General features: G+C 41.7%; 7 protein-coding genes across 9 annotated transcripts in view; 4 read left to right on the top strand and 3 right to left on the bottom strand.

Moving 5' to 3' along the window:
- Positions 1-2,394: 2,394 nt before the first annotated feature.
- LOC139296415 (phosphatidylinositol 4-phosphate 5-kinase type-1 gamma-like) lies at positions 2,395-15,993 on the bottom strand. Its single transcript, XM_070918816.1, has 18 exons — positions 15,900-15,993; positions 12,612-12,640; positions 12,357-12,446; positions 12,086-12,216; positions 11,864-11,981; positions 10,157-10,309; positions 9,363-9,662; positions 8,961-9,169; positions 8,795-8,878; positions 8,112-8,160; positions 7,849-7,933; positions 7,559-7,732; positions 6,678-6,834; positions 6,490-6,552; positions 5,847-6,402; positions 4,895-4,969; positions 3,555-3,641; positions 2,395-2,406 (listed from the first exon to the last, which is right to left on the bottom strand). The coding sequence occupies exons 1-18, from the start codon at positions 15,991-15,993 to the stop codon at positions 2,395-2,397; spliced, it is 2,466 nt and encodes an 821-aa protein (XP_070774917.1).
- Positions 15,994-17,141: 1,148 nt separating this feature from the next.
- Positions 17,142-20,988, bottom strand: LOC139296028 (phospholipid hydroperoxide glutathione peroxidase-like). Its single transcript, XM_070918284.1, has 7 exons — positions 20,923-20,988; positions 19,927-20,021; positions 19,602-19,746; positions 19,124-19,275; positions 18,127-18,151; positions 17,949-18,008; positions 17,142-17,648 (listed from the first exon to the last, which is right to left on the bottom strand). Exons 1-7 carry the CDS (start codon positions 20,986-20,988, stop codon positions 17,616-17,618), a joined length of 576 nt encoding a protein of 191 aa, XP_070774385.1. The 3' UTR covers positions 17,142-17,615.
- A 25,004-nt stretch (positions 20,989-45,992) lies between these two features.
- LOC139297004 (C2 calcium-dependent domain-containing protein 4C-like) lies at positions 45,993-47,430 on the top strand. Its single transcript, XM_070919583.1, has 2 exons — positions 45,993-46,742; positions 46,879-47,430. Exons 1-2 carry the CDS (start codon positions 45,993-45,995, stop codon positions 47,428-47,430), a joined length of 1,302 nt encoding a protein of 433 aa, XP_070775684.1.
- Positions 47,431-51,812: 4,382 nt separating this feature from the next.
- On the top strand, positions 51,813-54,054 carry fem1a (fem-1 homolog a). The gene has a single exon (XM_070919026.1). The coding sequence runs from the start codon at positions 51,904-51,906 to the stop codon at positions 53,755-53,757; it is 1,854 nt and encodes a 617-aa protein (XP_070775127.1). The 5' UTR covers positions 51,813-51,903; the 3' UTR covers positions 53,758-54,054.
- Positions 54,055-72,167: 18,113 nt separating this feature from the next.
- LOC139296120 (receptor-type tyrosine-protein phosphatase S-like) lies at positions 72,168-121,236 on the top strand. The gene is made up of 31 exons (XM_070918425.1): positions 72,168-72,312; positions 76,140-76,288; positions 77,562-77,703; positions 85,455-85,643; positions 93,398-93,508; positions 94,273-94,284; positions 97,656-97,670; positions 98,997-99,266; positions 99,898-100,277; positions 101,538-101,739; positions 103,075-103,211; positions 103,458-103,602; positions 108,581-108,675; positions 109,507-109,760; positions 109,995-110,082; positions 110,304-110,522; positions 111,401-111,558; positions 112,358-112,372; positions 112,586-112,698; positions 114,434-114,531; positions 114,808-114,931; positions 115,405-115,580; positions 115,769-115,888; positions 116,712-116,866; positions 117,552-117,837; positions 118,296-118,474; positions 118,834-118,960; positions 119,061-119,186; positions 119,969-120,123; positions 120,265-120,400; positions 121,168-121,236. The coding sequence occupies exons 1-31, from the start codon at positions 72,168-72,170 to the stop codon at positions 121,234-121,236; spliced, it is 4,590 nt and encodes a 1,529-aa protein (XP_070774526.1).
- A 6,816-nt stretch (positions 121,237-128,052) lies between these two features.
- On the top strand, positions 128,053-135,657 carry LOC139296586 (GRAM domain-containing protein 2B-like). Of its 2 annotated transcripts, none has more exons than XR_011598452.1 (13): positions 128,053-128,241; positions 129,099-129,239; positions 129,364-129,421; positions 130,168-130,240; positions 130,492-130,595; positions 131,061-131,150; positions 131,946-132,017; positions 132,108-132,161; positions 132,295-132,394; positions 132,566-132,622; positions 132,740-132,883; positions 133,452-133,562; positions 134,373-134,388. XR_011598452.1 is itself a non-coding variant. In XM_070919032.1 (13 exons), exons 1-13 carry the CDS (start codon positions 128,150-128,152, stop codon positions 134,386-134,388), a joined length of 1,068 nt encoding a protein of 355 aa, XP_070775133.1. In that variant the 5' UTR covers positions 128,053-128,149; the 3' UTR covers positions 134,389-135,657. The 2 variants fall into 2 exon arrangements, 1 of the variants encoding a protein (XP_070775133.1); XM_070919032.1 differs by having other exon boundaries at positions 132,740-132,839; positions 134,373-135,657.
- A 3,348-nt stretch (positions 135,658-139,005) lies between these two features.
- LOC139296742 (alpha/beta hydrolase domain-containing protein 17A-like) overlaps positions 139,006-141,854 on the bottom strand; it is a 3,169-nt gene continuing 320 nt past the window's right edge. For both annotated transcript variants that reach the window (XM_070919240.1, XM_070919241.1), the window contains exons 2-5: positions 141,684-141,854; positions 141,289-141,483; positions 140,279-140,458; positions 139,006-139,231 (exon numbers count right to left, since the gene is read on the bottom strand). The exon at positions 141,684-141,854 is cut by the window's right edge. In XM_070919240.1, coding sequence (XP_070775341.1) covers positions 139,006-139,231; positions 140,279-140,458; positions 141,289-141,483; positions 141,684-141,854 — 772 coding nt within the window. The remainder of the gene's footprint in view (positions 139,232-140,278; positions 140,459-141,288; positions 141,484-141,683) is intronic.

Here is a 141,854-nt window from a genome sequence, read left to right as displayed (position 1 = left end):
CTGGTGACAGATGCCGTCGCTCCGTAATTTTTCTTTAAGTTTATGAAATCTTTTTTAAAATGAGAACTTTAGAGCTCTGTCTAATGGTCATTTGTATTTACTGCTTCCTTATTTTATGTTGAGCTTTTTGTGTGTGTGTACTTTTTCTGATTATCATGATGATACTGTTCCTATTCAAAGTCACAGGTGTGTGATGGATACCCCAGCATGCGCTTGGCAAAAGCAGGGGGAGAAGCAGAAGCAATCTGACATAAAAAAAAAATCATATCCATTATAGTTTTCAACACATCTGACATGCATGAGTTCAGACTGTGGGAGGAAACCAGAGCAGCCTCAAGTGGACGCTGGCAGAACATGCAAACCCAGAAAGGGTCTGATGCCACCTACACCCTAATTTCCCATCAGTGCTTAGAGAATAGATATTTTATATTTCATAAACCAACAACGTGTCAGTCCATCTCTCAATACTTTAAAAAAAAAAACTTTCCCAGCCCGTCTGTGGCTCTCAGCCCTAGGCCCATTTGTAACTAATGAAGATGTAAATATTTAAACAGGTCCTAAACATATGCTTTCGGTTTAAAAAATACACTGAACAATTTCCTAAAACAGCTGGGTACTGTGATTTTAGCAAATGTTACTCAAACTCAAGGAGGACTCAAAGGAGTTGAGTTTGCTGGGGACTATTTTCAGCTGTGGAATGATACACATCTGGTGCTCTAGTGAATATTTATGGCAGCAGGACGGTGTATGTGTGAGAGAGACTCAAAATAAACATACACTTCCCATGTTCATAATAATGAATGTCAACCAGTACAACAGCGCGGCTCATTGATGTATGTGTGGTTCGGTTTTCATTGTTGACGAGAAAACTGTAGCCTATCATTAGCCATAGCCGCAGTCAGTTCTTTACCTCAGTCAATCAGTTGCACCCCTGGACTGGTGAAGGAATAACCTCCAGGTTGAATGTCAGGGAGGAGGAGGCGAGGAGGCAGGAGAAGGAGCACAATGACTAGGTGTGTGTGTGTGTGTGTGTAAGTGTGTGTTCAGAGGCAGAAGGACAAAAACAGGAAGGAAACCAAAGGGAGGGACAATTTCATTCCAGGACAATTGACCAGGTGGCTGCTGATCCTTGTCCATCACACATTCCATCATGGCCCGACATGGCTGACTTGTCTCCTTGAGTGACATTCGCAACTCTGGCTTACACATAAAGCACACGCATACACGCATACACGCAGCAATGCATGTGTACCCACACACACACACACACACACAAACACAGAGGAATACAGAGAACACTCTGTTATGTCTTCTTGTGGGGACTTCTGACGACAGTGTGTGCTCTCTCTCCCTTGATTGTACTTTATTGTACTAATTTTACTCCCTTACCTTTTTCTCTCTGTTTATATATATATATATATATATATATATATATATATATATATACAGAGAGAGAGAGAGAGAGAGAGAGAGAGAGAGAGAGTCTGTATTACTAAAGAGAGCCAGCTAAGATCCCAATAGGCTCTTTTGGTTGAAGCCATATTGATCCTTGTCTGTTTTATTCCAGTGTATTTTTAGCAGCAAAGCCTGTGCAGATAAATAAAATGCCCGCCCCGGTAAAGCAGTCAAGATTTCATATAATTTTGTTTGTGTGAGATGTGGGTGGGTGAGGTATGAGACTTTAGAGAAGCCTTTTATGGCCCATCAAGAATACAATGAAATGAATTATGACCTATAGGCAGCTCATATACTGGCATGTGTCTTTGTGCATTTTAATTTTACACTGCAACTAAGAGTCTTGAATTTTCAAGTAGCCCAAAGTACTGTGTGAGATTCCACTGAAGAACTACACTTTCTGAGACACTGTGGCGCCATCTAGTGGGCCAATTATGCAAATAACATTTCACAACTAAAAGATATTCTCATTTTCAGCTGGGCTGTGAATGGGGTTATTTTAGAAAAATATAAAAAAAAATTTTTACACAATATAATCTTTATTTTCTTTTACACAGTGATGAGCTACAAACACTGTTGCCTACAAACAGGCAGGTTAGCTTCAGCAGACTCAAATAATACAGTAATCGGTTACAGCAGTGCTTATCTCGTATGGTCAGTCTTGTTGCAACAACTATCACCATATGTGGAAGAAGGAAGGTACTGTCTGTGGCAACAGTGGGTTTACTTTTTTTACTAAACTGTATAGAAAACTGAGGTTATTTTAGTTTAGCTCGATTGGTTCATTAAAGACTGTATCTGTTTCATTTTTCTCACACAGCCAACATGCATATAGCTGGTTCAGACTTTCACGGCCTTTAACAACACATGGAAGTTACACCTTTTGACAATTTGACAAATAGGCAGGACAGAAAAATCTTACACTTACATGTCTCCCAATCACACATCAATCTGCATGCAAACACATGCACACACGAAGACATAAGGGCAAGTACAGACTTACATGCATGTGCTTTGCACACAGAGAGTTTATCTACAATTCACAAAAGACCATATAATACTTTTTTTCTTTTGTTTTCTTTTGATCTCTTGGTTGTAAATCCTGAAAAGGTGTAAATGCATGGTTGCTATATCTGCTTTAAAGATTTGGTATTTTCTCACAATAAAATACTCTATGTTTATATATTTTTTAATGATTACATGTGACCGAAATATCAAAAACAGTTATGAAAATGGATTCCTTAATAAGGCATTTTGAACACAACCATTCATTGTCAGATCAAAGTTTCTGAAGTGGACCGCACCACTGGAAAAACTGAACACTGCGCACACACAGCACACAAAACATTAACTGTGTGTTTTAGTGAGTGTTTTCAAACAGCAACTGATGACAAAACAACAGAACATATTTGATTTCAGACGACCTCAGCCACATGTACATTGATAAAGTGCTAAAAATAAAGTCATATACAGCTTTGACATGCCCATAGTGAAAAATAAATGCATGAATAAACTCTGAAGTACTTATGCAATTAGTCAAAAAGAGAAATCACTAAGGTGTACATCCATATTGCATAGCCAGAGCTAGCACAGTGCAGCGTGACTCATGAACACTAAAAACAGCAGGACAGCCAGCAAAATCATCCACAGTGCCACTCAGCTGATTGTACCACGTGATTTAAGTTCATTTCTCTGCTTGATGTCAGTCAGATTGTCCAGGAATTGATGCTTTATGATTTCTTTTGCATAATATTTTGATACGTCTGTTTGTTTAAATTTATGTGAGTGTATGCATGATTGCATTGTTGTATACTTTAATTCATTCCTTTAGTCTCTGTTGGCAAAGCAGGTTTCCACACGCAGCTTGGGCGACCAGCATTAATTCTCATAGTGTCCTGGTGGCTGTGTTAGTAAAACCTCCCAGCTTCTGGATATGGAGACAGCCTCTGGCTCCACTCATCATTGCTGTCTCCACTGTGAGTTACTGGAAGAGCAGAGAGGCAGATAAAGAGGGATAAGTAGGACAAACGCTAGCAGGAGAATAGCAAACTGTTTATTCAGTCATCCTCTGATAAATAATGAATGAACTGTACGCTTACTGTCTCACTCTCCCCGTCTGAGCCCCTTCTGGACTCTGAGCCGTAGTGCAGAGGAGAGTACACCCAGCCCCGGTCCTCCTGAGTCTGCTGTTGTCACATACAGCCAGCAGAGGGCAACAGCAGCAGAAAGGAGACAAGAGGAGAAAGATAAGAGAGGAGTTTGGGAAAGATACATCATAAAGACATTCCTCAGAACACTGAATAGTTTGAAGCTGCGTGGTGCAGTTTTGCATGTTGGGAGCGCCAAACAGCATCAAGATGAATTTTTCAACTGCACTCGTGTGCTCACAATCAGTCTGTGATGACATATTCTGGATATTCTGGCTAACATTGGTGTAATTTCACTTTAAAGACCCTGAAAGCATATTTTCTCAATCAGCGTCTTATTTTGACAGATGGGATCCTCAATAAACACAACATTTTCTGTCAACAATGTCCGAGGAGTTTTGGTTGTTTCACATCAGTGATTTCTGGATTGATATTTTAGCCTTTTTCTCTAAATTGGTGGGACTACATTGGAAACAGGTGATCTCACACACTTCTGTGCACTAATTAGAGTTTAAACACATTTCAATCAAAACCTGATGACAGCTGTGGGGTTGTTTGATTACGTTGCCAGCGCTGTCAATCCCATCTGATCAAACCACACCCACACAGTCCCGATGGAGCAGATTAGCTATTAGAGTTTTTGAAGGTAAAACTTATAATAAATAAAATAATAAATAAAATAATTAAACTAAATAATTAAGAATGTTTCTTCCCCAAACGTTAATTTTGTCACTTATTTAGTCATTAATATTTAATGATTACAGAAATACTTAATATTTGAAATCACATTTTCAGGGGTTTTAAAATGTTCCAAGCGCAGCTTTATCAGGTGATTTCCATCGCCAGAAAGGGAGACTTCATTCTAGTCAAGCGCTTACAACACTAATGAGCTTGTCAGCTCCTCTGTGCTACCTGAGTGCTACAGAGCAGAAGCTTGAGGGATCCCTAAAAGCACAAAGCCACTACAAGCTACAGTTAACTTACTAAATGTAGATCAAGGATCCTTAAACATTTAAATGACCATTTACTGGTAACATGTTACATGCAGATGCATGCTCCATTTAAATGCACATGGGCCTTCAGAAGTTGCAGTTATTAATATGCAGTGGTTTTTTTTGCAGACTTTAACACTAAATAAGTCATGTGAAATGCACTGTAGCTTTATTTTGAAGCACTTCTGAAAATCCATAAGCAGCTGTGCGTGTGACAGTCCCAGTGGAACAGTTACCAGTGATGCGTGGGAACATCTCCTAACATCACAAACGACTGTGACTACTTTGGTGGAGACTTACATTGTAACTCGAGCTAGAGTTTAGCTTACGGCGGCCGAGAACCGGAGAGTACACCCAATATCTGCCATCTGCATACTGATGGATGGACACACACACACACACATATAAACACACAAATGCATGTAATGTGTGCGCAGGAAAATAAAGGGAATTGAATGAGTTATTATACAACGGAGGAGAAAGACGAGGGAGGATGTGAGATGAGAGAAGCCGTTATGATAAAGGAGAGAAAGTGGAGAATGGAGAGTGAACGCTATAATGTACTGTAACAAAAGATTCACAGAGACAGAGAGGATTATGGAGAGCTGTGCATGATTGACAGGGCACATGAATGCAGATTGACAGATATAAACACATCATGCTGTGCAGGAAAGACAACCCCAATGTTTTGCTGATGCACTCGAAAGCATGAACTATGACTGGTGGCAGCCTCGTGCTCTGGAAAAAAAGCATTTTGGACATCAAGAACAACCCCATACAATAGTACGTGCACCCTGCAACACACACACACACTCACACACACACACACACACACACACACACACACACACACACACACACCCCTCACCATCATAACTCTACCACGCTGTCTTGACTGGGCCACTGCAGGAGACCCAGTAGATCAAAGAAAAACAGAGGAAGAATGATCTTTACTCTCTGGAAGAGGACTGACAACAAAACAACACCGAAGAGAGCTTCGTAGAGTGTTTGCAGTCATACATTACATCCTTAGCTGAAGGTTAAAATCATCCTCTATTGTTACATAAAAAGCCTTCAAAATCAAATCAGATTTGAGGTCTTGTTTTGTCTGTTTTCTAGGCTCTTGGCAGTTCACCTTGCAGCTCATTTTCTTTTGTTTCACCACATTGAAACTGGCTTATTATCTCATTTTTAACATCCTGAGCAAAACAAAACAAAACCAAAGCACTGACACATGTTAATGGGGACTTACAAAGTAGATGTCAGACACAGGCACCTCCCCATCCAGTGAGTTGTGGCTGCTGGACACCGATAGCTGATTGCACGATGTACGTGGCGCCTGCTGAGGCACCTGGGGGCTCGGAGGGTGGGAGGAGGGAGGGGTCGAGGGGAGATGGTGAGAAGAGCTGTGGGTGGAGGAGTGAGGAGACGCAGGGCAGATGGGAGTAAACGCCGAGGTAGGAGGGAGGGCGGAGGCGCTCTGAGCTGAAGTGAGAAGTGTGGGTTGCGCAGCAGGACGATAGATTGGAGAAGAAAGAGCGAAAGACTGAGCAGCTGTGGGAGAAGTTAGTGGTTTGGTGGATGGACGGATGGACGAAGCAAGTGTGGAGGACGAGTGGCCAGCTGATTGAGCAGCGGAGGAGGAAGACACAAAGGAAGGAGGAAGGGTGGAGGAGGAACACGCCGAGGATGGACTAATAGAGGGAGGGCTGGATGAAGCAATGACACGCGGCGGATGATCAGGAGACAGATGGCTGGGGGAAGTCATTTCTGTCAACTGTGTGAGCTCCGTGCTCTTTGGGATTTTACTGTGTGAAGCAAGAGAAAGAACACTGTTAAATAGTGTTACACAGGCAACTACCAACATTGTGCTGCTTCTGTATTGCTGTGTGTACCTGAGCTCCACCTCCACTGTTATAGTGTCCTGCTTTTCCCAATGAACCTCAACTTTCTGTGACCTGAAAGTACACAGGACGATACAGGGTATGATATCAGTAGGGAAGGACAGCGCACACAGTACATTATTTTGACAGAATATCATCATTATAGATACATCACTGCATATTCATGTGATTCCTCTCACCTGGCCACACTTGGGGAATGCATTTGTTTCCTGAAGCGCGGGTGCTCTGGTGTATCGAAGGGGGTGGTTGGTAAGGAGTTGTTAGAGGAGAGCGTGGTGGCGATAGAAGCTGTGGTAGCATCTTCAAAGGAAGGAGGGGTGCAGGGTGGCTCTCTCCCTAATATGCATAATTAACCAAGAAATATATAAATATATGTGAGAGATGAAAATACACAAAACAATAAAGAGAATTTAATTTCTTTAAGAAAATCAGGCATAATCAAATTAAATATTTGTGTGTCCTTCAAACCTTTCATTCAAGCAAACCGAGCCATCTAAATGTACAACACTACACAGCCAATGCACTCAAAGCTGTACATGTGATCAGGACATTTATATTCACTTGTTTGACATTTACAAGGTTTGGATTGGTTGCACAACCTTTTCTTAATGTGGTCACAGTCTGTTCATTTCTTACCCCATTTATGAGTGTTGATGTTCACAACACAACTTAGTTCTGTTGCTACTATACATCTGCTCCACAGGGATCCACAAAGGCTCACTTCATTTCATTTAAGGAGAAAATGGAGCTCTAATAGTGTGTCAGAAAGACTCAATGTAACAAGAGAAAACCAGCACTCACCAGTTCACTCTTTATTTTTTACTATTTTATTCAAGCAGCTTTTGCATGTTGCATAGACATTTCCTCACTAGCTTTGATGAGGGCAGCTAACCTTCCTGAACACTGATGAAGGCTACTGCCACATGGCCAAACAATCCTATACTACTGGGTTTAGGTGTTTGATATTAGATGTCCTACTTTCACTTCACTTCACCTCTAATGAACCCTGAGTGTAACACGTTGTGACTGTATATCATTGTGGACACAAGCGATAAACTACCGTTGTCCTCTAGCATGGGGAAGCTGCGGGCTCCTCGTAGGTTCTCCAAGTTGTCCAGGTTTTCCTGCCTGTCATCACTCACGGAGGGACGCTGTCCGGCTGAACCTGTTCCAGCACTGGACTTGGACATGGAGAGAGCCCCTCGTCCTCTCTTAGATGGAGACGATCGCAGTGCTGTGAAGGCAGGACATCGTTTACATGTACTCTTATTCCAAAAAGTAAATGGCATTGTTGTCATCAAACACAACGCACTACAGGAGTATATGGCTCATGCACATCTGTAAACTCACAGCTGCTCTTCCTGAAGACAGTGGTGCTGCAGAATTTGTAGAACCTCTCAGCATAGAAACCAGGTCTGTGAACTGATACTGTGTCCTGTGGGGGGGTGGAGGCAGCAATGAATGATATTGCGTTTTTCATACACAATGGCATTCAAGGTGCTTGTTACATAAAAGACAGACATAGTGACAAAATAAGGCCAAAATATGGTTCAGTGAGGTTTGTTTTGCTTGGATACAGACAGTTACATAACTGTTATGTGAAAGCTACTCACCCCGTCATGGATGAGGGACTTCCAAGAGTGCTCAAGTTTCTTGATCATTCTGTCAGACAAGACGATTCAATTATTTAGTTAAACTCATTCAGTTACTTACTGTGGTTACCTGGTAACTCAGTGCTGAATCGCCAGCTACAGTCCCACTTGCAGTGCATTTTAAGATGTGGATTTTATGCCAGGCACCACACACACACATTTCTTACGTCAACGCTTATCCTGACAACAGCTGTTAAGTGTCTCCTCCATTTGTATTTATTTAAAAACATGTCTGGGATTGCTTTTCCCCCATGATCTCTATCTTTTAATATTCCTTGCAGACACATAATGCCTGGATTACAATGAGCCTAAACCTAATCATTTCCTGACTTTGAAGCCAGAGAAAAATACAACTTTAAAATACAACATTTAATGTATCCTGAAGTGTCCAGACTGAAAGGCAGACTGAAATGACAAGTGCAACCTTACGCAGTACCTCAGACTGAGACAGCAGTAGAGGTTTAAAGTGAAATGTAGGACACTTTAAACACCAATATATCATCATTAAATTAACTTTGATACTTTGGATTCGTCACCATGAAAAGGTGTTAGTGTTTGTGTGTCTTTTTAAATTAAAACCACATTTCTCACGAATCCTGATGCTTAGTGCAGAAGCTCTAACCTCTGAATGTGTTGCTGCCTACCTGTAGGACTGCAGGATGTCAATGATTCCAATGAACAGCAGCAGGCGCTCCCCTTTAACACCCACAGCTGGAATACCACCCATACTGCAAACAAAGAAGAGGACATTACCATCATTTGTAAATGTAATGTGACGATAAAGGCAAACTCTATAAAATGGTGACTTACGTGTCGTCATGGTCCAGTGTGTCCCTGCATGTGGAGCCTCCCTGTATAGACTCCATAGCGGTAGAATACAAGGCTCTCTGAGCTGCGCGCTTCTTTTCATCCCCGCCTCCTGCGGGCGAGCCCTGAGACTGACGCTCCCGCTCTGCTTGGGTCTTGTTGTGGACCCCCAGCAACAAACTGTAGTCCATAATCTTAAAACTTTCCAGAACCTGATGTGAAACACATACATGATATTTCAAAAATATTTTCCAAGCTGAGAAACTTACTTACAGTATGAGTCAGCTACTGAGCAAATAGTTAAATAGTTGATGTGTAGTTGGCTGTGCTCTCTTTGTTAAAATAAAATGAATTGCCCAGTGTTAATCTACTGTTCATCCATCTCTTCCCTCTTGTCTTTCTCACCAGGCAGTCTCTCTGCAGAGTTTTGACCAGAGCGCTGTACGTGTCCTGGTCCAGAGTGAGGCCGTCAGGTACGTCACTCAGAAAGTCCAGGTCTTTAAAAGTGGGTTTGGACTTCTCTCTTTCCTTCTTGGATGCTCGCCTCTTGTATGTGGAGCCCTTCAGATCAAACTTGAGGTGCATGCGTACAGAGCGTGGCAAAATATTGTTCATCACGACAACTCTGATGTTCTTGCCCCCACACTGGACGCAGTAGAGGCCAAAAAACTTTGGCAGCAGCGTCCGGGGGTTCTGATTCAAGTTCTGGAGCAGACATAGGGAAAGAGGGAGGGAAAGAAATATGGTACATTATTTGGTAATAAGGCATGCAAGTCCATGTGTTTCAGCCGCAGAGCCATGCACCTGTCAGACAGCGTGACCCAGCCACAGGCCTCAGTCCATTCTTGTGTGCATGCTTAACCTGTTAAGGAGTACTTAGCCCGGGTCTCGTTCAGGTACAACCTCTCTGCTAATATCTATTACAAAGCCACCTGCTGCCGTCACTGCTGACCGGGGCCAACACCGGGGGGTAAGATAAAGAGGATAAAGATGACTAGTTTTCAGCTGCGTTGCTCTTAAGCACGCACTCATGTACACAATCACCCGACACCCACACATCTAAATCTCTGAATAGACACCCTACAACAAAACAAAACCAAATAACACATATATTGAAAATGTAACATGTACTAACTAACAATTTGGAAATGGCTATTGAAGTGATGCTTATGATGAATGAGGGGCTCGGTGTGACTTACCATATAGTATCCAGGAAGGAGCTTCTGTAGAAACTCCGCCTCTTTGTGCATAACAGTTTTGATGATGAACTCGTCGTCGCGGGTTACGTAGAATATGGAGCCACTAGCTCCTGGGTTGGTCAACTCGATCAGTGGCTCATTACATAGAGAATACTAGGCAAAACAGAGACACAGTGGAACGAACAAAGATTGACAATCTGACCTCCAAAATCTCTAAAAACCCTGTTTCGACATAAAGTACAACAGCCATAAAAGCAGACTTTTTTCATTTTTGAGCTTACAGTCTGTCCCTCTGTTAAAGGTTTTTGAAAATGTAATTTTATGTGAGATGTTTATTTCATCCGAGCTTGTAATATTATCCTGAATTTAACATTTCATGGGTACTGCAGGGCTGCATAGCACTTTTACTGTTGGATCCAACCAAGCTTTCAAATAGCCAACCAAAAGATTAATCCATCTACCCACTCACATGGCACTGCTCATCAGCAGCAAAAAGGGAACTTTGTTTTAAAGTGCAAGTGAGTATACACACACGTACTAAAAGGCGTTCTGGGTGTGGGTGGAAATAATTACACATCTAGAGTAGTTTAAACTGTCCTTTATGGCATTTACACCTTGATGTAGTATCAGTAACTACACTGAAGTGACTAACTTAACTGTGGAAATGTTAATTTCACCCACTTCTTGCTGGTGCTGAATACCGTGTGCACTAGCAGGAATGATGTCAAACTGAGGTGAATCATATCAAACTGCATACATAGCAGCTCAACATAATCACTCCAATAGCATCAGCGGGCTTAAATTTACACTGAATGTCTTCCAGTGATGTAGAGCCGTAAAGACTTTGTAAATAATTAAAACAGTTCTAATGAAGTTGGTTGGAATATGGAGACTTAAAGTAGAAAAAGTGCTCAATGTTTGTAGTTAATTTGCCTAACAAAGTAATTAAATTTTCTAAGGCTTAGTCTACACAGTGCACCCACCCCTCCACCACCAACACAAACACATGGCCACTCTCTGACTGTCTGCTGCCACTACTTGGAGTTTAAAAAAGAAAGCTTTAGTCTGCTAATCTCTCTCTGGCACAGGTAGAATGTGAGCTTAAACGTTCAGCTGAGAACATGTTACCGCGTGTGTGTGTGTGAGTGTATGTGTGCAGACTCACATGCAAAATATATGAGGACATGTGCAACTTTTATTTTTATGTTTGTGAGTGCACAGTTCTTTTTATGTGTGAGGGTGTTTAATGTTCATCCTCACAGCAGTAGAGATCTGGTGCGGCATGGGGAATGTTTCACTCCAATATACATCAAAAAATTATGTATTTACATATGAAATGCAAATTGAAAAATATCATTATCATTAGATCTTTCTTTTTGTGGTCATAGACAAGCAAATTGTAATATAAATCACTGTTGTATAATAATTAGTATAATGTATAATACCCACATACACTGCCTCAATATGGTTCTAGTCTGACTATATAATTAATATTATGAATTGAATACAATAATGAAAAATATTACAACAAAACAGTAGGGTGCTAACAGCTAGTTAACTATCAGGTGTTCTAAAGCAAATAATTATGTGTGATGTGTAAATGTTAGCGTCACAGCAAAAGCTCTATGTAACAGAGAACATTTCACTTTCACAGCACTTTATAAGACATTAAAATACTCTCAATGCCTCAGGAAATAAATATCTCACCAGGTAGTCATCTGGTCGGATCCCAAACAGCTCTCGGAAGTAGCGGAAGGCCACAGGGGCATAGGTTTTAAACCTAAAGTCTGGGAAGTGGTGGGCCGGAGTGAGGTTACTGCCCTCACTGTGTGGAGCAAGACGGGGAAGAGTAACAGAAGATAAAAGGTTACATTAGATACCTGTCACGCGCGTGTAAACGTAAACACACATCCACTCATACCAACGCACCTGGGGAAGAAGATGCTTTCCACCACGTAGAAGTCCTGCATCAGCACATCTCTCTCAGGCTTGGAGCTGAGGTTGCCGACAGTATATCCAATGCCCAGCTGGATGGCCCCTTGCAAGGCAGAGGAGGTGGTCTGGAGGCGGAGAACAGAGAAAAGAACAACAGAGTAAGGTGTGGGTGGAAAGTAAAGTGAAATCGTGACGCCAAGCAAACCTACAAACAGTATTTAAGACAAAAGACAAATAGAGAGACAGATGAAGAGGACAAGGCTACCTTCTTGTATGTTGTCTCTCCAGAGGCATCTACCCTCCTGTGGCCAATCTTTTTCTCATGGGCTGGGCCCGCTCCGAATGGGGACGGCATCTGAAAAAGAGAAGTGTATACGTGATATAGGTACTGAAAATATTGCATGTTGTCCCATCAGAGGTCACATGGAATTGAACCATGCAGAAAACCAATACAGATGAAAGAATGGAAAGAAGAAAGCAACAGAGACAGACGGGTGTATAGTGTGAAGTAGCCTCTCACCTCTGTTATCTGAGACTTCTTGGCTGAATCTGTGGACAGAGACAGAGAGAGAAGGTGAAGAAGGTTGAGAGGTGTCCACATCGGTACATTACTTAGCAATTAATGATTTAGCTGGGAATGCCAACTTTGGCATCAAACTCACAATTGGGTTGGCGATGGTTACACAGATAAATTTAAGCCATCGTAAGGAGTACATGACACTGTTCATACAGCACAATCAACCATTTTAATTCAAATTTATTTACTTAACATTTATTTAACCAAGTTAGCCCCTCTGAGACAAGGAATACTCTCCAAACATAGAAGCTGAAGATAAATTCCCTATGATTTTATAAATCATGTACAATCATCACCATAAAATATCTGATCTATATTTGAATATCTCAAAGTGCACAGAAAAGTGGAACATATATAATTCAATGACAACTGGGGAAAACGCAATCTGCTGAGCAAGAGTGCGTGATACAATCGAAAGCTCCAGATCAGCTACTAATGGACCTTGTGGTGAGATTATTTTAGATAAATTCGTTGTTCCAAATAAATTGGTGGTCAACTCACCAGCAGAAGAGTTCAGTGCCTACAGGTTACCAATTGTTTGATAATCCAGAAAAACAAGAGACATGCAGCAAAAACTCCTGGCTAAACCAAAACAGACCACTGCAGAGTGCAGTCACCGTTTTCTATTCCTGGATCAGTGAGATTTGTACCTAGAAGGTAAAAAGTCTATTGGATTGACTTCCTCCCTAATCTGAGTGTTGCCATTGGCTAAAGTCTCCAGATCACATCGCCAGCCAATCACATATGAGGATTTGGAAGAATCTTTCCCACTGACATGAAGGACGGAACTCGACTGTGTCAGTATATAAACAAGGAGAAGAGAGCAGGAAGAAAGGAATGAATGGGAAAAGATACAGTTCATAGTACTTCATAGTACTACAAACTACTTCATCATGCTAAATTTCAGGTCATGTGAGGTTGAAGATTAAGGAAGTGCAGCTGACAGAGCACGGATAATGAATCTTTAAGCCATGTTAAAGTACAGCACTAAGGCGCGACAGAACACAATAACAGTTGAAATACAATATAATGTATAATAATAATGACATCTTGTTGGTGGGTCAGTAGATGCAAACATAATACAAGAATCATATAATCTTAATTCTTAAAAAAAACAAAAACAATATGCAGCATATTTGATTAAAAATCCTGACAACAGCAAGTTAGTACGGTCCTCTGGAGTCATGTACACGTGTACCGATACTATGCTAGTGGCTCTGTGAGGCTGTTCTTAGGCACAGTGATGCTAAATGCTAACATCAGCATGCAAAAATGCTCACAATGATAATGCAAACATGCTGATGTTTAGCAGATACAATGTTCACCATTTTAGTTAAACATGCTATTGTGCTAACATTTGCTAATTAGCACTTAACAAAAAGTACAGCTGAGGCTGATGGGAATGTCATTCGTTTCGCAGATATTTGATCATACACCACAAAATATTGGTTTATTGTAAATCAAAATTTTGTCCTGATGATGGCGCTAGACTACAAGTCACCAAATTTATTCTAATTCATCATGAGGGAGACATGGATGTCTGTACCAAATGTCATGGCAATCCATCCAATAGTTGTTGAGACATTTCACTCAAAACCACATACTGAACCACATGGTGGCATTAGAGGAAAAGTCAGGGGTTGCGTGATTAGAATCAATTAATTGTAATTTTTTTTTTTTTTAACTCTGGGCACCATGAATGTTTGTTGTAAATTTCATGGCAATGCATCCAATATGTGTTGATATATTTCAGTCTGAACCAAAGTGATGGACCGACTGACCTAACTACAGACACCATGCAACTGCAGAAACAAAAATAAGTGGGTTTTCATAATTTCACTGATTTCTTTGTTTCTTTTGGGCCCTTTCATGCAGTGACAGGACACACGCAGCTGGCCACACCTGTAACCTGCAGATTAACGCTGCACCAAAGCCTGTCGGGTATAACAATGAGAAGGAGTATCCTGTGGCAGACGCAAACACAAAGAGTCTCTGTGGGATTAGGGTCAGGCCAGAATAATGTGTCACTGAGCTGCAAGCAACAAACAGGACAAACTCATTGTAGCATGTCTGATTACTATGTGAGAAACACATTACCTGTTGAGGTTTGTTTTGAACGTAAGGAAATGCATATTTACTGAAAGCTCACTTAGATATTCCCGTAATGAAACATTTTCTGCCAATGTTAACAGAAGTATGCCTTAAGGCCTGTGTGTGTGTGTCATAGTAAAGAGGATTAGATATCCCCCCGCTGAGAAAGTGGCGGCCTGTTGCTGTGACATTAATGTGACGCTAAACGCAGGAGTAGATTTTTATGCCGCGAGGCTCACTGCACACAAGTATAATCTGGTGGATTTAATAATAATCATGTGTGCACAAACATCCAACGTAAACTGCGTATACATGAGAACCCACATGCAAATGTTGGACCTGCTAAACTGATGAGGACCGCATTTGCTTTCTTTCTTTAACATTTGCACATACGGTAATTATCATAAACCTGTCATGCATCTTCTGTCATATTTGTAGCCGTGACATCCACAGCGATGCTTGGAATTGGTACCCACGCGGGATTAGTACCCACACCAGATTATGTAAAGCACTCTTCAGATTTAGCTGGGAAGAGGAAGAGAGAGATGGTAAGAATTATGAAGACAGATAGAGGTTGAGGGGAGGAGCAACATGACACCTGAGAGACCACAGTGTGTGTTCAATATAGTGGCTGCTGTACATACAAATGACTTCTGTATGAATGTGTGTGAATACCCTACAAGTAAATAGCTCTACACTCGTTTAGGTAAGATGTAACACTGCAGCTCCACTTTATCAGGTCTGGTGAGGGTGACTGTGACAGTGTGCACCTTGTGCTGGTGCCAGCCTGCAGTGAGCCACTGACACTGTGGGCCATTTACAACAGAGCAGCAGTGACTTGAATCTTGACACTGTTATCTAAGCAAGCAATTTATTATTCATTTCCACAGTTTAGGTTCCTCCAACTGCAATCTTCTGTGTCTGCTTTAATGGTAAATATCTTTTTTTCCAATTGTAGTCAATGTGCCGAGCTACACTGACATGACTGTATAGTAGGATGCTGCCCACTTATGTGTAACTTCTATCTGCAGTGCACCTCCGTTCACCTGCAGCTGTCTGAATGAGCCCACCACAATGATGGGACTATTCGTCGCTGACAGACAATAAATAACTCTAACGCCAACTGAAAGACATACGAACCGGTGTCCCCCAGGTCAAGCTGCAGACAGAGGTCGGCGGCCGCTTCCTCACTCGTCCTCCCGTCATCCCCGGTTTCCGCAGTCCACCCGTCCATCTCCCGGACGGTTCCTGACGACGACGCGCAGCCGTTTCCTTCCTCAATGAGAACACGACGTGGCGGTATGCGCTGCTTCGAAACGATCCAATAATCCCGTCATTTCCCCTTCTTCGGTTTTTACTGCTACAATTACAGACTACATAACTCCATTAATGTGTATTTGTCGCTCTATATGGGTAAACGCGGTGACACGTTCAGAGCCAGCGGTGCTGATCATCTCTGCCGCTACTGTGAGTCATCTACCTCACGCAACGGCTGATGCGCGTGCCGCTACAGCATCATCCTCCTAACCCCACAAGAGAAACCGTTTAACATCGTCATACGAGCCATTTTCTACATTTTCATCTCATATTTAATCAGGTTCTCTATTTAATGGGGAGTAGTATGGAATCTCAAAAATAGTCGTCATGAAAATAAAAATACTCACCACCACAAAGTTACGAGATAAATGGAAATTATGACTTACTGTCAAGTCAGAATTATGATGGAGGCTACTACATTTTTTGACTTGAGACAAGTTAATGTTTTTATCTTGTCTGTTTTAATCCATTTTGCTCCAAATGGCTTCCACAGTGTAGCCGTAGGATAAAGTGCTTTAAAACCTACATCTACATGGAAACGTTTCATCTTACGGGTCCGTATTTTCCTGTTCAGTTGGTACACTTCCGATTAATTCAATCCTATGAAAGGCTAGTCTAACCTTGTCTCTTTTAGTCAGTGCATAGCACCGGTTAGCTGAACTTTGAAAATGTTAAATTTGTCTACAAGTAAGCATACCATGCAACATATTTTCCAATAATAAATGAATACATTAATATTTACTTTGGTTTGGTTTGAACGTACTCTTTCTCTTGAGGAACTTATTATTTTCCCTACAATTTCTACATAGCTACTTCCAGGAAACTTCCCGGGCAATTATTAGGATATTATAGACCCGTTTCAGGTCATGATGTACATTTTGTCAAACATGTCAAACCAAATAAATGATAACGATAATGTGTATCTTTGCAAAACCTTGCACCACTTATAAAATATCTATCTAAACAAATAGGCTATTTGCACAAACAAATAACATGAAATGACAATAAATAGACCACTATAGTAACCATTCACAAAGCCAGTAGGTGAGCATGACTATCGCTCAAATTAGATTCTTTTAATAGGTGCAATTAAATTGACAAATTAATGTACAGCATTTATTTTCCAATTTCATCACGATTAAATAATATTATCAGTAGCTTTTCAGAAATCAGTGAACTGTATGGCATCTTATAGTATGTCCTTACATAAAACTGACATTGACACATGAACAAACTTGTCACTTAACATTCAGAGAGGACTGGATGGTATTTGTGTTGGAAAAAGGAATGGCTGTTCTGAGTTTGAAGTAAGATGTGAAGTGCCTCTACTCTGGGTAACGAGTGAATGTCCTCTCACATGGTCTTATGGGTTTGGTGCAGGTGGGTTCTGGAGGTTAGTTGCACGCTGGGGATCATCAGGCCTGCCCTCCCCAATATTGGGTTTACAGACAGGCCGTCACTGGTCCAGACACACACACCAGTACCCTGAAGTCCATGGGAGAGGTCAGGAGTCAAACAAACACATAGGAGACAGTAGTATTACAGGTACGTAGGCAGGTCCTTCTCCACCGCCTGCAAAGAGAAATAAGTTGAAATTTTAGAGATGAACTGTTCACTACAAATCTGAACAATGATTATTAATCACCAGTTCTTCTACCCTTTTAATCCATCCTTTTTATAGTCTTCTTTCACTCGACATCAACATAGACTACGAGAAACACAATGCAACAAATTATCTGAATAAACTCCCATGGGTGGAGATTACATAACAAAGTTCTAACTAAACCATTGTATGCTCCAACATCATGAAAAGGTGCTACATTTCACAGCATGCACAGAAATATTACTAAAAGCACAGCGAGTGCCACTTACGCTGGGATCTTCTGTTGGGCCGTATCTCTTCACCACTTGTCCTTCTCTATTGATCAGAAACTGGAATAACACATCAAAATATTAGCATAACATATTTTTCATGCAGCTGAGGAAAGAAAATTTTAACCAAAGATGCTTCTTAAAAAGGGATAGTATATATATATATATAGCAAATTACCTTTGTGAAGTTCCATTTTATATTACTGCGGAAAGAGAAAAAAAATTGTTACAACACAACCAATTATTCAGTTCATAGAATAACTTCTCAGCCTACTCCTACAGCACAATCAACTTCTCCACTGCGCATTTGTACGCTCAGTATAACACTTGTATTTTCACCCAAATATGGTTGAATGCATCGCTTCAGGCTCAGTCCTCAAGCAGGGGTGTGTGTTGGTTTTTGGGCCACAAACACCACCTTTTAAGCCTACATGGAGTGAATGGTTGTTACTCGAAAGACATTTTGAGTAACAAACTTTTCAACACCAGCTCACTGTCGGCTGTTGCAATGAGGTGATAGTGATAGGATAATCTCTTCAATGATGAAAAAAAAAAAATTGTGAAACATTTCACAACCTCACCCAAAGTGAATAGGAAGAAAGTAGTAAGATGAAGTAACAGAAACTGAACAGGATGTGTATGACACAATGTTCCCATTCCAGGGTCTTACGGATATAAACGACAGCCCGTTTCCCAGTTAGGTTAGTCAAATTTAACACTTACTGAATTCTAAACAAAAGGACTATTAAGAAATTATAAATAATATAAAATATATTAAAACATTATCAGTATCTCCATATATCTCCAACTTACATGTGGCTCTCTTTCAGTGTATTTATTTGAACCAACATGGGTCCTATTCTTGTAGTTTTGGCCACCATTCCCATCAGTTGTGGGAACTCATATATATATATATATATATATATATATATATAACAGGAATTATGGCCATAACTATGAATAAGGTTATAATCTTTTTTCCCCTTTAACTATGTTGCTCTTTTTGCAGGATGACACGAATATAAATACACAGTCCACACTTTTTATGAACAGAAACTCATTCAATACAGTGATGTACTGAAAACAAAGCTCATTAATGATATAGCACACAGGGTCTAAGCAGTTATTCTAACCAACTCAAAGAAACGTAACAGAGACGTAGGGCAATAACTTACTTTCCAAAGGTTCCTTTGCCTTTGGGCTGTACCTTCATCCACTTCCACAGAGGGTCAGCGTTGTCTCCATTCACATCAATCTTACTGAAGAGGTCAAACTCAGCGTTGTAACCTTTGGCGAACTCTTTAATCTCTGCATCAGTCCCTGGCTCCTGGACCATACAAAGAAAATCAAAGTAAGAAAATTGGAAAGTTTTCTGAGCTAATAAACCTTTACAAAGCATTTAGGAATGTATGTAAAACACGCAAGAATGCAGTTTACATGCTTGTTTGAATTGAATGATGCAAAAATGTATAATTATTTAAATGGCCTCCATCCCGACAGTCACTTTATTCAAAAAGAACAGTGATCTGGAGGAAAGGTTTGGGTTAACAGTTCAAGGGTCATGTGCGTTGTGTATATATTCATGTGACAGAGCACAAAATAAAGAAAATAAAACAAACAAAAGCTGTGTTGTCATCAGTTTATCCTTGTTACCTGTCCTCCAAACTGGTTGCATGGGAAGCCCATGATGCGTAAACCTTTCTCAGCGTAGGAGGCGTGCATTCCCGCTAGCTGAGTGTAGTTTACCTTGGTCTTTCCTCATTTAGAGGCTACATTTACGATGATGCAAACATACCCCCTGGCAGAGAAAAACAGAACACACAAGATTATTGTTAAAGTATTGTTATTGTTAATTTTTGAGTAAAAAATTCTGCAAACTATGGCTTATTTGTGAAATTTAAACATGACAACTGCAAGTAATCCACTTCAAACTCTATGCAAGTCACTAATTATTAATTATGTTATACATATATTTTACCTGTATTTCTCAAGAGACACCTCATTGCCATCTATATCCTTGGCAGAGAACTCGTATATTGATTTGGCACTCTGCCAGTCTCCCACCTGAGCACACTGTGTAGAGGTGAAGAATAAAAAAAATGGTACATAGGTGAGAGGGTGCGATTGAGTAAGACAGCTGAAGGTAGGGCTAAAGTCCATGGAAACAAACCAAAGGGCAAAAATTAGTCAAGCCTAAGATGAATCAGATAAACGGGAAGAAAGATCAGGAAGTTAACCACTGCCCTTGACACTCAGAGCACTTTGGCCCATTTGAGTCATAATTCATGTAGCTTCAATTGAGCTACATCCAGAACAGTTTTAGGCTGAAACACCCACAATTAGTCACCTGCATGAGGGGGAACTTGGTCATTGCAGCAGCAAAGGTCTCTCTCACTCATGAGCAGGAGAGACAGAACAGCCAAAACAAGAAACTTAGTGAGAAGATCTGACGTTAAATCGTTAGCGAATCGCCGCTTTAACAATTGCCTTGCGTAACAACGAGGAAATCAATGATGACGCACAAACCGTGGATTTACATCACCTGGTTTATTGATTATCACCACGGATTATTAGCAACTTCAACGGCATCCTTATGCCTTCACGTTATATCAGCGCTAACGCTACAGCACAGCCAGCTAACAACACCAGCCACGCGTTCATAACAGAGAAACAGAAAAGCTACAGTTACATTTGCGTGACTCGACCGTTGACTCTAACCGTTAGCTAATTAAATTGAGTCCCTGAACGTTTAACTGACGTTCGAATGCTAACAGTATCCTTTTTACACGAAGCTAGCATGAGCGGCTGCATCTACATCGGACCCATTTGTCCGTTACACCGTATTTAAAAATAGAAAATCCTAAATCTGACCTACACATGTCGTTCGGCATACAGGCAGCAGCGGATACGCACATATTTTGGCCACAGCACACATAAAGAGATAGACATTTGTTACTGTGCTCCAGATACTTACCATGCTTCTCAGTACTCCTCTGCTCCCCACTAGACCCAACAACACTGACGGTCTCCAGAGCCACATGGCGGCCACAGTGACGACAGCTGTCACATGACCTGTTAACACCGCCCACTGGCTCAGCACTGGGAAGAGCTGTCCCTTTCCAGTTCTCTTAAATATGTTTTTTGTTCACACATAGCAGTTTGAGCTTTTGCTGTTTTAAATTTGAATATTTACATTTAAATCTGCAGTAAAATGTTTTTTGGGTCACTTGGGGGCAGCGGAAAGTGGCGAACACAGCATTGACGTATCAGCTTTTAATTACATTTTTTTTTATATAATATAGAAGAAAAGATCAAAGCTATTATATTCCTATTGTTAGATTTATTCAATGGATAAGAAAGTCATTTTTAAAACAAACAAGCTAATTTGCCTTTATTTTTTTAAATAAGGAACTGCACTAGTGATGTGTATTATTTGATACTAATCATAAAAGTAGTCTTTTCAGACAATGATATGCAGTACAAAGTTGCTACGTATGCAATAGGTAAACAACTAACAGATGTTGGGGCACCTTAAAGATAAGATGCATTGTTGTTTAGACGAGATCTTTCTTTGGTATGTGAAAGGTTATCTCTGAGAGGTTAAGGTACGTGAAACATCATTTAGAGAGGTCTCTTTTCTGACCCCTAGATAGGGAACGGAAGTTTACAGACTCGTGTGTTGTAGTAGGACCCCATGTATGTCTAAATGTATAAAAGACGAGCTTGAACAGTGTTCGGGGCAGCAGTACTGATTTGGCTACGGGTGCTGTCCAGGCTAAGATGCGCATGCCTGTTGATCCTGATCTTTGATGCAAATAAAGAATATTATGTGAAAAGTCAGTATCAGCGGAGTTTCCTTCCACCATCGGACCATCGCCTACATCTGGGGAATGAAGAAGAAATTAACGACACTAGCTAGTTGCAAAAGTCTGAATCAGCAACAAAAGTGGGAAATTAGTAGTATTGATCCACAGTCACACACGTTATTCGATTTAAAGTAGGTACCAACATGCATTAGAAGAATGAGCTATGTTAGGACTGCACATTATATTAGTCAGCAAATATAACTGGACTGGTCTTATACCATGTCTTTATGTGTTTAATATTGGCAACTTTATACACGTTTTAGTTTGATTCTGATCGAGACATTTTGAGTTATCTGATTTATCTTGTTTGTCTAACTGGCTGTTATTGCTGCTTATCTTGGCTAGAGCACTCTCGAAGAATACGTTTTTAATCTTTAAACTTAATAAAAGTTCTTGATCACATAGTTATGAATGAGGAGGAGCTGATAGAATTGCTGAGAAGACAGCATTCTGCAGGTTATTTTCTAATTCACTGTAATGTATATTGGTGGTGCAAGTGAAAGGTTTTACCTATATGAAAGAAATGTCAATATATATTTTCCTGGTAAAAAAAATAGGACAATGAGGGGACACAATGACAGACTTCCTGTCTTCTATTAGCAGCTTGAGTGTGAGGTTTGTGCTCACCCACTCACTGGGGAGGAACCATGTGACTACTTGGGGAATATGACATTTGACTTCTTGCCTAAACATGTTTGCGCAATGGGAAAGAGTCCGCTGCCTTGGGAACATTGGACAGCAACAGAGAGCAGGCGCATACACAGTCATATTTAGTCAAAGGCTAATGATGCATGATGCTTATCTGATCTTAGGAACCTATAATTATTAATGTTTATGTGCTGTATTCATAGATTTGACAAACCAGCTAAAAGGAAGGGAGACAAGCCAAGTTTGTCAAAAAAAATAAAGTTCCCCCTCTTGGGTCAGTACATTTATGTATACTGTACATAAACACATTAAGATAAGATAATATTTTTTATTTCATGTAAACCATTGAGGGTTGAAAAAAAGTTTGTTCCTGTATTAATGTTATTTATTTCTGTGTGCCCCAAATGAGCCACATTCTTCTTTTTTTGCTGTCTTCCCTTCTGTCTAAAGTTTGAAAACAGTTGGTATGTTCAGTATTGATGTGCCAAAGTTAAGAAACTATAATGGCACTGTAATTTTACTGTACTCAAATAACATTAACAATCACTTTGACATTTGTGAATCAAAAGTGAAAGGTATTCATGATCAGCAGTTATCAGTTATCAAAGATGTAGTTTTGTTTTTCTTCCAACAGAGGGCGTTATCTAACTGTAAGAAAGACTGCTGTGCGGAGTTCATGACAATCATGTCTGGATGCAACACTTGCAAACTTATGCTGAGAAGGAAGGACGAGGTTGACATTGTAGAGAGATGTGATTAAAGATTCTGTAATGTCTGAAGGCAGTTTAACTGATACAATGTCAGCTATGCAGTATACTGCACAAGGTAAGTCCTAATCTAATAGAAATATGTAAAGCATCTTGTATGGTTCATAATTTTGAAGCAAAGATGAAGCAGAAGTTTGCCTGTCTGAGGGCCATAAAAAGTTATACCAGTCTGGACATGCTTTCCTCTTAAACATGAGTTCAAAACCATCAAAACCATAGCATCTTTTTCTTATTATGGCACTTAAATTAGGCCAAGGACTTATTTCTTTTCACGTCCTTGTTCTGGGACATTGCTTTGAAATAGGCTCCAGTGGTCTGACGTCAGGCTGGTGCCACAATTATAGTCCCCATGAAACAGCATTTTGCTTCTTTAATTGGATGTATTCCCTGCTGAAACTGGATATTGGAGGGGAGCATAACACACAACGGGTTCACTCCAAAGTGTAAACCAACTGGTTATTAGATTATTATTATTATTATTATTATTATTATTATTATTATAAAATACGACATATCAGATTTAGTCAAGGATCCAACTATAAAGTCCTGAACTTATTTCCATTGTTGTCCCTGGTGTATACACAGTCAGTCAAACTTTATCACGACTGAAGCAGGATTTTAATGTATGATATTAAGAAACATTAGAAAATAGGAAATAAAAAGCTAAAATTTTAATCATATAATCAATCAATTTCATGAAGCAGACAAGGTACTAAATATCATATAGGCAATCATAATAAAAGGCAACGGATGTATGACATAGTTCAAGATGATATTAAGATATCCACAGTCTGTTAGGGAATACTATCTTACAGGCATTGTTTAGCCTTTGTCAGGTTTAATTACAGTTTTATGTCAGGTCCCTTTCTGAAACTATTTCATAATGTGGTATTTTATTCATTGCTGCTGTCTAAACAAACTACAAGTGACACAGTACACATGGTTTGACCAGACTGACGTGCCGTACTGCATGGATCAGGGGGACAAACGACTGCCTGGGATAATTAAATGATGCTGCATGAGAACTCGCTGTTAGTGGGCAGTGGGTTTTCTGTCCTCTAACAAGCACACATGCCAACTGGTATACACAGTAAGTGTGTTTGGGTGATGTGGAGGTCATGTCTTCTGAGGAATAGGCTTTTAATTAGGGTGTGAACCCGCCACAGGTTTCCACCTGAAACATCCAGTTAAAAACCCCTAATTAAACACCCCACATAGCCAATTAAAACTCAAATCAAAGGGGTTCTACTGTAAAAGACATCAGTATAATCGGTCCAGTGTAGGAGGAGTAGGGGATAGACACTTTAATTAGTTGCTGCTCTGCCTGTACTGTCAAAGTGTATATGTGTATGAAATAATAGAGTAAATTTTTTGCTGTGCATGTGTTTTTTTCTGATATAAAGTATTGTTTCATTACCTCACAGGAACTGTGCAGAACAACTCTTCACTTATTAACTATACATCATGAAACTGAGAAAATGTATGAAAAATGCATCATGTGAGGTTGGATAAAATAATGTATCTGTACTTGTTGCACACACACACACACACACACACACACACACACACATAAATGCACAGACTCACAAATGCAGCTTTAATTGAAACGATGAGGATAATAAGGTCACGAGATGACATTTTGAACTGCTGCATGACACACGTATGTCATCCTAACAGCTGTCTCAACAACAGTCTCGATATCACTTGAAAACCTCATGAAAAAAAAGTGTATTTATTTGCTTGTTTGTTTACTTTACCACAGCTCACTGGTTGTAATTTAATGAACTGCTCCCATCTGAAGCAGAACTGGGCAGGGGGCCAAGAGCTGTAATAGGTCAAATATTCAAACTTCACTTCATGCACGCTGCAGGCATGTGTACGGAAGAGCTGGATGTGACTGAACAAAATCAGGACATATCGAAGCGAAATGATCACTGCACACATTCAGCACAAGTTTAAGACAAACAAATGAGAAGACAAAATGCAAGACACCACAATTTCCCCTTTGTAGACAAAACAATCACAACTATGTGAAAATCTATATGCATACTTTTATTCCATCAAAACACAGCTGGTATAGTGTATAGTTAATATGAAAGTCCGCTCACAGGACATGGTCACCTTTGATCTATGTTACTGACAAATAGCTGCACATAAATGATGTTGTAATGAATGCTGGGACCTTTTTCCGAACAGTAGAAAGCAGCTTTATTGTTGTCATTTTTTTCATCAAAGAGTTATGCTGGGTCATACACCAAAGAGCCAGTTAACCCCATTTAAATTATGAGAAATCGTATTTGTGAAAAAGCGGGCTATAATGAATGTGAAGAGACGGAGTTTCATATTAAAAGAAAGAGGAAAAAAAACAGTTGCCTAGAAACAACCTCTGCTGAACCTGACTCCCCCATCCACCACCCCCATCCCCTACCCCACGACACACACACACACACGCACACACACACACACACACACACACACACACACACATACAGAGCTATGCGCACCATGGGAGATAAGATCAGATGCTTCAAGAAAAGTTGGGGTTATTTCTCACTGTTCCTAAGCAACAAGTTTGCTGTTTTCTTGCCTTCGCCACATCTCTGTCGGCTCCACTGGAGATTAATAGTCAGAGACAGAAATTAAGTTGACCACAAAACTTAAGCAATTTCTCAGAAGTTTGTTTTATATTTCAAAGCAGCAGTTAAAATTGGCATCACTTTGGTGGACTACTGGCATTTGAAAAATATATATTTTCTTTCATTTCATGGTAACTACGCTTTGTGACATTCTCTACATTCTGCTGATTATGTCGGAGTAGCACACGATTAGACACTTGTGTACAGAGAAATTCTTCATTTCACATTAAATGTTCAAATTTTTACTGTAGAGTTGTTGACTGTTGAGTTGTGTCTTCAGTACAACAATGAGCACAAGCATTCTTACATCAAAAAATTCAATACATTCAATACAGCAATAAAGCATGTGCTATATCAGGAGCTCACATACGCTTGCTATCATATTCCAGCGCCTGGAGAGGCATATGGACGCTCTTGTAATTACTCTCCAGGTTTGCATATTGCTCTCACATCAAAATCAAATTAGGATCATGGTGAAAAGCCCCGCTGATCTGCACACCTACACCACACTTTTGCATGTTTTAAAATATGTAACAAAAGGAGAGTAATGAAAACAGATGGCAACCTATATTTGCATTGGCAGAGAATCTTTTACATTTAACCCTCACACTCTGAGGGGCTTGGTTGGCAAGGCAACAGATTCTGCAGTCTGTTTCCCATGGCTGCATCTCAATAGTCCAGATCAGCCTCCTTATCCTTCCATCCTCCTTGAGTGAACATGAGTGAGACCAGGCAGGCAAGGTGTTCAAACCCTTAGTGTTATGCTGACAGGCAATTGGCAGCCGAGTCACTACATCCTACACCCGTATCTGTCAAATCCATCCCCAAGATTCATTTAACACCTACAGTTTTAGCTGCCACTGCCCAACCTGCTTGTAATCATTTGAGCCTTATATTATATATATTTTTGTTTTGTTAGAAACATCAACCTGCTTAGAAACCTCAACCTGCCTTCCAAGTATTTTGTTCCTACAGTATACTTCTCAAACATTATATTTCCATAGATGTTTTATTCTAAACCCTTCTACTTTTTAAGCTAAACAATCAATTAAAAAACCCTTTGGATTGTCTTAAAAATGCTGCATCATAAAGCTGAAAACTGTTTTTCTCAACTTGTGAAAAGTTGATGGTTTTGGAGACACATGGTTTTCACAGGACTGCGACAATATGTGTCGATCACACGGCACGTTAGAAATGTTACAGAAACTAGAGTGTAGATTCAATCTATTTATTGTATGACATATAATGTATTTGTATCACAGGAAGAAATAACAAATGCCAAATACAAACAGAGGTCAGTGTATTTATCATAACACACCATCTATTTTTTTAAATTACACACACACACTGAACTCACAAACAGGGTAGAAAATGCAACAAAAAAAAAGAAATATGGGGTATTTATTTGACCAAACTGGTCAGTAGCCTTTATCAAGGTCAAAAAGCTAGAACATGTTCTATAGATTCACTTGGTTGTGGTGGCAGGTCTTTGTGGAAGAACAAAAGTTTAGTACAGAACTTTATAAATCTGTGCTACATGGCAGAATGGCAATAAAAAAGACACTCAGCAACAGCATGCCTGGAGATGGCACAAAGACAGTAAAAAAAACTCTTAAGCGTCAGATAAAAGATTTTGTGATCCGATGAAACAAGAACTGAACTCTTCAGCTGTAACTGAAAGTGCTATGTCTGGAAGAAAGCAGGCACAGCTCATTAACCATTTAACAGGATCCTGGGAAGGAGGTGGTGTTGAGCAGCAGGGCCTGGGACACTTTAATAAGAGGTAAAATATAAATGGAAATGCATATGAGAAAGAAATCTTTAGATCTGGTTTAGAGAGCCAAAGACTTGACTGAGATGGTATTTTGTTGTCCAACAGGACTTGATCCTGAGCACAGCCAACTCTGTGGTGAAAATGGTTTCATTAGTCCTTGCCAGCATTTGGCAACTTTACATTACTGATGACTGTTTCCAAACTATTCAGTAGAGTGTCAGGTTTTTGAATGCATGTTTCCAGCTTTTCAGGCAGTGATTGCATTTCCACTCATTTCCATATGATATGAAGATCACTTAGAAGACTCATGAAACCTGCTTGAGTGCTGTAGTCCATCACACTGAACATCAAGGCTGCATTAACGTGTTTCAAAGTTCCCTTGTCACTGTGTTATAATGCGAATGTGTGTTTTCTCACAGTGACAATGTAACTTTGACAAAGGTTTGTGCAGATTTGATGCTTTTACAGTAAGAATGCTAAATCAGTGGTATGGTCCTTTAAATCACAAAATAACTTATTCTCTTTGTTGCAGAGAGTTAGAGGAGAAAATCAATAAACATAAACATAAAGACTGGAAACAGGGGAAGAAGCTAGCCAGGCTCTATCTAAAGTTCAAAAATCTGCTTTCCAGCACTTCTGAAACTCACTACTAAACATGCCATTTGTTTACTCCATACATAAACATGACATGTGGTGATTTTATAGGGAGTTACGTGTTGACACATAACCTGCTGGTTATCTGGCACCCTCACAGTGACAACAAGACACACTGCGCCTCGGCCAAGAAGTAGTTCCAGTTTTGTGTACAGATTAAATCAACATTACATGGTTCATACATTCATTAATTAGAAAGCTCTAGCGGTGTTGGTAGAAGTATTACTGAACTTCTGAAAGACCCAGGCTAGATGTTTACCCTTGCTTCCACTCTTTATGCTAAGCTAGGCTAATCTCCTCCTGGCTCTGTAGCTCCATGGCGCACAGACATTAGAGTGGTATCGATCCTCTCATCTAACTCTCGGCAAGAAAGCGGATAAGCCTATTTTCCCAAATGTCGAACTATTCCTTAGAATTTTTTGAAATTACATGGAATTAAGTGAAAATACAGTATCAATGAGGAAGTGCAGACCTTTTTTGGCAAGTATGTGAGAATAAGCAACGTATGAAGAATAGGACAAAACCCTTCAGTTACCAAATGTGACAGGCTCATATGTATTTGCTAGCCTGGCATCACAAATGAAAATTAGTCTGTAGCCTCTCAAGGGGCGTCATCAACAGGGCGCAGACCAAAGTGCCTTTGGACGATAGAACCACTCTTAGCAACAAAACGTGTGGCGTCAGTAGGCTGTTAGGCTAGGTAGCTAGTTCCAACATCATATGGCTTCTAGTTCAACATAATACACAGATGTTTGGCATGTTTGGTTTCAGAAAATGCCTCATTGGCGCTTAAATCCGCCCATATTAAATAAACGGTTGAGATTGGCCCGATCTAAATCCGGTCGGATGGATATCTGTCTAAACGGGAGGGGGGTCAGACGCATCTGCCAGAGCAAATAAAACATGAGCTCGCAGAAAAACTCAAGCAATAATAACGTGATATTTGCATTTTTATTATCAGTTAATTTGCCAATATTCTAAGTACAAGCCTTTTCATCATTGGGTATGTTGTGTATGATATAGACAAAAGTCTTGGGAGATCGGTTTTAATTTCAAGAAATGTCCATGACAAGTAGAAAAGTCAAGCGGCTGGAGTACTTCTGGAGGAACTCTACTTGTACCTGAGCGACAGGTATGGCATTTCTGGAGGCCACGGTAAAACAAATAACATTTCACAAAGTCCATAGCCACTTTTTCACTGCTATGCAATGAAACCATTTGACAGGACAGTAAAATGTCAAACATAAACCGTATATTTTAACAAAGTATTTTCCTTTCTGCATGTTTTCTTTATCAACATAAAAAGGTTTTCAACTGAGTGCAAAAACTTTTCCGTGATGCGGAGACGAAATTTCAAGCAGGCAGTAATTGCACTGTTATAGAACGAGCCAAATGAGCTGGGTTATTACCTTTGGCAAAGGTGAAGGCAGGCTGGTAATTTTGGATCTCACCTGATTGGCAGATCAGTCTACAGGCTCCACTACTCACATTCACAAAATGACACAAATATGGCTGGAACAAGCTGCAGCAGAATAGTAGCTTGTTATAGAAAATTGACTTCAAGGAACAGAGGCTGCATCTATTTCTTAAAAGTCAATGAATAGATGAATGTGGCTACTCAACAGGTTTTGTAGTCTGAAGAGATACGGTATTACTGGCTCAAAAGAAGAAAGAGGATATGAGTCATGCCAGATAAACAATGGCGAAACTGCCTCAGTTGGAGATGTACTTGTTAGGATTCATGTCATTTTAGACTATTAAGGGCCGTGATGCGGTGCTGACCATCGCAGCACTGCACCTCTGCTCAAGATGTGCATCAAAAAGGGGATGAGTGTATCAGCAATATCACAAAGGGGAGAGTAGGAGACCTATGCTCACCTGCTGCCTCGCGGCAAGACTGACCTCTGCAGCTGTCTTTAAAAGAGGCCTTTCTCTTTCAAGTCAATTTATTATTTTTCTTTTCCTTCCCGTATTATTGCCCCTTATCTCTCTTTTTTAATCTCTTCCTCTGCACCCCCCCCACCCCCCCCTTTCCCACTTTCTCTCTTTATGGCCCACACCCTGCTGTGTTGCCTGTCTTTCCCTCAAGCAGATTCATTGATTTGTCTTGGTAATGGTTTCCCCCTCACCTGCACACAAGTCTCATGCACAAGTGCAAAAATACACGCACAAAGAAATGTTTAATTAGCCTTTGTGCAAGGAACTGCCATCACGTCACTGATGTGTGTGTGTGTGTGTGCCTCATCGACTTATATCACCCTGTAAGAATGTGATATAACACTGTGATTTCCTCTTATGTTTCCATCTCTTCAATGTGTTAAAAACATTTATACGTTTATCTATTGCAGTACTTCCTACTACTACTGTGTGTTGCTTGCTTCCTCTGAGCCTGCAGACACCACAGTGACAAAACAATAATATTCAGATTGAAAAATAGCTGATGAATATTATAGGTACAGAAGATGTCTAACTTTCCCTTTTGTCCTTAACATAGTCTGGTTCCTCCACATAGATTTAGATGAGTAGATACTGACACACTGGGATGGTGGGGGAAACTAATCTCAGTAAATTCCACCTCTAATCATCCTTCTTGCAATCGTCTAAGACCTTTCTGGATATTCCTACAGAAATTAACTTGGTAAATATCAAAAAGACCCTTGAGGCCTTTTCAGCACACAACCACTCATGACTTCCATCATTTTGTGGTTTAGAGATCTTCAAGCTCCTTTAAGTACAAAAGATTTTTCCATGTGCTCACTGTAATGAGCTGATAAAGACAGGAAAAAGCTAGAAACTTGATAGAAACAGTATCATATTGTAAAGCAGTGGTAGATGTTACATAATTATGAAGATAGCTAATTACAAAAAGTATTTGCTGTGCATAAACTGGGAAGGGGATCATTTTGAAATGTGATCCACGTATAAACAATTGTTTAGTTGAGTTGGTCTTATGGTACTTTTTCATGGGTTTTCTTCTTGACATATTTAGAGATAAAATAAATGTAGTACACATACTGTACCTCTACTCAAGTAAAAAGTATCTCCTCTCTTCCACCTTTGTATCACACAGACTCGACCAGCAAGAACCCCATTATTTCAAAAATCACACAGAATCACATTTATTCACTTCAGCGATCATAATAAGTCAACATTTCTATTGTCCTCATACTTTTATTGCAGTTTCATGAGGAAAATGTTTCTTAGACTTGTCATCAGCTCAGGTTAGACTGAAATGAACACTACAGCGGAAGCTGTTAGACCCATACCACCATGAGACTTGAGTAATTACACACTCCTGTGGCTATGAAGCATAACCAAGTAAGGAGGCATATATTTGCCTCGCTATAAATAAAATTTGATTGAAGGGATAATTGTTTGGCTGGTTTCATCACAGTGAACAAATAGAAATACAAGTACATAAATTAAAGCAGGCCTTCCACTGTATTGTCAGACTTAGACATGTTTGGAAAAGAGTGCTAATCAAATACACTTGAATTTTACACCTCTGTTCTCTTTCTGTGTCCACAGTTGACATTATATAAAAGACAAGTGTGGACAGATGGAGCTCTTTGACAGGTGGAGATGTCAGGTTTGAACAGAGACATTTGATACAGTGGATGGAAATGTGATCTTCCTCTCTTTTTCCCTTCTGTTTCAGTTCAGTAGGCTGTACATGGGTTTGACATTTCCTTGTTGCTTTAGCAACAGAGAAAGAAGGTATCTCCCACCCTTCTTCTTGGGGTTAAGTATACCTATATTTCCCTTTTTGAGTACGATCTATGTGCATAGAAGCATGTGTGAAAAACAGCATGTACTATATGTGTATTTGATTAAGTATCTTATTGTGATTATTACTGAGGGAGCTATGTGGGTGGTTGTCACCATTGAAGTCCATCCTTTATTGGCTCATAACACTGATCATTTGCACAACAACAAGAATGATACAATTTGAATCACACTTTTGAATTTCCTACATGCTTTAAAACTGTAATAAAGAGTTCATTATAATTTGTATTCATGTTAAAGAGCCTGTACAAAGGCAAACTATGTGTAGGTTTTTCTAGTGGTAGATAGAGCATTACTTCAAACATGATCCAATGAAATCACAACAATGGCTTTCTATTGACATCCAAGTTTGCTGGCACCTGTATCCAGCTAGCTGGAGGCTGGTAAGTCTCCAACTGTAGTTTGTGGGAGTGTTAACAATATAAATAAACCCGGGCCATGTGGTGCTATGTGTGGCCTGTTATTGTCTCACCACCTTAGGTCCTCCTCCATTTCAAACACCACCACCACTAGGCTGCCATTGTGAGCACCTTTGGGTGGGCCAAGAAATATAATGGGCAAGACAACGGCAAGGACACTGAACTTTTACATGAAAGACTGTTAACAAGATAGCAGGGGCCATGCTTACCAAGTGTGTAGGCTTGTTTTTTAAGTCACAAATAATGGCTCTGCAACAGTGATTCATGTACGACAAAGAACACATTTAATGTGAATCAGTGAGTCAGTGCATGTAACAAGCCAGAGAGCCAGAAATACAAATCGAACAATCAAAGCCAGACAGTTGGTTAAGATTTGTCTTGTATGTGTAGGTTTTTCTTGACATCATTATTCTCCAAAGCCTTTCACCTTCTCTTGACTCTCTTTCAATAAGACAGGTGTCACATTTCTCACAGTTGCATCACACACACACTGTAACACGACAACCACTGTGGGTTTTGACATGACATGTCGAGTGAGATGGTTCAAAGGGTTTTAACATGCAGGCGTCTTCATATCTCCTAAGGATGTCCCATCCCAGACGAACCTGGACGTCTGGTCACCATAGTCGCTAGAGCTTGTTAATTAAGCTAATGTTAGCTGTCTCTGGCTGACTTTTAAACATTTCAGCTGACTTGTTTTAAAATGAGAATCCTGTAAAGGGGGTCTTAAATATGCACTTGATGGTTACATACTTGCTAAGACATCAAGGCTAAATCTGCATGTCCCAAAATGTTAGCATCCTCACCCCACCAGTTGATGATCCATGTAGAAGGAAATACAGAAACAGAAGTGTTTGTGTACTGCAGCAAAGAGATTTAGTCCTTGGAATAAAAGTCTAACAAGGAAATATGTAAGATCTGACTGTTATTTCATTCTAACATAATAATCACAAGCAAGAAGGAGTGTAGCTTTCTGCTTTATTGCTTGTATGTTTGACAAACAGTATGCTTGACCTCTAATGTTGCCTATGAGAGATATTTCCCCTCTAAACTTCTCATATGGTTTCATTTAAATAACGGGTTGAGGCCCACAGAGGTAATGTCTGTTATTCCACAAAAGATTCGAGAAAAGTTGTTCAGCAGAACTTTTTTTTTTTTTCTTCTTTCCTCTCCCATTAATCATCTCATGACACCCCAGATTTATCTTGTGATTTTTTTGGAGGGGTCCGACCCCTCGGTTGGTAACCACTGGACTACACTACCTAACTGTATATAAAGTTGTTAAAACTAGCTCTACCTCAGATTGAAAATATGAAATTCTCAAAATTCAGAATATAAATAAAGCATGGCATTACAATGTCCTGTTAACCAAACATCCAGGGCCAGTTATGGATTTGAAGTTTTCTGGAGAGCAGCATTGTATGTCTCCAGCCCTTTCACTATTTCTGTGCCGTACAATAAATACCAGAAACCACTCACATTTTCATGGTGAAGCAGGGCTATGAGTAAAAGGCTGGCTAAAGTATTGTTCGCGACCCAGTGAGTCAAGGGAGAGACCATATAAAGGAGCCTAAAGGGTTCTCATTTCATTTAATTCTTCCTATTAGCTGAGTACTTCACTCCCGCCATTTCCTTCTCCTCCCCTTGGGCTGTTGACACCGAGAAACCAATTCAGAGACAGCAGGATGTTTTTTTGCCACAGAGAAAGAAAATTAAAAATAGGCTATATACACAACAACATATTTTCCTGTGAAAAACAACTCCAAAGAAACTGTGCAGAGCCACGGACGACCTGTCACCAGCACTTGTTCAATGGAAGAGGTTTCAGAATCATGTTATCCTACAGTACCACCATTTTTATTTGTCTCTTTGATGAACTAAACTCTGTGCGGTGACTAACATGTTTTTACTTTCATGTAATCTTCCAAGTCAATAGAAAGAGAAGTCAAACTTTCCTTGTCTTTTTCTTACTCACAGGAGATGAAGGGACAGGAAGAGAGAAGAGAGCGGACATCGTTCAGTAGTTTCAAGAAGTATTGACATCTGTTGATTGTGGAACTAATCAAGCTTCTCTTGTCCCTGAGCCAATCAGCGTCTGCCATGATTCATTCATCGATTTATTTGTATTTGAACCCAGGCTGTTGTGTTTATCTTCTTGTCAGAAATATACAGTGTACCATTTGGTCGTCCCTTCTTTTTTCTCTGTCTGTTGGAGAGACACTGTTCATTGCCAGCATATTGTGTAAGGATTCATCATGCTGCCGTTGTTGACAGATTTGACTGTCACACAGTTGTCAAAATGCCAAGCAGTCACAAGGGATGGAGAAAACACACTCACAAAACACATACACACACATGCAGGCGGAGGAGATCCAATGTAACCAAGTAACTGAAGGATTTCGTCTTGTCTGTCAAATACAACTTCCATCAAGGAAAGCAGCACAAATCAAATAAAACATTTTTTTGACATTTAAAAAGTATATTATAAGATAACTGAGTGACAGAGAAGGAAAATCACAGTAACTTGTTTAAAATATATATTTTTTCATGTAAAACAGGTGACTTGACATGACTTAAAGACTGCAGAAATTAGACATATACTGTAATGAATAGTTTACATTAAGGCCTGCATGCAAGCATTTTGGTTTGCTGATGCTTAAAGAAAGTCAAAGCCAAGCTCGGCCTACAAAGATAGAACTATAATTTGACCTGCAAAGTACAGCCATTAGCTGTGAAAGTATTAACTTCTTTAGATATTTCCTGAGCTGATGCACTGTGGTTGCCAAGGGGTCAGGGCTCCGATCATGGACTTCACATCCCAGATTGGCAAGGGACCTGTGCTGCATGCCCCCCCGCCCCCACACACTTTTAGCTGTCCAATAAAGGCAAACATGCCTCTAAAAGTACCCCCCCTATATATTTCTCTATTAAGTCCAAAACATAATTTCTGCAACCTTTTGGGACACTTGGTTTGATAAACCAAAATAGACACCAGTGTTTCGTTTTTGGGAGCCAGTTAGTTGATACAATTAACTTTGTGAGGGAAGCTAATAAATAATTACTGCTGTTATGAAATGGGCATTTATTTTAATGATGGGACATTACAGCCTGAACCTAAAATAAGACACAGAAGATGTGTGCAATATGCCACAATACATTTTGCATTCCACTACATTATAAGAGGTTCCCTATTTGAGAAAGTAATATTAACTTGAATGCTACATGTATATCATACATTATGAAACAGCTGTAGAAACATTACTATACAAACATTTTTTAATAGGTGTTGGATAAATATCTGGATGTAGTTAGTTTTCTTGAGTGGCAGATAAAATATCATAGATCTCTAATACATGACTCCTGGAAAGTCATTCAGCATGTGGCATACTTGATAGCCCCATATGAGAGATTAAGCTATAGACATACAGCATTGTATACATAGAGAACAGGTGTCGTATTTTTGCTAGTGCGTTTGGTTGTTTCCTGCACAGTGGTAGAGGAGAATTTCATTATGACTGTTTGCTGTGCACAGTCGGGAGTGTGGCTGAGGGTGAGTGTAGCAGAAAGGGAAACTGCATGTATGACGCTGTACTGCTGTGCTAATAAATATTGTTTACATCTACTATATAATTTTCCCTGGTGCAAGAAACATACCGCTCATGTATTTTAAACAAATCATGTATACTACATGTGGCTTTTACGCTTTCATTTTAGCTGTAAATGTTGCTTAATGTTCCTCAGTCAGTTACAACTTTATTAACTTTATTAAGTCTTTAATAATTAATCTCAAAGTTTATTTGAGCAGCCATCCCCTTAACTAATGACAATTTGATGCATTAAATTCAGAAATCGAAGCAAGTCTGAGTTTGTGCGTGTGTGTATTGTGGGATGATTAAAGGGTAATTCTGGTATTTTGAAACCTGGGCCCTATTTATTTTTTACAAATTTTGGTGTCTAACGACTAATAATTACCAAAAGTTTTGTAATTGGTCCAGTAGATCGCCTCAGCTGGCAGCCATGAATGGTCTACAGTGGCTGCAACGCAAATTATTAGTCATTCAGACCCCAAAATTTGTAAAAACACGGCCCAGGTTTCAAAATTCCGTGGTTACTCTTTAAGGCATTTTAAACCTTTTAACTTATTACTTACCTTAAAACCATACGTACATAGGTACGTATTTAGATACATTTGTCCGCTTCCTGTGTGGGTTTGGCATTTATTCCTTCACATAATTTCATCTATATTTCTGATATATCATTTCCCTGAAGGCCTGCACTTCAGGCAGATTTTGTCCATTTCTCTCTAGATTTTATGAGCAATGAGCAGTATCATTAACAGTAGGAGAATGAGCTGTTGCTGGGAGCTGCGTCTTCAGAGGATTTTAAAACTGAGCTGAGAACATCTGCTTTTAGAGCCGACTGTGCTCAGAGTGTTCAGATTGTCACATAAAATGAAATGACTCCTCTTTGTGTTTTTTGTTGTTGCTCTGCTGTAGGCTATTTCACCCAACTGTTTTACAGATGGTACAGGTCCACTCTTCACTTTGTACATACTCTATCTTGTACTGTCTTCACCCCCTCTCCATCTGTCTCCTCTTTTTTTCCTGTTTGTCGTGTTTACTTGTGCTCTGTACACTCACGGCTTCTGGTCTGTTGGTCTGTATATGTGATAATCCTCAAACAAATGTATCATCATATCACTGAGGACTGACGCTGAGCAGCACAGAATCCACTCTCACGTTAGCTGTGTGTGTTTGGTGTTTGTTTACCTTGGTGCCCAGTGGCCCCCAACCAGATGGGTCGGTTGTCTCCGAGCCATAAAGAGGATATCAGTACGGCAGCAGAATAAGCCTCGTGTCAACTAACACTGTTATCAAACACTGTGTATTCTCTGCTCACTGAGACACTTGCAAGGTTTAAATGCAAGATCTTTCACATGAGCATCATCAAGTGGTATCACCTTAACTGAAGCAGAAATAAAGAAAAGCACAATACACATTAATATTCATTTTAAAACTCAACGTTAATACAGTCATGGAAAAAATTATTAGACCACCCTTGTTTTCTTCAATTTCTTGTTCATTTTAATGCCTGGTACCACTAAAGGTACATTTGTTTGGACAAATATAATAATAACAACAAAAATAGCTCATAAGAGTTTAATTTAAGAGCTGATATCTAGCCGTTTTCCATGGTTTTCTTGATAATAACCAAAATCACTTAAGTTCTTACATCAATAGCTATGGCATTGTACTGCCAAAAACAGTGCTTTTAGGCATTCCATGTTTTCTTTTCTGTCTGTTTTAGTCACATGATACACACAGGATTTAGTACTTGATTGCATAACCATTGTTTTTGATGACTGCAGCCATGCATCTTGACATGCTCTCCACCAGCTTCTGACATTGTTCTGGTGTCACAGCAGCCCATTCCTGTTGCACAAATTCAAACAAATTTGCTTTGTTTTTGGGCTTGTGGTTCTCCATTTTGAGTTTGATGATTTTCCACAGGTTTTCCATTGGATTTAGATCTGGTGATTGAGCAGGCCAAGGCATGGTTCGAATGTTCTGGTTCTCCATCCAGGCTTTAACTGACCTTGACGTGTGGCAAGGGGCATTGTCTTGTTGGAAAATCCAGTCATTCGAGGCAGGAAAGAGTTTTCCAGCTGATGGAAGAAGACTGTTTTCAAGAGTAGCCCTATACATGACCTGGTTCATTCGCCCTTCACACAATTGCATTTGCCCTGTTCCACCCATACTGAAACAACCCCAGATCATCACTGATCCACCCCCATGTTTTACTGTAGGGGCAAGACAGTCTGGTTTGTAGGCTTCTCCAGGCTTCCTCCTAACCAGTAAGTTGGCTGGAGTGGGCATCAACTCAAAATTGGATTCATCACTGAAGAGAACCTTAGCCCAATCATCAACAGTCCAATCCTTGTGATCCCTAGCAAAGAGTAACCGGGCCTTCCTCTGCCTTTCGTTGATGAGGGGCTTCTTCCGTGCCCTGTGTGACTTCAGACCGGCTTCAAGAAGTCGGTTTCGAACTGTCCTTGCCGAACAAGTCACATTTCTCGACAGTGCCCACTCATTTTTAAGGTCCCTGGAGGTCTGACGACGATTCCTGACACAAGAACGGATGAGTGCACGGTCATCTCGTGGGGTAGAAAGACGTTTCCTGCCTCGACCAGCTAGCAATTTGGTAGTACCATGTTCGGCTTGTTTTTTCTTGGTGTATTGAACGGCTGTCTTGGAGAGCTTCAGTTTTTTGGCTACCTGTCTCTCACTCATGCCAATTTCCAGCAGTGCCAAGATGGCTGCCTTTGTGGCTTCACATAATTCTTTTGTTTTAGGCATTATGTGAGAGCTGACAACTTCTGCGTTGTGCTACGGCTTGAATGTAAGCAGGAAACCACTCCAGGCCTTTGCATGTGCAGTGCTGCTTATGACATGAAATGGCCTCTTATATACCCTGGGAATACAATTAAGCTTAAGCATGTCAAATAGGACATAAAGTATTATGTAATCAGCTGCATTTTTTGTCGTGTTCATTGTATTCTTCAGGTAATATACCTTTAGTGGTACCAGGCATTAAAATGAACAAGAAATTGAAGAAAACAAGGGTGGTCTAATAATTTTTTCCATGACTGTATATGTTACAGTATCTTCGAGGTAGTACAACACTGCTGCAATAAAACAAAAGTTTTTATATGCAATAGAGTGTGAGTCACATTGCATAAAACAGTACATAGTTTAAGTATAATTGATTTCTTCTGTGCAGTGCAGTCTGGATATATTAGGTTTGAAGCAATATCCATCAGGATATTCTTCATTTTGACAAACGTGCTTAATGTTGTACTGCAGCAACAGGAAGTGCTTGGATTCTTGCCAAACTCAATCTGATCTTACTGTATCAACATGACTCAACTCACTACCGTCCTCTCATCTCAGCCTTAGTGGAAGCTGTGACTCACGCAGAAAGCTTTTGACTTTGTTATGGGCTATTACCTTATGTGCTCTTGATTTATATTCTACATTATAGAACAGATACAATGAGTACTGTAATCCAGCAATGAAACATTCCCAGTTCCCAAAAAATCGAGGAGGAAAATGTTTGTGAAAACTTCTACAATACAGATTCACTGCAAATCTATTGAACAATACACTGAATAATAATTGATTGATATAAGAAGAAAAAGTGTTAATACAAACCCAGCAAGTACACAGTGTCAGGTGAAAGTGAAACCACAGACGCTGACAGAATTGCCAGCTACTGCCTAGAAAAATGAAGCACTCGAATGTTAAAAGGGTTCTAAACAGATTTAGCATTGCACTCCTATAACATTGTTGGACTCACAATAGACATTTTTTTTTAAAAGGATCAAAAATCAAAAAATTAAGCCGAACCAGAGATATCATATTTTATTTATTGTATTTTTTAAAAAATATTTTATTTATTTTTTATTCTACACATTCTTCTTCCTTTTCAAAACCTGGAGGCTCCATTACCCGCAATGCAACTCGTCTTCCAACAGTGTGTGTGTCTGTAAAAAGATTCCCCTTTAAACTTAAAGTCAAACTGTAGTCGCACGTAGTCGCAATAACCCCTGTGACATTTCATTTGACATTTACTTTAGGTTTTCACTACTGTTTCTCAGGGAAGAATTCAACTACCAACATGCAAGTAATGAGTACTGAAATCAATAGGTTCTTTCGCTCCCATTGTACTTCTAGCACAAACTGTACAGAAAATTGAGCTAAAATGATCAACTTTGTGATGTGGGATCAATTTTTGCCTATAAGGGCCATGATCCAAAGTTCATCCCGTGGTGAATTCACCCTAATGAAGCCAACGCTGCCGAAATGCGTAGGTAGACATTTTTGCCCTATGTCCTCTTTATCAACCACTTTGTTCTAAGGGAATAACTGCAATTTGACTTTATAGATGGTGAGTCCCTGGATTTACTTTTTCTTATATTTTCATCACTAATGTCAGAGGATACAGACTCTTTCTAGGTGAGCATATTGAAAGTTAAAAATATCGAACGGCAATGTCACTTTAAGATAATATAGCCATAGTGCTGTTTATTGAGGCAATGAGTATTTTTAGATGTAGAACGGGTCTTAGCAACACTGTCTAACCACTCACAGTGTGTCTGTAACTCAGATGTAATGCCACAAAAAAGACAAATTTTTATTTGAATCTCCCACGTGGAGGAAATATTACAATTACAATTACCGTAATTACATTAAATTGACCTTCCTGAGTAGTTAATGATCATTATGGTTCTTAATATTCATAATATCAATATTAAGGACCTGAGTATGGACACCCTTTGAGCAACCTTAATTCCTCTCAGATGGCTGCCATAAACATGTTGAATGTTAATTGTAGGATACTCAGCCATTCTTCAAGAAGGAACACATTCACGTCTTTGAGGTATTAAGCGGGAAGAAAAATGTACTTCAACTAGCTTATATCATGGCTGACACTTTGGCTTCTCTGGATCAATTTACTCAATTAGGAACCTTCCAAGTCAAAAGGACAGGGGGCTGCAGAAACAGCAGCAGCTGCAGCAGGGAAACCATGAACACAACGTTATGAGGTGCAGAAATTTCAGACGGTAGATTTAAACAAGAATATAAGAGTCTACAGCCATGCTAGCAGCTCTGTGAGGCTGCTAACACCAGCATATATGCTCATGACATTGCTAACATGTTGATGTTTAGCAGGTTCAGCATCTTAGTTTAGCGTGCTAACATTTGCTTTTTTATGCAACTGAGGCTGATGGAAATATCAATCGTTTTGCAGTTATCTGGTCAAAAATCAAAGTATCGGACAAATACATTTTGACGTGTGAAGTGAAAAGAGATCACCTAAGTGATGAACCATGGGTGAAACAGTCAGCAACAGATTGCAGCAGATAGAACTGAGGAGCAAAACCAGTCAACATGTGACTGGTAGGAGCTGCGGAGAAGAAAGGCGAGTTTGCAGAAGAAATAGCCCGCATTTTTTCACACGGCGACATGATTGGTGATTATTGCATCAGCTGGTGGTTAGCTGAAGAGACGTGCATGGCCGTGTGTGTCAATATAGTCACTGTAAGTACTATGAATAGCCTACAGAAGAGACTTAATTGGAGCTAGAAATGGTGTGTTCGATCCTGTAGGTTGGGTTGGAGAGGTTCTGTGATGAATTAGATAAGTGTGAAAAGCCTCATTATAAACAGAAGCACAGCAGCCTTGGTCCAGTAAAAACTGACAAAGTCAGTTTTAACACAGTGTTACATCAAATAACTATGATGTCTTTTAGAAATGCATAATCATAATATAATCGTTATGATCCGCACAATAAATTGGAATCGTCAAGTTTACACATTTACACCATGAAATTCAAACTGTGTGGCACTTCCTGTATCTGACAATTTGATGTGGAAACTAATAAATATATAAAATAAAAATAATGGGTTTTTTTTGTTCTTGCTTGTTCTTGACTGCTGTTTGTATTTCAGCAACAGTGGTAATGAGAAAAACACGTTTCCTTAAATAAATGTAAAGGATATTATAATGTTACCTGTACATGGATGAGTAAAGATATTTGCTTTAAGACTCGATCAACTATTTAGTTCAGAGTTTAACGACACCTGATTAGGTATGTTGATCTCCTTTATTATTTTACATAATAGTATTCTACATAATAGTATAAGTTATCACAAAGGTATGTTTAGTGTTTATAAAAAACTATAGAAATGTAAATACATTTACATGCACACAGTACATTTGTGTGCATGAATCACACCACGGTCACCCAGGACAGTTTTGCCATACTGGTTGTATGGATCTAAGAATAGCAAAGTTGCCTCAGTGGTGGGGCAAAAAAAAGAGAATTTCTCTGTGAATCAGTAAATAGTTGACTGGTCAAATGTCTAAATGGATGGCAGGACCAGTGGATGAATCATACCCCTGATGTACTAATCTAATGGTTCATCACTAATCTATAATTGACTACAATCTATTTTCAGGAAAAAAGCATGAATGGATCTCATTTGCATAAGTATTTTGAACCTCCACTAGTGGCAGCAATTACAGCTAAAAGTCGTCTTGAGTTATTTGTCTTCCGGCTTCATTGAAACTCAATTAGATTGATCAGTGAATTGGTATTTTGAGGTTTTCTCCAATATTAATATCTATATTTATTTCACTTATTTGTATAGTAATAGAAAGAAATATTGAGGGGCTTTATGAGAGGAGTGTTGTCTTTGTTTGCAATGAAAGTAGTCCACTTCTTCCTCAGTTCTAGTTTAGTTGGTAGTCTTTTGACTTGGGTACCGGGCAGTTTCCACATGTGAATGGTTGAACTAATCTGGCGAACAGTACTCACAGTGAAACTACCCTGATAAAAAAAGGTTAAAGAAAAATGCTTTGACTACAGCGTTATTGTGCTGAAAAAAGGAGAAAAACATTTTAACCAAAAGGGAAAGAAAATAGGAATATATACAAGGAAACAATAACATAAAAACATAGTTACTTTTTCAAGACCAAGATACTGTATGACATAAAATCTCTGCTAAGCATGCCGAAATATCAGTGTTTAGAGCCAAACAAAAAGTAACCCAACCATGCGTCTGCGTCTCTAACTGTGTATGAAAATAAACAACAGCGTTTTACTGATCCTGTCATATACAGTGACACACAAATAGTGTATTTCTGCTACATCTGACCTGACCTTTATTGAACATTTAGATGTTGGACAAAATAATGAAAACAACTAATTATACAAACATTAGTAACGCAGCAAGGTGTGGGGGATTGTCAACTTGAAATACATCATGAAGGGACAGTATTTCCAGCACGGTGCTACTGGTCCTGTAAAATGGCCTCACATTTGTTGGCCGTATTTAAAACCCTGCAGAACATTGACTGGTCCAAATGACTCCTACGAGATGGCTGCTCATACCATGACAGATCCACCTCCATGTTTAACACCTGGCAAAAGACACTGTGGGTTGAATGCATCTTTTGGCTTTCTCCAAACAGAAACTGGTCCAATTAGAAAACAAAGACAATTCATCAATTCATATTACTTTTACTTTGCTCAGGTTTTATGTCCTCATACAGTATTGTGCACTTTTTGGAGCTGGCATTGCATTATGAATGAAAAGAATGTTTTTAAAAGAGTGTCACAAATGTGGCCAGTTTTTCAGTGTGTTATCATGATTTTCTTTAGACGTCCCCCGTTACTGCATTATGTAATTTTGCCTCTTTTTGTGATTAAATCTGCCGTCCAGGCAGATTGCTTGTCAACAATTATAAAAGGCATTTTATTTTACTGCAACTGTGTTTTACTATATTGTCATACATTATCTATTTATACATCAGCCTCCACTTGTGGGTGTCCACAGGAGCAGTTATAGTTGTTGACAAATGACACTTAGATCAGCTTACAGCTACATTATAGTGTGTTTAATGCCGTTTACAATTTATCTGCTGATTAGTTTCTTGATTAATCAATTAATAATTGAAAATATCCAAGAGATATTGAAAGATATTCAGCGTAACAAAGTGAAAAGTGAAATCTTCAACTTGCTTGTTTTGTCTGACAAACAGTCCAAAACCCAGATATTCAGCTTACTGTCACATAAGAATAAGAAAAGCAAAAACACTCTTCACAGATAAGAAGACGCAACAAGTAAATGTCATGATTCTTATTTGTAAATTACTTAAATGGTTAATCCATTATCAAATTCTGTCGCTATTAATCTCTTAATTAGTTGCTTCAGCTCTAAATGGCACATCTTACAAAGTGAGTTTTCAGCGGGGGTTTGATGTTGCTGTCCTCAGAGACTGTTCCAGAGATCGGCTCCAACACTACAGAAGTCAGTTTCTCTGCAGGTCTTTGTCAGAGTTTTGGGTACAGCAAGCAGCAGAGTGTCTGTGGATCTGAGGGCTCTACGAGGCTCATATCCACTCAAAGTCAGTGGCGTGTCCATGAGAAGATTTATGGACAAACACTGGGATTTAAGAAACAAATCCAAAACCTAACTGGAAGCAAGTGTAGACTTCACAACAGGTGGGAGCTCTTTTCTTTGTTCCAGTCACTACAAGCTGTGATGATTTATAGGCTCACTTGGGAGAGCTGATGCACAGCAGCATAGAAACGTTTTAAAACAGAGGCTTAATGGTAATTCAACTTACTATAACTCACCACCCGTTTCTTTGAGGTTGTGATTAAACTGCAGTTTGTGTGTTTACTTTATTTTGTCCACTGCCTGTACAAAGCCCTATTTAACTCTCTCTTCCATTGTCTCTGTTAAATGAGTTCAGATGGCAGATGTGAACACAGCATATTGTCTCTCCACATCATCTTCATCAGTTTTCCACCAGGAAGTCCAATTAAGGCGCCTGTCTGTTGGCACCGTGTATCACAGGGAGAGAGGCACTATCTGACAGCAATACGTGAGAGAGTAGAGCTCACGTGAACGCCAAATGAAAGTCCGATGTTCTCTTTTAAAATCAATGAGGCGTGAGATACAAAACCCACATCATTTCCAACACTTTGTGAGTGATGAAACAGCAGTCTTTAATTGTGCGCCCCCCCCCCCCCCCAACTCCTCTGTGCCTGCGCAGGGAATAGTTTTATGGTAAATATCATGGGAAGGTTTCACAACCTTCTCATTGGCTCACAAGTCAGAGACCCCTTCATATAAAGCGGGAGTGCCACCTCTAGCAGCCTTGAACCGCTGGCAAGCGTTTTGGATCACACTTCCAGCGAACGGGAAAATACCTTTTTACGCGCGGAGAGCTTGGAGAGGTTGCAGACGAGCGCACACAGGCGATCCATTTCTCCGAGGAAGAAGAGACTTCTGCAGCCAACAGGTTTGTTTATATTTGATGTTAGACGTGTAACGCCACGGCAGTTAATGTGGCTTTGTTTGAGGGGGGAAAAGTTATTTACACAACACGTTGTTGCTCGTTTATTTTAAGGATTTTATAGAGTAATTAAAATGCTTATTACTTGAAGTGATTTTCATAAGAAAGAAATACAGTGGTTTGATTGGCTAAAAAGCTGGATTTGTCTGCTGATAAAAATCTCAATAGGGCTGCTGTAAATCGTTTAGAGGAGAATAATACGGTTATTTTTATCTCACTATGTTTGCACAGTGATTTCACATTGAATCAAAGTGTTCTTTGGAGACGCAGACACTCTTATAATGTCTGAATTGTGAAGAAATGAATGGCTTCTTGGCTGCAACTTAAATGTTTACCCTTGATTCCTCTCCTTCACTGAATTGCTGAGCTGAATGGATCAAGAGATCTTTCACGGATTTAGTCTAAGCTTTGTGTCTTATGTGGAATGATATTTAGTAAACCTCAATAAACACTTGTATTTCTGTTGATTTTGTCTGTTTGTTGTGGCTGGACGTGCTGTCTCCTCTTCACGCATCACTTTTCTGCACACAGAAGAGAAACTGTGAGCTGAGGCATCTGAGTGGGCATGTGGCTACTGGAGAAGCTCCGGAGCTCTGTGGAGAGCAGTGGGACACAATCCCATCCCCCGCAGACAACTGAGGCCATTCCTGTCTCTGTTTATGCCAATGTCCTCACTCCAGACAAGATCCCAGATTTCTTCATCCCCCCCAAACTTATCTGCTGCCCACCAGAAGAGACTCTTACCCCAGAGCCTCAGCACTTCTCCACACTACGACCGTCCTCCTCTGACCATGTCATCTGCAGTCAGAGCCCCAGAGCTCGGAGCAGCAAGAACCCCTGCAGCCCTCGCCTCTTTTCCCGCCTGGGAGGAGATACCCGCAATCTCCAGAAGTCAGCCAACCGCCACATCATCCAAATAGAGAGTGCTGATGAGCCAGGTGCCGGATCTGTGGACAGGGTCAGCGTTGAAGTCAACACTAATGCAGACCCCCAGTCACAGACTGCCATGTCTCTGCCGTATGTCCCCAAGGCTCAGACCTCCTATGGCTTTTCCACCCTGGTGGAGTCTCCTCATACCAGGCGCAAGGAGAGCCTGTTCCACAGTGACCCCAGCAGCCCTCTCACCTCCCCGAACTCCCAGAGGTGCTCCCAAGGGGGAACTCTTCTGACCCCAGCAGACCCCAACCCCTACCGCTATTTCAGTGGTGGAGAGAGTGACACCTGCTCTTCAGCAGAGTCATCCCCCTTTAACTCCCCTCTCCTGTCTCGCTCTGCCTCTCTCCTGCGCTCCATCACCCAGGAGACACAAGCCAAGGTGAGGGCTGTTTCTGTGTACATGGACTGGCTGTTATAAAGCTATTAATGAATGTGTTACAGAAGTGTTTTCCTCGTTTGATTTACCGCGAGGCCACTTTCTGTGTTCACCAGTTGCCTTTTCTCTCTCCCTCAAGGTGTCTCGTGCCAAGCGCTCCCTGGCACGCCACAGTTCTCTTTCCACTGATGATTGCAGCTCAGCAGACAACAGCCCCAACATGCAGCGCCGCCGCACGCGCTGCCCCCCCTCTCCCGCCTTCCGTGGATGTAAAAGCAGCGGCTTACGGGTCGCAGCGTCAGACCTCCTGCAGCGCGAGCACACCGTCAACCTCCACAAGGGGGGGACACTGAGGCTGAGCACTCACTACGATGCAGAGGCAGCCCGGCTGAGGGTGCGCGTGCTCACAGCCGAGGCCCTTTATGACAGGCAGACGGACGTTAAAAGCATCAACTGCTGCGTGGCACTCTACCTGAACCCTGGCAAGCAGCAGAAACAGAGGAGCACCATCATCAAGAACAGCCGGAATCCAGTGTTCAACGAGGACTTTTTTTTTGACGCATTGCCCCAGGCAAAGATAAAGAGTCTGGCCATGAAGATAAAGGTTGTGAACAAAGGAACCAGTCTGAGGAGAGACGTGCTTCTAGGAGAAAGGGAGGTGCTGCTCAGCGAGCTGCTCGCAGGCCTCTAGGGAGCCCCTGTCAAGACTTCAGTGAAAACAAGCAGCTGTACGTTGAGGGCCATTTTTTTTTCTCTGGCTACATTTTTATCCCACTCCACAGATCTGACAGACACTGGGCAGGTGAAAGCATGCTGATCATGCTGATGACAAGGGAGTTGGGAGCAGAGGCCTCTGTAGAATTAAAAGCCCCACTTGCCCAAAATGCCATCACTAGCTTTTTTTTTCCAGAAGCCAGTCCAGGTTAAACAAATGGAGACCACCATTATTTACATGCTTGCCAGTGTATTAGAAACGTGAACACTGGAGCTGTTGTCCTTGTTTGTGTATTCCTCTTTGAAGTATTGAGTTACAAAAGATGTTGCCCTCTCTGATGAGCATTGTGATGTGGCTCAATATCATATCAGCTGTGATGCAATGATGATCTTGTTGAAGTTGGAGCCGTATTGTTTTGGTAATAATGCAGTAATATTACATGTGGGATTTTGCATGTTCTGTGTACTTGAATGAATTCATATTTGGGAATTAGATTTTAGATGCCGGTGGATGTAACGTTCATATGACTGGTGTTACATGTTTTGAACTTGTGAATAAAAAACACTAAACTCTCACTGAAGCTATTTTTACCCTACAGCTTTGTCTCAGTGATTCTGTTTTTTAATAATTGCTCAGGATCAAGAGCAAGCCCTAGGAAATTATTATAAACCCTCCTTTGCCCCCCCCCCTCCCCCCCCCAACAAGCTTTCCATTTTTGCAAACAAGGCTGAGGCTGGGTCCTCTGAGACAGACACATGCTGGGTGTCATTTGTGAGGCTTTTAATCCTGGATCTCTGCACGCAATATTGTCTCTGTGTGTATTCAAACTCCCTGTTTAATTTTAAAAACCTGTTTCCTACTCGGGCTGTCCTCCAGTGAGTTTCAAATAGTTATTAAGGATGGCAGGAGGTTTAATCATGACTCAATCACTCTCCTGAAACAAATGCTGGCACACCCACTCTCTCCTGCTCCAGATATCCTTCATCTGTACAGTGAGGTTATATCGTGATTTATGTGTTCAATACTTTGGGTTGACAAATGGAAATGCATTTGTGCTGGGGGAGAAGGCTACAAGAAATACAAAACATACCCCTAAAGTCCACACTGATGCATTTATCAGGCATGCAGGCATGGTCCCACTGAGTAACTAAGAGCATTATCCAAGTGTGGATCTTATGCCTCCTCTACTGGTGAAAGACCAGAACGACACTTCACAATGCCCTTGAAATATCATTAAATTTAAAACATTTTCTTTTGGAAACTTTTAATTGACTGGTGACCTGCTCTGGGTGTCTCCTGCCTTCTGCCCATCCACGCTGGGACAGGCACTACTATGACCCTGACGAGGAAAGAAAAACACATTTCATTAAAAAATGTAAACCATATGAGCACACGCTCAGGCTTAAGCCCTCGGGTGATCTGCCGCCAGCTCCATTTGCTTATAAAGCACTGAAATAAGTCACAACGAGCACCCACATGGGACACATTCATCTGTGAGATTATAACATTAATTTCCCACAGACTTGAAAGCAAAGAGATAAAACTGGTGAAGAAAGATTGAGTAATTATTTTTGCCTCTGTAGACTTGGTAAAGCAGATTATTGCAAAGTGATTGTCTAATAATCTCTGAATTGAGTAAAGCATTAAGCAAAACATCAGCCTAAGTCTTAATCAACAGACTCAAATCTTTTTTACTGTTGTTGTTGTTGTTGTTGTTGTTGTTGTCGTTTCCACTGACACTGAAGTCCCTGAAAACGTATTTTCTCAATCAGCGTCTCACTATTAGTAATGGGGTCCCACATGAAAACAACAAAGTTGCCTGAGTTGGAACAGTTTTGTTTACTTCACATGACAGAATTCTGTCTTTTTTGTTTTTCTCTGCGTTCCTCTAAGTGATTTGAAGTGGGCGGAGCTCCACTGGAAAAAGTATTTCCGTGCACCAATCAGGATTTAGCTAATTTTATAATCTAAACCTGATGACAGTCGGTGGGCTTTAAAAACTTTTCTGCACACAGTAGCCTGAGACCTTGTTACTGTGATATTGCTGCTATGTTTTTAGCAGAATTTTAGCAGTCAGAGAAGCTCTCTTTGTGATATTGGCAGAGGTGATGGAGAAACTTTTCTCAAGGTTAAGCTTGAGATGCCACCCAAGCACTACCAAATCCTCTAATCATTCATTGTAAGAAACAATCCACTTTTTGACAAAGAAATGTGTGCAGTGAATATCACACCATCTGACTGCCAGCAAGGTAATAATCCCGACACACTGAATTTCCTTTCTACATGACCACTGTTACGCCTGTCAAAGTTTTCATTTGTATTAACAGTAAATACTGGATTGGATGGACACAAATTGTAAATTTGTTCCAAGATGATTTTGTTTCCACTCCATCTTTTACTTTGTGATGCTGTCTGCAAGCAGAGGTGTCATGTCATTACACAAGTATTCAAATCCCCAGAAGTGAAATTATTCTGCGAATTTATGAAATATTCTAATCCTGCCTCACTCCTCGACTCTCATCAACAGCTGCAATATACTGTATGCCACACTTCATTCATGCATATGAAAGTAGGTCGGGGACTTCTCATACTGCGGAGAGACACAGAGGGAAAAGTCAATATCCACATTCCACTGAATGTAAGGTCCCGGCGTTTGTGCACAGCATCATGCATGTCAATATTCAAGTCAATATGTGGCCACTGGCTCTGCGTAGGAGGATAGAGTAATGTGATCTCCTGGAGACTCTTCAAGATGTTCAGATCAGCCTTGTGTATTTCCATCTTAATTCCAGATAGCAACTTACTGTCTAGATGTTTATTTGACCTATACATCTTAATATCAGGGTGCTAAAGATGATCTGGGTGCAATTGGTAGCAAAGGAATTGCAAGGTATCATCAAGGAAAACAAATGACTTCCCTAATGCTTGTTGTAAAAACACACACACAGGATATAGTGTATAGAATCACCTAAATTCTGTGTTATCTTCCCCACATTTTAAGAACAGTTAATCCGCCAAAGAAAAGGCTATCAAACAATATTAACAGCACTGTTTTAATTGGGGAGTACGGTTCAGCCACCTTGTTATTCACTGCAGAAGCCTGACGCTGTTGGCAGCAGGTGATGTTTGCTCACAATGCAGGAGGCCACAGTGAGATTCAGGTTACTGTCACCTGACTGTGCTGATTATTTTAGCTTTCCTTAGCCTAAATCATTTAGACTACAGGCTGAAACTAATTATCTAAAACATGGTTGGTTCAGGGTTTGTTGATAATTTTTTAAAAGTCTGACAGAAATGTTGTCATCCTGATTGTCCCTACTGTAATTATAATATGTGTCTATTCTGTACACATGACATATGCTGCATGTCTGTCCGTCCTGGGAGAGGGATCCCTCCTCTGTTGCTCTTCTTGAGGTTTCTTCCATTTTTTCCCATTATTTGGGTCCAGTTTTTCCTTATCCAAATCGAGGGTCTAAGGATAGATGGTGTTGTATGTTATACCCTTGAGGGCAGATTTCTGATTTGTTATATAGGGCTATATAAATAAAATTGACTTGACTTGGTAATTTGGGAATAAAGGGTATATTGTAAAATGAGCATAAATAAATCTCTGCCTTTGTCGTCATGGGGGAATGTCATTGAAAGGGTAGTTTTGGGATAATTACACACAGGAGAATAAGAAGACTTCAGTGCCTCATCTCTGTCTGCAACTCCTTCCAGCAATACAATAATTAATGTGTTCGCTATCATTTGCAATGGCTTTAACAAAAGCAATGTGTGTGTCAAAGGTTTTGGCTGCTATTTGGCATAACACAACTCCATATAGAGTCAATACAAATATTTTGAGAATACACATTGTGTATTACGTGTATTAATGTCTAAGCAACCATACATTATTGTAGAATTGTATGAACGTCAATTGTAGGGATGACACTTGGATTTATATTTATATATTCATAGTGTAACGTACGGTTTTTACGTTCCCACTGTGACGGGCGTTAACTTCCCATTTAAATTGAGCTCTCTTTCTCAGGGTGTAGTTGGTTTGTGAGCCGGGCATCCACTGGCCCTCCCTGCCTATCTGATGTGGAGCTCCTTGCTGGTCCTAACAACCATAACAAACGAACCCATCAGCTGGTAGGCCCTTTAACTCACATGCATCATGGGAAATGTGGTTCTTTATTAAGTAAAACGCCTCCTGCTCTTGGCACTGGGAATTCCGTTAAAACTACGTCACCCACACTGCCTCGCTGCCATCGTAAACATAGACCTGTCAAACAACACAAACGCCATCTTGACAGCACCCTCAAAATGGCAGAAAGATGTGCGCTAGAAACCGAGTCCAAACTAAGATTCGTGCTCCCTGCTGTTTAAAACCAGACTCGCCAGTTTTCCATAAACGAGTGGTTATGGGGTTGGAGTCCAGGGCGGCAGCACAGAGCCTGTAAAATGGATATAACGACGGCGGTTTTCAACGCGGCCAGAGATGGTAAGCTGAAACTTATCCAGAAGTTGCTGAGCAACAAAACTCCTGAGGAGCTGGAGGCTTTAGCCGAGGAGAAAACACAGGGAGGCACTCCCCTGTTGATAGCCTCTCGATACGGACATTTAGAGGTCGTAGATTACCTCCTTGAACATTGTAAAGCAAATGTTGAACTCGGGGGGGCGGTTAACTTTGACGGCGAGACCATCGAGGGGGCTCCGCCGCTGTGGGCGGCTTCGGCAGCCGGTCACCTCCCTGTGGTGAAGACGCTACTAAAACACGGTGCCTCAGTGAACAACGCAACACTAACTAACTCAACGCCGCTCCGAGCTGCCTGCTTTGACGGCCACCTCGAGATAGTCCGCTACCTGGTGGAGCACAGAGCCGACATGGAGGTAGCCAACCGCCACGGCCACACCTGCCTCATGATCTCCTGCTACAAGGGCCACAAGGAGATAGCCAAGTTCCTCCTGGACCGTGGTGCGGACGTCAACCGCAAGAGTGTGAAAGGAAACACCGCCCTCCACGACTGCGCCGAGTCAGGTAGTCTGGACATCATGAAGATGCTGCTAAAGTGCAATGCTCGCATGGAGAGAGACGGATATGGTATGACCCCACTCCTCGCTGCAAGCGTAACAGGTCACACCAACATCGTGGAGTACCTCGCCCACCAGCCTCGCACCTCCAGAGAGGAACGCATCGATGCACTTGAACTCCTTGGGGCTACTTTTGTGGACAAAAAGCGGGATCTCTTGGGGGCGATGAGGTACTGGAGAAGGGCCATGGAGCTGAGGCAACCAGGGGATAAAGCTGGATCCCTGGCCAAGCCTCCACCTGGCCCCCCTATCCCTGCTTATGGCTGTGCACAGGAGGTGAACACTGCAGAGGAACTGGAAGCTTTGATCACAGACCCTGATGAAATGAGGATGCAGGCCTTGTTGGTTCGAGAGCGCATCCTGGGGCCATCCCACCCAGACACCTCTTATTACATCCGCTACAGGGGAGCTGTGTATGCTGACTCGGGCAACTTTGAACGCTGCATCAGCCTCTGGAAGTATGCTTTAGACATGCAGCAGAGCAACCTGGACCCTCTCAGTCCCATGACAGCCTCCAGTTTCCTGTCCTTTGCAGAGCTCTTCTCTTTTGTTCTTCAAGACAGGGCCAAAGGCACCCTGTCAACGCGCATCACCTTCCACGATCTGATGACTGTGCTGGGGAAAAGCGTGAGGGAGGTAGAGCGAGCTGTGGCACAGAAGGACAACCCCCCAGAAGCGCCTCAGTTCACCAAAGCCCTCTCCATCATCCTCCACCTCATCTTTCTGCTGGAGAAGCTGGAGTGCAGCCCAGAGCAGGAGCATCAGAAGAAGCATACAGTGTACCGTCTGCTGAAGCTGAACCCTCGAGGTCGCAGCGGCTTCACCCCTCTCCACATGGCCGTAGACAAGGAAACCACGTCTGTGGGCCGCTACCCCGTGGGCCGCTTCCCCTCCCAGGCAGTGGCAGCTTTGCTCCTAGAGTGCGGCGCGGACGTGGACTCACGTGACTGTGAGAACAACACGCCGCTGCACGTCGCCGCTAACAACGGTTGTCCTGAGATTATGGCACTACTCATGAAGGCTGGGGCTCACTTTGACGCCACAAATGCACAGAGGAAGACGGCCTACGAGCTGCTGGATGAGCAGAGCAGCGGGCACCCGGCCCTCTACCCGCTGAACTACGTCACCCTTCAGTGCCTGGCGGCGCGTGCAATTGAAAAGCACAGACTGCCCTACAGGGGACTCATCTCTGAGGAGATGGAGGCGTTCATTGAGCTGCATTGACTCCCACTGCTGTCCCCTGATGAGGCACCCCTGCACTACTCTTCCTTTTATCCCCTCATACCTTACTATGACCTGCCATAGACTTCCTCCTCCGCACCATTCTCCTCATCTTTGTCTCCTTTTTAACTGCTTCGCTCTTGGCCCTACCCACCTTGTGTCAGTCCAAACCATAGCAATAAACATCCAGCCTTAAATCTCTGGCTGAGATTTGGCCGCTTGAGTCTAACGTTAAGTCACAAAGACTTTCAAAGTGATGGTTTCTACAGCTACTTAAAGCTGGGTGAGACTTTAACTTGATATAGGCTTTAATGCATTTACCCTCTTTTTGTCCCAGTAAAAAGGAGACTTACGGTATGATGGTGCTTGTGTGTGTTTGGTGGTGGCTGGACTGTATGAAAGATGGGTTTTAGTAGGAAGCATCTGATCAAACTAGCCAGATAACATGCATGAAAATGAAGAGTGAATATGGTAGCTCACCTGTTGTTTTGCAGATTAATTCAGAAAGGAAGTGTTTGAGCAAACTCGACCATCTAAACTTGCTTACTGGTTCTGCTTGTTCACACACACCATCTGATATGTTTCTTTTATATGGGAAGGTGTTGGATTTACTGTGCCAAATGTCAGCGATGGAGCCATGTTCTGTTACAGACTGTAAACTGGTAGCAAAATGAAAAGCGACTAACTTATCTTTTTAATTATAAGCAGAAGGTGCGTACGTGAAGCTTCCAGTTCCAGAAGATATTTGATATTTCAGACTGTGACGTGATTTAACAGCCTGCAGAGCCATCATTTTGACAGACTTTTATGAGATTGAGGATGAGTGGTATCCCGTCGACTAAGTTAAAAAGAGCTGGTACTGTTGTGTGGCTAACACTCCCCAGTCTCCACACAGACATTTATAACCTATGCAGTTTGTGATATTGCAATCGGAGGCAACATTTTTTTAAAGCAAAAATTCAATACATAAACAGATTTTACATGGGATTATTCTTCAACATTACATGCTTATCTTAACAGGATAATGACTCGAGCCTGGGGCTGCTTCACTGACAGTGAATTGGCATCTTCTGAATTCAGGAACTAAGAATGTTTTCTTAAAATGTCTGCCTATGTCCGAATGAACAATTAAAACAAAATGTGCCTACATCCCTCTACTTCTGGGTAACGTCAACATCAACAAAGATGTTTAATTCACTGTCAAAAAAGCAAGTTATCTGTCCGAGATCATGTGTCAATTCTGTTGTGGAGTGATTTCCCCCTTTAACCTCGGATGCAGTTCACAGATATGGAACAGATGGCTCTCTGGCCATTCCTGCATCTTTAGTCTTATTTTTAAAAGTCTCTCTTTTGTTTATCTTGTGTCATCATGAATGTTTTATTTGTCTGTCTGTGCTGACCACCACCAAGTAAGTTGAATGCACACTGAGAGGCTCTAAATCCTAAATAGACAACTTACATTCAGGCTATGAACTGTCGCTGCCTTTCTCTTTCTCAACTGATTCGTTTAACTGATGATAACTCAAGAACAAAAGTGTGTTGGGGATACTTGAATAAAATTCAGTGTCACAGCGTAATCTGTGTGTGTGTGTGTGTGTGTGTGTGTGTGTGTGTGTGTGTGTGTGTGTGTGTGTGTGAGTGTGTGAGTGAGAGAGATCTCAGTTTGGTTGTGTCTTTTCTACGTGTGGAAAATCTCACTTTGAATTGTTTTAGATTTGGAAATTAAGCATTAAGTATCCAAAAATTTATAATGTATCTCTCTTTCTGCACTCTGATGTGTCACTAGTTCTTTAGTTTGAGTGCAGTTGCTTACAATTGCAGCATTTGCATTAAGAGCATCATTATACATATTTAGATGGATTGAAATGGTTGCAATAGCAGGACATAAAAACCCTACCACCCCATCAGGGCAGCCAGGTCCATAAACTTATCTTATTTAGAAAGTGGAGGAGACAATATATTGGAGTGCATGCAAAGTGTTGCATTAGCAGAATATTAAAAAATAATCAGGGCCCACTTAATTCAGCCCTTTAGACCAAACATGGGCTTTCCACTGCTCTGCTGACATACACCAGAGGACACTGAAATAAAGCATAAGAGAAACTTGATCTTTCTGAGTCCTGCACTCTTAAAGTATAAATAGAGTGCAATTAACGTCACTGCTGCAGGGCAGTGTTAGAGACAGGGCACTTACCCTGCTAATTTTAGGGATCTTTTGCCCTAGCTTCAACTCTGAAAATGGGAGTAGTGTAATGCTATACAGTCAGGCAGGTCACAGGGTGACTGGCAGAGACAGTGCACAGACAACAGAGACGGCATTATTCTGAAAAGAACGGAAACAGAACCATTGGACCACCAATAAAAAGTAAATGCCTTCACTTGCAAAAAATGTTCTTTGTGGTCATTTTGGTGCTTGTTTTTTGTCATAATGTTAAAATCCATTTTAGGAGACATGCCAGAGAAATACTGACATACCTGATCCTGGATTCATGAACCTTTTGTGTCAATGCTTCCAATCTCAAGTTAATGCAACATCACATAATAGTAACTTCCCACTAGATGTCACTAGCAACAAAGAAAATCAGAGTGGTAGCCTTTGTCCCTTTAAGACCATGTCGCTTCCAATTACCATCAGAAGTGGTGGCACTTGGTTAATTTTCCCATCTCTTTCTCACACTCTGTCAAGCAGCCTTTGTGTCAGAGAGCCAGAAAGACAGAATGAGTTTTTGAGAATGACTTTTTACCAAGCTATTAGGCAGGGCTGAATATGCATTTGTAATATATCTGGAGGAACAGAAATACAGGCCAGCAGAGTTGCTGATGCTGAGTCTGTTTGCAGAGGGCTGCACAGGGTCAGCAAAGATGTTAGACTAAAGCGCCCTCCTTCACACGGTCCTGAAGCGTCATGCCAAACTCCAACACCTCAGAATCGGCCCTTGTGGCGGTTGTTTGCTGTTGCGTGACCTAAATAAGACCAAATCTTAAAAAACAAAGGCCTGTGTTCGCCTATGTGGCATCTTCTAGAATCAAAAGCACTGGGCTTTGTTTTCATTTTCACAGATTTTAGTTTTTCAATTTCATTTTTGTATTTTCAAGAAAAATTAATTGGTTTACATGGACAACACAATAATTGCACCGGAACAGGATCTTTCAGTAACATACACTATGTGATTTCTTACATCTGCACATATATAAGGTCCATTTCCCCCTGAATTTCCTTGGCTGGAGGGTTTGCCTTCAGCCATTTCCATATGATACCTTCCTGCTAGCCGTCCAAAGTATCAAGAATAATATATATAATGTGATAAAAGAGCCACCTATTCCATGTATTTAATTGTCCCTTGCCAATTTGATGAAATTAAAGGACAAACCCTGAAAATATGTTTGGTCCACATTATGTGGGTAGAAAAAAAATCAAAGATAAAAGTGCATTTAGGGCAACACACTCAAAGTTTACCTCAATATGAATGATTGATTACATCAGTGGGTCTACCCTCATTGATATAAATAGGGAGGACAAACTATTAGAAAGGCCTCTCAGTATTACAGAATACAGTTCAATGGCACCACAAACTTCAGCCCAAAAATTACAATAAAATTGAATTTACACCTCTCTAAATCAGCTTAAACAAAAACTGAACATTTTAACCTTTGAGTCTAATACAACACTGCATTAGTTTTAACTGGGCGAACCCAATAAACTGGCAGCTGAGTGTAGGTGTCCCACAGAACAAATAACAGGAAGGTTATTAACTCCTAGCATCTCCTCAATCAAAAGTACATACTATATCCTGTATTATTGTATTATTTGCCTCCAATGGTGGGTGTTATTAGTATATTCCCACTATGTCCCACAGTGTGTTTCCCCCACAATATTTCAGAGTGTCCAGCTATAATTTAGTGAGGGAGTTCTGCTCTGTGGGAGCTGTTCTGGGGCTCTGACTCTGTATTCCTGCCAACAGCTATAATTAGACACTATATTATGGGAATCTGCAGGGTTTCAAGGTGCTTATCTTCATTTTAGCCCCCGGGGGAGCACAGTAGAAAAATCAGTCACCAATACACAAGAGCAACCTACCTCAGCAACCACCTCTTTGCACCAGTCAGCGATCCAGCCAGAGCTGGAGGAGGTGGGGGGAGGGGGTGTGGGGTGGTAATGGGGGTAATAGGGGTGATGGGGGATACGGTTGCTATTGGAGATCTTGCCTGCATCACGTCATGTGTAGGGGGGAGGGGGGAGCTCCGGTGTGTGTTTGAGAGAGAGAGAGAGAGAGAGAGAGAGCGGGGAGGAGAGGAGAGTGAGGGAAGGAGGAGGGCATTAAGGAAGAAGGCAAGGAGTATCAATGACATCAACCAGCAGTATCTGAGGCCGCCCGACCAGCCATGCTCTCCCGACAAAAGGGCTGAGGAGCAGCCGTGACCCGCTGCGCTCCCGAGAGGTCGGTCGACAGTCAGGACGGTGGGGGAAACGCCGGCGATGTGTGCATGCATCCTCCACAAAGGCAGACCTTTCTCTGAGTGGAGCTCCGCTGCCGCTGGATTACATTTATCCTTGCTGTTTCCGAGGAAGCTTCCAGCTGCAAATCCACCCCCATGAATCTACCAGACAGTAAAGAAGACGGAGCACTTCCTACCAAGGTAACCAGCATCCTATATCCTCACACAGTCCATGTTTGCAACCGTGCACCCCGCCCAGGCGGCTTATTTTCACTTGTCGAATAGCGCTTTTGGAAACTAATGACATTTCACTCCCTGCCGGAGTGAAATTTCACCGTGCAGCCTCTCTGTCTCCGGGGCCGGGAGCCTCCTTTGCGTTTTTTCTCCTCTGTCATCTCAGCATCACTTGAGACTTTGTTTCAAACGTTTGGGTGAAAACCAGACAGCGGGGTCGAGCAGACCAGGCTGGTTGGCAACAGCGCTGCGAGTGCGCGTCCCCCCTTCGACCCCCCCTCCTTATTGTTGGCTGGGCAGCATTAAGGGACCGGGGCAGACTGGCAAAGCCTTTGTTCCTCATCCACTCTCATTTAATGTGGCTCTTTCTGATGGCCATTTAAAGCTCTCTCCAGGTACAGCGAGTCTCGTGTTAACACAGATTTTTTTAAGTCTCAGAAAAAGAAGGAAATATAGACAATAACATTAGTAGAGCAAAATGCATAAATAATAAATACAGCACACGCATCCTATAGGTTTGTCCAGGAGTCAGAGGAAGCTCTAAGTCCTGTTACCTTTTGTACTGATATTTCAATGATGCCACAGCAAAGTAAAAATCCCATTATGATAGTGTCCTCCTCCACACTTTTAGGGGGGTTGGGGGGTAATCCCAGGCATATTATAAAACCATATGGCCCATTACAGTAATATTAGAGTGATTTTTTTGGTAGGGAAGGTACCAGGTGGCAGGCGGATGGACTTATTTAGCACTGTTTTCCAGACAATAGAGTGGCTGCTGCATCTGCTACTCTCAAGCATTACTTAAAACAAGCCCATCTGCACATATAGGCAGTGTTTTGTAGTCCATAGACCTCTCATATGTCTATAATTATACGCAGTAGGATTCGCTGTTAACGCAGCCACTCACGCGTACAGGCAGTGTAATTTAATGATACATCGATTCATCCTGACACATTTTCCGAGGGCTATTGCTTGTTTGGGATTTAATCATGTACACTCCAAATGCCTGTTTAGGTTTTCTGTATTTCTGCTGTGTGGCCTGTGTAAACTGGAAAATCACACTGTCGTGGTGAATCCGAGGGAGGTCTTCCTCCTCACACACAGATGGGAAATTTTCCCCGGGGCACCGTGCATTTGCTGGTTATTGTTCCAGACCATTTCCACATCCCTAATTATTTTAATCAGTCATTTTACACATGGATTCCTCTCTTTAGTAGATCCCCCAGATTTATTTTGTTCTTCCCCTGGCTTCTGAAATTCCAGCTCCGCTCCCTGCCTAACAGAAGTACACAAGCCACACACTTTCATGAAAGGGCCAGGGAACTAGATATTTGCATTATTTTGACAGGGAAAAGTCATTATGTGGAAGCAGAATAATTCAACTGGCAAATTTCTTCAGTCTGTCTCAGATCAAATGCGTTCCTCCGTGAGCCAAGAGATGCTCGGCCCCACAGGTATTCATCTCAGCACTGTTAGGAGCAGTAGCTTATGAAATCAGTGATGGCATGCACTCCCTTAAATAGCATTTCACAGGGTTCAACCATAGGCCTCAATGGTTCCCTGCTCCTTCCAAGCAGATATCACTGTAAGATCCATCCTGTCTTGAATATGCTGGATGACGTGCGCTCCCAGTGGAGCAGCTTTGGTTTCACGTCAAAGGCCTCATTGAAGTCTTATTCCCAGATTCTCGCAGCAGCATTACCCTAACTGCTCCGTTCTCTTCTTTCCTCCCCTGGGTCACATGTTATGCCCATCCATGGATTTTTGTCAGAGTCTCTGGGTGTTCAGCTGGAAGGAGGGAGAACGCATGCAACTTTGATGCGGGGAGAGAAACTTTGTTGTTGTCTAGGCATTGATATTAATTGACCTTTTCAAAGCCCTCCAAACAGTGAGCTTTTGTCTGCTACACTTCTCTTCTTTTTTATTCAGGGGCTGCTGAAAACAATGCATACAGCACGCAGAATGAACCCATCAAAGCTGTACAATATGGTTCAATTATTATAACAATATTAAGAAGAATACTCTTTCTGATATTGAAATGTGATTAATGTTAATAACTAGACAACATTAATCCAACACCCATCTGAAATATTCAAACTGATGCCAGGTCAAGTCAATTTTAGTTTTATATATATTTACAGAATATATATTGATAGACAGGAAAAACCTCTAGGAAGCGCAATAAGGGATGGATGTACAATAACATGAAAAATGTGTATTTATTGATTTAACCTTTGTCTAACCAGGGAGTCTCTTGAGATACATTATCTCTAGTTGGGCAATAAATCTGCATTTTTATTTATGGACTTTTTGTGGAATCATATTATGATATATGATCATATCGTTTAATTGTTTTACACAATTCTGGAGGCCAAATTTATAATTCAGAGCAAATGTAATCTATAAATGTTAAAAAAGGAGCTATTTAAGTTCTTATTTTGTTTGATGAAAAGCGGAGCACAGCTTACTGCACTTAACATCACTCTGATTATATATTGTGTGAATTGGCATGCATTAGATATATAACAATTGATTCTGAAAGAAATGCTAATAATATTGTGATATTGATTTCAACCATAACAGCCAGCCCTAATTGCTGTGATTGATATGGGAACACACACACAGTCAATTAACAACAATAACACTGTGTTGCACTGTATGGAATTCATGTTGCGCCACAATTAATCATCACATCTAATCATAAAACCTCGAAACTACCCACATCAAATAATGAATGTGTGCATCATCAAATATCCATTAAATATTTGCACATGATTGTGTAAAACCAAAACTTCAATTCACAATTTCCTCACCATTGAATTACAATTTGTTTGAAATAGACAACATAATTTACATGATATTATCATATCATCTGGATGCAATGCTGCTGATTTTCATTCCAAGATAGAGGAATACTTACTAAAAATATAATAATATTATGTGCAAAATGATTTAAGTAATATAATACTGCTTTATGATCCAGACTTAGCTCTCATGTTTGTTTAGGGGTATAAGTCTGCCTACCTTTTAACCAAAGCTTGACTGATTTGATGTAGATGGACTATGTAGACACCTCATTTATATTCACGTTTAAATAAAATACTAGACTTGTTATAAACTCCGCCATAGCCATGGCCCCTCTCAGTCTGTTGATGAGGGTCTCTATAGCGAGCCAGACCCGTAATTATCCTTCTTTTCAACCAGGAGGCCATTTGCAATTATAGGTGTGTGCGTGTGTTTGTCATGTGTCTGTGCTTCCGTGTGTGCATATGAGTGAAGGCTAAGATATCGGTTGTGACTTGACTGATGCCCTTCTCCAGATGAATCAGAGATTCTGATGTGTCAGCAGGGATGAATAATGCACACTCCTCCACAACCTCTCCTCTCTTCCTCTCTTCTCCACCTCTTGTCTTCAGTCGTTCGCCTCTCTTTTCATCACAACTGCCACATCTGAAGACATCTTCACCTTCCTCTCCACCTCCCCCTCCCTCCCTCTCCTTCCTTATGCAAAAGAGAGGGCATCATCTCCCCCCGTTGGTGCTGCTGCCTCGCTGTCCTCTGGTCAACCCTCCTCTCTACCTCAATGGCAGACTCATTCTTCTCCTCCTCAATGGTATTTCGCTGTTGTCTTTGACAGCTGAAGTTCTGCAGAGTCTCCAGAAGTTCCGGCACATTGCATGTCAAGAAACATGTTTTCTGAGCTTTTTATTCCGCTGACACTTGCGCTGAAAATGGCTGAATGTGTTGATGTACACAGCTCATTATCCAATCATGGGAGGAGGGGGTGCAGCCATTGACTCGGTTTGACAGTTACATCCCTGACTGACAGCAGTCATTAGGAGGGTAGGGCTGAATGACAAGATGGCTGACAAAGCAGGAGACAAACTGCCTAATCAGAACTTGGGAGAAAGAGTGGGCACCCTTCACTTTGATGTGTACACTTAGCCGCCGATAAATGTTCAAACGGCAGAATATTCTATGCACCTTGCTTCGAGCGATTGACAAGACCTCAAGAGTATTTTCAACTTTTCAAGTTAAAAACTCCTCTGTGCATGCATAGAGGGTTGGATGAATTCATTTGGACTGGATGGTTGCCAAAATATTTTTGAGATCTTGCAAAACATGAAATTATAAGATTTTTACTTGGCTTTGCTTTATTTTGTGGGATGAAACCATATGAATGCTAATGAAAGTCTATGTCTGTCATGTAAGACCCTTTCTTAGTCTTAGTATTTAAGTAAGTAGTAAGTCTTAGTATCAGTCCAGGACCATTACATCATATGATATTATGAGTAACTTAGCTTTCATATCTCTGTGTGTGAATTTGTCTTACTTTTTAGCCACGTTCGTGGCGTGGCTCTGTGAATGGTAATGTCGGTCAGTTGGTCCACCATTTTAGTCCAGACTGAAATATCTCAACAACTATTGGGTGGATTGCCATAAAATGTATTACAGATATTCACAGTCCCCATAGGATGAATCCTGATGACTTTGGTGATCTTTTTCTTTTAGCACCTCTATGAGATTGACATTTGTGGTTTTGAGTGAAATGTCTCAGCAAGTATTGGGTGGATTGCTTTGAAATTTGGTTACAGATATTCATGTCCCCCTCCGGAAGGATTGCTGAGTAACTTTGATGACCCTCTGACTTTTCCTCAGTTTGGTTTATGGTTAAATACCTGCTAAACTAATATCATTCCCATCAGCCTCAGCTGCACTTTGTATTCACTGCAAATGTTAGCATGCTAACACACTAAATTAAGATGGTGAATATAATAAATGCTACACCTGCTAAACATCAGCTTGTTAGCATTGTCATTGTGAGCATGTTAGCATGCTAACATTATTTTTCTCAAAGCAACGCTATGCCCAAGTCTCGCATGGCAGTAGACTCTTAGCCTTGTTTAAAAATGTCTTTTACATTTCAATACGGTCCGTATGCCTGTGCCACCTATCCAAGCCAAGTGTGCCCTGTTGTTGTCAGCTCTCTCTCTCTCAAATCCAAGAAAAGAGAAGGTTTTGGCAGGCCTCCATATGCCAGTTAGTGAAAGAACATCTTTATTGCATCAGTGAAACAGCGTTGCTCTACTAAAAGACCTTTACCATGTGGGATGGAAAAGGGACAACGTCCAGGAAACTTGCGGCTCCGTTCCATCATCACAACTCAAACAGAAAACTTAAAAGCGAGAAGATTAGACTCTCTCCAGGGTCAGCAGAAACATTCAGCAGTCTGTGATATGTTTGTGTGCGTGTGTGTAGGTGCTAGTTGACATGGCACTTGAATACCACCCCACATTTGTTTGTGGCATTTCATGATTACTCTGTCTCCCCAGCGCTGAAGCATGCCAGGGTGGATGAAGTATTTGTTTGACGGAGGTGAGAGTAATGGCTAGTCATTGATGGAAAGCATCCGTGCGCAAGTCTGTTACCCTTGACAAGCATTTCTTCTCTTCAGTTACCGAGACACACTCTCCGACTGATTTCGGCAATGAGACGGAGGACAAATGCAGTTTTTCTACCCCATTACTCCGGTTTTCAATTCTATTCACAACTTTATCGTCCCTCAAGGAGAAATTCATTTGGCGTCACAAATCTCATCTCCATCAGGAAGTCATGCAATGGCTGGTTAGTGACAGAAATGCTAAGGCTGGTCGCCTGTGTAGCACGTAAATAGGATTTGTTCACCAGCATACACAGCCTCAGAAATCAGTAGTACTTCTATTCAGTAGTGAATGCTTCAGGTTAATGGCCAAGTAAATTGTCAGTAATCAGCTGCAGTTTTGTGCTATGAATAGACCATTACTAAAGACCATATATCAAACATTAAGGAGTGTGAAATGTATGTATGAAAAATCAAATGTTCTATAGATGATCTCAGTGTTGTTGCAGTCGTGAGATAATGAGCTCTCAGTGGAGGACACATCATGTGACCAATCCAGACAGGTGATACCATGGCAGCACAAATACACAGGAGACAGTTGGATCACAGGCAAACACAACAGTGTGTCTCCAGAAAAATTAATAAGCACACGAGTGGGTAACAGTGAAACCGCAGTGCAGATCAGTGCTTGTAAAGCGGCGTAGTGTTGTGCCAGGTGTGTGTTGGCATTTGAAAGGCCAAGGATAGTGATATTCGTTCAATAAATCAATAAAGGGATGAATCCATTTGAAGTCCATCTACGGAGCTAACATTAATGACATCCCCATTGGATAATTCTATATGAATGATCAATCAATATGAGGTTATTAAAACAGAGCACTGTGCTTCTCAAAGCTGCTGTTATCACTCTCAAGACATGCTTATCAACCAGCCCTGAAATCTGCTTTACACAGCCTGACTTTGTCTTCTGACTGATGTGTAGGTTTTTGCTAAACAGCCGAAACAGGGAGGGAAAAATGGCTGGCATGTCTCATTAATGAAACGCAGTTGAAATATGATGATGGCTGGGATGATGACAATGACGTCCAGGGAGATGAAGGTGTTCTCTGTTGTCAGGGAGCCTTAGTCCTGCTCCAGGAGAATCTCATTAATTGGCTGCGGTGTGTCTGGGCTGGCAGGGCGTATGTGTGTATGTGCTGCTCAATGGACTAATCATTCATTTTATTGAGAAATGATGGTGGAATATTGGGTGATGACAGCAATATGTGAATATAGATAGATAGATAGATAGATAGATAGAAAGAAAAAGCTCTTCACGCCTTTCTCATCCTCTTATCTCCACATACAGCGCCATAAGCAATGCATTCTCATTATTAAATTATTAATTACTAAACTAAATTATGAATGAAATGACTAATTACAAACTAAATCATTAATTAACCCAACTATAACATAAATTAACCAGTGATCATTTATTCAAAATACATTTTGGATTAATATAAAGGAGCAACTGGGTGGCTCACGGTTGAGTTAGGGATTGGTCCTGTAATCAGATAATTTACACAATGCTTCTTCGCTCATATGTCAGAGCTGTTTAACAATTAGGGATGTACATGCAAGTGCATAACTATGTGGACATCAGTATGTATATACAGTTCTCCCTCCCGCTAGGATAAGAGTCTGTGCCAGCCTTAGATATGCTAATTGGACAGTGAGTTGACAAGGACTCAACCATCAGCCTGCGTAATGAGCCGCTGCACAGAAGATCGGCTGCCTCTGAGGAGCAAGCAACACAGAGAGAGAGGGGTCGCTGAGAGAAATTATGAAATATGTTTGGGTGTTTGCGAGCTTTGTGTTGTCGTTTCAGTTGAGTGAACGTTGCGTAGGTCTGTATGTTGAACATGCAGGGACCTTGTTGTTCTGAAAACTTTCACCTGTTAGGTGAAACTGTCTCAGCGAAATTTTACTTTTGCATAAAAAAAAACCCCAGCAATGTTTTAGCTGGATGACATTGCATTTTTGGCATTACCCTAAGGGGTTTGAAAGAGGTTTATGAGCCTAAGGGGTTGAGAAATTGAGTCAGCTCATGGAGGAGCAAGTAATCCTTCAACTTATTTGAAAGCATCACAATTGTTGAAATTGAAGCTGTGAGGTTTGTGTGACGCATTGCTCCCATTTCAAACCAAATTTAGGACACGTTAAAGCAAATAGATTGTGGGCACATTCACACTGACTCTTACATGCCTTGACTTCCTTACTTGTGTTCAAAAAATATAAATATTATACACAACATTCAGCTGTTGCAACTGAGAATCGGGTCCATTTGGGCCTGTGTTTTTAAAGCAATATCATAAGGTTTGAAAAGAAATTGACTTTGCTTTGTTAAAGTGAGTGCAAGCAGAATACAGGTGGCACTGCAGTAGAGATTGATTAAAGGACCATAAGTTGTTGAAATAAAGGTTAGAGAACAATGGAATTTAGTGTAATTTTAGTGTATTAATTTTAGAGTATTGCATTACCATATATTCTAATAATATAGATATATTGAACAGATATATGATATTATGATAGCCACCTCACCGTATCTGAAATGAAATGAAATGTTAGATTTACTAAACTCTTCATTCCAGCTCCAACTGTAACTTTCACTTCGCCTATAAACACTTTTACTGTGTTCCCTCTGTTCTGATCCCCTCCGATAATCTGCCCTATATGTACTTTTATATCATTTGGTAATACATTTCCTGCTTAGCGGGAGCCAGTCCATCTGTTGCTGGGCTGATCCTAGGCCGATGCATCCATTACTGGATGCCTCTTTCGAGCTGTGTTGGTTTGTCTGACCTTGGAGCCCCTTTAAGATGCGTGGGTGTACGCTTGCCGCACTATTGTTGGGCTGCGGCAGCTTTGCTATATGCCAGACATGCTGAGATTGAGGTCAAAGGGAAACTTATTTTGGTTATTTTAGCACATTAGGATTGGGGAGGGAGAAGGTTTCAGTCACGATTCTCCCTCTACCCCTCCCTTTGTTCCTCACTCACGAATCCATGTGTTGTCTTGGCTATGAAATGGAGTTGTGGTGAACAAAAACTGAAGTACATGAAGAATTCTTTTAATGGGGAACAGTGATCTAATAGCTGAAGTGGTTAGAAACAATGGTCATGCTGGCGTGTAATTGTATTGATGTGCTGATGTTGTGCAGTGTGAAAGGCTCCTTCACCTCCTGCTAGGATTAAACAGAAGGGTCCGACAGCGAGGATGTTGCTGTAAATCATTATATATATATATATATATATTAACTGAAGGAAATCAAAGTGTGGAGTTGAGAAATCTGTAGACTCCTTACATAAGCAGAAGTTTGTCATTCAAGTGTCTCTAAATGCTTAGTGCACATGTCCTCTACCCCGTTAGCTGCAGGTGATCACTTAATTAAATTGTGGCCTCAAGCAAAACGCGTGCTCCCTGCCAGAGAAAGCCACAGAGAGGATGTGGGTGGATACGATTTTTTTTATTCTGTTTTGTCATGATCCCAAGAAAGCATTTTTATGATATCATTATTTTAATGATAATAAGAAAATCACGCTTGGTTTTTGAAGATCACATAATAAATTATAAAAGGAAAACTTCCCACTGGAGAGACTCGCACATGTAAGAGAGATTTGAAAGCACTCACGCAGAGAACGCACACTTCACAGTTGTATACCTGCACATGTTCTCATCATAAAGGGAGGCAGGAAATGTGCAAACATTTACAATATGGAAATAAAACACCTGTAGCCTTTAACCCAGAGACAGAAAGAAAGAATAAATAATACATTTTTATATATATATTTATTTAACCTTAATTTAACCAGGTAAGTCTCATTGAGGTTAGAAACCTCTTTTCAAGAGAGACATGGTCAAGATGGCAGCATGAAAAAACAATAAACACATAAAACAGTAAGAAAAACATAACAATACTGAAATAAAGCTAAGAGTAGGCTTACTTAACAATACTTAAGAACGGAGTAATTTATGATTTCATTGTTATGTCAACTTCATTAAATTATATTTATAATAAATTAAGCTATTATTTTTTGGTTAATTAATGGGTTAGTGATTAATTCGTAATCTCATCCTTAATTTAGTTAAGTAATTAATCATGTAATTTAATGACAAATGTAAATTACAATTTACTATTTGTCTTAAATGTGCCTTTTCAGTCTGACCACCAGACTGAATTTAAAGCAACATGAACTGAAAGAAAAGTCAAGCTAGTCAATTAGTCAGTTTAAATACTTAATAATCAGGATACATACTTGAATGAATAAATGAGTCCATGTCAGTGACCACATTCTCAGATCGACTGATTGATGCGTGAGTACCTGTTTCAGCATTGTTCTGCTGGATCATGAAAAAAACAACACATGATAAATTATTACATATATGGGCTTTCCTTCCCTACCTTCAGGTTTGGTGTGGGATTGCTGTTTCCATGAGTCATATTTGCTCTCAGCAGTGTGATTTGAAACTCAAGCGGCAATCCTTGTTTACAGCTTCAGACCAGTGATGAAAATTGTTGCTTCTGGACGGGAATGTTATTGCTGTTTGTCAGTGTTTTCCATAATAACACAGTTTGGGGGCGTGTGTATTATGGGGCAACCATAGCCTTAATTTCAGCGTCCCACAGCATTAAGACAGAGGTTTAAGTTGAGGCACTCGAGTCTCCAGATTCATTGATATTCAGGGCAAAGAATGGCAGCGTTTGAGTGACAGGTGTGTTTTCTTGTTAGAGAAGAGCCTCAGATAGTTTATTTCCACTGCTAAAAATGTAACCAGGGCGGTGCAGCTCATGCCTGCAGTAAGCCGTGCTTCATCCTGTGCCTCTGATCCTCAACGTGTGTGTGTGTGTGTGTGTGTGTGTGTGTGTCTTTCATATTTGTGTGTCTGTGGGCTGTGTGTTTAAGAGAGAGAGAGAGAAGGGAAGTGTGAGAGAGTGAGTGCCAATCTCCCCCATGATGCTGTGCCATCTGCCATGTTTATGTGTTTGTGTGTGTGTCTGTGCTTTTGTGTGTGTGTGTGTGTGTGTGAGTGCCTACAGGGTCCGGGGTCACAGGAAACGTGAGGTAATATCAGTCCCAGCCCCTCCTTGTATCTGACTAATACACAGTTCCTACTCCAAACTTTTCCCCTCCAAGCTGGCACACAAAGCCATGCATAATTCAAGACAAGGCTATTTTTATGCTATAAATGCGTGCTATAAGTTCAGAGTCATTGGTAAAGATGTGAAAGAGGACAAATGACAGTGGATGTAATCTTATTATCAACCCTAAAAAGCTCTGTGGTGCATTGCACAGCCATATGATCCCCCCCCCCTCATGTTCCCCTAAGATATAAATAAAAAAGAAAGTTTTCTGATCTTTTTTTCTGCTGAGCCGAGTCCCCCAAGCATCACAACACACATGCAGCACTTGCTCACAGCGCTGGATCCAAATTAAAGGTAAAGGAAATAAAAATAAATAAAATAAATAAATAAAAAAGAAGACAAGCTTCCTATCAGGTGTACTATCTCACAGTTAGCGTGGTGCCGCAGGAAACAGATCTGGTCTTTCTATGAGTGCTCGTAGCTCGTTGTCATGGAGACAGGCCTTGTGAGACCATCTCAACCCACTTGTGGTGAAAGGCATCATGGGTAAAGGGTGGAGGGGCGAGGTGAGAAAAACAAAACATGTCATCTTCCAAGGGGCCCCAGCGGAGCAGGGGCAGGTTGGATGCCACCTAAACAATGTTATTTCATCAGCCTGATGGAACACAATAACCGGTGTACATTTCACCACCTGAGCTGTGGTGTCATTATCTGCCTCCCTGCAATAAATAGCACATGTATCCCCCATCAATCTGTTTGGCTGACCATCTGTGTTGTCACACTGAAAAGGTAATAAGACCAAACCCCCTGCTGTCTTCTCTCTGGATGCTGAGCCAGATGATCAGGGAGAGCAGGTTGTCATATCGGTGAGGGGGCTGTAGAGACGGTAGGTAGGCCTGAGTCATGAGAATATTCACGCTCACAACGCTCTCAATTCTGCCTCTTTGTCAAGCAAAGTGCACGGCCGTTCTCTATCTAGGAGTCCGGGGGGGGGGGGGGGGGGGCAAGCGTTAAATACCATTAGCACAAGCGGAGACATGCCCAGACCGGCCTGGTCTGCTGCTGCGTCTGTGTATCTGTTTTGGCTCGCTCCCTCAGCATTCACAGCTGTGGGATGCTCTAAGCCCTTTTGTTTGAACTGTGTCAATGGACCAACAACAGCTGGAGCAGCCGGTGCAGGGCAGCTGGGGAGAGGAAGAGGATTTGGATACAAGCAGGGGTTAGAGTGTGTATAGAAAGAGTTGGAGATGAATGATAGGGCGCCGATGGAGGAGTTGGCATCAAGAGAGGTGAGGCGAGAAGGAGAGCGAAGAGGGGAGGGGATGAAAGGAGATGGGAGAAGAGGAGATTTCATGAATACAGCGACTAATACAGGAGCGAGACGAGGGTAAGATTAAGGATTAGGTAGAGGGTGAGCGACTACAGTGGAGGTAGAGCAGAGAGGGCTTTGTCAGCAGGTGAAAGACAACAGGGAGGGGTGGATCAGCTGAGAATGATAGATAGGGTTAGACTGAGGTCACCGAGAGATATAAAGGCCCCAGCAAATCCACCACACAGGACGGAGGCAGCAGATACTGCAACATGCGAGGAGTACCTAATGTTTCAGTGGCTCCACGTAGAGCAGTATTCCTAGTTAGATTAACGGCGGCAAATTGAGTTTCCGTAAGAGGAGAATTTACTTAACATGCTGCCAATGGGTGCTTGAATGAGCTCTGATCTGATTTCCCTTATCACATTGTTCAATTGAAAAAGGGGACGCTGAAAGCTTTTCTATTCAATGTCTATTACGCAGCGCTAGATAAGGCGAGGGCGAAGTGGCGCGAAAAAGGAGCCCGTATCAGATAGACAGCCGTGTTTTCAGATGAGCTATTTTTAGTGTAGGAACTGGCAGACAGTAATGTGTTGGAGCAGGTCATTAGCTCAATAAGTGGTTGGAGGATTCTTTGAATATGTAACTCACCAGAAATGCCTTTTTCATTTAGTAAAGGCGGGTAAGGGTCGGTCTAATCTCTGCTGCTCCATTTCTGCTCGTGTATCCGGGGTGTCAGGGTGAAAGGGGGCTTATGGGTGTTTGCGTGTATTTATGCGCCGATCACAATGTGGCCTGTCACCTGTGAATACATATTGTGTCTCCCCCAGGGCATATATGTTATCCTGTTCTGGTACTTGAAGGTTGACGTGTATGTGTGTGATATATGACAGGTTAATAAAGGCTCCTTTCTCATTTGGCCTCCCCACCTGCGTTCTGATACATCAGGCAGACAGGGTAGGGGTCGGGGGGGGGACTGTGGAGTCGATAGGACTGTGGAGTTATTGACTCCCAAACAGAGAGCTTCTGCGCCGCTCGTCTAAATCTCTGTAAGCAGACAGAGCTGAATTATGTCCAGACTTCCAGATGTGTGCGACTGCGTGTGTTTGTGTGAGGAAAGAGAGCGAAATACTGACGGAGATCCCCCCTAAGGCAAGGGATTAACAAGACGGGGGGACATCTATTAAAGCAGCAGTTTCTGATACACTTGCTGTTATTGAATTTTGTTGCGTTCCTACTGACCCCTCAATCCTCTTTGTTTAAGTGTTTTCCATTACTGTGGCACACTCTGGATGTATTATTGCATTAACACTTTTATGTGCCACCAGAACAGTAAAATACTGAACACTAAGACGGAATTAGGCCAGAGCTAAAGTGAAATGAAATTATTAGGACGTCTGAGGGAAGAAAAAAAAAACCTCTTAAAAATGTATCATTGCAGCTCATTTCACGGCTCACTAGAAAAGGAGACAGAAGCAGAAAGAAACAGACCGAAAAAACATTTTGGTCTGTTTCTTGTCGTAGTTGTTGAGCAGCGTCTCTATTGTTCTGGTATTAGTTCAGTCAGAGCTGGCCTGCTTGAGCTGTTAATCCCAAGTCAGAAGTGCTCTGGCTAAATCAAAAGACCTAATCCTGCATTAGCATGAATTTGTCTTTAATTTTCTTCATGAGGATGTTCTCTCTGCATCTGTATGAATTATTGTATGTTTTCCTTCCTCCCCTCATGGTGCGCTGACATTTCAGCTGCCGCTCTAAAAGCGGAGCGATGAATCAGAGGTGGAGGAAATATGCCTTCATTCGTTTCAGCTGACCTTCATGTTTTTTTGTTTTTTTTTGTGTGTGTGTGTGTGTGTGTCTGCAGAGTGCCTACCCCTGTTGAGTGAAGCCCTGCTCCTATCTCCGTCATCTCCAACCAAACCCACGGTGGTGCCATGCCTCTGCCCAGGACAGGTGGAGCTCTAGCCCACTCCAGGGGGCCTATCCTGGGGCTGCGCCTTAGCCCCTCTCCCCTGAGTCTGCTGCTGCCTTTGATTGTTCTGCTAACCGGCCCATTGAGCAGCGTATGTGGAGCACCAGGTATGACGATAAGTATAGTCTTTTGTCTGTCTGTCTGTCTGTCTGTCTATACTTGTCTTTGTCTTTCTTTCTGTTTCTTTCTCAGTTGAAAGACAGCTGGTATATTGTCAGCCGTAAATGCGATGTATGAAGGTGTGAATATACGTGAAGGCCTTTGTGTGTGTGTGTGTGTGTGTGTGTGTGTGTGTGTGTGTGTGAGTACATCAGCTCTGGACTGTGGCGTTGTTAACGTGTTTTGATAAGCCCAGAGGTCCCTTCAGCATGTTTCTCATCGTCTCATTGATTACAACATTTCCACGGATTTCCTGCCTCAGTGGTCCACACACACATATACACACACCCACACACATGCTCAGACACACTCAGCTGTCACTGCTCTGAAAATATAACCAAGTATATTTCTTGAAAGCGGATGTTGGCTAAAGATGGAGATGGCACTTGCTGTTAGGAATGGGCATTATCTAATGTGATTTTCATTTTCTATTTGTCTAAACAATTTGAGGCCATGATCTTTTGAGAAGACTAACCTCAAATCAGAAATATTTTTATATTCAGTGAAGAGGTAGAATTACACAACACCCAACTTTCAGTTGAAATGTAGTGGGATTGAAAATCTCTGCCTTTGGGCCACCTACAGTGTATCTCTTCTGAACTGATAGTGCTGCAAAAAATCTCCATCTCCCGTATCTCTCTAGCTCCCTCAAAGAAAAACAGAGAGAAAACTAAGAAAAACATCAAACTGAGTCCTTCGTTTTTCTCCCATTAACAATATGCATTGCAGAGCTTGTAAATTAGAGTGATGAAATATAATAGAAAGGTTTCAAATCTAACTCCCTCCAAAAAAATCCAACCTAGATGTGTAATAATTGGCAACAGGGGACTTTATTCTTTGGTCAAGAACCACTCAGATGTAATGCTTGAAATCCAAATTTTCCTCGACTCAAGATGAATCTATTGTTGTCATTTCTACCCTAACAGTAGTTGTAGTTCTTCAGTTTCTTCTGCAAAGCGGATCCAATTTTAATGATTTTTGCATACTGTACACCAAATGGGATTGCAGGTGTGTGCAGAGCACACAGTCTGGCTGTTGTATAGAAATGAAGTTGACTTGCAAAGTCACACAGAGACAGAATGTCTAATTATCCGAAGGCACCGCAATATTACTTATATGTGAATGATTGTTTCCACGCGATAGGGCCACCTAACAAGTAAAACTACTTATTCTTAAATACTTATATAAGTTTAAGTTCTTCATGTCAGACCATATACAGTATTGTATTTTATTTTTTGACAAATTGTTTCAAATCACTTTACTAGTGAAGCAAAAAAGATTAGTTGATTAGTTAAATGGTGACGTTATAACAGACAAGCACTCTCCATAGATTCGATGGCTCAACTCAAATCTCTTCCACACTCCAAATTAATAAATTCCTTTCAGACATGACGCTTTTCCATTACTGTTATGAAATTTATGCAAAAGATGCTCTACATTTAACTTTCAAACACAAATTATGTCAAAATCCTGCCGATGAAGTTAGGAATAACTCCTCCATTTTCTTCTCCTGCACCTACACAGAAAACTCTAACAGCCCTCATTGTCTTTGTATCACAGAATTACTTTTGTTGCGCATATTCGTCTGTGAGATGCAAACAGATTTGACAGCAAAAGACACAAACAGGAAGAGATGCATTATTAAAGGCTTTTCGGACTGCAGCTGGTTGCATTTAATACATTTTCCATAAGTAATGTTCCTTTAAGGCATGAGGTAATGCAACATTTCACCAGGAGTTACACTAAAATCCCCAAAATGACAAATTAAACTTGGATTTCTTTAACTCATCGCCTTATCATAACAGGCTAAAGACATCCAAGTTTAATTTGAGACCTGAAGCAAACCCAGTGTTCCAAACTTTTTTGTCCACATGATAGTATGGTAGTAACAACACTACTACACTATACCTGCTGATCTCAGTCATATCTGAGCACAGCAGCAGTCAGTCAGTCCATCAGATGATTGCAGGTTACAAAGGTGTTTCATTAAAGCCAGGCCAGTGGTAGATCAGTGGTAGACCTGCCCAGTACAGAGCTACAGAGTGAAACCTACTATTAAAGAGAAAGAACTCTTCATTAGTTGCTCATTTTCCAGGCAGGTTTCTAGAAGCTTCTGATCATAACTGCTCACTGCAAATCCATCCACAGCCAGTGCCTTGCAGGGCTTTTCCCTGGCTTTCAGAAGAGGCTTAAGTGGTAACATTGCCAGTGGGGTCGGTTTTGCACGAGGATTGGTGTTGAAGCGCATTTAAGAGAACACAGTTTTGGACTCAACATAAAGCTACTGAAACCCATGTAGAAGCCCTAAGAAGCACATGAAATTCATTCATAATCCCATCGCCAGGAGAAGACCGTTTTCAGCCATGACTTTTTTACTTTTGATAGTTCACATTCTCATATTGTTGGCAGGGTAAAAAGGGCAATTTGCCCAATACTCTGTGTGCATTTCTGAGAGTCTAACAGGCAGGAAATATCCTGCTCTGGAGCCTTAAAATGGTGGGCATAAATTTGTTCTGATTGACTTTAGTGAACCAGCTTTTTGCTTCTTCCTGTTGGGGATTATGGCAAGCATAACATGAAACCACTTTATTTCTGACATTCTGAGTGGGTCTTTCAGAGGCACAACACAGTGCAGCGGGCACAGGAGCAGTTCTTTTTGACATGGTATTATTCCAGTTACTGTCAAGGCATTGTAGTGAGACTGGAAAGTGGCCTGTGTGGCTTTTAACCAGTGAAGTGAGCAGGAGTGGAAAGACGTGCAAACAGACGTGCTAGAGATTATTTGATAGGCAGTTTTTTTTTTGGTTCCTGTTCTGTCTTCAGAGCAGAAGTGAATCAACACAGCAGGACCTCACCCACCCAGACACAGGGGGAGTGGGAGGAGAGATCCAGGTTGCTATGGTAAGGGTCATCCTCACTTCACCCTGATGGATAGCAGTGATTCTGTAGCTGAGGAGGAGTTGAGCTGGGCACCATGGCAACAGGCCACAGACAGATAGGAAGGGGTTGGGTGCATGAAGTTGTTTGATTGATCTGACTCAGCCACTGTGAAAAATATAGGTTCAGTACTGTTGGCTCAATATCGGACTTGGAAATTGCTATTTTCTTACAGAGGGCAACTGCTTCACTTAAACATCCCACATCAGATGCATCACAACAGCCAGAATTGTTCTCCTCCAAGTCTCCCCTGAGGCAAAGCTGGAAATCATCACTAACTAATGTTGGTATATTTATTGTATTTAGGATCATCAGTATCTGCAAGTGCAAATCCCCTATAAGTGTTAGAATGTGCAAGCACAAAATGACACCTCTGGTATTAATACATTTAAACCAATTATATGCTGTGAATTTGCAGCCAACACTTCTCCTACCTGTGAAACACTCATGTGTCATGACAGCCAGTGCTGCATGCAGTACGAGGGTAGCCTGGCCTGTAGGAAGCAGAGAGAGAGAAAGAGAGAGAGACAGAGAGAGAGAGTGAAAGAGAGAGAGATGTTCCTCTGAAGCCCAACCCCATCTTTTATTTATGACCCACAGGAAGTCCTTCAGCATGTCCTCTAGATGATACCCAGGAAGTAAGCACAACACACAGTCCTCAGAGAACAAGTCAGCCTGACCAGTCTCTGACAGTGAAATGGGGCGTGGTCAGCAGGGGGTTGTTTCAGGCTGTGGAGTCAGTTTGATGTCCTCTGTGTGTAACGGTATCAATTTTCATGCTTGTGCTTGTATTTCTTCTTTTATTCCCCTCTCCCCTCTCCCTCTCTCTGTCTCTCAGCTCCCCCAAAGTTCACCAAGATTCCCACAGACCAGATCGGAGTGTCGGGGGGTGTGGCATCATTTGTGTGCCAGGCCACTGGCAATCCCAAGCCCGTCGTCTACTGGAACAAGAAGGGCAAGAAGGTCAACTCCCAGCGTATCGAGGTGGTTGTCACAGTGCACAACGGTTAACTCGTACTGTAGCAGCATGAGAAACACAAGCAATATATCCAGTAATAAAGATGTCAATATTAATAAGTGAATGTATACAATATAGTAATTATTATGTGTAGGTTATGCTGTATATTTCTACATAGATAGATCTTGAAATATTCACTCTTGCTAGATTAAATAATGATTTTAATGTAAATTGTTATAATTCTGTTTTGGATTCTAGAGATGCTATAACCTTTTTTCTTTAAGGTGTAGTTCAACATTTTGTGAAATACATGTATTTGCTTTCTTGCCGGGAGAGCTGTTAGTTGATTATCTTAGCGTAGCATAAAGACTAGTAGCAGGGAGAAACAGCTAGCCTGGCTTTGTCCAACAATAAAATCCACCTACCAGCATCTTTAAAGCTCAATAAGATGCTATATATATTGTGTTTAACCTGTACAAAGACTAAAGTGTAAACATGACAAGTTATGGTTTTATGGGGAGTTAGGGTGCAGGAACTATTTCTTGGCTGGGCGCAGTGATTTCCTCAAGTCCTGTTGTCACTGTGAGGTTGTCGGGATTAAACAAACAAGATATATAATGTGTTAATTAGTTCGTTTAAGAGGTTCTGGGAGGTGGATTGTTTAAACTTTGGACAGAGCCAGGCTAGCTGTTTCTTCCTGCTTCCAGTCTTTATGCAAAGCTAAGCTAACCGACTCCTGGTATCAGCTACATACAACAACAACAGAATTTCAGAGCATTTTTCAAAACTGACACATAAAAACATGAAGCAGATTGCATAATGCTTTGTTTTCTATCAAATGTACATATTGCTGTCCCTAAGCTATGTGCTATCAAGCAGGATATTCCAGAGCTAAGCTATTTCACAGAGCTGTTTAATTCCTGCAGCTCAATCACATTAGTGAGGCCTGATTGTATATTGATGCCGTAATATGACCTAATGGTTAGTGATTTCAACCAAAGGACCCACATTCAACCCCCCATGTTGGTAAGTGTTTACCCTGCTGAAGTGTCTGAATCCCCACCAGCTCCAGGAACGCTAGCTGATCCTGACCTGGTGGAAGGGAGGGCAAGTAAAAAAAAAGGAGGTCAATAAAGGATTAAACTATAATTATTATCACATTATTACTGTAAAAGAAAACTGTGCTAAGTTAATGGTAAACAATATTATAGTTAGTATATTATAGTACTGCTCTAATAGTAATCCATCTGTTTACTCTGCCGTGAATAATGTGTGTTTTCCTGTGGTTCTGTGGATGTCCAGACCGTAGAGTTTGATGAGGGTGCAGGTGCTGTGCTGAGGATCCAACCGCTCAGAGCACCCCGAGATGAGAACATCTACGAGTGTGTGGCACGCAACAGTGAAGGAGAGGTGTCCGTCACTGCAAAGCTGGCCATTATCAGAGGTGAGACACACACACACACACACACACACACAGACAGCCTATCTCCATCCTTTTCCACTTATGTGGTGCTTTCTTTTCACGTGCACACACCTGATTTCAACCGTCGTCCCCAGTTCCCCGGGCTGTCAGTTGTAGATGTGACAATAGAGCCATGCCACACCCTGCCTCCACAGCAGGCTGCAGTCAACTGTTCTTTTTATAGTCCCCTCTTGAGTGCGACCGAGCGTGAGCTGGCCACAGGGAGGGCTCACTAGCGTGCTAGCTAAAGGGTATTTTAGCATCCCGATTTGCTGTAATCACTGCGCTTCTCGGCTAGAGTGAGGGTGTTAATCTAATGTACACTGTCTCCTTGGAGGGAAACTTATCTAATGTGGTGCTCCAACATGCTATGAACCAAAGTTCCAGCATGTGGCTGCAGGCCTGGGATCTGAGCCCTGGCCATTCGCCCAGCACAGCAGGAAAAGGACGAAGAAATAGAGGGATGGCTGCTTGGGCTGTTACTACATGAAGAAAAATCAGGGGATTAGGCCTCGGTTTGGCAGACAACCCATTTCTGCCAGTGGACATTGAGGAAGAGAAGTAAAGATAGAGGAAGAGGTTGAGGAGAGGTGAGAAGGAGTATGATGGAGGGTGAGGAGGTGGGGGAAAGTTGAGTAACACAACAGGATGGCGTGAAACAATAGAGATGAAATGGGATGTCGAAGGAGAGGTGGAGGGGGTGTAGAAGTGCGGGAGATGGATGAGGATTGTGGAGTTGGCAGGGCTGTGTGGTAAGCAGAAGGCTGGTAGCCCAGGGAATAGACTCCTGTCCATCTGTTACCCAGCCCATCGTCTCTGCACACACAGCCCCAATCTAAAGCACATTACCACATAAACTACACCTCGAGGGCAAGCCTCTCGGTGTGTGCCTGTTCCTGTTTGTGTAAACTTTTCTCTTGAGATCTGTGCATCGTGACCCTGTCCCCTCAGTGACAATAGAATCAGCTGTCTTTGATTCTCTCTGTGCAGTAAACCGAATACAGGACTGCGATGAATGAAACAATGTTTGACCCAAAGCACCGACCACATTCAGAGCTGTTAGTAGCCATTATGGTTTCATTTTTAACCATCGGATATGGTTGCACAGACAGGGTTGCCCCTGTGTATGGTGGGCAATATGATTTATGGTCAGATGATGTAAATTTGTCAAGCGACAGATGTTGCCATATGGTGTTAGGTGTCCCTTTTAATATCTCTGGATGTATGAGGTAATTGTGGGCAATGTTGCAAATCGGGTTTTGTGGTAGTATTGGATTTTCATATGACTTTTATTAGGGATTTAATTCACTGAATTTTCCAAAAACAGACATCAGTTTTTTGGTTATTTTATCCATGAACAGTTTCTCAATTGATTTTCCAGAAAATGCACTGTATGACAATATTTATTGATATTGTGATATAAAATGATGTACCATGACAGAGGATCACTGCCCCCTAGATTCCTATTTCAAAGTTTTCTTTTAGTGATATCCTCAATGTTTGTTGCCACAGAGACACAGGAGTGTCCTTGATTGTTAAAGGATACTATGGGTTTATCTTATGGCCTCAAGTTTTAATTATTTCAGCGTTGTTTCTGAGAAATCATGTTTTTTCTGTCAACTTGGTATTAAATGCGTTTTCCTAATTAAAAAGACTTTGACTTTTGATCAAAGAACGAGATATTTTCTATAACACTTGCTAATCTTTTGTACTGATGATTTCACGCCCATCCAAGCTTTGGGAATGCTCCAAATGCCAGTCACCTGACATATATGCAGAAAAATACTGGGACATTTACTTCGAGACGCCTCCTCCCACATCACAACTCTATTCCTGAAAAAATATAACTCAATGCTTTGGACAGTTTGACAGCATGTTTTTAAAACCATCCACCCCTGCAATGGACTATAGTCTGAGTGATATACTGTACGATAGATCATGTCATCCAAGAATGCTGTTAAGTGCACAAAAGTCTGCAAAAATTGTGTTTGGGTCAGTCTTTTCAAAACATGGTTCATCGGAGAAAAGGTCCACCATGCAGCCACTGAAGTAGAAAGGAGGCTTTCCATTACTGACCAAACCCCCTCCACTGAAAAGTCTTTTCATCCCCTGATGTGTTTCATCCCATCATTTTGTATAATGGTTGACCGACACTAATAGCAATGTTGTACAGTGTGAGGGACTTGTGGTTGGCCACAGGATATGGGCTACTGCTCTATGGACTGCCTAATGGATGGAGATGTGGTAGGTTAGGGTCAGGGAGATCTCTCTCTTTGTGCCTTCAACAACATCATCATCAACACACATCACCCTTCCCATCCCATTGCACTACTCGTCTGGCTCCTTTCTCTTTTCCTGACTATATCTTTCCGTCTTTGGCTCTAGCAGCCTCTTCTTTGGCCCACAGCGACGACCGTTTCTAATTTCTTCTCTCTTGTTTTATTCATTCTTTCATTTTCTCTGCCATCTATTCTGCCTGACCCTCACTGTCTACCCAGACTCTCTCTCTTCTCCTCCCTTTGCATTTTTACAGGCTCCACCTCTCCGCCCTCACCCGCTCCGAACCCACCCCATCCCCTTTTCCACCCAAACTGCTCTTTTCTCTGGACACTGCAGTTGTGTTGTTGCGCCTTTAGGAGATGTGAATATCTGCAGTTCCGCATGTTTAAAAACCTCTGGTGGGCGAGAGATTCTCATCACTGCAGCCGCGTATATACTGTATGTGTGTGTGTGTGTGTGTGTGTGTGTGTGTGTGTGTGTGTACGGCTGGTTTGTGCAGAGTAATCCTGATTATACTCACCTCCCAGTGTCCCATTTTAGGAGAAAGGGAGGCGAGGGAAGGGGGAGGAAGAGGGTGAGAGAGAGAGAGAGAGAAGGGGGAGGAGAGATGTTCTGCCACCACGGCAAACACCCTTCAAATGAACAACAGAGTCAGATCAGTGGTTCCCCCCAGGCGTCTGCTGCATTGGCAGGCCGGCGGCTCAAGCAGCATTTCGGTCTGGAAACAACTGAGAGTATCAACTCAGTCTGCAAGAGGATTACACTCCTTCAGAGGAGAACCAGCTCTTTCATCATATATACACCCTCATCTTCACTGTTTTTATTCCCACCTTCCTTTTTTGCAGTCTATTCTTCATCCGTGCTTGTATGTAACAGAGTGTTTCATGTGGGTTTGTCATGTTTTGTGCGTTTAGTCTCCGGCGACTGGATCTGTGATGAGAAGCAAAGTAGGGCTCAGGATGGTGGTGGACACATATAGGGTCTTGGAGGGATTGATCTACGATGCTAAATCTGATTCTGCATTGTATTGTGATCTATTATCATAAAGGCCCATTAGCATTTAAAGTGTTCCCCTTCAGCCCTGCTGCAGTCTATAGGAGTCAAAGCATTACAGCCTCTGAAGACCGCTGAGAGCTGGCAGATTAATCCTGAATCAGGCTCCCTGAGATCGGCTTTTATTCGGGCTTCTTTCATGCACATGGCCGTTCCCCGCTGAAATGAACTGAAAGATGAATAGGCAACCTGTTTCTTAACCAGGACAAATGATAATTTTCTGTGGGGAAGCAAGTGTTTGCGTGTGTGTGTATCTGTGTTTGGGTGACTGAGGGAAATACAAAGAGAGACCGGAAAAGAAAACCTGGATTCATGTTTGTTTGTTTGCATCATATGCATTATGTGTTTGACTGTGTGTGTGTGTGTGTGTGTGTGTGTGTGTGTGTGTGTGTGTGTGTGTGCACGCAGACGTATGAATTGCATATTTGCCCAGATTCAGTTGGCTCCACCGACCGGTTTTGGGCACAGGGCCTGATTGCCCTTCTGCAAACATAACCAGGCCAGAATTTACGCTCCCAACCTCTTGATACACACAAATACACACAAACACAAAGCTCCAGGGAACAACGCTGGTTGGTCCTTGCCAATGTTCCCCCCCAAACGCTGTTGACACACACAATGTTTATATACACATGGCGCATTTTTCCATAGGCTGTCTTATCAATTTAGCCAGGAGATGGAAAAGTGGTACTTTTGCGCAGCAGTGTTTGTGTTTGATAAATGATTCATTTGGTGAAAAGTGTGATCAAGGCCATGCCCGCAGTATCTATTTCAAGCAGCCGCTGACTCATCCAGGAGCCTGGCTGAATACCTGTAGCTCCCCATTCTCCTCTCCAGTGAACTGTACTTCAGAGTCCAGTACAACTATCTGTCTGCTGCTTATCTGCAGAACAGTCCACTGCTGTGTGTTAGTGTCTCTCTGTCTGTCTGTCTGTCTGTCTACAGTATATCTTATCTTCAGTTTATCTGACAGAGAGGACCCCAGGTCACACATCTACAAAATGTCAAGGACAAAACAAAAAAGTCCAAGACTTATTTCCATTGTAGTCCTTGATGTAAAGACAGCATTGATGCAGGAGTCGTACTACCAAGAATTACATACAAATTCAGATTTAAAATTTAGACTCAGATTTGAAATGATGAAACTCAGGTGATGAGCTGAGTAGTTGATTGTGTCTGAAAAAAAATGCCAAACATTTGCTGATTCCAGCTTTACAGATGTAAAAATTTGCTGCTTGATACCATGTCACATTTCTTTTTATTTTTAATTCTTGAACAAGCAATTTGGAGATGTTACCTTGGGCCCAGGGAAATAATGATGGATATTTTAATTTGTTTTTATTTTTATATGTCAATTTATAAATTAAACAATTCAATTAACTGAAAAAAGAATAAAAAAATTGAATATACTGTATTTATTTGGGTTTTAAACAGTTGGTCAGACACAACAAGCTTTTCAAAGACATCATCTTAGGCTCTGGGGAGTTGTGATGGGCATTTTTTTTTTTACTATTTTTTGATATTTTATAGACTCAACAATTTAAAATATAAACTATAAACTATAAATTATTAGTAAGTTTTAGCCCTTAACAACAAACATTAAAAACAATCATTTTATATATTCTTTATTCTTTTCTCATTGTTTTCATGCAGCATGGCAGTCTCTCAAAATCTTTCCATCCATCCAATCATTCATCTCTCTCCCTGTTTCTCTTGCCTCTTTTTAATGGTCCACCTACACTCTTTATTTGCTGCATTGATAAAGACCTGACTGGAATACAGAGCCGGACCCCCTACAAGTACGCACATACAGGCACATACACACACATACGTGCACACGCCCCGAGCCCGCTGCAGTGGCGTGCTCTAATTAACAGCTAGGGAGTCCGTGTAGTGGTAGCCGGCGGGGTGATAAAAAGACCATCTGAACCCTCTCAAGAGAGGGGTGGGGTAGGGGAGGGTAGAGGGGAGCAGATGTAGCCCTAGCATATTCCCCGCCACGGGGGAGCTCGCCTCTTGACCTCCCTATCGATCTTCCCCCACTACTTCCTTTCTCTTCCTCCTTGTTTTCGTCAATGGCCCGTACCACTGGCCTCCATTCAGGAGGATCATTAGCATTGATCAGTCAGGGGTTGGTGGAGGGAGGAGGAAGGTGGAGGCAGGGGGATGAAGGAGGTCCCCCTCCCTCCGCTTGGGTCTCCGTTGAGCTGAGCTCTAACCACAGCGTTCAGACTTTACTCTCTCGCCTTTCGTGGCATTTCTCTTCTCCTTCCTCCTCTCAGCCACGCCATCAGCAGCAGCTTGACATCCCTATCTGACGGGGTCTCTCCAAAGCTGATGACTGTGGAAAGAGAGGAAGAGAGCGATAGATCCTATCTCCACTCAGCCTCTCATCCCCATCGCAGAGTGTGTGGAAGCAGATGGTACACGTCTGTCATGTGGTTAGGTAGCAGGGGGCCCGGAGGAGGAGAGCAGCGGAGGAAAAACACACCGACAGCTGACGTGGCCGCGGTCTGCGTCTCGGACTGCGTTTGGCTCCAAATTTGTCAGCGATGCCGAGCTCGAGTTAGCAAACTTTTAGGGGGTTTTGTTGTGCTTGACAATCAAGAGGCTCCTGTGGGTTTGATTTATTAGCCGAGGAAATTGCCATCTTGGTAATTGCTTTGCTGCTGTAGGAAAGTGGGATATATAATTATAGTTCCAGGTATGGGGGAGGTGTCGGTGTGTATGTGCGAGAGAGATAGAGCAGTTAAAAGGGTAAGGAGAGGAGGAAGCAGGAAGGCTGATGGATGCTTGATTACGTGTCTGGCCATCTGGACTGTTGTCACCGAGCTGCTTAATCCCATTCACCAGAGAAAGTGTGTGTGAATGTGTTTGTGTGTATGTGAAATAGAAAGCAACTGCTTTTTCGGCGTGCACACACCTTCATTTTCCTGGATATGTGTGGACTTTGTCTCTGTACATTATGCCACGCGTTGCACAAATCTGTGAAGATGCTAATAAGAACATAGCAATAGAAACAAATATGTACACACACACACACACTTATCCACTGCCCCCCCAAACATAATCAGACATATCCAGACGCATGCAGACACATCCCAGATCGGCCTCTCTAATCGTTGGTACATTTTAACAATTACTGCTAACAAGTCCTTATTACCCCCAGTGCCCTGCCCCTCCTCTTGATCCCAGCTTCTAATTGCTGCTGCTGTTTCTGAGCAGCTCTCTGCATAGTTATTAGACAGGAATCATTACCACCACATAACACGGAGCCACACCATGGAAAACTCACAGTTCACCGCCACCAAACACCTGTGTTTCTAGGTTAGGAGTGCACTGTATGTGTATGTGTATGTCTGGCTGGCTGGCTGTGTTTATGCATGTGTCGGCAATTAAGTAACTCCTGCTGACTGGGCGGTATGTTTATACTCCTGTAGAAACGGCCTGTCACACACACACACACACACACACACTAAAACCTAGCTGTGTTTCTGCCAGCCTACCAGATCACCTAATGACTATCAAGCTGTAGTAATGAACACGCAGCTTTAATGAGGAAGGATATGGTGGCTCTGCTGTCCTCGCAAGTGTCTGTACTTTCAAGGGCCTGCAGATGTTAAAGGTGGGTGGGGGGGGGTCGGGGGTGGCTCTCTTATCACTGTGTGTGTGTGTAAGCAAGTCTTATGTTTCACCACAGAAGGAAAGTAAGGATTCAGTGCATGGCAGCAGGGTTGACGCTGCCTCTGTGCAGGCAGATAAACCAGTTTGTGTTTAGAAAAACTGCAGATCAACTGTCCCAAAAAAAGAAGTACAAACATTTGTTCATTATTGTCCTAGTGGATTTGCTCCAAAGTAAAGTATGAGCAATCCTCACATTATCTAACCCCCCCCCCCCCCCCCGCCCATCCCCTACCACAACCCTCTGTCTCTGTCTCTCTTCATAGCTTCATCATTATCTCTCTTTAGCCATGCTGGCAGCGTAGCTCTGGGGATGCCAGTGTCGGTCTGACAGTCAGTTGGACGGTCAGCGGTCCGCAACTTTGGTCCAGGATGAATTTGAACAGAACATTTTGTACAGACATTCATGGCTCGCAGACAATGAATCCTGATGACTTTGGTGATCCTCTGACTTTTCCTCGAGCACCACCATGAGGTTGACATTTGTGGCTTTGAGTGAAATATCTTGACAACTATTGGATTGCCATGAAATCTGGTATAGACATTCATGCTCCCCCTCCGGATAACTTGTAATAACTTTGGTGATCCCTGAACTTCGAGCGTTGTCATCAGGTCAAAATATCTATTTGTCCAATGCTTTGACTGCTTGATATGAGTTTTGAATGCTGCTAGCATCTGTAAATTCTGAATACTTTCTTTCTTTGTCTGCATCCTTCCAGAGGACCTGTTGCCGTTTGGCTTCCCCAGTATAGACATGGGTCCCCAGCTGAAGGTGGTGGAACGGACGAGGACGGCCACCATGCTGTGCGCTGCCAGCGGCATCCCCGACCCGGAGATCTCCTGGTTCAAAGACTTCCTGCCCGTCGACCCCACCATCAGCCAGGGTCGCATCAAACAGCTCCGATCAGGTGAGATAGACAAATAGTTCTTGTCAGATTGTTCCATCTTAGAATAAGTAAACAAACAGTGCATCTAAAGCTTAGCATCGCTATCAGGTAAAATCCTTGTTGCTCTAAATTTGGTGATTATGATGTTTTAATTAGGATTGAGGGATTACATGCTCCTCTCTGAGTCTATCTACATCCTTTGGGGGTGTAAAACCTTTTTAAAGCCAATTTCATAAAAGGATAATTGTGCCGTCCTTAAGCCAAGAAGAAAAAAAAATGCAATTTTTATTAACATTTGGGAGAAAAGATTATAAAAAGATGACACTTTAAAGGCACAAATCTCTTTCCATTGTTGATCATAAATGTCAAAAAACAAGGCAGCATGCAGTTGAGAAAGAAAAATGCTGAGTCTCATATCACTTATTACAAGTTTACACACAATTATAAAGTAAATCCACTTTGAAATACTTAATATAATAATCAATCTACCCCAAAACAACCATAACTCATAATTCTCAGATCTCAAAATCAATAGATCCTGAGTTAGGCTCTTCTTCACATTAGGTATTTAACTGATGCTCCTCTTATCTTTTGACCCGCCCAGCCTGAAATTGTGTGAAATGAGCTCAGTGTCTTTAAATCTGAATGTGAGATGACTTTGCAGAGACAGTAATAGGGGAGAAAAAAAAGGGAGGGAAGCTTTTCTGCTGCTAGAGAGAGGTGAGAGCAGTGTGTCTGTGCAGACAGATCGAGGAATAAATACAGAAGAATCACATCGTGTGCTGAAGACAGTTTGTTCAGCTTTGTTTATGCTCTTCTGTATAGATGATACAGTGTCTCCTGGAGTAGCCAGACACGTATTTTCTCAGCCATTCTCGCTCCGTCGTCCTCAGGGGGAATGAAAGTGATGGTGAGGCGAAACCATTTTGTTGTTGCTTCATCCATATTCTCTGTGCTCCTCCGTCCTGCCAGCACTGATATCGCCCCGCTGTCAGCCAATATCCTTCACTGATCACCAGTGTCCTCTGTCAACCTTGTGTCTGTGTCTCTATTTGCAGAGTTTGCCACGACGCTGTTTAAACAAGAGTCTCACACTTTCAAAATGTTGAAGCCCCGCCTCACTTAGTCGCTGTTGCCACACCTCACATCGAGCTTTCTGTTCTTGCATGCACACATGGAGTCTACAATGATAACAGTGTCCAGTTTACCACGAGACTTTTAATGATTTTTGAAAGAGTGGGTCTCTGGTTTCACAAAAGCAGGTATCTCATTTCTAGCCAACGACAAATATCAACTGTGACTTTCAGTTACAGCTAGCTATCTAATTATTGCTAACTCTGTGAGTTAGTTGAAAACCCTGCCAGAAACACATGAAAGGGTCTCAAATATGCAATTGTGATGGCTACATACCAATTAGTATTATGCAAAGCTACATGTCCCAGGCAAAAAGCAAAATGTAGAAGACATGTAAATAAAAGGTTCAGCACTGTCTTGTATTGCTAGGTAGAGCTACCAACCTCATAGTGCAGTATGAAAAGGAAAATAAGCTCAAATTCCTGCTTACTATAGAAAAACCTGCTACAGTACTTAAGCAACAGAGGTTATATTTGAGCTTTATTGTTTGTAATTTCACTTTTACAAGAGAAAAGGCTTTTAGGATGACGACTCACTGATAAGTTGGGCAGACGCAATGCTATTACGGGTAATGAGTTTGGCTCTGGTTGCCGGAATGTAATCAAATCCAATAAAGAGCAGGACAGAGTCGCTAGCGTTAGCCCAAACTCTGATACTGTAACATCCAGGATTGTCTCCCACACAGTGGGGTAATTCAACACACTGGCTGTTCCGGTCCTGGACGGGAACCTGTAACCCTGACAAAATAACATAATATTAGCAAATGATGTCCTCTGTAGCCTTGGAAATAACACTACGTTAGTGTTACTGTGGGTAATAAGGTAGTTTGCAGCTTACGTTAGCGCACACAAACACACTGTATAATCCAGTCTTTACAGTGTTGCTCTTGTGCTTTTGACCCTCTTTATGTATTGACTATTGCTCTTACTCCAGCCCACTTCAACCTGTAGTGAAATCCAAAGCTTGTCAGACCTGCCATGCCTTGTTACGGTTGCTATGATTGGACAATCGCTGTTTGAGGGTTTCATGAACAGTCACATTTAGTGTTTGCAGGTAGCTGTAGCCCATTTTCTGCCATCCCAGTATAATTTCCAGTAACCTACTGATGTGTAAAAATGGATTCTTACCTGTGTGATATATAGAATACTTAAAGTGTAATTGCCTCTGTGTAAAATACTCTGCAGTGGGTGTGGGTGGAATTTGCTGTTGGTACCAGCCTTGCTGCTGCATGGAGGCAGGTGAAAGAATAGATACACTCCATAAAAAGCTGTACTATGTCCATCAGAGACATGCCAGAGAAAACAGTGTAGTGCTTATAATTTATGAGAAAGCGTTGGTGGCCTCGGAGCTACAAAACAAAGAACCTCTCTCAAACCTCTCATCTTGAAACAATAGTTCTTTCTTTTCTTTCTATTTTCTCTATTTTCATATTATATAGTTAATACTTATTTTTGTAGCCCTAAAATTATAAACACTTTAACCATCTATCATAATAAGTTTCACTTGGTCTGCTCTGAGGCTCATTTTGTCCTCTGTGGGGTGTCACACAGAGACATGACACTGATTCACCGGTACAGACCGTTAGGCCACATATCACATCAATGCAACAGTAGCAAGACAAATGGCTCAGTGAGATTCACCGCAGGGTTTAATAGGATTTCAAATCACCAAAAGCATCACAAAGCTGAACAACAAAATGCACTGTATAATGAACCAAACACTGCAGCGAAATTACTTGGAGGAAATCAATTACACCTGAGCTTGGCACAAAATAGCAGCGAGATGTGTTATGGATGAAACACTCCTTTTTAAGATCAGTTTAATGGGGGCACCTTCCAAGCAGTGGCTCTGATTTAGTGGACGGCTGCCAGCTCTCGTTGGACCGTGGCCAGGGATCTGTTTTGGGCCACAAACATTGTTTTCTCTCAGTCTTTCCTTTTCTTTCTCTGTTGAGTCTTGGAAATATTTTTTATGGCCCATATGGGTCAGGATGAAAAATGATAGCGAGAACGACTGCACTCAAATCCCACAAAAGATGGCTCTTCACGGCCCATAAGTATCCATCATCCTCTCACTGCAGGTAACTGTCCAAAAGGTGGCCACTGACAGTCATGAACACCATGTGTACACACCTAAAACCTGCACACACACACACACGCCACCGGTTTCCTGGGGGTAGAAACATATGGCGCAGTATAGAGTTGAACTTTTTCTGACATCTTTATACCTCAGCCAAGGCATCCATCTATTTTTCCATGCCGTCTGCTTCACCAGTTTAGATGTGCGTGAGGAGAACCACGACAAGCTATCCGTCTATCTCTGACATTTGGGACTGAGATCTGCAGAGTTTACCTAAGCACTTAACAGCCTTCGTAGACCTGCACTCTAACAGATGGCATGCAATATGGACCCTGAGGTTGACTACTGGGTAATGGATGGACCTGTCCTGGCTAACAACTGTGATCTGATCAAAGGTTGTTGTTATGGTAACGGTCACAGTTTAGGTCACTTTTATCTAAAGCAAAACGGGAAATGATTAAAACATAAAGACACAGTTTGGTTCCTTTTAAACCAGCTGTACAGCACACCAGCGATATTTCAACTAACCACATAAATACAGACATTACAGGCATTCATGAAAGTTAGTTGTGACCGTTTTTTTATTGAAGGCAGTTTCTGTTGTCAGGACTGACTCAAAGTGTCTGTTAGTTAGCAGGATATCTCAAAAACAGATTTCAATTATATTTGGTGAATAGGAAATTAGGACACTGGCCAAAAACCAAATGATTAATTTTTGGTGAAGATGCTGGAATTTCTTAAAATGGTGAGATAGACGAGTCCTCTGATCGATCATGTTTCTAGATTGACAGAAAATAAGGAGTTAAATATTGTTTATGTTGTGATTTGTTATACTTGTAGCTTCAAAAAACTTCAAAAATAAAATCTGCAAAGAATCAATATAGGGCAGCAACTAATGATTATTTTCATTATCAATTAGTCTGCTGATTATTTTCACAATTCATCGATTATTGGTCAGGTCTGTAAACTGTCAGAAAATTGTGAAATAATTCAGATTTTGTCTGATCATCTGTTCAAAACCTAAATATATTAAATTTACTGTTATATAAGACTAAGATGCTGGCATCTGTGAATATTTGGCAATTTGCTTTTAAAACAAAGACTTGAATCATTAATCGGTTAATCACAATATTGTTGAAGATTTTGAATGTTCTGTCAATCCATTAATGGACTAATCGTTTCAGGTCTAAATAAATTACACTGTATACTCAATAGTTAACTTGCTTTAAAAATCTTTTGTCTTGTCTTTCATGTTTTTGTGTTCACATCCCAGGAAAACTTAAAATACATAGTTATTACTAGTGTGCAAATGAACTTGTTTGATCCCAGCAGTTTATTTTTAAACTGTGTTAAGTAAATGTGTTGTGGTAAAAATAGCGCCCGCCTGTCCTGATCGTTGGTAACGTCCGGTCCCAGTTAAAAGTTAATGTCTCACCTCGTGGGAGGCCGGAGTCCAGGTGATCTGTTTGACCTAGATGTTCTGGCAGAGCTCTCAGGTTGGCAATATCTGTTGTCATCTGATCGGCTGAGTCTCTGCTCAGCAGACATAATACACCATCCGCGATTTCACAGCAGCTCAATTTACTGAAGTCACATCTCATTCTGGGTCTGTCAGCAGCTTCCAGACTCACTATCAAGCTGCTCTCCCTCTTCTCCTCTGTTATCTTTCACTTTCCCTTTTTTACAGCTTTTTGTCCTGCTTTTCCACACTGACTGTCATTATGTTCGTCCATTGCCAGTTTTCTGTCTGCGCTGTGTGTTTATATGCAGCGTCTTTAGATGTGCATATACACTGAACACCATATATGGTAACGTATTTTGCATAAAAGAATATTTCAGTTGCCATTTTTCAAATGTGTGCTGATGGTTAGCCATATGAGCTGCTTCCAGCTGTCAGATGAGTTCTTGTCTGCAGAGCTCCACCTGTCCAGCTCCATCTCTCCTCCACTCTGTCTTCTTCTCGCTTCTCCTTCTGCCGTCTACCTCCTTTCTTGAGAGGAGGCTCGGCTTGTAGAGCAGATAATTTATTCCTGTTTATCTCCCAACTCTGCCCTGTACCGCGGGGAAATGAGAGACGGAAAAACAGAGAGAAAGAGGAGGGCACGAGATGTTTTTTTCCTTTCATGTAACTGCAGAAGACGGAAGCAAATGGATTACAGCTTCAGCTAGCAGGGCCTCAGCTCACTAAACACGCTCAAACACGCAAAACGCACACTTGTGCCCCAGCTGAGTGTAAGTAAGTCCAACTTTCCCTGTTCTGAGGCTCCAAAAACATGTTGTTTCAACTTCTGCATGTACTGATCAGCTATTGTATCATTTAGAGAATCACAAACTGTCTGTCTCTGTGGAAGCTTTTAGTGCTTAACTGGCCGAGTGTTTAGGATTTAATAAGTAAAAGCTTTTTCGCCATTAGAATAACACACCATGTGTATGTGTCTGCAGTGGTGGAAAGCATCTAGTAAGTACTGTTATTAACTCAAGTATTAACTCAAGTATTAGGTTTAATTTTGAAGTGGTGACGTTTTCATATGTCTTGTTTTGCCTCACAAACAGTCCAAAACGCAAAGTGATTCAGTTTACAACGATATAAAACAGAGAACAGCAACAAATCCTCACGCTTGAGAAGCTGGAACCAGGGGATGTTTGGCATTTTTGCTTAAGAAAATTACCAAAATGATTAATCAATTATCAAATAGTTGCAAATTGACTAATCGATTAATCAACTAATCTTTGCAGCTTTACTTAAGTATTTCTATTTTATGGTAGTTCTACTCTACGTGACAGATTTTACAGATTTTACATACAGATCATATGACCAACTTATAAAAACAATTATATTGTATTGTTATAGACTTAACTACCCAACAACATATGAAGTATTGTGGGAAAGTTAATTCTTGACCTTGGAGACAGTAGTTTGATTAAGGAAAAAAAACTCTACTACTACTTACTAACTTATTTTGGGACTTCAGAGAAAGCGAGCAAGTGACTAAAAAAAACAACCGAGCATATGTTCTCACTAATCTCCAGGGATATCTAGCCATGCAGAAGTTTTGAGGTATTGATCCCTAAGACTTCTGCTGCCACCTTAATACAATATTAAATAATTACGCAGAATGGTCCCTTTCAGAATGTCAAATTATACATATCTTATACAACTGCATTATTACAAATTATGCATTAACATGCTAGTAGCATCTGTAGCTGGTTGAGGTAACTGCCAAATTCAAAAGGTAATTTCACCCAAATTACAAAAAAAAAAAAAAAAAATGTTTTAATTTATCATGTAAGCACAAACAAAGTTCAATTCATGTACATTTTTCCTATAGTATTTCTGTATTTTCTGTCATTTTCAACGCAGGACTTTTACCTGTAATTGAGTATCTTATTGTTGTGGTACAGTATTGCTGCTTTACTTGAGTGAAGAACCTGAACACTTCCTCCACCACCGTGTGTAAGTGTGCGTGAGAAATCAGTGTGCAGAGAGTACTACATCTTCAGTTTCTATATATCTCCATACAAGCCAGATGCCTTTTATCAGCCTCACAGAAGATCTGATACAAAACACTGGGCTTTGTACCAGACTGAAACTAGCTGTGTGTGTGTGTGTGTGTGTGTGTGTGTGTGTGTGTGTGTGTGTCATGTGCATTTTGAGTTGTGTCTTTTTCCTCTCCTCCCTCAGCAGAGTGTAATCCATGGCTTTGTGGTTCCTCCTCAGGCTTCATGTCAAAGTCAATTTCAGATGAGATGTATGTGACAGAGCAGGCTGAAACAGCAAAAAATAAATAAATAAAAAATCACGGCTGGTAATTCAAAAGGCTGTTAACAAAAAAATAAAACAAAACGCATTTTAAAAAGCAGTAGGAATAGCAGCCTGTGAAACAAAAGAATACCTGACGAACGTTGTGTGTAATTATAGCACATTTAGGGAGACACTGTTTACCACGGTGGGATCAGGGTAGGAGGATAAAAACTGAAGGAAGGAAAAGAAACAAGTTGAGGAGTTAAAGAGCGTCGTCGGGTTGTTGCCGTGGGGTAAAGCTGTGTAGCTGCTGTCAGTTAACTGCCAAGATAGAAACAGGCTTTCTTCGCAGCAGCAGCGAGCCTGCTGTAGGAGAGGAATCACTGGCTTGTAAAGAGGCATACAACAAAAGGTCCTTTAAGTGTCATCTAAGTTTATAAAAAGTCATTTTGAGACTTGTTTTTGACTTCCAAACTTTTTGGAAGAAAATTCAGATTTTTCGAATGTGCTGCCATTTCTGTTCACTTTATAGCAGGAGGGGGAAAGTACAAGGCTCTTTAAGATACAACTACTGGTATATGAGAGCACGGCCCATTCAGACTGTGCCTCGCAGATATAAAAAGAAAGCTTTATTGGATGTTGAAGCAATAGAAGAGAGGATACCCCAGGGTCAAAATATAACAGAAACAGGCCAAACAGACAAACATCTCAGGATGAAAAGGAGAGGATGCAAAGCAAGGCCGACAGCAGCAGAAACGTTTCTACAAACTCAACTAAACATCTTTATGTCTCTCTCTCTCCATCACTTCCTGTCCTGCAGGAGCGTTACAGATCGAGAACAGCGAGGAGACAGACCAAGGGAAGTACGAGTGTGTGGCCACCAACTCTCAAGGCGTGCGCTACTCCTCCCCTGCCAACCTGTATGTGCGAGGTAGGACCTGAACACAGAACACGTGCACATGCAGACACACATGCACAGACGAACACACAGGAATCACTACGGTTAAGGTGCTTCTTAGATAAATATAGTTCTTTTCCATAGCCGTGCTCTTAAAAGTATTACTAACCCATCCATTGTCTACAGTATATGTTGACCCTGTTGTTTGGTATCTCTCACAACCACCCTTAACAAGTCCACCTTAAACCTTGGTGCGAGCTCCGAACAGTGGGATCAAATTGAACATGAAGTTGGGAACGCACCTCGGTTTAACTGCATGGAAACATCACTGATCTGTCTACTAAAATGGTTTCTGTACGAGAGGCAGAAAATGTTGCACAAGAGATTTGATTGAAGATTTGAATGAAGTTGGAAGTTAAACAATCAGGATATAATTTCTTCTTAAATATGTTTGCATTAATGGCATCGTTGTGCACCCACATGATCCCTGTTTAACTGATTCTAGCTTCTGGACTGTGGGTGCTGGTGCGTCTTATGGCTCAAAGACCACAACCAATGTTCAGATTTAAAAGTTCTAGTTTCTATGTTAAGTGGGATACGTGTGTGTGTGTGTGTGTGTGTGTTTGGGATGTGTGAGTGCGGGTGTTGGTGAGTGTGTGTGTGTGTGTACAGTATGTGTGTGATGCAGTGGAGCGAGTGGCTTTGCGCTGGCCGTTTTTATTCTCTCTGTGTTTCCCCGTTCTCTCTCTCCCCCCTCACGTCATTGTGTTCTGCATCAACCCCCTTCCATCCCTCAGAGCTTCGAGAAGGTTGGTGTGCTCTTTCTTTTCTTTTGTTACTCCTTTGTTTCAGAAAGCTTCACTTATTGAAACAGAGAGAAACAAAAAAAAACATTTAAAGGACACCTGAGTAGATTTGAAGTGAAATGATTTTGTCTCCAAAAAAAGAAGAGAGTTGATTTCTCTAAAGCTGCTGTGCTGATGAAGTGGTCTGCCTACGCAGCAGAGTGCATTGACTGCATTGTGAGGCCTTGTGTGCAGAACCCTTGGTATTGCCTTCACTCCCCGATCAATGTTTTCTGCATGGTATGATCTTGTTGTCATGGAGACCCAAGAATTGGAAGATTAAAAAGAGGCAATGTTTGCATGGAAGGAGTGAGAGAGAAAGAGAAAGGAGCACCGCTTGCATGTCTGTTGACTGACGGACTGACACAAGAGCATGGCTCAGTGTGTGTTCACGCCTACTGATATGCCCCGATTGTGATATTATTGAACTTGCTGTCTCGTCATGTCTTGCTATTGTCTCTCTTGTTTTGTTTTCTTTTTCATTTTGTATCATTGTGTGTAACATTCTCCCGTGTCATCGCATCTTCTCCAATCCTGCACATGTTGCACTGAGTGGAAGTCTTGCACTCGCAGTCACGCTTGTACACGCCCTTCTGTTTTGAAGTTATATGTGTTGTGCAGGTTTGTAGGAGAAGCTTCAGTTATTTGGCCACATTCATGACATGAACTCAAGATGGCGAGAGAACCATCGCGTCACCAATGGTAGAAAGTATATTTACTCAAGTACTCGTACTTTACTTGGAAATAATACTTAAACTCCACTACAATTCAGGGGGAAATATTGTATTTTTGCTCCACTGCATTCATTTAACAGCTGTAGTTACTAGTTACTTTACAAATTAAGATTTTACATACAAAGCATAGGATGACCTCATAAAATATGATGCAATGTTACAGATTAGACTACATAACAGTATATAAAATAGTTTAAATTAGCTCCACCTCGCCCAATGACAACAGTAAAATGATCTGTACACATGAATGCATCAGCAATAATTATGCAATAATATAATATATAACCGACAGTATATTGTAACACTCACTGGGGCCTTTTTGCATTCGAGTGCTTTTACTTCTGATACTTTATGTAAATACAGTTACACATTTAAAGTTTAATTAATAAGCAATAAAATCTCGGCTCAATACTGTCAGGGGTTTTGTTGCTAATGGCCCACTTGAAATTATCATTAGCTTGCAGCGGCTAATGTTAGCCAGCTTTAGCACACATTAGCTAGATAACGCTACGTCGCTGCCATTACTGAGTCAGTTCACTGATCTTATGACTCGTTTCTACTTGCGCTACTATTACGCTATATTTTAGCATTTAGCATCATCCCATAACTGCCACTCGTGGCCACATGTTAGCAGACTTGACACAGCATTGCATTTGGTACATTATTAGTAATAATTACGTACTTTACATAAGTGGAGGACTTTTACTTGTATTTGAGTATTTTTACATTACGGTATTTACTTAAGTAAAGTATCTGAATACGTCTTCCTCTGCATATCATCAAGATTCATACTGACACCAATATTTACAGATACATGTGCCAACTTTACTGTAATATAGCCTGTGCTGTATCTGGCCTGTCCTGGCTGTTGCTATCTTTGCCAAACACTCAGATACGCCTCCGTTGACTGACATTTGAAATTACTCATATCCATTCACATGTTTTCGATATGGAGGGGACATTAATGATTCCCTCTTACTACAGTGGTTAATGAAAGCCGTGTCCTTGAGACAGACTGGATGGTGCTGCGTAAATGTCAGCTCAGTGACAGTGCAGAGCGGGTATATAGCAGTGCTGAGATACAGCGGTAATCCTTATGGCTGTGCCAAGGTCTCCCCAGCCTGTAGCCTCCAGACTCCCTGCAGAGGACGGGACTAATGATAGCTCTGCTAATAAAGATTGAAGCTCCTGGCTTTCACAAACTGTATAGAAAATGGAGGGGAATCATGCAGCCCGGCTCGATTAACTTTAAGCTAGAGGCTCTGTGAGCATGTGAAGGATTATCCCTTGTTATGAGCTCACTTTATTGTAAAGCACTCAGCTATGTCTCTGCAGTGGATTCTTCAGTCTTTTGTCTCTGGTCCTGACTGATATATATATATAGATAGATTTTTTTTTTTTTAGAAATGCTGCTGAGTTCATGTTTCAGATTACTAAACGATCATCTTGAGTCTTCACCTTCATCCTGTTGTTACCAAACTAATCCATATGCTTGATTAATTGTCCTCTTCAGTTTTTTCATTTTTTTTATATTGATTGGTATAAAATAACTGACTGAATGATAGTGTTGTGTCATGCTGCATTGCACCTGCTGTGTCTGTCTTGTGCATGGAGCTGTCATGGGTGCAGTCTGTCTCCAGCATGCTCAGATGAGGAGGTGCCTGCCTAATCATGTCTGTTTTCTAACAGATCTACCTGTTTTTGTCTCTTTGTCTCTTTCGTGTCTTCAACTTCTGTATCCAATTCTGGGTATCTTCCGGCTCTTTTCTTTTTTTTTCTACAAGTATTCCAAATGCTTTATCTGCTATTCATGAAATTGTAGTGACGTCACGGCAACTTTTTAATTTGTTGAAATATGCAACAAAATGTTAACTTCTATCCAATTGTCTCTAGATTCTTTGAGTAGGGGGGATGTGGCCCATGAAGATTCCAAGTAATGATGTTACACATTAAGAAGTGGAGGTTGTGCAGCAGATTTACCCATATTTATTTATTTATCTTTTATTTTTTTTATTTCATACATTATATATATTTGAATTACTGCTAGAGTCATCTAAAGAAAACATCGACTCATATTGTTTTGCTACTGTAGGGCTTTACAGTAACTTTTTATTTCAATCTATTTTTATTTTTAGTCTTTTGTTGCTTCTCACGTTCATGTTTTTATTACACATATAAGCCTCCTAGTGTTGACTTGAGTTTTTTTTTTCGACAATGTTTCTGCTCTCTGTCTGCCTTCCCTTTTCATTCTCTCCTCCCATGCAGAGATGTTTGTCCGTTACTCTCTCTGTCTCTCTCTGTTTCCTGTGTTGTGACCCTGGGGTATCCTCTTCTTTTCTGTTCCTTCAACATCCGATCTCTACCAGTCTTTCTTTTACTTACTTTCTGAATGGGCCTAACTCTGGTATATAGCCGTGTTTTTAAATAGATCCATGTGTTTTCTTCTTCCTCGCTTCTCTTTTCTTCCCCCTTTTCCCTCCTCCCCCTAAAAACCCTCTTCTAATCCTCTCTCTTTATCTCCACTTCCCTGTCTTTTCCCCTCCTTTCCCTCCCCCTTTTTTCTCTTCTTCTTCTGCATTCTGTCTGCACCCTGATGTGTAGGAGCGACAGACACATGTACATAAGTTTATTAACTTATAAACATGCACATACTACCTCACATATCTCTCTTTTTGCTCGCACTTGTTCTTTCCCGTTCTGCCTCTTTCATGCTGTCTTGGTGTTCTTTACTTACTGTGTCCAATGATCACTCTGTAATTGCCACAACACCTTTAATAGATCCCTCGATCCACTCCTGTCCACATTTTCAATTCATTTGACTACACACTGTATCAGTTATGAATCCTATGTATTGTACAGTATCTTGTTGTACAATGTGGCTGTCCTTTGCTACATTGCCTGTCATTGTCTGGAAGAGAAGCAGAGCTGCCTGTCTCTCTCTCTCTCTCTCTCTCTCTCTCTCTGCCTCTGTCTCTCTGTCTCTAACACTTATACTATCCCTCTATCTGTCTCTCTGCTCTCGTCTCGCTTCTCTCCGTCTCCCTCTCTGTCTTCAGTTCTTCGTTCTCTTCTTTGTGTTCCTCCACCATTTTTATCCCTCTTGAGTCGCCCAGGCATGCAAGTGACCTATGAGTTCAGTCTCTCGATGCATCTCTCCCTAATATATAGTCAACCAAGCTCTGACAGATGCAGTATTGGATATAACTTGCCATTTTTACTTGTTCTTCTCATGGGGACACAAATAGCCAGCAGGGCCTATTGATCGGCCCCCGTGATGCATACAGTCTCTCTAAAAAGAGGCCATCTAATGCAGAGGCACCTCAAGGTGCAGAAATCTCAATGAAGTAAAGTTTCTCACTGAAGTTCTGGTAAAGTTTAACATGTTTAGTCATTGCTTAAAGGGGGGAAATATAATGATAATACAGCTATAATCAAAAACCTGAATCACAAAGTCTTATTATTCAGCTGAAATGAATGATAACCAATAAGAGAAACTGACTATAGGTGTCATGTCCTGGTTGAAACGGTACTCAAGAGTTTGTCACTATATTATTTTGAGTAAGCAGCTCACTCTGATTGGTTGAGCTCAACACAAGATTTGTGTCTTTCTGTTGGAATCATCAGTACCATAAAGTAATTGGGACTAAACTTGAAATATCCCTTTGTAATTTTCTGTAAAAACCCTGAAGTTCATTCTCCCCCTTCCTGTTACCTCTCCTCTCTCTCTCTTTTTCTTTCTTTTTTTCTTTCTCGCCCTCACTTTCTCTCTCAATCTCTATCTTTCTTTCTGGCTCTTTCTCTCTGATTCTCTCCCTGCACCCCCCCCCCCCCCCCTTCTTTTTCTCCGCCTTTCTTCTCCTCACTCCCTTCCCCACTTTTCTCCTCCCCCACCTTACACCTAAACCCCCACCCCCCCTCCTTCCGACTCTCCTCCTTTCCCAGTGCGCCGTGTCCCCCCTCGTTTCTCCATCCTTCCCTCCAACCACGAGATCATGCCGGGAGGGAGCGTCAATATCACCTGCGTGGCCGTGGGTTCACCCATGCCCTACGTCAAGTGGATGCTGGGCAGCGAAGACCTGACCCCCGAGGATGAGATGCCAATTGGACGGAACGTGCTGGAGCTCAACGGTGTCCGGGAGTCTGCAAATTACACCTGTGTGGCCATGAGCAGCCTGGGTATCATCGAGGCCACCGCTCAGGTCTTAGTAAAGAGTAAGAGATGCTCTAATATCAGGATTAATCATTTTGGCTCATAGAGAGAGAAAAGGAGGTGGGAAAGTGCCTCAGTTGTTACTTCATCGAAGGATGAATCCAGTTTGATTGGGTTTCTTCTGTATTTCCAAATGTGTGCATGTCAGGAGAATTGGATACTCTAAATGTCCAGGATGGTAATGTTACATCTGACTTCTGTCAAGCTAATTTGTTCCGTACTTTACCAAAAGATTCCACATATTAAGTTTGATTAAGGCACTCTCATCATTGTGAGTTTGTCACTGATACATGGTCGTGTGGGAGGCCATTTAATATATCCCTTATTGTAAAACATCTACCAAATGAATGTACTGTAATGTAATATCCTCAAAAATGTAATTTGAAGAGATTCAACTTAACTTTATTGTCACTGCACACAGTGAGTACAAGTACAACGAAATGCAGTATCTTACTAGGTGCAAACAGTAGCAAAGTGCATATAGATATAGGTATAAACAAATGTGCAGAATGTAGTGCATGAATGAATGCAATAATAAGTCGTTAATGTAATATGTATGTAACGGTAATATGTACAGAATGGACAGAAACGAATTAATAGTAAATAATATAATTCTCTCTCGCTGATCCCCAGCTTTGCCAAAGCCTCCTGGCACACCCATAGTCACAGAGACCACCGCCACCAGTGTGACCATCACCTGGGACTCTGGCAACCCAGACCCAGTCTCCTACTACATCATCCAGTACCGAGCCAAAGGGCCGGACAGCAAGTACGAGACGGTGGACAGCATCACCACCACCCGCTACAGCATCGGGGGACTGTACCCCAACACAGAGTACGAAATCAGGGTGTCGGCCTTCAATAGCATCGGCCAGGGCCCTTCGTCTACGCGTGTGGAGGCCCGAACAGGAGAGCAGGCCCCGGCCAGCCCTCCCCGAAACGTCCAGGCCCACATTATTTCACAGAACACGGTGATGGTCCGCTGGGAGGAGCCGGAGGAACCCAACGGACAGGTGGGACGAGGACTGAAGCAGCTCTTTTTGATCTGTTATCAGTGGCAGAAAAACATACTTTTTACATCTTCTTTGATCAGCAAAACGTCTTAAATATGTCTGCAGCAAAATCACTGGTACTTCCATCTGTACAACATTCCAGTTCGTTCAGTGCGACAGCTCCCAGCTCCTACATCCAGACTTTCAGTTTTTGTCCCATTAGCCAAAACTAAAACATATAGAAACTCTTTCATACCCTCGGCCATCTCTCACCTTGTGAGGAAACAGGTAACATTCAGTTCCCAAATGTTTATATTTGTACTAATTCAACTGTAACATTCTAGTCTTTTAAAACTGAATGACTTTGTGCTACATTGTTAAAAAGTCGGATATATAAAAAGTACAAGACAGAGAGGTTGTATTCCCCACATGTGATCTTCACTTGATATAAACTGACAACATTCCAATATTGCACAAAGGCTAACACGAGGTTAATACGATAAAGCCTTAATGAAATTCACCATTGGGAGCTTTATTCCAGTGTGCAGGTTCATCTCGTTTGCAGGGATTGTGTCTTGACAGAGATTTCCCTCCTGTAACTCCCTCGCTACTTTCCCCACCCTCTAAAGAAAGGAGAGGTAATTGGGCTGTCCACTCTAAGTTAAGAGCACTCCCTCTCGAGGCCTATTTCCTTTTCTAGCCTACCTAACGGTGCAGTAGGTTCATAAAAGTGCAAGACTGAATTGAGTGCATATGGGGATTATAGATATTAAAGAGTAATAACACAAAAGGCGTTAGAGGTGGAGGGTGAGGGCAATGGCATGGCAGCAGGATTACATATACTCTGAACTGCCAATAAACAAATCCCACAGGAGCAGGTATAGTGATTATATCTTCAGCACTTCAACATGACGACATCTGCAGCTCGTATTAGAACTGGTTTTGTCATCTTTAGCATGAGATTTGTTGATCGAGGTCAACTGTACAACAGCCAGAGACGTCACCTTGTGACAGTTACCTCTAATAAACACTGAACTGACAAATCCAAACGACCATCTGGACTTAAGTTAAAAAGAAATCATAGATGATGACCTTTGCTGTGATAAGGTTGTGTTGAGGATGGTATTATGGATTACCACGGGTGCGGGACAGTGGAATTAGGTAGGAAGTCCATTTAATACAGCCCAGTCACTGATGACCTTAAAATCCGGTCCCAATCCAGAAAAGTGAACCGCGTTCTCTATCTAGCGGCATTTCTTAGTCTCTGCTCCTCTGTTGTAGGTGAAAGGTTACCGCGTGTACTACACCATGGACCCCTCCCGGCCAATGAACGAGTGGCAGATCCATAACGTCCAGGACAGCGTTATCACCACCATTCAGAACTTGGTGACCTCTGAGACCTACACCATCCAGGTCCTAGCCTTCACCTCTGTAGGGGACGGACCTTTCTCAGACCCGGTCCATGTTAAAGTCATGCCTGGAGGTCAGTGTGACTGTGAATGTGTGCATAAACACAATCATTGGCAGACGTTTGTGCAAGTGAATACATTTATCTTGCATGCCGGTGCATAGATAACAGCTAAGTAGTGGTCTTCATTTATTCATGTGCAGGAGAGAAGTGGCTGTTTGTCTGATGTGCACATGCAACCAAGCACAAATGAGTCATTATTTGTGTGTGTGCACATGAAAACAAACTGTTAAGGAGCTTATTCAAGTGACTTATGTAAAGTTTGGGAAGCAATCCACTGGGAGACACTTTGCTTGACCTGTATATATATATATATATGACTTTTTCAAAATGAATAAATTCCACCTGCTGGGACGGAAGTGTGGAGACTTATGAAAAGGAAACAGGGATTAACAGCGAAAAATGTCCCTCGTACCTCGGCGCCGCTCGAGTCACTGTGACAGCTGTCGCAGGTTTTATGTGATGGGAGGGACAAAGAGATGATTACTGTGATGGTATTACTGGTTTAAATTTCTGTGTAGCTTGAGCTGCTGCTCCACCGTTAGATGTCCCTAAAAAGTCGTCCATTTTCCAGCACATGAAAGGAATAAGAATATTTAGAAAATCAACAAATATGAAAGGGTTTGGGGGATTTATGGGGTAATGGGTGTGTTTAAGTCTTTTTTGATTCCACTATGACTTTAAAGCACCTGAAAAATTAGGTTAGGTTCAAATGGATTGTTTTCAAACCTTGATAGTGACATTAAGTGTTTCTGACTTAATAAGAAACAATTACAGCTAAAAATAACCATACATAGTAATAAATTAATTATATTTTAACACTCAAAAGCAAAACTTGGCTTCATCAGGACTGTGTGGGCGTGGTTTGATCATATTTGATTGACAGTGGCATTTTCCTGGCAACAAATTTCCCATTCTTATATAAATAATATTAATAATAATACTTGATAACTTGATTTATAGAGCACTTTTTCTCAACACAGTTACAAAGTACTTTACAGCAAAAACAACAAAGCAAAACAGAAATAAATGAAACAATTCACTAAAATAATGAGTTAACTAGGCAGAAGAAGAAGAATCCAACTAATGTAATATAAAAATCTTACAAGAAGGCCTTCCAGTGAAATGGAATTTTAAGAAGTGATTTAAAAGATGTATTATTGCTAAATTCTGATCGGTGCACAGAAATATTTTACATATGTGAACTTACCCGTACCACTTAGTAAAAAGCTGATAAGAAAATACGTTTTCAGGATCTTTAGCTACAAACAAATGCACCAGAATACTATGAATATATATATATATTTAGATAAGAGTCCTGACTGACTGTTTTGTCCTGTCCCCCTTCAGTCCCAGGCCAACCAGGGAAGTTTAAAGTCGGTAGAGTGACAGACACCAGCATTGAGCTGACCTGGGAACCTGCGTACACCAAGGAGGGCATTGTCAACTATGAGCTGCTCTACAAACCTGTCAAGTTTGGCAGTTTGGTAAGACCTCTTACTCTTTTTTTATAAATCTGTCCGCTGAGAGTGGACTTCCTAACAAGACAGATGGATGAGAGGACAGATAAAAGGGGAAGTTTAAAAGATTAACCCCAGCGCCTGGCACCACTGTGTCTGCTGGTGACAGCCCTCATCTCGTTTTCTCTCCAACTCCCCTTTAATGTTGTCGTTTTCACTCCCCTCATTCCACCTCTCGTCCCGTCCTCTGCTCCCCTCTCTTCACTCTCGCAGGAGAAGCTGACCTTCGGGCCGAGGAACTCTTACACAGTGGAGGGCCTGAAAGCAAACACAGAGTACTCCTTCTCCCTGGCCGCCATCTCAACCAAAGGCATCGGAGCCTTCACCAACGAGCTGGTGCAGAGGACGTCACAAGCCAGTACGTCTCAATTTGACTGGGTTTGCGTACTGTACCTGCAGGCGCGCACACGCACACACACACTCACACACACACACAGATGCCACACATTTTAATTATGTCATGTTTGAGTCTTGTATACACGTCTCATGCAAATATTATGTCCTCTACACACACACACAGGTTGTAGTACATTGTCCTCAGCTCCTGACCCGGTAAAACCTGGGAACCATCTTCACATCTCTCCATCAATCTCGTTTATCAACTCATCTGTCCAGACCCCCCCACCCCTCCCATCCATCCATCCATCCATCCACCCATGTTTGACTGTGCCTTTTCTTCCTCCGCTCAGCCTCTCGCTTTCTTACACAGCCAAAACATCGTGACAGATGGAGATGGAGCACCGATTAATGTTTCAGTCTTCCTTTTCTTCACCCTCCTTTCACTTTTTCCACTCTATCAGTGTCTCGTGTCTTTTGAAAGGGCGAAACTGTCTGCCACTTATTTGGCTAGCAGCCAGCAGTGAGGAGCATTAAAGGATGGTGGCTGGCCTGCTATGTTGACAGGTAAGTGCCGGCCAGTCTGTATTTTATCCAGGCTGAACTTGGATTCTCTCCCTTGTCTCCTTTTCTCTCTCTTCACTGATCACTGATCGCAGATAAGAGTTAAATAAGTTCCACTATTTCGCTCTGACATATCAAGTCATATCTCATATTTCAAGAAAAAAAAGAAAAGAAAATACAGAGATAACTGAGAAAAGGTTGCAAGGAAAAGAATTAATAAAGTAGTAGAGGTCAAGGAAAAGAGCCCCAAGTCCTGCTGTTCATGGTGCTGTATCACTTGAGTGGTAAGTGTTTGTCATTTCTCAGACACAAAGATTCAAACTTGTGTGTTCACAGTCAGATCGTTTTTACAGTACAAAATGTGCTAAACACTTTTAGTTGGTCTCCCTTTCAGTCTTCACCTCCGAAAAGAAAGAGAGACCCAAGGTGGTACACCGGAGGAGGTGGCAGAGGAGGGGCGGGGTGGGTTCAGGAAAGGGAAGGTGCCAGATAAGCAGACTATTTCATGCAGCAGAATTCATTTCCCAGGGAGGTTATGTGCGCTTTGTTATCGCCAAGCTTTGGTGCACATCTAGATTGTCCCCCGAGGCCAACAGAACAGTGGCTGTACGGCTGAGTGGATAGATACTTGAACCTGTCAGCTATGACTATTACACTCCCACACATACACACATGCTATACACTCCAGAGCTCACACACAAGCCTGCACGCCTCGGCCATGCTCTCCTCTATATGTGTGTGTGTGTGTGCTCTTTAAGGGATATTATATAGGGTGAGTGATACCTACAGTTCAGAAATCTGTGGTGATGAAGGTGTGTGCTTTTTTTTGTTTTTCTGTACTCGTGTGTGTGTTACGGTAAATATCCCAGCCTACTTCTGATTCATTTCTTGTCTACAACTCATCATTCTAGCCCGACTTTCAATATCCGTCTGAGTGCCTTTCTCTCCCGGGCTCCCTGTTACCTTTTTTCTCTCTCTTTTTTTTTTTTTTTTTTAACCTGCCTCCTAAATCCTTTCGGCGCTGTGTGAGATCTGTTTTAGTTCTGTTTGTTTCTTCCCTCTGCGAAGCCCAAGACCTTCCCGTAGTAAGCAGTGGAAAGTCTCAGACCACTCTATTATCCCGAGGACTCAAGGATTATGCCACCATGGGGCCTGGTGTTGTGAAATGTGTATATTTGGCTGTGCTCCTGCGTACTGAGCTGTGCATCGCTGCTTTAGAAAGAAGGACTTTATCTGTTTTTCATTCATAAATCTGGATCCTTTTGTGCCACTAGCCACATCCAAAGGATAAAATATAATTATTGGGTATCAGATGCACATTCTCCTCGGGTATAATTAGGTTGTCCACTCAGGGTCGATACTCTCGTCTCTGGTTTATTTCATTAGGCTCTAAGCCTAACATTATGCTTTTACATTATGTGGTCGCTGGAGTCATCGCTGGAGTCATGTTTGTCCTGGTGTTATCTCTTTCAGTTCACTTCACCTTAGTTTCTTATTGTTTCCTTTTTCGTCCTTATCTCCCGTCGTTTTGCTGTTATTTTCCCCCTCTCTTGCTTCTTCAACCCCTCTTGGGTCTCTCCTAAACTCTTTGCCAATTGCCCTCCTTGCCCCTTGTCCAATCAGAGCCCTCAGCTGCACCCGAGGGTGTGTCCTGCGAGAGTGCCAGCTCCACCTCGCTGAGAGTAAGTTGGAGGCCGCCTCCAATGGAGGGCCAGAATGGCGAGTTGGCAGGTTATGAGCTGAGATACCAGAGAGTTTCTGGGGCAGGAGGCGGAGGTCAGGGCCAGGAGGTGAAGGGGCTTCCTATCCCGGCCCAGCAGGGGCAGGCAGTGTTAGAGGGGCTGGAGAAATGGAGCTGGTACAACATCACCATGGCAGCCTTCACTGCAGAGGGGACTGGACCCAACAGCCCGACTGTGCTTTGCAGAACTGATGAGGACGGTAAGAGTGAGAGACGTGGATCAGACCGACACAGTATTGATTGTTAAGTTGATTATTTACTGGCTGGACTGTTGGTCACTTAATTAATTCTGCATTTGTGTGTGTGTGTGTGTGTGTGTGTGTGCTTAGTCCCTGGCGCAGCCCCCCGCCAGGTGGACGTCCAGCCGCTCAACTCCTCAGCACTTCGAGTCACATGGCGGTCGGTGTTGCCACGGTTACGGCAAGGCCAGATCCGTGGCTACCAGGTGCATTTCAGCCCCACAGAGAGCGCTGAATCACGAAACCTTCCCCGCATCAAAGACCTCTTATTGGACGAGTCCCAGGTGACATCATAGCTGAATATTTTAATGATTAAATGATGTTCATTTATTTTATCATTAAACATCCTCCCTCTCTCCCCTCGTCCTTTGACTCACTCCCATCTGTCTCGGCTGCCTGCGGGGTGTGTCTCGTCTGCGGGATAAGATGGAGGAGGATGACTCGACTCAGTATGTGAGTGCAGACTACCCATCCTCTTCTCATTATAAATGAGCTCACTATTAATACATACAGCACAATGCATCCAATACGTTACACAGAGACAGTTATGAAATCCTCATTAAGTCTGACCAGAGATTTGATTAGCCTCTGATATGTAACTTTTTGATAATTCCTCACTGATGCAAAGAAAGGGAATGAAGAGATCTGTGTATTGTGTCGTATTGAAAGGAATGAGTTAGCAGTATTTGATGGTGCTGTTTTCCCCTACAGGAGCTGATTTTGGGAGGTCTGAAAGCAGAGACTTTGTACTCTGTCACAGTGGCAGCGTACACCACCAAAGGGGACGGAGCGCACAGCAAAGCCAAGCTGTTGCAGACCCTGGGGATTGGTAAGCATATGCCAAGTATACAGTTCAGTGCACTGGATTTAGTAACATACTCAAGAATTGATCTTACAGTAAGCTGCACCAGGAGCCTGCAGTAAATAAACAGCCGAATCAATTCTAATTCCTGTATAAGATTTACATGATGTATGTTTTTAGATATATATTACCATTGATTTTCTGCTGCCTACGCTGTCGTTTGCAGTGCCCGGCCCCCCCTCCCTTTGGGTGCGTCCAGGATCGGGTCCATCAGTAGTGGTGCGGTGGGCTCCTCCGCTGGAGTGCTCTGAGTCAGGCTCTGATAGCCGGGGGGCTCCAGTGGAAATCCAGGGCTACCGCCTCCAGTTTGGCCTAAAGAATACCTCTTTAGACACCACAGTGAATTTCACAAGTCGGGAGAAAAACTTCACTGTCAGAAACCTCTCCCCAGGCTCCTCCTACATCTTTGTGCTCTCCGCGAAGAGCCGAGCAGGCTACGGAGATATAGTGCAGCAGGAAATAACAGTTCCCATGTTCCCACCCTTGGGATACCCCAAAATATCTGACTTTGTTAATGCCACTTGCTGCTCCCTCCACTTCTCCTGGCTGCCCCCTGCCCCGGAAGAGTGCAATGGTGTCATCACAGAGTACACCATAGCTTACAAAGAGGCTGCCGGCCCCAAACCCTCTGCAGACCCTGGCCCTTCAGCCTTACCAGCCCCCTCTGCTCCCCCGTGGCTGATCATGCTACCAGCGAGTGAGTCCAGCTACACCATCCTGGGCCTCAATCACAGCACGGCCTACGAGGTGCAGCTCAGAGCCCGCAACAAGGCGGGGCCAGGCCCCTTCAGCCCACCTCTGGTGAGCCGAACCCTGGCCTTTGAAACAGGTAGGGCTTGGCCTCAGGCCTCAGGAACCCCCTTCATCTCCTAAGCACTGGTTCAGCTTCACATGTCCGCTCCCCTTAATGTGGATTTCACTCCAAACCACTAAACAAAGTCTGGGCCAGTTCTTTCAGGTCAGCCTTTCACCTGTGCACCTCAGAGAGGCTGAGAACTGCAAAGTCCAGGGGAACATGACTACTCCCCCCAATCTCCTCCACTCACTCACTTATACCTTCATCACCTACCCTTCACCACCAGTGGAAGCAGGCTGAATGTTAAACGGATGCTTGCTTCAAGAGCACTGCTTATCACAAACCCTCAGGTAAAAGTCAATACAGGGCTTGGATATACAGTATCTAATACAGAAGGTAAGTGCTCAGTCTGAATACAAGGGAAAACCCGGCGCCTGGTGCTGTATCTGCGGGTAAGATTTTTTTATCTGATAGACCTCCACTTCCACCTTTTCCAAAGCCTTTGCTGACATGCTGAATTCTAAGTCATACAAACACAACCTTACACTCTGAGAATGTGGCATGTCACATTCCTGCAGCCAGTCTGACTGTTATTTCTACTGATTACTCTTGCCATCCACTCTCCTCGTCACCTGCCCGTCCTCCTAACCATCATGTATTCTTCCCTCAGTAACAGATCTGACTGACGTGTCTTCCATTTTTACAGGTTTGCAGTGGGAAAGCAAAGGGAGACGCTGATTAGAATAAAACATTTCATCACAAGTGACTGTTTTTTTTATTTGTTTGCTTCCTTCCCAGATGTGCCGAGAAATTTTTCAGTCAATCTGGCCACTAAGACCAGTGTTCTTCTGACCTGGGAGTTTCCAGAGAGCAGCAACCCCTATCGCTTTACTGTATGTCCATGGACTGGTTCATGTACATGTGTGGTGATGTGTGCCTTGTCTGTCATTTCTTGAGATAATGTATAACATAATACAACATAACGTGCTTTTGATTATAATACTTCACATTATCATACATTTCTGTGTTTTTAGTAACTTGAATTATACTCCCAACTGTGGAAGTGTTAACCTTTCAGCCGTAGAAAAGTTACTTGAAAATGAACATTTACTATATATAACAAATTCCACCAACCGGCACCTCTACAGCTCACTAAATAACACCATATATCTTATTTGTTTAATCCATCCAAAAAAAAGTAAGTGTAAAAATGTAAATTCACCGTCTTGCTGGAAATAGGTACATAACAACCACGTAAAACAACTAATTGAGATTAGTGAGCTTTAGAGGCACTGGTGGGCAGATTTTCTTACCTTTGGCCAGAGCCAGGCTAGCTGTTTCCTCCTTAATGCTAAGCTGAGTTAGCCGGCTGCTGGTGGTAGCTTCATATTTACCGTACAGACATGTGAGTGGTATCAAGCTTCTCATCTAAATCTCGGCATGAAAATGAAAGCATATTTACCAAAAGGTTGAACTTTTTCTTTCAAATATGATGTAAATTGGGGCAGGGTGGTTGTCCAATAAACCCTTGAAAACTGCATTTCCAAATTAAGTTCCAGGGTCTAATGAATGAATTAGTTTTCAGTTTTAATTTAGGTAGACTGTCTTCAAAAGGGGGCCAGGTGTTAACGCATTAAAGTACAATAGGATATCATCAGCATACAATATATAAATAAGCCTCTTTGCCTTTTACCTAACTTCACTAACGCTCTCCCTTCCTCCAGGTGGAGTATAACCGACAGAAGATGGAGGTGGACGCTCGCCTGAGAAAGGCAGTTATCCCAAACCTTCAGGCTGACACCAACTACGACTTTAAGATCACCGCTCCGGAGGGCAACATGGGAGGCCTTCGCCACCGCATCTCCGCAAAGACCTCCCCGCCAATCACCATCCGCCGCCCTGAAATTGACCACACCCGTGACACTGAGACCACGGTCACCATAATCCTGCCGTCGCTGGAGACTCGCACTCCTGTCAAGTAAGATTGAAAGATGGAGTTTTAGATGTTTTTGAAATAGTTGTCATGGCTTTCAGGTCAGATGATTACAGTCTCTGAAGGTGTGAGGCATGATGATAACGCTGACTGACAAGATGTTACACGCATTCTTTAGTGCAACACGTTGGCAAGGAAACATGAAAATAGTTTGAGGCATGTTTGCAATTGTATCGGTGCAACTGGTGTTATGTTGTGTGTCCTCCTCTGCTCCCACAGGAATGTTTATGTTGTTGTGGTTCCGCTGAGGAGAGCCCGCGGCGTCATCAGACACCTCAAGAGCCCAGATGAAATGGACCTAGAGGAGGTGAGAACCACAACAATGACAGCAACACTGATGTCTGTGCCTGGAAGGAGGAAAAGACCTATAAACACACACTCACACACAATCCCATCACTGAGAACTCCTGGCAACGCTTGCCCTTTATAATTGAATATCAGTGTTTAAACATTAGTCATAGATATTGGAACGTCTAATTTATTCTCGTCTCTGTCTCCCCTCTCTCTGTTCCTCTCTTTTTCTCTCAGCTGTTAAAAGACATCAGTCAAAGGCAGAGGGATTCTCGGCAGCAGAAGCAGGTGGACCTGCGGCGGGCTTACATCACAGCCCGTTTCACACCTGCCACCCTACCGGCCTTCTTCACCCTGGGGGACCAGCTGGACTACGGAGGCTTTGAGAACCGAGCTCTGGACCCGGGGCAGGAGTACGTCTTCTTCATCCTGGCTGAGCTCAACTCCACAACCGGGGTACAAAAGCCTTTTCTCTCTCCCTGTTTATAACCACTCCCTCCTTCCCCGCTGCCTGTGTTTCTCTCCTGCAGGCTGTCACTATACATTGTAATCAATATGGCCCTGCTGCTAAAACAATAAAATGCACGTCAGTCAAAGTGTTGTAAGCAAAAGGCAATAACCTTCACGACTTCCATCCCTGCTAATAAAGAGTGAGTGTACCTGCTGTGGCAGTAGGAGAGATATTGCCTTGTGCACTGCTGGTATATATACATATATATATATATATATATGTATATATATGCATTTGAATTGGAATAGACGTAAATATACTTGAATTACGATACATTTTATTTTTTATTAGATGCTTTTTATTAGGAACATTTTTAGCCCACTGCACTTCAAAAGTCCTTCAGATGTAATAAAAAGGTGCTTTATTCACTTAATTGCAATTGTAAAAACACACATAATGTCAGTATGCTTGGGTACGTTCTTTACATGTTGTTAAAATGCTAAGACGGATCACATATAATCTCATACACACATGTACATGTAAAAACAGTCACGTGCCCCTTCAATCTAATGCAATCCAGTGCAACAGCTCTGCAATGAATGCTACCTTAGAAGATGACATCGTGTTGAGACTTAAGAGCAGTGCGTTTGACTCTTATTAGTTGTTTTCAGGACCATAGTGTGTTGAATGTTTGTATTTAATTGCCTTTCAATGTCATGTGTTCATGTTATTTTGTCCACTGAGATGAAACAAATTACCAAGAAATAAAATGATGATGTCATTATGTCATAGTGCTAAAGCTGCTATGATTTAGTCAGCTATCTCTAGAATGGACAAGCGAACGACGGTTTTCCTGACTGTGTTCCTGTATATCTGTTTACAGAAAATGTATGTGGCCAGCCCCTACACAGACCCCGTGATTGCCCCAGATTCAGACCCGCAGCCCCTCGATGCAGGTGATGGTCTGATCTGGGTGGTTGGACCTGTCCTGGCTGTGGTCTTCATCATCTGCATCGTCATCGCTATCCTTCTTTACAAAAAGTGAGTGGGGACAGATAAACACAAAATGCTGAACATCAAAACCAGCGTTGTTTATGACTCTTTATGAAAGGATAAGGATAGCATTATTCTATATATACATATATGCATATATACATATATACATATATATATTTGTTGGGGACTATTTTCAGCCACATATTAATTTACATTTGGTGTTCTAGTGAGTATTTATGGCACCAGGATGGTGTATGTGGGATTGACTCAAAGTGAAATACAGTGTCCATGTTCAAGGGACATCTCAGTGATTGCAACAGTGTGACTCACTGATGTGTTTTTAATAGTTTTGGACAACAATGGAGCTCTATGGACGGAGGAATAAGCCACATCAGCCTTTGGCTACACAGAAAATACGTGTACAGTACTGTAGGATTAGTTTTAGTCTTTTGGGATTTGTTGAGAATAAGAAACATATTGAATATTTCCAGCCTTATCCTTTAAAGATACATTACGTCTCTGTCTATCACGCTCTGTGCTTACATTCTGCCGGCAGCTCCCACTGATATTTCTCGTACCGAGATTGTTTAATGTTCGTACATCGTCCCGCAAATGCTCAACTTTCAGATTGATATTCATCAAATTTGTTCCTATTTAGAAGTTTGTTCTCCCCTCAGACAGCTATGAAACAGTCTGAACCTGCCGTAGGCCTGTTATATCTGCTGCAAGCCATCAAGCTTTTGAATACTAATGCATAATATTGATTTTCCTCTCTAACAATCTGTCTGTTTCCTTCCTTTTCTTCCCCTAATTATTCCCTCGCTTGCTCTTGTTTCACTGGAAGCAGCAAACCTGACAGGTAAGATTAAACCAATGTCATGCTCTTTGTTCGTTTTAACCTGCAGCAATTACATGATAGCGGATGCTGTGCAGAGAACTTCAATTTCATGAAACACCATATTTGTTAAAGCACTATTTACTCAAATCAAGAATCCATGCTAATGACGTGTCACAGTCTGTTTTTTTGTTTGCCTGTGCTAATTGCTCTTTTGACTCGCTGGTGTTTGAGCAGCAAGCGCAAAGACTCTGAACCCGGCACCAAGAGCCTGTTGAGCAATGCGGAGATGATGGCCCATCACCCAACAGACCCCGTGGAGATGAGACGCATAAACTTCCAGACTCCCGGTACGAAACATGCACCCACACACACAGGCACCCAAACACACACACTTCGTATTTGCCTAATAAAGTGTACTTCCGATTGCTCATCACTCCATCATGAAATATTCATGCGACTAATTTTAACTGTGGTGCGATTATGCAGATTGTGAAAGCACTACTCTGCATCACAACCAACATGTACCTGGCAGCTTCCAGTCGTTCCTTAGATCAAAATGGCCGCTGCCCAGGTAGTGCAACCAGTGCTTAGTCATGGCTGAGTCAGAACGGTGTGACAAAATCTGATCATCTCCGCTCGCCCACGCTCCACATGCCAGGCTGCAGATAGCACATGAGAACAGACAGCCTCATCACTCTCGAATGTCTCTGTCGGGATGAACGGTCAAAATGTTATATCAAAAGGTGAGCTGGGGGTTAACTGTGATCATTTGTAAAGGAACTGACTCTGTACTCGCCAGCATAACCGACTAAAACCCCACTGTGAAGTAACTACATGGATTTTGCTGCTTCCCACCCCCTACTGAGTGAGATCTAACAACACTTAGCGTTGGTCGTGGCAGCAGGCCGATGATGCTTCGCTTTCACTTCTTTCATTAAATTAACAGCATCCAAAAAACACACGGCCTGGAGGAATTTAATCACTGCTTTCGCTGTGTTTTCACAGTTGCAGTTTATAGAAGCCTCGCTGGGTCCTCGTGGAAAAAGGTGGTAAGATGTGTCACCAGGGAGAAAGGTTTAGTCTTTACCTGCCAGGACTTATAAAGGCAGATGATTCTGTATTTTATTAAATCTGTAGATGAAGGTCTGAAGTCTTTTCTCTTTGTTCATGTTCCTGAGAAGCAAAGCAAAACCCGCAGAATAAAGCACTTCAGATCTTCTCTTCTATCACAAGAATTTTTTTTTTGCTCTCATGTGGCTGCAACCTTGAAGTTCCCACCTCACCCACTTCTTCTCCCCCGAGATTTGCACTTTTGAGATGCTCGGCAAAAGACGAAAATTTGTTTCCAACAGAAAAACAGCTGATGCCATCTGAGGTCATTTTGGTTGTGACAGGAGCATTTTGTCGTGATTACCTGTGGGTGCTGCAGAGCCGGGCTGAGGGAATAAATAACCATTGGTATGAGCCTGTTTTTCATAGCTGTTGCAGCAGAAAGGCTTAAATGCTCTCCATAATGCATCGACATGCACAACAATTCAAGAAACATTGAGAATACTTTCTGACTTTGGCATTCAATGGATCATGTTTATTGTGTACAGAGTACATAGTGTTACTTTGATTTATTGTTGCAGCTATTTGCCTTTTGAATGGACAATGGATCATTATAGCTTCGCTTTTCTTGCGTCAGCTGTGAAAAGAAATGACTGTAGGAGGCATAGGATGCTTCCTTTGTGTGTGTGTGTGTGTGTGTGTGTGTGTGTGTGTGTGTGTGTGTGTGTGCGCACAGTCCTCCTAATTAGTGTTCTGTCTGTGTTTGTTTTCTCTGAGTCGTTGCTCCTCTGATCACAGAGAGAGCAATTTATCAAAGAAAAACAATTTACAAACAAACAAGACTCGCCTCACTTTGTCCTCGCACATGGATCAAAATTGATTTTCTGCCTCAGCGTGTTCCTTAATGATATGTGATGTTCCCTGATTGTATAATTATCTTCACATCTTTGCATATGAGTGATGCTGACCCGCGGTGATGTAGGTCATTCAGCTGAAGTCTGCGTTGCCTCTGACCCCCTTGTTGTCACGCAGGAATGATGAGCCATCCTCCCATCCCCATCAGCGAGCTGGCTGAGCACATAGAGCTGCTGAAAGCCAACGACAACCTGAGGCTCTCCCAGGAGTACGAGGTGAGAACTGCATTATTATTCCATATGAATAAATAGATAACATCTTCATTGTTTAGAGATGTTAAGCCTGCTAAGCCTTTGCTTCATAAAGCAAATCTTATTTAACATTTGTGTCTCTGTGTGCAGACTATATGTTCATGATTTATTCAGCACTGCAATTTATTGCTGTAACTTATCTGCATTATGGAGCACTCGCTTTCCATTATCCTCAAATGCGCTGCTAAATATGCCACCACACACACTGTTAATGTGCTCGTATTTGCTGCTTCTTCCCAGTCCATCGACCCTAGCCAGCAGTTCACCTGGGAGCACTCAAACCTGGAGGTCAACAAGCCCAAGAACCGCTACGCTAACGTCATAGCGTACGACCACACCAGAGTCATCCTGGCTCCCATAGAAGGTGAGGCTGAGCTGGAAAAGAGCAGCAAGTTAAGGAAGATGTTTAGAGATTCGTGTGGGAGAGTCTGAGCGTGTTTGTGTTCAGGGGGGTTGAACACAAAGAGGGGGAGGAGGAGGAGGAGAGGGTGAGCTGCATGATGGATGAAATCTGAAATTGCAAACAGTGCTCAAGACTGGCTGTGTGCAGTGGCACGAGACTGACAAACAGCGCGAGTGCATTCAAGTGCAGCCAGCAGTCCCCCAGAACAAGAAGGGGGAGAATGGATTTGATCGGGAGCTCATGAATTTACACCGACAGAGTCTTGTTTGTTTGTTGTCGTCCGCTAGTCATCCAGCAGCTGTCTGTTGGAAGCCGCGGCTGCCAGAAACAAACAGTTCGTTAGGCCGTTTGATGTCATACACGCAGGTTAATTTATTATGTCGCTTATGCAGATTGCAGTTTAGCGAGAGCCTCACAAGTGTCTCGTTTTGCAGGTATCCTGGGGAGCGACTACATCAATGCCAACTACATTGATGGCTACAGGAAGCAGAATGCCTACATCGCCACCCAGGGCCCGCTGGCGGAGACGTTCGGGGACTTCTGGAGGATGGTGTGGGAGCAGCGGGCCGCCTCTGTCGTCATGATGACGCGCCTGGAGGAGAAGTCACGGGTGGGAAACCAGTCCTTCACACACTGATCCACAACTTTCATCACCTAGAGTACTGTTACACACAAATATATCTCTTAGTTTACCTGCAATTTATAGTTCTAGAGGCTGTTTTGTTAACAAATCTGATGAAACTGAAGAGGAAAGGTGCTTTAGTTCACAGTGATGATGCTTTTACTTTATCCGTGTAGATAAAGTGTGACCAGTACTGGCCAAGTCGTGGCACAGAGACGTACGGGATGATCCAGGTCACCCTGCTGGACACGATGGAGCTGGCCACTTTCTGTGTTCGCACCCTTTCCCTGCATAAGGTAAATTATTTCTCTCTTCGAGCCTCCTTTTTCCTTCTGTATCCACGCCTTGACTCACACTCTGCCCTTTCCTCTATTAATTACTGTCACATCCAGCAGAAACAGAGTTTACAGTTTACAGCAGCAACTGGAGTAGTCATGAATTTCCGCTGTCACTGAACCTGAGTAGTGCATGTGGACACGCGGAGGAGAATGGATTAGTCTGGGCTTCATGGAGCGTTCAAACCAGGCCAGCCTCCCAGTGTCAGGCGCTGAGATTTTGATCACTGTTGGAAGCAGAGCACTTTCTTTTAGCACAGGGCTAATCTACGACCGTCAGACTAGCGTGTCTCCGTGGCCTACTTACAAACACGGAAACTAGGCCAACTGTAGCTTCCAAGTGTAGCACCAAATTTTTGTTGATGTGTTGTGAAACTTCAAGTTAGGAGGCCCATCATACAGTAGAGAGTAACGCACATGAAATATTCAGCAGTGCTAGTATTATTCCTGCCTTTTGTGTAGATTGTGTACAATGTAGGGATATTTGGGGAAGATGATTCCTTTTAATGTATACAGTATGTATAGGAAATGCTGTTTTTTGCACGAATCAATTTAAAATGTTCTTGGTCATTCTGTATGAAGGAAGTTAGTCGTGGCCTGCGTGATTGGCAGTAATTAGGATGGAGTCATGATCAGTGGAGATAAATCTGAGAAACTACACTCAGACAAATTGGCAAATGTGTCACTTCCCTTTATCTGCTTAATAGGTTTTGTGTTGTAACATTCAATAATGCAAAGGGATGAACGCATTTACAAACAATAATCTCTTGTCTTGTCATATCAGAGTGGCAGCAGTGAACGGCGAGAGGTGCGTCAGTTCCAGTTTACAGCCTGGCCAGATCACGGTGTGCCAGAGTATCCCACCCCCTTCCTCAACTTCCTCCGCAGGGTCAAAGCCTGCAACCCTCCTGACGCCGGACCCATCATCGCTCACTGCAGGTAGAGTACATACACCTCAGTTTATCTTGAAGGGATAGTTAGACTTTTTGGGAAATGCACTTATATGCTTTCCAGTAGAGACTTGCATGAGAAGATCGATTCCACTCTTAGCTGCTTTTTTAAATATGAAGCTACTGGGAGGTGATAGTTAGCTTAGCATAAAGATTGGGAACAGGGTGAAACAGCTAGCCTGGCTCTGTCCAAAGGGAATAAAATACAGCTTGCAGCATCTCATTTGTTTGATCCGTACAAAAAACAATATGTGTACCAAGTGTGAAGACATAAAGTTGTGGTTTCACAGGGGTTATGGGGGGGCTGTTTCTTGGTCGGGTGCAGTAACTTCCTGGAGTCTCCGCTGGTTGCCAGGAAACCTCCCAGTGACAACAAGACTCAATGAAGTCTCCACAACCAGCCAAGAAATAGTCCAGCATGTAGGCCCTGGATAAACATGAGGTGTTGTTTTAACATTACAGTTTTTGTACGGATTAAACAAACGTGATAAAATAATTAATTTTTGGCTCTTTCGTTTCCAGTCTTTATGCTAAGCTACGCTAACTGGCCGCTGGCTGTAGCTTCATATTTGGCAAACACGGGAGCGGTATCAATCTAGGCAAGAAAGCAAATTTCCAAAAATGTTGCACCATTGCTTTAAATGAAAAGTCAAAAATAAAATCCTCCCTTTCAGTGCTGGTGTTGGTCGCACCGGCTGTTTTATCGTCATCGACGCCATGCTGGAGCGCATTCGACACGAGCGCACCGTGGACATCTACGGTCATGTGACCCTGATGCGCTCACAGAGGAACTACATGGTGCAGACTGAGGACCAATACAGCTTCATCCACGAGGCGCTGCTGGAGGCAGTGGCCTGCGGCAACACTGAGGTGGCCGCCAGGAGTCTGTACTCTTACATGCAGAAGCTGTCCAAGGTGGAGACTGGGGAGCACGTCACCGGCATGGAGTTGGAGTTCAAGGTAGGGGAAAGTGTTTGAATTAGATGGTACAGGAATAGAAAAGTGGTACCAAAATTTCTTGGTTTGGTGGCTCCATAAAATGAAGCCACGTCTACCTACCCCTCGTTAGTCGTTTGAGTTGTGATCAGATTGATTTCCCCTTCTATAATATTTACTGGCCTGAAGATGTAAACCTACCCAGAAAGAAAAAAGTAAAAAAATTAAAGAAAAGTCTAAATGATTAATAGTATTTTGTTTAACAGAAAAATACTTTACTTTACTATCTTGTTCCAATCATCTCACAACCCCGCAGATTTATTCTGCAACCCCCCAAGTTGGTAACCACCAGAGTATACAGTAGCCTTGTACATTAGCTAACCAGGCAAGTAATCCTGAGTAATCCTACAGTCTTGCATGAAAAATCAAGGTTTGCTTGATAATATCCTAAAAAAAACATCACACTTTCTCTCTCCATCCAGCGACTGGCTAATACCAAAGCCCACACGTCCCGGTTTGTTACAGCCAACCTGCCTTGCAACAAATTCAAGAACCGACTGGTCAACATCATGCCCTATGAAACCACCCGCGTCTGTCTCCAGCCAATCAGAGGCCTGGAGGGCTCTGACTACATCAACGCCAGTTACATCGACGGATACAGGTATGTTTTCTTCCCGAAAACACTAATATGACCTGACCCCCTCGTCCTCTTATGATGGCTTGATGAGTGAATAGATTGGATAGGTTTTCAGCACAGTGCTCTCACCTGCCACGTCCTGTCAGATCTGTCCTTACTGTATACATGTTCCCGCTATCTGTCTCGCTGCATGACGAAGGGGACGGACGCTGAAGCGCTTCTGATGATTCAGGCATCCAGAGTGGTTGTACACACATGTTTTGACTGTTCCTCTTCTTGCCTGAAGCATGACCCCCTTTTCAGTCTGATGCTTGACAGAGGACGAAACAGGGAAAAAGAAGGGAGGGGGTGGCTTCATAATGCGTGTGTTTGTGTGTGTGTAGGCAGCAGAGAGGCTACATTGCCACCCAGGGTCCACTGGCTGAGACTACGGAGGATTTCTGGAGGATGCTGTGGGAACACAACTCCACTATAGTGGTCATGCTCACTAAACTGAGAGAAATGGGACGGGTAGGGACAAATTTAACTATACATGCGCACACAAATAACAGCACATTTCAGCCTTGTACACAATGTCATCATACTTTTTATTCCCGTTCTGCTTTCTCAGGAGAAGTGTCACCAGTACTGGCCCGCTGAGCGCTCCGCCAGGTACCAATACTTCGTGGTGGACCCCATGGCTGAGTACAACATGCCTCAGTACATCCTCCGGGAGTTCAAAGTTACTGATGCCAGGGTGGGTTCATGGTGTCTGTGTGTTTTAAAGACATGCTCTCATGTTGTATGTTGTATCCAAACAGCACACTCCTTGACTTTTCTGCTCTATTCCCAATCCATCAGTGCTGTAAGAAGGCAGCGGTGCAAAGCATGTCCTATCGACCTGTAGTGTGTGTGTGTGTGTGTGTGTGTGTGTGTGTGTGTGTTGGTGTGTGTTTCGTATGAGAATGTATGTAACACAACAGGTTAGCATTATCGACAAGCCGCCCTAAATTACTCATTCAACCATACTGTCTCCAGATTACCTCGACAGCATATGTGTGTGTGTGTGTGTGTGTGCTCGTCTGCTCGTGCACATATGTGCCAGTTATAGATAACTCCAGTTGAGCCTGTCCTGCACTGACGCCACATTGACAGATGCTCTATTGATCTCCATTAAAGGGGAGTCAGAGAGGCTGAGCAGAAGAGAAAAGATGTAATTGCCTACTGAGTGGCTGACAATAGCAGACACACTGACGTTACAGCTTGAAGTTAACCACAGCCACTGATCCAGGGTCAGATAACAGTAATCATTAGAGGGGGAAAAAAGGATATTGCCTGGCAGCGTCTCCCTCCTCAGTCAATACAGCAAGAAGAAGCTCTTTAAATAGTCTTTTTGAAATCACATAAACAATAACTCCACATTTCAAGGATAAACATGGGTATGTGTTGAAAAGACATCAGATACGCTGTCGGATCAACTTGAAAGTTTTCAATTAATCTTTTTGTGACATTGTTCTTATCATTGTCTCGCTCCCTCAGGATGGCCAGTCACGGACGGTGCGTCAGTTCCAGTTCACTGATTGGCCAGAGCAAGGTGTGCCCAAATCTGGGGAGGGCTTCATCGATTTCATTGGCCAAGTGCACAAAACCAAGGAGCAGTTTGGCCAGGACGGACCAATCAGCGTTCACTGCAGGTAAGCAGTAGGATTTCGTCTTAGCATTCCACAATGAAACGATTCATTGTTCATTAAAAGTATGTTTAATTACATAATGAGCCCAGTAGGTTGGTCAGAATGCAGCACGTTGTGAACAAATGTTTTCCTTGATGGCTGCAGTGCTGGCGTGGGGCGGACAGGTGTCTTCATCACTCTGAGTATTGTCCTGGAGAGGATGCGTTACGAAGGGGCGGTGGACATCTTTCAGACTGTCAAAATGCTGCGCACACAGAGACCAGCCATGGTGCAGACTGAGGTAAACACTGAACAGCATGTGGGACTTCCTGATTCATTAAGCAGGGCAGAGACACAAGCAAGGAAAGCACTGATACAGCACATTATTGGCACTGGTTAAAGCAATATGTTTATCAATCCAGGATTTACTTACTGTTTAGATTTGGATATCTATTATTACTATTTGATTTCCTGAAGGAAGTCGTATCTATAGGAGCTCAACCTGTGTTACACTCTGATGACTTATTTTAATAATGATGATGCCACTTAAGTAAACATAACCTTTCTTACAAACACGCATAATATTATCAGTCAATTGATGACAAAATGTGAAATATTGGCACGTATTGGCTTCAATAAACCATATCCCTAATATGCATTGAGACTCACCTAAGAAACTTCCAAAACATGTAGCTTTAGTTGATGATACTTAGATATATATATATATATATATATATATATATATTTGGCCATCTGTATGGGGCAATTTTATTTTCCATTTCAAAACACTATGTGCTCATTTTATTGTGCATACCTCAATGTCATTATTACTGTTTGACTCATTTCAATCGTCCCACATTGTCACAAATGTTGTCAGTAAATAGGAAACATTTTACAGTGTGATTCAAGTCTGCTAAGATGAAGATAGGTGTGACACTCAGCATTCCCAACATACAGAAAAGTCTGATTAGTTAAAATGAGAGTGGATAGGTGTCAGCTGGACCCATAAATCCATGCCTGTTAATAGCAAGGCTACATTTTTGTCTGTATCCCCTCTCTCTCACCCAGGATGAGTACCAGTTCTGCTACCAGGCTGCCCTCGAGTACCTGGGTAGCTTTGACCACTATGCAACGTAAGTGAAGAGACGAGCATCCATCCATCTTTCTGCTTCGAGGTCCACAAACAAACCAACAAGTGAGAAACAAGAGAAAGACGGCCTGAGATAACGTGAACATTGAACCTTTTTTTTCCCGGGAACAAGACTCAAAGACGAATTCAACACCAACAAGGACAAAAAGCAACAAGAAAAACAGCAACAAGAAATCTATGTCCAACAGCAGCCACACTCATCAAGAGTTTCTCCTGAGGAGCTGGTGGGTGTGGAGGCTGTCCATGTGTAATCCATATACTTACCTCAGTGTTCCAGTGTGAAGGACGTATAATACATGTGTTTTGTGGTCAGCTATCTCCAATATGAACCCGTGAAATACAAATGGCTTCTGAACAGGAATTATGATACTATATGTGTATAAAAAAAAACAAAAAGAACAAAAAAAACAAAAAAACACAAAGAGCCTGGATATTTGCTGCACCCTAAATGGGCTTTTTATCCTCAACTTTGTATCTATTGGTTTGGTGTACTAAGGGGTTACAAAGTGCAACGGTGAACATTTCTGTGTCCGTGAGTCTATTTCAAAGGTGGCTGCTGCTACCACAGGTACTTCTGATTATAGTTTTAAAGCAGACGATTAGGTTATGCCTCGGCAGAAGCCTCCAGTGCGGACTCACCACCCTGAGGACTGTTGGAGAAGCATGTGGATGTTCAATTACCCGACGCACAGTGCCAAGAGAAACCATGCAGCGTGAACTGTGGCCTACAAGGAGAGACAGCTCCCTCTTTTATCCAGCGTAACGTAAAGTCAGACTAGAGACTAACACGCTGGCCACGGATCAGTTCACACTCCCAAATCGTGTCCTCACTGAGTAACAGCTTTCCTCAGAACAGTGATTAGAGCCCATCATATCCTCAACTGGGCTGAGATTTGTAGTCCAGTGCATTCTTCATTCAACAAAGCTTGCTTGCTGTTTGCTGTAGTCCTTGTTCATCCTCCAGCTCGGCTCCTCTTGATGTCAGCCCCATTGTGTCAGTTCAGCTGTGGCTTATTGAAAGAGATGCTAATGAAAGATTTGAGCTTTTCTTTCTTGAAATTTAAAAACAGTTCGCAGCCCATTTCTGCAGACCTGATTTCTGTGTGTTTTTACTGTACGTTCTTTGCCTTATGCTGACATATTTCTTGTGTTTCAACCATGCTGCTTAATGTTCACGCGTTGTGTGCTAAACTTTTATTGTCATACAGTATCTTAAACTGAGGATGAAAGTTGTTTCCTCATCATCTTCCTCCTCTGAAGCTAACCTACTTGAATTGCACCACTTTGCAGTTAAATCAGTCGGATATTTTACTATTTAAGGCTACTGGCAGTGAAAGCTAATGAGAGAGATCCCAAAAAACATTCAGTGCAAGTGGTGAATTGCTCACTTTCAACAGTCCTCTCCCCTCACCCAACTGTCCCACCTCCATAGAAACAGCATTAAAATCCTCTCTGTTCCTAAATTACACTGTACAGAACCCAACGTAACCGACTGGTGTTTTTCCCGCTCTGTCCTCTCCAGTACAACTGCACAAGTTCTTGATATCGATATATATCTTTTCTTTAATTTGACATATAATCATAATTGGTCCCACGTGGTGATTGAAGAGCACAGCGATGTTCCAGTGTATCAGACATCTCGGGCGATTTCACCGATTTTGTACATACAGTCTATCATTGGAGTCCTGTACAGTACAGTTACATACGTCTGAGCACAAGATATAACGTGGGATTGGATGTGATGTAGTTCTTAATGTCGCAAAAAAAAAGCCTTATTGTTATTGTTCACTTTGTCATAATTTCATATGATTTTTTTAAGATATTTATTATTCTATTTTGTTACTTTTTACGTATGTTTTTCATTTATTTGTTTGGGATATCTAGCAACTATAACCAATAAGATGTTGTTTACTTGTTTCTTTGGCGAGCCAATGTTAAAGTACGATATTGTCACTGTTTGTTTTTTTATTTTTAATGGTCAGTTTTGGTGCTTTTTTATTTGCTTTGTTATTATAAAGTATGCCCTCTGTGTAGGGTGCTATTTGATACTGATTACTGATGTCCGACTTGTTAGCTAGAGATGTACATTAGAGGCAGACCTAGTTTAAGTTTACAGTGATGCCCTTTTGATGCCCTCCCACACTCGACCTCCATAGCAACAGCATCGGTGTGATCATAGCAACAGAGGTATGATCCCACCTCACGGTGATAGGTTCAAGGGCATCAGAGAAATTAGATATATAGAGCAGACTTGTTGGTATTTAGTTTGCTGAAAAGCACACGGTAGCAAGTGTATTTTTGACAGAGAATAGGTGAAGAATCGCCCAGCTACACACACACACACGCACACACACACGCACACACTCAAAGGTTATTGTTTAAATCTGAAATTATTCTGATATGAAATTTATGTGTGGTCCAGAAGTCTTGACAGTGTGTGACATATATGAAATATGTTATTCCTTTGATTTCTAATGATTATTGTGTCAAGAGAAATATAAAAGGCACACACATGAAACATAATATGAAATGTGTTGAGGGCCAGCTCTGATGACGCCATCCCCTCACTTATGTACCTGTTCTTTCCTTTCAAACCATGGATGTAGATATTGTATCTTGACTTTGTATTAAAAGCAGGATGATTGGATATACAGCACAATGAGCTGCTTGGTTCCTGTGGCCTTTTTTTTCTTGCTTTTCACACCTCGTCCACTAGATGGGACCAAAGTAACTCTAAACTGAAATGCATTCCTGTCACTGCACCCAGCGTTTACTGAATATGCTGCACACAACATTACACCTGGAAAATGTTTGGAAATTTTTTCTTTTCTGCAATCAGTGCACAAAGAATCTGGAGCCACAAAATGAAGTTGCATTCAGTTCTGCTGTAACTTCAGCTGTAGCATTACAGTCACACAGAGCAGAGGCATGATTATGCCACTTTCATATCATATGGGATGGATGATAGAGATGGGAAAGATTCCCATGTTGGTCTTGACTGTTGGTCTTGTGACTGCATTGACAATATAACACCATATCATTCAAGTTGGAGTTTAATTACCTTGAAAGTATTTGGCTGATGTTTGGCAGACATATTTTGTTTGTATGATTTTCAGGCACTTCTGTTTTATTAAGGTCATATATCTTGGACAGTCATAATGACAACTTGGATGTTGACATGAACGTTACAAGTCGGAAACTTAGTCTGAACGTGACATTAAAGCATAATTTACAATTACACATACAGGAAAGATCTTGAGGGGGAAAAATGCTTGAAACGTCATTCTTGACATTTGGAACAGTGGTTTCACCAAAACATAACAGAGAAATAGTTCGACATTTGACGGATGAGAAGATCGATACCACTTTTACATGTCTGTGGTAAAGCTACAGCTAGCAGGTGTTTAGCTTAGCACAAGGACTGGAAGCAGTGGGAAGCAGCTAATTTAGCTCTGTCCAAAGGTAAAGGTATAATCAGCCACATAATCCCCATTTCAGTTTTTATGCAGATTAAACAAACAAACAGGATATAAAGTCTTAATTGGTGATTTTAGAGGTATTTGAGGTGGATTCCGTCGCTTTTGGTCAGAGCTAGACTAGCAGATTCCCCCTGTTTCCAGTCTTTGTGTTAGGCTAAGCTAACTGGCTGCTGGCGATAGCTTCATATTTAGTGTACAGACAAGAGACTAAACTATCCCTTTAAGGTCCTCTCATTAGCTTTACATTTTAGTTTTAAGATTTTTTTGGTCCAATTTTGCAATTTTGTAGCCAACAGGAACAAGGAAAGGAATGACTTTCCCTGATGAGAGGTGTTTCCAAACACCCCTCAGTCTTAAATTTTCAGTCTCTCTTCCTTTGAATCGGCAACATTCTGCAGATAACTAACATTACGTTTATGATCAGGAGATGAAGAGGAATGTTGCTCCCTCCATCACTGATCGTGTGTGTTGTCAGTCCATGAGGAGATATAATCAGCTGTAATTCACTAATAATGAAACTCACTGGATACATCTGATCTCTGACCCCTTTGCCTGCATAAAGTTCACATACAGCAACATCATCCCCATTGTTATGACTATGATCTGTCTGTTGATATGAAGAACTGCTGAAGTGCCTTGTCACTGAGGACTGAATGCAATTGGCTAATACTTTAACCTGCTAATCCCTCAAAACCTCAGAAAGCCAACCACTCATTTGTATTTAATATTTTCAAGTAATAAGAGGAAAAAGAAAAGGAGGAAAAAGAGGATGTGAGGAATGTATTTTTCTGTCCATTCCAGAACAATTCATGAATGCTTTAATGACTTAATGACTGCCGTATTTCCTTCTTGAGATGTGTTGAGACAGGCCCGGTAACTTTACACCTTCAAGTGTAGTTACATGACTCCATACAATGAAATCAATCTCACTCACCTGTATAAGGAAGTGTTCGTTTTCAATGCAGGTAGCTGTTTTCCTTCAGCCTCACACACAAAGGCAAGTCACGAAAGTCAGTGTGACCCTGAAATGCTCCGAACAAACACCTACTGAGCACTGTAGATCATGTTCAACTGAAAAGGCTGGCAGTGGTGTGGATCGTGCGACACAGTATGTGAAGTTAAATTTACTTCAATACAAAAATCAACTCTGGAGAACTAACAATAATTCTGCAGGGCTATTAAATTATTTTATCTGTCTTTTTCTCCTCAGTTTACATCTGATATTTATCCCCAGCAGTTTCTTACTAACCTCTCTATCTATTCTGGTGAAACTGTGTATGTGAACATTTAAAAACTAAACTAAACTACACTGATCTCTTTTGTGTGTAAGCCACAAACACATATAAAGTGACTGTTCACGGATTATAAGCTTTTGAAGTAGCATGAGCACCTTCAAATGTTGAGAAAAACAATCGCAACAAAGAACAAAGAGAAAAGGATTATAAAACATTGTTATGAAATGAGTAGTTACTGAGTTAGTTATTACATTTTTACACATTACCAGTAGAACCTGAAAAGTCAGCACATTTCTGTTTTTCACATAGATTGCAAATGTAACACATAACACAAACTGTTGTTCAAGTACCAGCCTTATAATGCTAAACTCATTGCCAATAGGCAACAATGATTCACTCAGTGGGCACTGAATCCTTATTTTCAGATCAGAATTCGTGGACAAAGGTCAGCACAGCACTCTGAGCTGCAGACAGAGGCAAAGGTGGAGGAAGTGTGGGGGTAAGGGGGAGTGAAGAGGACCAACATCTGGAATGACACCATGCAATCATATGACCACCTGTGGTGTGACAGTGTGGGCAGCTGGACAAGGAAAATGGTCCAACCTGAGTAGCTTCCACATACTTCAAAATGAAAATAACCTCTGTCTGACACGGTGTTGTTTATGTACTGTACACTGTTCACTTCTGTGAAAAAGGTCTGTTGCTGTTGTATTCACAGTTTGTGGCAACATAATATTTTATAGAACTGTAAGATGATCGGGTCATGGTAGCATGAGACCTGATCTCAACAGAAAATGCTTCACAATGTGTGAGCTCATGTCCTACAGTCAAACCCAACTGTATTTCTTGTCATATCTGCTGCCTTTTCTCCCGACAAGAATTCATTATTTGTCACATCTTCAGATAATATGTGCAGTGAGATTCAGGGTGGCATCCTCATAAGGCTGTGCTAAAAGACTAGTGTGCAGTAAATAATAATGGTTATAACAGTAAAAATATGAATAAGAAAAAAAGAAATATAAAGGATAAAATAAAAAAAATATGAATGTATTTGAATGAGTGAATGAATTTTTTTATTGAGTCATGGATACATACTATTACAAGACACCATAAAGTAATATAAGCCAGAGCCCCGGTGCTGCACATGGATTTTCAAATGATAAAAAAAGTGATAAAATAGGGACATAACTTTTACCGTCAAATCTTCAGACGTTTGTCTGCAACAAAATTCATAAATCACTGACAAATACTTTTTAAATAGTCTTCTACTAAGTAAGCAAACTTAAACACAAAAAAGATAAACAACATTCACATTTTTGATAATTTGAAAACCCACATATTTCAGAGGTTTGTGGAGCCTTTTCATTCTTTTAGATCATCACAGTTTGAACAGAAACAACAAAAGAAAATGGGACTCACTTTCCATTTCGTCCATCACTCAGTTTACATAATCTGTTTTCCTCTGAGCTTTGTGTCGTACAGCCAAACCCAACTGTATTTGCTCAAGTATTTGCTGCATTTCTGTTGCATTGTGTCTCTGTGAGTTTTTAATGTGTTTTTAATGACTTTAAGAAATGGAAATACAAAATGTGGAAAGTAGTTGTTTGTGGATTTGTGGAGCTTTGCATTTTATGTCTGTTATTTCTTACAGTTGGGTACAATGATGGACATTTGTGTAAACCAATACTTCATAAAACTTGTATCATGTCATGTAATGTTTCAGTGCAGTAGGCCATCAGTCGTTCCCTGATGTCTATCTGTGCAGGCTGAGCAGGTTGTGCGGCAGGAGACGCGGTGTGACTGTCATGTCTCAAACACATGACGGCTGTCGCTGCATACCTGTGTCACACTGTGCGTATAAGCGTGTGTGTCAAAAGGTCAGCGTAGGTGGTGCCACACATAGCAACTGTTGCCATGAGGAGCAGAAGCTGTGCAGTGTGAGGCCTTTCCACCTGCCTGTGCTGATTGGTTTAATCTGAGTGAAAATACCCACCTCTCACAGCTGATTGGTTGACTTCACAACAAGGAGCCAATCCTAAAAGTAGGCTGCCGTAGCCTTTTGTTTCTCACCTGCCTCTTTGCTGCTGCAGAGTTACTTCCAGGAAAGGAAGCCAAAGAGTCACTCACAAGGTGTTTCAATGAGTTTGTAAAGTAAAGAGACCGAGATACAGACTTGCACTGCATGTATGAACGTGTGTGAGTGCATGTGTATGAGTTGGAAGTGTTTGTTTTCCATCATGAGCCTGAGAAACAGGAGATTCTCACTGGACAGCTCTGTGTGAGTATAAAAATTTTACTGCTTCTGTCTTTTTTTTCTTCCTCTGCTCTTTTGCACAGCTTCAGTTTTTCTTTTGTTGAAATTAGACAACAATATCCGTCTTTTACAGCTGACCAACGGTGTAAATAAGTCACTCTGAGCACCAGGTGCGCACAATTCTCTTGTTGTGTGGCCAATGTTTACGCCGCTGGTTTACAAAAGTGAAACCATTCTCCAGAGATCCCCTGCTGTTGCCCAGAGACTGCAGACATGTCTAATGGGCTGACAGTTTGCCCAAGCAGAGGGAGAAAGTCAATACAGCTGGTACTCAAAAAGATGAGAAGTGTGTGATGGAGTAATCATCACCGGCTAATATTGTGTTGTTTGGCTTTTGTACCAGCAGAACAATGTTTTTCAATAATGACTTTGGAGCTAGATTACCTTTTTGCTTTCACATAAAGGAACTATTCAAACCGACAGAGATATTAGATTGGATTCACAAACAATCAAGAGCTGTAAATTCACGGCTTTCACCCATTTACTCTTCAGTCAACAGTGATGCAACACATGAAAAGATTTTTTTGTTGATGCTTTATGTAAGAAATCCTTTGAGTCTTTGATTGAACTACATTAATTCACCTGATGAAAACACTGAAAGTGAGGATAATGAAATGTTTACCATCAGCATGCAGGAGTTGTTTTCATCCATGCTGTGAGCTCTGAATTCATTCACTGATGTTCCCGCCGGGTAGAAATCCATTTATCTTTTTGTATGATTTCTGTACTTTATGTTCTTCTATATCGGTCCCACCTGTGTGCGTCATATAAAAGCTGGATCATCATCAGTCTGACATTTATCTCCTGCTCTCTTGGGACAGCTGTCTGGACGGAGTTGGACATCTTGGCGGGGGAAGATACAGCAGCAGGTTTACCAATAAGAAATCTAGACAGAGTCTGGACGAAGCCCGACTGGAGATCCATGAGCTCAATCACAGCCTCAACTCCAACATGTCCCTCAGGTAAACTACACTGGGATTAAGTAAAGACTGAGGAGGAGACGGCTTAAATTCTTAAACCTAGACAAAGTCCTGCTAACGTCCTTATATCATTCGTGTGGTGCATTTGTCCTGTTTGTGTCCTCAGGGGGCAGACCATCTCAGAGGAGACCATTGAGCGATCAGATGGGCTCATCAACAAGCATGTAAGTCGGCTTCACGTTGTCCTGCTCCTTCTTGGTCCCTGCAACACGCATGTTTTATCCCTTTTTCCTTGCAGCACAGGGAGAATTAAAGCAGCTGTTTATCAATGTTTTGTCATAACAATTCATCAAATGACAATGTGAAAGCAATGTGACAACGTGAGGAGTCACTCGTAGTGATGAACCTGCGGAGACATATCACCCGAGTCAGCAGCTTTAAGGAGCTTTATAGCAAGTCTCTGTTTAGCTGTCCAGCCCAAAACTTTACTGTTTTGGTTCACTCTCACCGCTCTTACAGCGTCGTTTTTCAGTGAAAAATCTCTAAAAGCACACTGTACACTACCTGCTCAGCACTAAACAGTAGACAGACACAGTTAGCAACTAGCTGGTGAACATAGTGGAGCATTTAGCAAGCATTTAACGAGCCAGATATTTCCCTCAGGAGTTACATTCATCTAGTTGATAGACACACGACTCCAAATGAATGTTAATGTTGCTCTGTAACTGCTGGATGTGTTAATAAGCAGCTGTTTGCTAACAAGTTAACCATATCAACTTAAAAGCCGATGATATGACGATGTTGTGCTCACAACTTGTTTCTGGTGCCCCCAAGTGGCCAAAAAATTAGTTATCACAGCTTTAAAGTAAATTATTTCAGATAACAAACACTAAACCTGCTTCTTGTGTATTAAAAAACACAATTTAGTATTTAACACTTAATTTATCACTTCACTATTTGTTCCACACAGAGCTTCCTGAAGCACAGCAAAACTTTCCACAAGCTGTTTCAAGAGATTCCTGAGGCGGAGAACCTGACACACTGTGAGTTGAGCTGAGTCTGTTGCTTATTTGTTCATATTGATTATGGAAATTACATCACATTGTGTCCTTTTTTTGCCATCTGTCTGATTAAGTGCTGCCTAATACTTTGTTTGCCAAGTGGTCTGTAGTGAATCAGGAGCTGAAACACTTTAGTAAATGATTCAGCAGACAGTCAGTCTCTGTGGAGAAACTACTTCACAACTTGAAATGATGCGTGTGTGTGTGTGTGTGTGTGTGTGTCTCTATTGTAGCATTCACCTGTGCCTTGCAGAAGGAGGTGCTGTATCATGGAAAACTCTTTGTTTCTGACAACCATGTGTGTTTCTACTCCTCCGTGCTGCTCAAAGACACCAAGGTAACGTGCTCAGTCATAGGGAGGTGAAGCCTAATTCACACTGACGAAGATATTTGACAGTGAAATGTCATGACAGCTGTTGCGCTGCTTGGACTTTCTCAGATTTAAAATCACCTTTCAGGCCAGTAGTTAAACTAAGGTTTTTAATTTTGTAGTAACTTTGGCAGAACAGACTTTTGAGTGTACATGTCCCAGAAGTTGTAAAGAAGCAGTCAACATTAACATCAGCAATGCTGGGAAGTCACTTCCATCGCCAGCGTTCAGGCTTTTTACCCTGATATCAAGGACTGACTTCACAGAGGGAAATTATTTTAGGACAGAGAATAAAATGACTAGTTGGTTCTTTACCTCGGTTCTCCGTGTTTCAGGTCACATTGAGAATGTTCTACAAGTTTAATATGACTGTAATGTCCTCTTGAAGGCTGTGAAGGCATCAAGAATCAGTGTTTTGTCTACATGTTGCAGGTGGTGATTCCTGTGTCCAGCGTCAGGGAGGTGAAGAAACATAACTCAGCTTTATCCATGTTGTCCATTCAAACTGCTGATGGAGAGAAGGTCAGATTCCACACTTATGTATTGTTCTTTATTACCTTTGTTCCACTTCACTTTCTTCATCCGAGACAAATTTATGATTCAAATATACATTGACTTGACTGCATCTTTGCATTGCAGATGTACAGTATAACTGTATGGCATTGACATTTTGGAAGCCAACAGAAACTGAATTTGCTATTATTAAACCTGAACGCCTACATAATCAGGCTCCAAAGGTGCTGAGTGACGTAGTAAAACCTCTTTGGGTTTGTGGCTCAGTAACACGGAACTCATCCATGGGGAACTGTAATCATAAAACCTCCTATAAACAGATGCCCTTCTCTGTTGTTGAACTTAACCACCAGACTCGAAATGGATCATTAATGGGATCCTTTTGTAGCTCAAGTTGAAGCAGAGGGAGTTATGTAATATTTTTTATTGTATTACTATTTGTGCTCTGTGTTGTTTTGTATGTGTTTTTCTGTATTTTGTGTATTTGTACAATTGCTCATCGAGGGACGGGAAGTGCAAACTAGCTAAGTCTATAAATGCTGCGGCAGTGGCCAATGCTATGCACTTGTCCTTATTAATTTACAATAATTGATTCAGCTTGGCTCATATGTGTCCAGTTTACTACCAGTCAATAAAAGGAAAGATGGAAACTGAGTTAAGAGTTAAGAAGAAGGGAAATGCAGTGAAAGTAACAGCTTGCCAAGCCAAGACTTCAAATGAACTTCCTTAACATTGAGCACACACATAGTTTGCTTTGTTCCAGGATTAACCCTTTCCCACGCCTCTTTCTTTTCTCTCTTTTAGTACTCATTTGTGTCTTTGAGGCACCGCGAGATGTGTTACAAACTCCTCCAAACTGTCTGTTTACATGCACAGGTAGGTGCCCCCCCTGTCTTCATGCACATAACGCCATCATGTCAGTCATTTTTCAGTTTAAACTCATGTTTCTGTGTTTGTCTGAAACAGGGGGTGAACAGCCCTCATCTCTCCGCTGCAGAGAATGAAGCTGATCCCGACGTGGTACGTCTTGCTGCTCATCTAACGCAACCAAACCAGGACTTTCAGTTATCTTGTTGTAGTTGAGCGAATATGAGTGAATGATGCAAGATGACAAAGACTTTTAACCATCAGCGTCCCCCGTCCTTGTCTACAGGCATCCAGTTATTCCAGTTTGGAGGACTGCGCAGATCATGAACTGAGCAGACAGCACAGTGTTTTTCTCGATAACGGCTTTCCTCAGATGTCCAGTGAAGGTGAGAAAAAGATGGGAAGTGTGTCTCTTGTTCCAGCAGAACAATGTTTCTCAATGATGACTTTAGTTTTTAAATGGCACTTTTCTATTTGAGGTAATAATACTGAACATTTTTATCACTAAACAGAGTGATAGCAACAAGTCTTAACAATACCACCGAATGCATTTCCAGGTCCAACAAGAAGCAATTCCACCCGTCAAAGCAGCTTAACAGAAGAAGACGACAGAGGTGTGTGTAAGAGCTCACAAACAGACACGCACGTACTGTAACATCTACTCAAGTTACCCATAAGGCATAGAGTAAAGTGTCATTATAGAATAGAAAGCTGATTTTTCTCTCAACCAGCTGTATCGTGGATTTGGAGGATCATTGAGAAGGTCACACCGTTCTTCTTCCTCAGAGAAATGAGGAACCTCAGCGTTCTCTTCTACATCTACATGATGCTGTGAGTAGTGTTATTTCTCACAGCTCCAGCGGTTTCATTTTGAGGTACTTGAGTATTATCCTTTATTTATGCTTCTTAGCAGATTAAGACTTAACATGTGAAACAAATGCTCATTTTACAGAACACATTGTTATGGATTAAAATTACCCAACAGTATATAAAGGAGCTAAAAGTACTTTCACCTCAAACAGCTACACAGGTGTACATTTGACCATTACTGCTGTGTAAAACAAGCATGTGGGACTTTGTTTCCTTGAGCTGTAACTCAGAGTATTAATAGGCCCTAAAAACGTCCTGCTGTCTTCCTGCATTGTGTTCAATTCTTCCATGAATCGTACACCTACAGCGCATGTTGGTATGTTGACTTTCTGGATCGGCTGGTAGCTGACAAGGAAAGAAAATGATCTAATCGTCGAGATGCGGTTATAGAAATGTTATCACACAATGTTCACCCAGGCTCCACACAGATACAGTTAACTGATATCTTATTGTTAGGACTGTACAATATGTGCCCATCTTAGGCCGTCTGCTCAGCTTTTGGTTCATTCTGCACAATTCACTTTCCCTTTGTGAGTGAAAAGAGGCATTCAGGTCGTTATTGTACGTTTATAGGATGGTGTTGCTCCTGTTGGCGTCCGGGTACATCGGGCTGAGGATCATAGCGCTGGAGGAGCAGCTGAACTCTCTGAGAGCCCTGACTGATTTGTCTTTACACCACGGAGAGTGAGTTGACACACGAGCGTAAAGAAAAAAGGAAAGGGAGCCTGTCGGGAGAAAGACACAAGAGAAAGTCTGGTGGGGAAAAAGCTCAAAGCTGTTTTGGTGACATCTAAAATGATTACCTGATCAGATTAGACGCAGACAGAGCAGTTCTGCAGGTTCACGACAGCAACGTGGACAAAAGATAAGTGAGTAGAGCAGAGTCACACCCATGCATTTCACAACAACAGTGAATACTAACTAAAGATTAAGGTTATAAAGAGATTAACTTAGTGTGTTGTTAATTAAATAATGTGCTCCTTTCTCAGTGCTGGAAAGTAACTGAGTACATCTACTCAACGTTTTTACTTTTTTGTAGTACAGTACTTTCCATTTCATGCTACTTCCATTACACCACATTTCAGAGGGAAATCTTTTTACTCCACTACATTTTGAAAGAGCTGTAGTTACTTTAAAGATTCACACTTCTACATACAAATCATGTGATTAACACATAAAATATGATGCATTGTTAAAGATTAAACTAGCCTGCAGTATGTAAAGTAATTTAAATCAGCTCTGCTTTGAGCTATAGCTACACTAAAACACTGCTTACATATTAATGCATCTACTGTATAATTAGAGCCACTCTGCATAATGAGTACTTTTGATACTTTCAGTATATTTTGCTCATAATACTTTTATTTTAGTAAAATTTTAATGACAGCACGACTACTTGTATTTATACATTATGGTGCTACTTCTGCTTAATTAAACGATGAGTACTTCCGCCTCCACTGTCCTCGCCTCATGCTGATTCTTCTTCTTTTGCAGGTACCAAGAAACGTAGCCAGTGGCAAGGGACTGTGACAAACAAAATCCTGCAATTCACCACTCTATTAAGACCCTGCTGTACATTGATCCCTGTCTAGACAGACTCCCAAAAGCATCTTGAGACCAGGTCCATTTGATGTACAGTACATCTTTTAGTGAAAAGTTTTGTCCAAAGAAATTTACAGCATTGTGCACAGTGGAGTAGTCACAGTGGAAATTAAACTATCTGTGTTAGCACCATGTCTGCAGAGGATGCAGGCCAACAATAAGATGCTTTTGGGATGTCTGAACCAGGCCACATGTGGTGAACTACATGGATGACTGAGTGTGTTGGCAGATAAGCACCAGGACAATATTCCTGTTAGGTGTGCGCTCATTCTCTGCTGACGGATCAAAAATTGAAGCGAGGATCTCCTGCACTGAGCCATATGGAGGCATCCTGCTGAAGCCATGTTTGTTTCCTGGCCGGAGAACAGCTGAGCTCAGCTAGCGGAGGTTGCTGGAGTCTTTGCCATCTCAGATCAACACAACCTGCGGCAGCGAGAGCTCACCGGAGTCAATCTTAACACGAATGTGAAAGACGGACTTTGTCGTTACTTGATTTTAAATAATTTGCATGTTATGAAATAAAGAGTTCACACTGTGTAACTTAACTGCTAGAATCTAGAATAGGACTGTTAATGACAATAATCAGCCAGCAGAGGGCAGTCTCTCCCATTAAACTTCACTGTTAAGTGAGGCTCGAGGCAGGATTTCACTTCTTCAAAATGCAAATGTTATAAGACTTCTGCACCTGCCCTTTTGTCAAATCAAGCCTGTTAACAGATATTGGGGAATTTGTGATGTCCAGTGCTCATATACATTTTGGCCACCTGATTTTCACGACTTTAAACCAATTTTTATGACCAAACATTGTGATTTCTGTGTATATATATGAAAAAATACATTTAACATGTGGTTTCCAAAGACCTGTGGTGATACATAAGTGATCGTATGTCTGCTCTAATATTGTGTGAATTAAATGTTTAAATTGGATATTCAACGAATCACATGAAACAAAAAAAGAAACAAAAACAATTTCCCAAAACTTTTCCAGGCCTGGAAAACACATTTATCCAGGACTTCGTATAACTGAACGAAACCTGTGCATTATCTGCATGCATTCCAGCCAAACTGGGAAGACACTTTATATGATTTTATATACTATTGTCCAAATCCCAACGTCTCAGGTGTGTCATACAAATGGTGAATCTTTTGCATAATACAATGATTTGTTTTAAAACAATACGGTCGGTTTCATATTTTTGTACATAAGTGATCTTTTTTATTATTTTGTTGTCCATAAAAAGGTCAAGATTCAGTCCCATGAATTAATTTCATTACATCATATTCTCAGTTCAAAAAAGCAACATAAAATTACAAATCATAATACAAAGAATAGAATAGGTAAGTACAGTAACCATATAAACAGCCCACTAATATTGTCTAGCCCCCCCACCCCCCACCAACCACTGCCCTGCTCAAACTCTAGCACAAAACTCATAACAATACATCAGTTAGTATCAGCAATAAAAAAATTCAAATAAACGTCCTGTTTTTTTTTTGTTTTTTTTAAAAAGCGCTTCAATGTTCCAATGCCATGAGTTCAGCTTTACCCTCACATAGAATACATAATAGAGATAACGGCCCACCCCGTCACTTTCTCTGCAAAACACAATAGACATGCATACAGTTTTCACTGTTCGACCCCCCCCCCCACCCCCCACCCCCATCAATAAACATTCAGGGCCAGAGGATACAATATACGTCAACCATAGTGGTGCATTAATAAAACGGCAAGTTTCCACCCCGTTTCTTGAACCCCATGAATGAAAGATGGATCCCGTGGTTTCCCTGATAACACGACCGGTCCGGGAGAAACTGAGGCCTACTTCTACTTTGAGAGAGAGAGAGAGAGAAAGAGAGAGAAAGAGAAAGAGAAAGAGAAAGAGAGAGAGAGAGAGAGAGAGAGAGAGAGAGAGAGAGAGAGAGAGAAAGAGAGGCGATAACTCTCCCTAATTCTTCTGACAGCTCAAGTTGGTAACAGATTTCCATCATTATTTAAATATCAGAGACACAAAGCACAGGATGAGAATGGAGAGATTCCCTGTTCGTAGTGATGACAGGAAGCGAGTGGCGTTCAGTAACCGTTCCACTTGTACTCCCAAAATGGAGTAATCAGATCAGTGCTAGTTCAGTACATGTTCCCTTAAAAAAAACGCAGCTACTCTCACTGAAACTGACGGGTCTCCTGTGCAGCAGACACCTTGTGTAGATCTGAAGTGTGGTGCTAGCCTGCGACCACAAAATCACTTCTTTTTCAGGTCTACACACAGGGCCTATTACTATTTATTCAAAAGTGATGTTAGTGTCCTTGATGCTGGCCTGTAGAAGACAGTCAATAATAACGAAGACACACAAACTTACATTTTATACCCTTATTACACTTTGGATGCTTTGTACAATAGTGCTGAACTTAAGACCTGCTTTTGTCATGCTTGATCTGATATATATATAAATGTGTAAATATACTGTATATTACAGTACATGTATTGTGTGTGTATGCATGTGTATGCATGTGTGTGTGTGTGTGTGTGTGTGTGTGTGTGTGTGTGTGTGTGTGTGTGTGTGTGTGTGTGTGTGTGTGTGTGTGGTGGAACCTGCACCACACCAACAGTGAGAGGCTCAAATATGGCTTGTGTCAGACATGAAGCGTGCTGCCACCCATAAGAGAGCTCCTGTAACTTTAGGGCCACAGAGGTTAAAACAGAGCTAGTAGGCATGATGTCCTGTTCCTGGCACCCGATCTGAATCACATTGTTAGTCATAACTTCAACACAACAATCCATGGCCCTACACTATGACGAACACGCGCTGATTAATTACATCAAGACAAAAACATTAGAAAGAAATGTGCTGGGGTGAATATGATGGGGAGGTTGACTAACCCTGGTTTAATGAGTGCTACTGGAACAAACTGTGCTGTAAGACTACAAGTTAATTAATCAATATTACACAAAAGAGACTCAGATGAAGCAAAAGATTATTCTGAATAAAACGTCATCCTTACGACATCATCCTCATTAGTTTGGTGAACTGAGCAGCTACTTTGTCTCCTTATACCTTTAGAGCCTCCAAATCCAAGCTCCAAAAGGGTTTGTTCACCAGAAAACAAATTATTCACAAACCTCCTCAACAGCTGCACTTCAGACTTAAATCTGACTTATTCCTGTTGTAACCAAGTCAGTGCAGTCTGCCCAACCTTTAAACATCACACATCAGTAAATACTGAAGGGCTACAGCCTTCTGTTTAGGGCAGACAGATCTAATGTGGCATGAAAATTACAAAGTAAACCTGCACTTCTATAGCTGTTCCATTAATGCCATAGAAATTATCCCCATGAACAGAGATACTTTCAGTGTGGCTCTCAAAGACCTGTTTCCTTTTCAACCACACCATCATTCTTGATCACAAATATGTAGGGTGGGAAAAGCAATGCAGGGGAATCAAAATAATTCCCTGAAAGTTGCGGCTGCAGTTCTGTGGACAGTAAAAGGCTAAAGCTACAGTACAGCCAGGAAATGAAGTGGAAGCTGGCCATTCCTGTGATCTTATCAGAGTCAAAAATGAGGAAGAGGAAAGTATGAGACACCCAACGGCCATACAAGCTATGACAGTATTCCAGGCTAGTCCGTGTCTATCCACCATAACTGACACCAAGGGAAAGGAGATGGACCCCCAAACCACACAAAGAAACTAGGTTAATGTTAGCTGGACAACAACTTGGGGAATGCCCTGGCAGTCAGATGGATATCCATTAACAGGTAAACAGGGAGTGGAGGAGGGTGGTGGTGGGGGGAAGGGGGCACACACTTGACCAGTGTTTGTTCACTGGAGAGAGAACTGGTCAAGCTGTGGAGGTATTCTTCATACATACACGTGCAAAAAATAGAAAAAAAAAACATCAATATTGATAAGTCTCCATGAGCCTCCTCCACTTGCAGCTGTCCAAGTCATCGGGATGTCCTTCATTTCTTTCAGAACTGCCTCGCTCACACACACACTCTCACACATACAAACATGCACACACATTATTCAGGTGTCACAGGTCCATGGAGATATGAATAAACACTTACATTCATGACTCACACATTCACCAACACGTCATACTTCAAAATGACATCTGTGTGCCTTTTTGGACAACACATTGTTGTTACTTCTTTACTCATGTGCCATTTTAAAGCTGCAATTCATAAACTTTTCCCACATTAAAAAACGTATTTGTGAAGTTGTTTAATCTCGGTTTCTTGTTTTTAGTGTTTCTCCACACAGATGCGGATACGGCTGATGACATGTTAAAAAGTGTTCTCACCTTTAAAACAGGAAATTATCTTAACATATGTTGTGTTGAAAAGTAACCTAAAAGGTGTGCTGCTTCAAAGACACACAGATGTGACAAAAATCACACATCCTTTTTAAGTCAATTCTCACTCATACTTTGCAAACATGCTGACGTCCTCTTTCTCGCATACACACACACACACACACACACAGTCTCATTTATACAATCGCAGAGAGGCTGTTGTTTGTTTCTCAGGCATGCTGCGCAGCCAGGTCCTGGTTAATGAAGCGCCGTAGCCTCTCCAGGTACTGACTGTAAAGCTCAATGTCGTTGTGGCCGGCTCCCTCCACCCAGAGGGGCTCCACGGCTTTGGGACAGCGCTCAAACAGGGCGAGGCCATGGGAGAAGTCGATCACCTCGTCCTCCGTACCGTGGATGATGAGCACTGGAGACGGGATCTTTGACACTTTCTCTATGCTGGAAGAAGAATAATGGACGCGATTAATGCACCAAACAGGCAGGTTTGGAAATTTCAGACAACAGGATCATTTTTCCGTCAGCATCGACCAAAAATGACAATAATGATTAAGTGATATTACACCTAAAATCTGTCTTTTGAGTATCACCCACCCCCGATGATCGTAAAAGATTTGCAGTTTCTTCTTTGACAAAGATCAATGAATGCAGTCAGCTTTGCTTAATTACAATGGATTCCAATGCGTTTTCATTGCTATCCATCCACACGCTAATTACGCTAAAAACAATTAATGTTAAATCAAAATATGGCTAACTATACAGTATCACATTACAGGAATATATTGTTATATTGCAAATTCTTCCAAAATTTTATTGAGAAATCATTTATAGATAAAATAATCAGATGGGTTCAATATCTAACAAATCAAGGTCCTTGAAAATATGGACCCCTAGGAGGGGTAGTTGTTGCTAAGGTAACAACCAATGGGGACTCAAATATAATTTTGTAAACCCATATTGCCATAATGCAGTCCTGCTCAATGATGCGCAACATTGCCACAGTAGTCTAATATAACCAGAGATATTAAAAGGGGTAAATAAATTGATATAAATGAAATTAAAAAATATCTGACACTAGACAAATTTCTATCGTCTCACCATGTATTGTCATATTGGCCAACCTTATTTTTTGTCCAAAGTGACTACAATAAATGCATTCAACCTCCATAGAAACAAAAGGTAGATATGTCACACAGATTCCCTTTTGCACTATAAGGCTCCTGCGACTATCAGAATATAAATGGAAGCTTTGTAACATATTGGGAAACAGCGGAGAAGCTGATTATACCACAGGAGTGGTTTGAGAAGTTTTAAAGGACATTTTCACACTTCTTTTTCCATAGTGATAATTACATTTGTCACGATTCTACTTTCATTTAAAAAAAACAATTTAAAGCAGACACTGCTGCTGTTCTGTTCTTTTAACAGATATGAGTATTTGATACTGAAAAGAAAAACATTGACAACACATAAAATAAAGAAACTTACTTAGGGAAGGCATCAAAGCAATATGTTTTCTTGGTGTCTGGGAAGGCCACTCTCATGCCAGAGGTGAGAGGAGAATGGAGGACCACAGCCGCACACTCAAACCGTGATGCCAAGTCTACTGTGGGCACTGTGCCAATGCTCTGTCCGTACAGGATGATATTCTCAGGACTGATGCCATACCTGAGACAACATACACACACACACTCAGTTCAGTACAGAATATCAGAATAAGAGTCCCATATATTCTGCAAGTATGAGAAGTGCAAAAGGACTGATGTGCAGTGTACACATTTGTAAATTTCCATATGCACGTTAACGTGGTTCAGTAAGCCTTTCAGTACAACACACAAGAACAACTGCGTGTTTAACAACAGAAGTTTGACATCATAAGCAAAATAGCACAATGTCTCCCAGGACTGCAAAGCAAAAAAATAAAGGGAACACAATAATCATTACCAGCTATTCTTTACACCAATACAGCATATTACCCTACCTGTTTAAATACCATCTTAAGCACAGAATCAGGGACTGTGTGAGTAAATTCAGACTTTTTTTTAGCAAATATTTGTTGTCATAAGTCTTAACTTTTCAGTGGCCTCAAAGTTCCTCTGTGTTGCCATCTGGGAACGTCAGTTTCTGCTAACATCAGGCTCATTAACCATGCTGGCAGCAGATAAACAAGAGGAATGTTTTTCTGAATTTCAGATGCTGCCACTTCATGCGGAGCACAGTATGTGACAGCCAATCATCAGCCTGTTTGATACAGAGCCATTGTTTAGCTTTGATTTGACTTGCTGATGGTCAGAGAGAGGGTACCGTGGTCAGCAGGGACAAAGTTTGTATATAACTAAGCCAACCAAATGTTATTTTCACAGAAATGTTACTGGCCAGTGATGTGAGTGACTCTCACTGATTTATCTACCAAAGACACTTAAACTGGCATTTGGTGCTTGCTGGCTGTTCATTTTGGACCCTGCCTGTTTGGGAAGGGACAGTTTCTGTCTGCTTACCGGGAGCGCAGGGCGTGCCAGGCAGCATCAATGTCAGCATAAAGGTTCTTCTCAGAGGGCTTGCCAGTGCTAACACCGTATCCTGAGTAATCGTAGGAAAAGATGTTGCAGTTGATGCGTGTGCCTAATCCAATGTAGAAGCTGCTCATCTGGCCCAGGTCTACTGCATTGCCATGGGAAAACAGCACTGTAAACCTGAGGGACAAAGGAGGAAGAAGAAGGAAGTTAGGCTAAAGGCTAAAGGCAAAGCAGGGACACTGCTGAGCTGATGGAACAACATGGGATATAACTGTATGGCTGAGAAAAATATATTTGTATTTGGTTCCAACAAAAGACAGGCAAGCTGCCCTATTTAAAGCACATGCAAAACATCCAGGGGGTGGTGTGTGTCTCACCTGGCATTGGGGGCACAGCGGATATACATGCATCCCACCCTGTTCCCTCGGCTAGATCTGGTCAGGAATACATCCGTCACATCCAGCTCCCTTTGTGAATACTGGAACTCTGCTCTCTCTGTGAGATGAAGTTTCCACCTGCCCTCAGCCCCACTGCCACCGCCAGCACCT

This window comes from Enoplosus armatus, chromosome 14 (assembly GCF_043641665.1).
Source record: "Enoplosus armatus isolate fEnoArm2 chromosome 14, fEnoArm2.hap1, whole genome shotgun sequence".
Lineage (NCBI taxonomy): Eukaryota > Metazoa > Chordata > Actinopteri > Centrarchiformes > Enoplosidae > Enoplosus > Enoplosus armatus.
Note: the sequence above shows the minus strand (reverse complement) of the source record. Positions and strands in the feature narration are given on the sequence as shown.

Excerpts from the sequence above, each read along its gene's own strand:
- LOC139296415 (XM_070918816.1), bottom strand. The coding sequence starts at position 15,993 with ATGGACGGGTGGACTGCGGAAACCGGGGATGACGGGAGGACGAGTGAG. Across the intron at positions 12,641-15,899 it reads GCTTGACCTGGGGGACACCG|ATTCAGCCAAGAAGTCTCAG; the intron begins GTTCGTATGTCT and ends CTCTGTCCACAG. Across the intron at positions 6,553-6,677 it reads CATTCCCCAAGTGTGGCCAG|GTCACAGAAAGTTGAGGTTC; the intron begins GTGAGAGGAATC and ends GTGTACTTTCAG.
- LOC139297004 (XM_070919583.1), top strand. The coding sequence starts at position 45,993 with ATGTGGCTACTGGAGAAGCTCCGGAGCTCTGTGGAGAGCAGTGGGACA. Across the intron at positions 46,743-46,878 it reads CCCAGGAGACACAAGCCAAG|GTGTCTCGTGCCAAGCGCTC; the intron begins GTGAGGGCTGTT and ends CTCTCCCTCAAG.
- fem1a (XM_070919026.1), top strand. The coding sequence starts at position 51,904 with ATGGATATAACGACGGCGGTTTTCAACGCGGCCAGAGATGGTAAGCTG.
- LOC139296120 (XM_070918425.1), top strand. The coding sequence starts at position 72,168 with ATGCCTCTGCCCAGGACAGGTGGAGCTCTAGCCCACTCCAGGGGGCCT. Across the intron at positions 114,932-115,404 it reads CATCCTGGCTCCCATAGAAG|GTATCCTGGGGAGCGACTAC; the intron begins GTGAGGCTGAGC and ends CTCGTTTTGCAG. Across the intron at positions 120,401-121,167 it reads CAGCCATGGTGCAGACTGAG|GATGAGTACCAGTTCTGCTA; the intron begins GTAAACACTGAA and ends TCTCTCACCCAG.
- LOC139296586 (XM_070919032.1), top strand. The coding sequence starts at position 128,150 with ATGAACGTGTGTGAGTGCATGTGTATGAGTTGGAAGTGTTTGTTTTCC. Across the intron at positions 129,240-129,363 it reads AACTCCAACATGTCCCTCAG|GGGGCAGACCATCTCAGAGG; the intron begins GTAAACTACACT and ends TTGTGTCCTCAG. Across the intron at positions 132,018-132,107 it reads CTGTCTGTTTACATGCACAG|GGGGTGAACAGCCCTCATCT; the intron begins GTAGGTGCCCCC and ends TGTCTGAAACAG.